Source organism: Fundulus heteroclitus, chromosome 10 (genome assembly GCF_011125445.2).
Source record: "Fundulus heteroclitus isolate FHET01 chromosome 10, MU-UCD_Fhet_4.1, whole genome shotgun sequence".
Lineage (NCBI taxonomy): Eukaryota > Metazoa > Chordata > Actinopteri > Cyprinodontiformes > Fundulidae > Fundulus > Fundulus heteroclitus.
In genome coordinates this window covers 957,573-1,084,851 of record NC_046370.1, presented here as the reverse complement: position 1 = coordinate 1,084,851, position 127,279 = coordinate 957,573, and the positions used below count along the sequence as shown (strand labels likewise).

General features: G+C 39.7%; 4 protein-coding genes and 1 long non-coding RNA gene across 7 annotated transcripts; 1 reads left to right on the top strand and 4 right to left on the bottom strand.

The window, feature by feature from the left end:
* Positions 1–10,467: 10,467 nt before the first annotated feature.
* LOC118564319 lies at positions 10,468–11,458 on the top strand. Its single transcript, XR_004931761.1, has 2 exons — positions 10,468–10,518; positions 11,086–11,458. It is a non-coding gene; the product is annotated as an uncharacterized LOC118564319 (long non-coding RNA).
* A 16,990-nt stretch (positions 11,459–28,448) lies between these two features.
* LOC105926698 (carbonic anhydrase 4) lies at positions 28,449–50,171 on the bottom strand. 2 transcript variants are annotated; one of them, XM_036141746.1, is made up of 9 exons: positions 50,059–50,171; positions 49,840–49,915; positions 49,728–49,754; positions 49,470–49,640; positions 48,152–48,300; positions 47,974–48,069; positions 30,348–30,423; positions 30,102–30,265; positions 28,449–28,701 (listed from the first exon to the last, which is right to left on the bottom strand). In XM_036141746.1, the coding sequence occupies exons 1-9, from the start codon at positions 50,104–50,106 to the stop codon at positions 28,525–28,527; spliced, it is 984 nt and encodes a 327-aa protein (XP_035997639.1). In that variant the 5' UTR covers positions 50,107–50,171; the 3' UTR covers positions 28,449–28,524. The 2 variants fall into 2 exon arrangements, with proteins under 2 accessions (XP_035997639.1, XP_012718568.2); XM_012863114.3 differs by lacking the exons at positions 28,449–28,701; positions 30,102–30,265; positions 30,348–30,423 and adding exons at positions 46,553–47,488; positions 47,579–47,742; positions 47,822–47,897.
* A 6,513-nt stretch (positions 50,172–56,684) lies between these two features.
* LOC105926726 (carbonic anhydrase 4) lies at positions 56,685–71,603 on the bottom strand. Its single transcript, XM_021316773.2, has 17 exons — positions 71,099–71,603; positions 70,936–70,987; positions 70,793–70,819; positions 70,521–70,697; positions 70,276–70,421; positions 70,092–70,181; positions 68,635–68,701; positions 68,092–68,261; positions 66,342–66,447; positions 64,811–64,843; positions 64,550–64,726; positions 62,818–62,972; positions 62,642–62,731; positions 61,647–61,694; positions 61,453–61,540; positions 61,189–61,352; positions 56,685–57,153 (listed from the first exon to the last, which is right to left on the bottom strand). The coding sequence occupies exons 2-17, from the start codon at positions 70,985–70,987 to the stop codon at positions 56,998–57,000; spliced, it is 1,746 nt and encodes a 581-aa protein (XP_021172448.2). The 5' UTR covers positions 71,099–71,603; the 3' UTR covers positions 56,685–56,997.
* An 8,704-nt stretch (positions 71,604–80,307) lies between these two features.
* Positions 80,308–86,011, bottom strand: hrc (histidine rich calcium binding protein). Of its 2 annotated transcripts, XM_021316769.2 has the most exons (6): positions 84,998–86,011; positions 82,900–83,012; positions 80,969–81,040; positions 80,816–80,870; positions 80,703–80,739; positions 80,308–80,603 (listed from the first exon to the last, which is right to left on the bottom strand). In XM_021316769.2, exons 1-6 carry the CDS (start codon positions 85,701–85,703, stop codon positions 80,582–80,584), a joined length of 1,005 nt encoding a protein of 334 aa, XP_021172444.2. In that variant the 5' UTR covers positions 85,704–86,011; the 3' UTR covers positions 80,308–80,581. The 2 variants fall into 2 exon arrangements, with proteins under 2 accessions (XP_021172444.2, XP_021172445.2); XM_021316770.2 differs by lacking the exon at positions 80,308–80,603 and having other exon boundaries at positions 80,699–80,739.
* Positions 86,012–90,394: 4,383 nt separating this feature from the next.
* On the bottom strand, positions 90,395–118,696 carry LOC105926621 (transient receptor potential cation channel subfamily M member 4). The gene is made up of 28 exons (XM_036141735.1): positions 118,446–118,696; positions 112,019–112,080; positions 111,767–111,944; positions 110,426–110,606; positions 109,069–109,238; positions 107,996–108,173; positions 107,753–107,817; positions 105,794–106,027; positions 104,402–104,504; positions 104,200–104,321; positions 103,658–103,957; positions 103,457–103,558; positions 103,186–103,314; positions 100,625–100,754; positions 98,548–98,693; positions 98,049–98,161; positions 97,844–97,957; positions 96,559–96,605; positions 96,233–96,471; positions 95,938–96,053; positions 95,112–95,244; positions 94,843–95,017; positions 94,489–94,654; positions 94,231–94,412; positions 93,585–93,717; positions 93,426–93,498; positions 90,807–90,900; positions 90,395–90,642 (listed from the first exon to the last, which is right to left on the bottom strand). Exons 1-28 carry the CDS (start codon positions 118,512–118,514, stop codon positions 90,611–90,613), a joined length of 3,786 nt encoding a protein of 1,261 aa, XP_035997628.1. The 5' UTR covers positions 118,515–118,696; the 3' UTR covers positions 90,395–90,610.
* Positions 118,697–127,279: the final 8,583 nt, after the last annotated feature.

The following is a 127,279-nucleotide window of genomic DNA, read 5'->3' as shown; positions in this document are numbered from 1 at the left end:
GACAGAAGCTTGTTGATGTCTACCAAAAACTTTGTGGCGTCCCTGACTAGAAACACAGATTTATCCAAACACTGTATTATTGGAGGTTTATGTATAATATGTAACAATATAGTCAAACTTTTACACCCAATTTCATTTTCATTTCTAATTTAAATCGGTATGTTGCAGTATCTATCCACGGCAATATAGTTTTATTTATTTATTTATTTTTTAAATCTTTATATTCCTGCAGATTATGGATGTATGCAAACTTCTGACTGAAGCTGTAGCTTTTGCCCAGTCACAACAAGGCTGTCAGAGCTTTGCTGTGGTCACCTTTGATCATGTTGCGTTGTTACGTCCCAGAAAGGGGCCAACATATTTAAGGACACGTAGACAGAAATGAGGGTTAACAACAATAGTTTATTTTCAAAAACCTCTCTTGGACTTCTTTTTCAGGTTCTTTCCTTCTCTGTGGAGGGAGAGGGGAAAAAAAGAGAGTGAGTTTAAATACCCTCAGTTTCTCTGTGTCCAAAAAAAAAAAAAAGGAGAGTGAAAATGGGAAAAAAAAAAACATATCTCTCCAAAGTATTAGCAGAATGTTGGACCTGGTGAGCCGATCAAAAGAACACAATTCTATAGTAGAGGGCCAACCCTATACAGGGCCGTCGAAGCCTCTACTATAAGCAGACTAAAGCAAAACAAAAAAACTATTGCAAAGTAAAAACCGAAAACAGAACAACCGGTCCCACCAGGCCAAAATCATCAAAACAGCAAACAAACAAAAAGCTAACAAAAATACCACATGGCTGGCTGGAGTCGTCAGCTGTCACCATCAGCAGGGTCACACAGCTCCAGAAGACGTCCGAGCACCGCAATCAGGACACATCCTTGGTGGTGGTGACAAGTGGAAGGGCGGGGCCCCAATATGTTGAGACCCAGCCTATTTATAGGCGGACCAATAGCACCACAACTAATGTAATCCAATTATCAAACAAAATAAAAATTATCTAATGCTCAAATCTCTCAACAAAACCACTCAACTAAAGTTCAATACAAAACAAAAAAAAAAAACAAATAAACAAAATTGTGTGCCCAAAGCACATAACACCCCCACCCAAAAACTCTGAATGGGGATTGATGTAACCCGTAGGGAAAAACAAAAACTCAATCCATTCAGAGAAAAAAAAAAACTAAAGTCGTGAAATTGCGTCAGCAACTACGTTGTCCTTACCACGAACATGATGGATAGCGATATTAAAAGATTGAAGCCGCAGAGACCAGTTCATCAAACGTCGATTTTTATTATGCATGCGGTCCAGAAAAACTAAAGGATTATGGTCTGTAAAAACAACCACAGATCCGCTGGAACCGCCTACATACACTTCAAAATGTTCTAAAGCGAGGACCAACGCTAGTGCCTCCTTTTCTATGGTGGAATACCATCTTTGATACGTGTTAAGTTTCTTTGAAAAATAAGAAACCGGATGTTCCACCCCATCAGTACCATCCTGTAAAAGGACAGCTCCGACCCCAGAATCACACGCATCCACAGCCAACTTAAATGGCACATCAAAACGAGGGGCAGACAACACAGGAGTGTTAATAAGCAAATTTTTTGTTTGCTCCAAAGCGGATTGACAGCGTTCTGACCAAATAAAAGCTACTTTAGGGCTAAGCAGATCTGTTAAAGGGGTAGCTACAGAGGAAAAGTTTTTGCAGAACCCCCTATAGTAACCAACCATTGCTAGATAGCGGCGTAGCTCAGTACGATTGGTGGGTACAGGAACAGACAGAATAGCCTCTACTTTAGCCTCAACAGGGCGCACTTGACCTCCCCCCACCCTTTTTCCAAGATAGGTCACTGTTGCTTGGCTAAATTGGCATTTAGAAAGGTTAACCGTCAAATTAGCCTCACTCAGACATGCAAAAACAGTTCTCAAATGTTCAACATGCTCAGCCCATGTAGCAGAACATATCACCAGATCATCCAAATAAGCCTCACAAAATGATAAACCGGACAAAACCACATTCATTAGCCGTTGAAACGTTGCTGGGGCGTTACGCATCCCAAAAGCCATTACCGTATACTGAAGGAAATCATCGGGTGTGACAAAAGCGGAAATTTCCTGGGCTCGTGCTGTTAAGGGTACCTGCCAGTATCCCTTCAGCAAATCCAGCTTAGTCACAAACTTGGCAGCCCCTACATGGTCCACACAGTCCTCCATACGTGGCAAAGGATAACAATCCGGCTTAGTCACCCCATTTACCTTCCTGAAATCCGTACAGAAACGGTCTTCTCCATTGGCTTTAACTGTAAGGAGGCATGGCGAACTCCACGCACTACTGCTGGTAACAGCAAGTCCATGTTTCACCATGTACTCCACCTGTGTTTTCAAACGGCGTCGTTTGTCCGGGTTCACTCTGTAAGGGTGCTGTTTAATGGGCTTGGAATCACCAACATCAATGTCATGGCTAAGCACACGAGTCTGAGTGGGAATGTCTGCAAACAGCGACACATGAGACTGGATCAAATTAATGACATCAGCCTGCTTGGAAAAATCAAGGTGAGACAACAAGAGAGGTAAGTTTTCCAGCATTTCTGAATTTGGAAACTTTCCTTTAGAGACATCCGGCAAAAAGATGTCACCTTCAGGTTCAGCACCACACAGCTCCTCCCCTGCATCCGCACCGGCCCCGACACGTACGTCAGCTGATTCACTGGAAACACAACTGACAGTCAGAGAGGCTGCACGCTCGATGTAAGGCTTCAGCATATTAACATGACATAGGCGAGATTTCCGCCTTCGATCAGGAGTAGAGACCAAATAATCTCCATCTCCGACTTTCTTCTTGACCACATAAGGGCCACTGTAGCGTGCTTGTAAGCTAGAACCCGGAACTGGAAGTAACACCAATACTTTGTCACCCGGCTCAAAAACTCTCATAACTGCATTTCTGTCAAACCAGGACTTCATTTTAGCCTGTGCAGTTTTTAGACTATCTTTGGCTATCTCGCACGCACGGCTCAGCTTCAGCCGAAAGTTACTCACATAGTCCAATAAGTTTTGGTCAGATTTTTCACACAACCACTTCTCTTTTAATAATTTTAATGGCCCACGAACAGTGTGAGCAAAAACCAAGTCCGACGGACTGAACCACTTCCCGTATGGCAAACAGTTGTAAATGTACCCCTTCATCCCAGTCCTTTTCAAACTCCAAACAGTAGGTGCGAAGCATTGTTTTTAACGTTTGATGGAAACGCTCGAGTGCCCCCTGACTTTCTGGGTGATAAGCGCTGGAGTGACAGTGCTTTATGTCAAGTTGCTTTAAAACTTGTGCAAAAACTTTAGACATAAAGTTAGATCCTTGGTCAGTCTGCACAACCCGAGGTAAACCAAACAATGAAAAAAACTTTGTTAAAGCTTTCACTATTACTGGTGTAGATATCTTACGCACTGGAAAAACCTCTGGAAACCGAGTGGAGGTACACATCACTGTTACTAAGAACTTATTCCCCGCTTTGGTTCGAGGTAACGGACCCACACAGTCAACCAGTACTCGTTCGAATGGTTCAGCAATAGCTGGAATGGGATACAATGGTGCGGGGGGAATTGTCTGATTGGGTTTTCCAGATACTTGACAGAAATGACACGAATTACAGTAGCGTACGACATCCTTCTTCAATCCTGGCCAAAAGAAATGACGCAAAATGCGATCATATGTTTTTCTTATGCCAAGGTGACCAGCTAGTGGATTGTCATGTGCTAACTGCAAAATCTCTGTACGATATGGGGTTGGAACAACAATCTGTTTCACCACACTCCACTCTTCAACAGGGGAAACATTTAATGGCGTCCATTTACGCATTAAAAGACCATCATTTAGGAAAAAGCCAGAAGAAATGGAGTCGGACTTATCAGTTAACGCCTCGCTAAATAAATGTTCTAAGCTTTTGTCAGTTTTTTGGAGATCTATCAACTGATTTCTGGACAAACACAGATCCTGTGCATCCAACATGTCTTCCTCCACAGTTCTCTTTAATGACACAGGTTTGGATTCAATGTTGCACAGAAAACTATCACTCAAGTCCAAGTCATCTTTATCGACCTCTTGTTGACGCTTAAGTGCTGCACGCGTAACTGCACATGATGTGAACACATCAGGGAACGTACGAGCAAGCTCATCTGGACAGGTTTGCAACACCGGGACGGGTGTAACGTCTGGAGTAACTAACACTCGACCCCCAGCCAAATCGTTGCCCATGATCATGGAGACGCCTGCTATAGGAAAACTAGGGCGCACCCCAACCACAGCGTTACCAGACCACAGCTCAGAGTGGATCACAATTTTGTGCAGTGGGACACCAATGTCTTGCATGCCAAAATCACGAACTGGCACATCAGAACCAATTGCAGTGTCACTATTTAATGGCAAAACCCCCTCCAAAATAAAGGATTGAGAAGCAGCAGTATCACGCAATATTTTTACTGGGATTTTCTCACTACTATCAGACACAGAAATAAACCCATCCATAACAAAAGGCTTAAAATCGGCATATTCACAAGACTTTGTTGAAAGTAACTGAGTAACGTGATTTACGGTTTTAACTAGAGCAACCGGCTTAGTGTTCTTTTTCTTTAAAACTGGGCAGTTGGCCACAATGTGTCCTTTCTTTTTACAATAAAAACACGTCACAGTAGCTTTAAAATCCAACACATGTTCGGACTTACTTTCAACACCACTGAGTGCAGCATGGGTCTCTGATTCAGTGAACGAAACAGGTTTCGCCCACTCTTTCCCGTTATTTTCTACTTTGTCAAACTTATGAAAGACATGTGATCGCTCAAAATTAGCTTTGTGTGTTAACATGTACTCGTCAACAAGTACTGCAGCTTCTGACACATTTGACACTTTATTTTCATTTAAATAGGTAGTAACCTTCTCTGGCAAACTGTTTTTAAAATCTTCCATTAACATGAGCTGCTTAAGTTGTGCAAAATCCTTAACATTTTTAGAAGAGCACCAACGATCAAAGAGAATTTCTTTGTCTCTGACAAATTCTACATACGTTTGATTATAATGTTTTTTCAGTTTGCGAATTTTTTGGCGATACGCTTCAGGCACTAATTCATACGCCCGCAAAATAGCACTTTTAACTTTGTCAAAATCAAGGCTATCTGCCACAGACAGCGAAGCATATGCCTCTTGCGCTTTGCCAATTAATGCACATTGCAACAACAAAGTCCACATCTCTTTCGGCCATTTAAGTGCGAGTGCCACCCTTTCAAATAGGGTGAAATATTTATCAACATCTCGCTCATTAAATGGAGGAACCAAGCGAACATTTTTACTAACATCAAAATCATTGGAATGTGATTGCGAAGACTTAGCACTAAGCTCAAGTTCTTTCACACGCAGGTCAGCTTGTATCTCCAGTTTCCTTTGTTCAAGATACAGCTCCTTCTCTCTCAAAGCCAGCCGTCCTAATTAGACTTCAAGTTCTTTTAGACGAACTGGATCATCTGACAAAGCTTCCAAAGGAGACGCAGGAGGACTTTTTGGTAAGCTTGTAGCAGAAAAAAATCCCAATCTGAACCAGTGCTGCTGACAACTCAGCTTCAATTGCTCCTCTTTTAGCACGTCTATTTACTGAAACTTCAAAATGATCGGCTACTAACAGCAACTGATCCTTCGTGCACCTATCCAAGGACTCCAAAGTGGGCTTTTTAACAAACTCATCCAGGTCAAACTCCATGTCTAGACCGTAGAATCAAGCCACACAAATTAACAACAGCCCATGCACAACTAAAGCTACCAGCACACCACGCCCAACTGTCCTAATTAACCACCACAACACCTCCGACTGTTCCAAAAATACACAACAAAACCAGCATAACTGCCAAAAACAACCGCAGGACACAACTAGTTGCTAGGTAAACAATTTTTTTGACGAGCCCCCATAAATATGTTACGTCCCAGAAAGGGGCCAACATATTTAAGGACACGTAGACAGAAATGAGGGTTAACAACAATAGTTTATTTTCAAAAACCTCTCTTGGACTTCTTTTTCAGGTTCTTTCCTTCTCTGTGGAGGGAGAGGGGAAAAAAAGAGAGTGAGTTTAAATACCCTCAGTTTCTCTGTGTCCAAAAAAAAAGGAGAGTGAAAATGGGAAAAAAAAACATATCTCTCCAAAGTATTAACAGAATGTTGGACCTGGTGAGCCGATCAAAAGAACACAATGCTATAGTAGAGGGCCAACCCTATACAGGGCCGTCGAAGCCTCTACTATAAGCAGACTAAAGCAAAACAAAAAAACTATTGCAAAGTAAAAACCGAAAACAGAACAACCGGTCCCACCAGGCCAAAATCATCAAAACAGCAAACAAACAAAAAGCTAACAAAAATACCACATGGCCGGCTGGAGTCGTCAGCTGTCACCATCAGCAGGGTCACACAGCTCCAGAAGACGTCCGAGCACCGCAATCAGGACACATCCTTGGTGGTGGTGACAAGTGGAAGGGCGGGGCCCCAATATGTTGAGACCCAGCCTGTTTATAGGCGGACCAATAGCACCACAACTAATGTAATCCAATTATCAAACAAAATAAAAATTATCTAATGCTCAAATCTCTCAACAAAACCACTCAACTAAAGTTCAATACAAAACAAAAAAAACAAATAAACAAAATTGTGTGCCCAAAGCACATAACAGCGTCATCTAGTGGCGCTTTACTAAAACTGCATTCAAACAAATCTGAGTTTAACTAAACTCTCCCTGTCCCAGTCCTGAGCCTTCATTCGGTGAGAGATGCCAGGGAGGCTTTGATGCAGTAGCAAACATCAGAGGAGAGGTCTTCTTCTTTAGAGGTAAGAAAAACCATGTGAAGAAAGGTTTCCTCTAAATGCGTGTCAAAAACAAACAGCTTCAACTCTCTTTTCTTGAAAAGGTGCACATTTCTGGAGGACCAAGCGAGATGGCTCCTTGGTGTCCTTGAGGCCGGCTCTGATCACAAACTTTTGGATGGGCCTTCCAAAAGGGACAAACAAGGTCGACGCCATTTATGAGAGGAAGAGTGACAGCAGAATCATCTTCTTCATTGGTACGGGTGACAAAAAGCTGCGAATAGAGTCCATGCTGCTTCAACTGATGACGTAGCTCGATCTGTAGCTCCGTTTGGGAGCAGAAGGTGTGACCGTGGCTAATATACGCTGACATGTTTGTTCCATTTCAAAAGAATGCAGGGAGGGAGTTTTCGTTGATATAAATTATTTCAGCAATAAGACAAACTTAGTTCTCTAAGGTTCATTTGTACTCATCCAATATTCTCATTGAATCTTATTGAATATTCTTAGCTCTTATTGAGCTGTGAATCTCAGCAGCTCCTTCAAAGATGCCAAGGACCTCTTGGCTGCTTCTCTGATTATTAATATTCTTGCTGCCAGTTTAGATCAGTGGTGTGAAAACATTTTGTCACGCTTGCCAAAAAGGTCAAATCAAAAGCACTCATGGGCCTAAAAAAAATGAAAAAAAAAATTCAGCATGCTATATTTCTATTTAACAAATTAAATAATGTAAGTTTTTGTAGGAACGGAATGAGTAAATCATTGTAGATCCAACATTTAAAAAGGGATTTGCATCTTTACCTTATTAAAAGAAAGAAGTCCAGTTCTTCTCAAAATAACGATAAAAAATTATTTCAGGTCCATCTTTCTTTGAAAACACTTTGCGGTATTTATCCAAGTTTGATAAATACATTCAAATACATTTTTACCTTAATTGATAGTAAAAAGCCTCCATCTGCATCAGACACCTGTGCTGGAGAGCTAAATTTGCCACAAATGGCCCCTGGGCCACATCTTGGACCTGCCTGCATTAGGTGGACGTCCGTGTCCTGGTAGGTCTGCAGGTGGTCCATCCGCTGTCCAGATGATGGATTGATCAGAGCTGTGGGAGACGTTCAAAGCGTGGGATTTTGTTTTAGAACCTGACCCTGCTGTAAACTGGACCAGAACCTCCCCCCTCTGACCGGTCTGCTGGGTTCATTGGTGTCCATGATGCTTGTTTTCTTTAACGTTCTCTAACGAACCTCAGAGGCCAGAATCAGAACAATGGGATTTACACTGAGATTACATTAAACTCAGGTGGTCTCCATTTACAAACAAGGTGACTCCTAAAGGTGGGTGGCTGCCTTGGATTTTGTTCAGGGTCATCAGCGTAGAGGGTGATTAAGAAATTTGCACTCCGCACTTTTCAGGAGTTTCTTTTGTAAAAAAACACAAAATTAAAACCACGTTTCATATTCCTTCTAACTCCCAATTTTCTAATGCTTTGTTTTGTTCAGTCAGTTAAATCCCAGTGAAAATCATTCATGTTTATGGGGTGCCCCCAGGGACATAAATCAAAATTAACTTCCATATACACCTGTTAAATTAAACTCTTCCATATAATATAGTGAAAACCGTGCACAAACATTAGTGAAAAGCTCTCACATAAACTAGTGAAAACATTTACCTCTTATATAACCTACTCAAACGTTCTCATACAAAGTAGTGAGAACTGTTCATATAAACTGGTGAAAAGCTTTACCTTTCATATACACTACTGAAATGCTTTTATAAACACTACTGAAAAGCTTTTACATACATTATTGAAAAGCTTTTATATACACTACTGAAAAGCTTTCATAAACTCTACTGAAAAGCTTTTATATACACTAATGAAAAGCTTTCATATACACTACTGAAAAGCTTTTATATACACTACTGAAAAGCTTTCATATACACTACTGAAAAGCTTTTATATACACTACTGAAAAGCTTTCATAAACACTACTGAAAAGCTTTCATACACACTACTGAAATAGCGGTTTAGCGTTGTAGCATTTGACAGGATAAGCTAAAATAAAGTTGAGTAATACTCCTGCTTCTGTGAGCTGTTCAGCGGGTAGCTGAGCAGTAGTGTATGGGGTGCCGAATGTAAAATTTCAGATAAAATTCTATAGCTGATATATTTTGATTATTTAGCTCACTTTTCTCACATTTAACTCCCTTTTCTCACATTTAAGACAGAAATTCACAAAGTAAAATAAATAGTTAAATGTTAAATCTAAATGTTAAATCTATATCTAAATGTTAAATGTTAAATCTAAATGTTAAATCTATATTTAAATGTTAAATCTATATCTAAATGTTAAATTTAAATCTAAATGCTAAATCTATATCTAAATGTTAAATATATATCTAAATGTTAAATTTAAATCTAAATGCTAAATCTATATCTAAATGTTAATTTTAAATCTAAATGTTAAATCTATATCTAAATGTTAAATGTTAAATCTAAATGCTAAATCTATATCTAAATGTTAAATCTATATCTAAATGTTAAATTTAAATCTAAATGTTAAATCTATATCTAAATGTTAAATTTAAATCTAAATGCTAAATCTATATCTAAATGTTAAATTTAAATCTAAATGTTAAATCTATATCTAAATGTTAAATGTTAAATGTAAATGTTAAATCTATATCTAAATGTTAAATGTTAAATCTAAATGTTAAATCTATATCTAAATGTTAAATCTATATCTAAATGTTAAATTTAAATCTAAATGTTAAATCTATATCTAAATGTTAAATGTTAAATGTAAATGTTAAATCTATATCTAAATGCTAAATCTATATCTAAATGTTAAATCTATATCTAAATGTTAAATGTTAAATCTAAATGTTAAATCTATATCTAAATGTTAAATTTAAATCTAAATGTTAAATGTTAAATGTAAATGTTAAATCTATATCTAAATGTTAAATTTAAATCTAAATGTTAAATCTATATCTAAATGTTAAATTTAAATCTAAATGTTAAATCTATATCTAAATGTTAAATTTAAATCTAAATGTTAAATATATATCTAAATGTTAAATGTTAAATCTAAATGTTAAATCTATATCTAAATGTTAAATTTAAATCTAAATGTTAAATGTTAAATGTAAATGTTAAATCTATATCTAAATGTTAAATTTAAATCTAAATGTTAAATGTTAAATGTAAATGTTAAATCTATATCTAAATGTTAAATTTAAATCTAAATGTTAAATGTTAAATGTAAATGTTAAATCTATATCTAAATGTTAAATCTATATCTAAATGTTAAATGTTATATCTAAATGTTTCGAAAATATGCAAATTGAACACGCCCCCTATCGGGTTCACGCCCACACCACCGACCTTGGATCAGCCATGAGATCCATCTGTGGAGGACACTGGAAACATGCCGCACAGACGGCTGACAAGGCAACTTCCTATAACTATATAACTTTCTCCCTTTAACGGCAAAGTTTCTTGTTTTAATGAGAGACTTATCTTGCTTAAACGACATCATTTTCGTCTCATAACAACGCAACATAACCCGGCATCAGCTCGCGGGATATTTGAGTGTCATGGAGAAGAGGAGAGACGGAGGGGCGCCTTTTATTACTTTTTAAGAAGTCGTCATTTGTCGGAGGAATGTATTTCTGCACTGAGGAGTGACAAGGTAAGTCATAAATATACAGCAAGTCCTCTACTTGAAATTTGACCAATTCGGCAGTTATTTATAGTTAACAACTCTGCTTTGGATACACTTGCATTACTGTAGTACAGTCTCTGGCTCTGTTTACACGGTGAAAACAGGTTTGCGTTGCCTTTGTACTCTCCATTTACACACTACAAGGTTTAACTGTTGCATGGGGGGGGGGGGGGGGGGGGGTTCAGCTATAGCTGTGGGTTTATTTACAACAGTTTGCAGCCGAAACAGTCCTCCGCCAGCCGCTGTTTTCTTCTTCTGGGCAATTTGACGCGGAGCTTCAAAAATCACAGCGCTACTAGTGGTGCGGCATGGGAATTACACCATTTAAGTACTCTGTAAACAGGGCCTGTGACTGCAAATGTTCTACATGGATGTTAATGAGATACAGATAAGGATAACCAGCTTAATATTTTTAAAAACATGTCATGCATTTAATCATAAATTCTGCTGTAAAGATTAATAATCATGTGCTTAAAAGAGTCTTTTTAGTTTTTTACGGTTTTTATATTAACCATAATTTCATTGTGCTTGTAGACTGACATATCAGCTATAGCAAGCATGGATGAGAGCTTGGCCATCTATATTCCCACCTATGCTGACAGAATTGCCACCCAGAGATTTTGCTTCGAGTTCCAAGGAAAAGGTGAAAGAGATGTCCTTCAACAGACGTGGCTTGAAAAACTCTTTACATGCAAATCTTCATGGAAAAAGTCCAATTTGATCTAAAATGTTTTTGGTTTCAGGTAATATCACTATGTAATATATTTAAAAAGAAAGCTTACCATTTGACTCAAAATGTGTTTTCAAGAACATATGGAAGTGAGCCACAATAGAGTCAGTTAGCTTTTGTTTTTGTTGACAAAGATATAGAGCAAAAATACTGATTAAAAAGATTACTCCAACAACATTGTGAAATACAATTTTTTGAAGTGAAATTATTGCTGTTGCTATTAAGCTTTTTTAAGGTAAAAAAATTTAAAGCATGTGTTTAAACTTTACTTACTTTTCTTTCCATAGGGCATTATTTTTCTTTTATATTCTTTAAAGTTGATTGTAAAATAGATAAATGCTTTGAGCGCAATAGTGCCCAGATTTCTAACAACGACTTTTGTCATATGTAAAAGGATTTTCTCATGTTCAATTTTGAGATCCATGTATTCATCTTTTTAATACTCATAGATCATGTTCTAGTTTGGTCATCTTCTGGAGTTAGAGAAATTCCTTTCAAAAGGATCTTTCAGAGCACTTGTTAAAGGTACTTTTAATGAATGTTCTTCTGTGAGTTGATGTAACATTGCAATATAATGTTATGTTTCTAAGGAAAGAACGAGTTGGTTTGATCACAAACCATTGCACTTTATTTTGTAATGGGTTTTTACCAAAGATTCATTAAAATTTTTCATGTTACACATAAGCATAGGCACTTTATTTTTCATCTCATTTGACCATATCATCATTGTCAAACAGTACATAACTTGGGTCTCAGTGTTCAGTAACAGAGAACTATAAGAGTCTTGCTGTTATAAATATAAAAATTATGTCTTGAATATGAGGAGCAGTGGTGGGGTTTACAGAACATGTCATTTAAACCTTTTTTCCTACATGACAGATTACAAGGCAAATGTGAAGTTAAATTTCTTGTTATTGTCCTAATATATTTAGTAGCATATATTTGCTGTCACACACAACAAGAATCACACAAAATATAAAACCTGTTACCAAAATTCAAAAAATTATGTACATCATGATGAAACATTTAAGTACATGGGAGTCAGTGAAAACAGAGGTCTGTTTTTTATTCCTCCATCTGTATTTCTTTGACTGCCTGTCCTTTATGGGTTGTGGGGTCTGCAGCTGCCTATTTCTGACTGTGTCGGAAAGTGACAGGTTCATTCTGGACAGGCTCACAAGGTCATTTGCTCCACAAACTCTTTTTTTTACAAGAAAATGTCACACGTGTCACAGGTTTGTGTGCATACAAGCTCTTAAAAATAAGCATAACTCAATTGTTTCATCATGTGTGGATGGTGCATGAAGAAAGTTTTCCGTCATCAGAAGGTATGATAGTTCGAACTGTCTCATAACATGTGAATGGTCCTCTGAAGACGTTGGACTGTGCAAGTTTCTGCCGCTTGCTTAGGAACCTGTTTGAGATGATCTTGTTCACCAAAACGCCGTGGAAGGGTTCACAGGTGTCAAAGTCCAGTCCTCAAGAGCCGGTGTCCTGCAACTTTTAGATATGTCCCTGGTCCAACACGCCTGAGTCAAATAATCAGGTAATTACCAGGACCCTGAAGAACCTGGCTGCATACTGAGGAGCTAATTGTGCCATTTGATTCAGGTGTGTGGGACCAAGGAAACCTCTAAAAGTTTCAGGACACGCCCTCGAGGACTGGAGCTTGACACCCCAGGTATACATAATGTAGGGCCGGCCACTTGGAGCAATTGCATCTCTAATCTTACAAATGATGTTCCATAAGTGAACCACTTTTTAGAGTTGTTCCTGAAAGACAAGAAAATAAACAAGTTCTTAAAGTACATACTCCATATTTAAAAGCATGTATCATATAGTATTTATCTTTTACATTCAAACATACCTCAGTGATATTTAAACAGGTGAGCAGAATTGGCTGCTTATCCAAGAAGTCACCAGTAAAGTAATATGTATTCTTCAGTTTTTGAAAAAGGTTCATCCAGTACTGTGCACGACATTTCCTTAAGAAATCCCACCAGCTGTTGATGTGCTGGCTGTGGGTGCTGGATCCCACAATTAAGTAGTTTTCAGGATAGTTGTCATCAAGACGCAAAAATCTTTGAATGTCTTTCATTGTACCATTCTCTGTCTCCATGTCTATATGAATTCTGGCTGTGGTACCCCCTCTGTTACTGCTGGAAGAAAATATCCAGCAGTAACTTTTGGACAGCACCATCCATGTATTCAGCTTTAGAGATGCCAACCTGTAAACATAGCAGAGATTTTGTTATTGTTTTTTCAAGTTTTTTATTTTAAACAAAATGTAAAAATAACATAATTTATTCTTTCTAAAAATTGAGCACGTTACTTATGCTAAATGTGAGAAGCTAAATATTCCAAATTCAAAGTTTTTAAATATTTAAATTTTGAGTGTCAGATCAAATGCACAGGCATTCTAAGATGTAAAAGGGAACATTAATTTTCTGGCTGTATTTTTAATGTAGCTATCTTAATCCTGGTCCTCCTACCTTAATGTTTTTGTTTATGGGAATTTTAAAAAGTACTTTTACAGAATTCCCATCAGAAGGAGAATAGCTGCTGTTTAAAATGGTGATTTAAAGTTAAACTGGATCAATGTTAATATTGCTTAAACCTAGACTGCAATGGAACAATGTTGTTGATAATGATTTGTTTTCTTTTCTGAGTAAGTTTAAAGACATCAGAAAAAACAAATGGACAACAAATAAACTGAGAACAATGGTGCCTTGCTGCCAGGAGCTTTCATTGATAAATTCTGATATTAACTTTTGAATTTGCAGCAATGATAATCGATTATCAGTTTTTGCTAAAAAAAACTACTGACATGTTAAAGCATGTCAGTAGTTGACTGGGTTTATTAATGAAGTTCATATAAATAGTTGTCCTTCACAGGCTTGTGAATTGTCCCATTAGAAAGCTCTGTATTCATATCTTTGTTTTGACACAATAAAATATGGATAAATGTAGCTTTATCTAGCCTCACTTTCATTGTGTAGAATACACATACTTTTAATTAGCCTTACAAGTGTCGGATTAAAATTTCATTTTAATCATATTTGATTAAAATACATAAGGGCATAGATAGGTACATTTGCAGTCACAGGCCCTGTTTACAGAGTACTTAAATGGTGTAATTCCCATGCCGCACCACTAGTAGCGCTGGGATTTCTGAAGCTCCGCGTCAAATTGCCCAGAAGAAGAAAACAGCGGCTGGCGGAGGACTGTTTCGGCTGCAAACTGTTGTAAATAAACCCACAGCTATAGCTGAAACCCCCCCCCCCATGCAACAGTTAAACCTTGTAGTGTGTAAATGGAGAGTACAAAGGCAACGCAAACCTGTTTTCACCGTGTAAACAGAGCCAGAGACTGTACTACAGTAATGCAAGTGTATCTAAAGCAGAGTTGTTAACTATAAATAACTGCCGAATTGGTCAAATTTCAAGTAGAGGACTTGCTGTATATTTATGACTTACCTTGTCACTCCTCAGTGCAGAAATACATTCCTCCGACAAATGACGACTTCTTAAAAAGTAATAAAAGGCGCCCCTCCGTCTCTCCTCTTCTCCATGACACTCAAATATCCCGCGAGCTGATGCCGGGTTATGTTGCGTTGTTATGAGACGAAAATGATGTCGTTTAAGCAAGATAAGTCTCTCATTAAAACAAGAAACTTTGCCGTTAAAGGGAGAAAGTTATATAGTTATAGGAAGTTGCCTTGTCAGCCGTCTGTGCGGCATGTTTCCAGTGTCCTCCACAGATGGATCTCATGGCTGATCCAAGGTCGGTGGTGTGGGCGTGAACCCGATAGGGGGCGTGTTCAATTTGCATATTTACGAAACATTTAGATATAACATTTAACATTTAGATATAGATTTAACATTTAGATATAGATTTAACATTTACATTTAACATTTAGATTTAAATTTAACATTTAGATATAGATTTAACATTTACATTTAACATTTAACATTTAGATTTAAATTTAACATTTAGATATAGATTTAACATTACATTTAACATTTAACATTTAGATTTAAATTTAACATTTAGATATAGATTTAACATTTAGATTTAACATTTAACATTTAGATATATATTTAACATTTAGATTTAAATTTAACATTTAGATATAGATTAACATTTAGATTTAAATTTAAATTTAGATATAGATTTAACATTTAGATTTAAATTTAACATTTAGATATAGATTGAACCTTTACATTTAACATTTAGATTTAAATTTAAACAGGTAGATATAGATTTAACATTTAGATTAACATTTAGATATATATTTTAACATTTAGTATTCTAACATTTAACATTTAGATATAGATTTAACATTTAGATTTAAATTTAAACAATTTAGATATAGGTTTAACATTTAGATGTAACATTTAACATTTAGATATAGATTTAACATTTAGATATAGATTTAGCATTGAAGATAGATTTAACCTTTACATTTATTAACATTTAACATTTAGATATACCGCATTTAACATTTAGATTTAAATTTAACATTTATAGTTATTAGATATAGATTTAAACATTTAGATTTAAATTTAACATTTAGATATAGGTTTAACATTTAGATTTAACATTTAACATTTAGATATAGATTTAACATTTAGATATAGATTTAGCATTAAGATATAGATTTAACATTTACATTTAACATTTAACATTTAGATATAGATTTAACATTTAGATTTAAATTTAACATTTAGATATAGATTTAACATTTAGATTTAACATTTAACATTTAGATATAGATTTAACATTTACATTTAACATTTAACATTTAGATATAGATTTAACATTTAGATTTAAATTTAACATTTAGATATAGATTTAGCATTTAGATTTAAATTTAACATTTAGATATAGATTTAACATTTAGATTTAAATTTAACATTTAGATATAGATTTAACATTTAGATATAGATTTAGCATTTAGATTTAACATTTAACATTTAGATATAGATTTAACATTTAGATTTAAAATTAACATTTAGATATAGATTTAGCATTTAGATTTAAATTTAACATTTAGATATATATTTAACATTTAGATATAGATTTAGCATTTAGATTTAAATTTAACATTTAGATATAGATTTAACATTTAGATATAGATTTAACATTTAGATATAGATTTAGCATTTAGATTTAACATTTAACATTTAGATATAGATTTAACATTTAGATTTAACATTTAACTATTTATTTTACTTTGTGAATTTCTGTCTTAAATGTGAGAAAAGGGAGTTAAATGTGAGAAAAGTGAGCTAAATAATCAAAATATATCAGCTATAGAATTTTATCTGAAATTTTACATTCGGCACCCCATAGTAGTGATGGGTCAATGAGGCGTCATGAAGTGTTTCGACGCGTTGCCAAACTGTACTGATACTGTGCCGATACTATGTCACTGAATACTGACACCTGCTGGACGTTAAAAATCCCTACAGGCAACCTAGTTGACAGCGTTAACTGACACTGATTAGATGACCTAGTATACACAATAATACAATTTAAGTCAATGTATGTTGCATATTATTTCATATTTTGATTTGAATTTAGCCTACATAGTTTTAAAGTGAGGTTGGCACATTAAACATCTACAAGACAATTAGTGACAACTCATTTTTAGGATTGGTGAACAATGGCAAAAAGATGAGCATATCAGTTATTTCAACAACACAGACCATCACATCATTAATTGCATATGTTGAATATAGCCAATTAATGCTTTAGTTGAGTACTGTTAAACAAAAACTTCTAACTTAACCTTGCCTGGTTAAACTGTAGCTGCGTCTCAATTCGGCGGCTGCGTCCTTCAAAATGTATGTTCTTTATTCAGTGAAGTTACTCATGGTGGGTAGAGTAGCCAAAACTTTCACTTAAGTAAGTGTCATGATGCAGCCTGTCTGCTACACCATGCACAGACTCAGGCCGTTTCTCAATATGCGTTCTTGAGCGTTCTCGTGTGCTCGTGACACGTCATCAGCCTCAGCCCGAGCACTGTTCCAATGCTGAGAACGCCAAATCGAGAACGCGCCGAATTCCCCGGATGTTGTTCTCGCCCGCCCTCTTTATCGAGCATGCATCAGAGCAGACTTGTGCGTTCTTCAGACTGACCGCTTGCCCAGAATGCACCGCGGCCGCAGCTTGATTTGAGACAGCGCAAACAGAGCTCACAGCGGTAAATCTCTTTTCTGCTGCTGTTGTTGTTCAAAAGTACGTTTTAAGATCGTTTGAGGCGAGAATATTATACTTTTAAGCTTTCCTATGTGGCCTGTTTACAGAGTTGGTGCGTAATTTAAAAAAAGTAGTGTGCATAATACCGCTGGTTATGATTTATTTGTTTTGTGTTTATCTGACTGACGTGTGTTGCTTTATTAACTCAATACTTGCTGGAATAAATTGTAAATGTCTCCCTAGGATGGAAGCAGCATATAAAATAAATAAATAAATACATTCTATAAATGTTTTTCCTATCTAAGTGAGTTTCTTCTGAGTCAGGACACGAATAATTGAGAGGAGAAAGAGGGAAAGAAAAAATTAGTAATAATAGTATATGAAAAAACATTTATTTTATACAAATGTTTTATCTTTGGAACAGAATGAAAGTGTAATATATTCAACAAATTATTAACAGTTACTAACATGGTTTAAAACAAAGAAATAACTCCTATTAAGATCTTATACAAACAGACAATGCCTATAAACTTACAATTAAAAATAGTTGGAAAGGAAATTAATTTACGCATTATTTTATGTATTTTTCCAGGTGGTGAAAAAATGAAATGAAGCAGCATGTGAACATGACTCCAGCTGATCTACATTAGGTCAGGTGTAGTCATGTTCACTTAAACATGCAGCCAGCTGGAGCAGCTCCCTGTCTTCAGCCGCTGGATGGTCATCCTCCTCTGGATCAACCTCCTCATCCTCCTCTGGGTCATCCTCCTCTGGGTCATCCTCCTCTGGGTCCACCTCCTCGTCCTCCATGTCCAGCTGGTCACCTGCTGCTATACTAATATTGTGGAGGATGCAGCAGGCGGCGATTACTTTTTGGGCAAACGTCAGGCAGACCTCCAGCGCCCTTAGGAAGATGGAACGCCACCGTGTCTTCAGACCACCAAAGACACGCTCAATGATGTTAATCAGCCTTGGCGTGGTGCCTGTTGTTGCGTGCCTCCACTAGACCTGTACCAAATATAACATTAACCTGTAATTTAGGTAAAATGCTGATATGTCTTAATCTTCTATCCAATTAATATAATCTATTAATCAATTGTGTGTCATTGTTGGCTCTATTTAAGGACAAGAAGGTAAGAGATCTTACTGGCAAGCTGTTTCCCTATAGGATGCACCACAGGCCAGCCAGTAGAGGGTCACCAGCACCTCTATCTCCTGTGGCCATCCATGGACCTTCTGATGGGCAGCAGCTGAAGGAGGAGGACGATGGTGGACCTGTTCAGCCTGAAGGCTGGTTTCAGGTCCCCTTCATAAAAAATATTTGGAGGATTGGCACAGAGGTGTTTATCCTCACATATTTTGTTTCTTCCTGTAAATAAAAAATGACAAATGTTACCATAATTGTTTTTTGTCACCTTTTCTATGCATAAAACTATACCTGTTTAACATGCAGATTATTATAGTTCTCAAGAAAGAAAAGGTAAAATGTATAGTAAATGTAACAAATGGCTTCCCTTCTCTGGTATTTTTACCATTTCACTGAAAAAATGGGCTGAACTAACTGCACATAATTTATAGATTAATCACTTTAAAGGTGGACAGACATAAAAATGTTTTTTTTTTTCCCTTTCTTAATGATCAATGCTGTGAAGGTCAGGAGGTGCAATAAAGTAGCTTAACCCTACTGTTATTAATGTTAAAACTGGGTCTTCATTTTTATTAATATAGGAAAAAAAGTCACAATTTCAACCTGATCACGTTTTTAATATCATCATCAATGTTTTTTTTTTTTAAAGATAAAAGTAGGAAATAGGCTGTCAATCTTAAAATGCCTACCAGATGGCAATAGAGGGTTTTCAGCTGACGTCACGCTCACCTGACTACTCAGCGCGTCCGCCATATTGGGTGGCAGTCGTTTCGCACCGTTGACCTGCATTGTATGACGCCTTAGGCAGTATTGGAAGTGAACAATGGGGAAAACGTGTTTAATGGTTGGTTGCACGGCCCGTGGAGGTGGAGATCAACGCTCTTTCTATCGCCTACCAGCCGTAATAGTGAATCAGTGTGAAAAAAAAAACAGCTATCTGAACAACGCCGTCACCTATGGCTGACACGGATATCCAGGTCCGACGGTGTTAAGCTGGAATACGCCAGAGTCTGCGGTGCTCACTTTGTCACAGGTAATTAACTGTTAAGTATTTAAAACATATAAGAAGAATATATTAATAATAGGGCTTGGGCGTTATGACTTATTACTTTCCGCGGCTGTCATGTTGACTGCCTCCGCCGCCTCTACTGCCTATTACTACCGCGTACTGTACTCCCTCTCTCAGCCGTGTTTTAATTTGATTAATTTCACCTTCACTTGATTTCAACCATGGTAAACCGTTGCTGTATTGTGGGCTGTAACAGCGCAACACATGATCGCCATGGGAAAAACATAGAAACAGATTAATTTTCCACCGCTTTCCTGCCTGGAGGCGCAACCACGGAGAACAACTGTTAGTGATAACAAAGAGTCGTCGGCTCGCTTGGATCGCGGTTGTAAGTCGACCGATCATAACTTTCCACAGTATCCCGATGTCAATGAGAGTGTGTTCTAAACGTTTGAAACACATAGCAGCTAGTTAAAAGTACATTACATTCGCGAGTGGTTGTTAGCGCTAACGGTTAGCATGTGCTAACCCGTCTGAGCGCAGCTTACCTTTGAACGAGTTACAGAGATAACAAAGAGATCGTCGGCTCGCTTGGATCGCGGCTGTAAGTCGACCGAACATAACTTTCCACAGTATCCCGATGTCAATGAGAGTGTGTTCTAAACGTTTGAAACACATAGCAGCAAGTTAAAAGTACATTACATGCGCGAGTGGTTGTTAGCACTGACGGTTAGCAGCTACTAAACTAGCATGGGCCAGAGCCCGTCTGAGCACAGCTTACCTTTGAACGAGTTGCTGTGTTCCCACTGTTTGCTGGCTTTATGATCTGCAGCTCCTACCGGCGCCAATACGGTAAATACAACTTAATTTTGCACTGGTCATTGTTCTGCTTAAATAATTAAAGCCGCGAGCGGCGTCGATCGGCCTTGCAGCCAAGCGCCTTCGCGCACCGCCTGCCGCCGGCCGCCAGCCACCGCAGAAGCATGCAACACATTTGCGTCGGATTGTTTACATTTTTACCATCTTATTAAAACTCACCCGTCCACGTATGATGGCGATTTCCTTGATGTACATAACCAGATGTGAACTGGTTGTGAGCCTCTAGACCCTTGTAAGCTCTCATTTCCTCAAGAGTGTGCAGAGGGTTTTCACCGAACACCAGGTAATGCACTATGTCGCCGTGCTCTACATTTGGCCAATCATCTGGATTACGGCTAAACAAGGCACCGTGGAGGGCATACGGGTCCATATGGTCGATCACGGAACATTTCCTCAGATATACGTCCTTATCTGGTCGCTCTAGCGTGCTGGCGTACTTATCCATTCGCGATACGATAATACGTGTAAGACAACTAGAGATAAGGAAGTGTGCCACCCAATATGGCGGACCGGAAGTTGGCCAGTGACGTCAGTGAAAACACCCTATAGATGGGTGAGCAAAGCCTGCCTTCTGAGCCTCCTCTGCTGCATCAATCTTCTCCTTGCTCAGATTTGCCTCCTCCACTGCATCACCTCCTGTTCAGACAGCTGGTAAAGCTGACCAACGACCGAAGCAACAGCTAAATTGCTCGTATCGCTCATTTTGCTTCTACAAAGTGCTGATTTTTAAAGAAGATTCAATCACCTCTATAACTAGAACAATTACAATTCCCCACAAAGAAATTCACGCTATTGCTGGTTTTATACCCACAGTTCTGTAATTATTTTAGATATTTTTTATACTTTTTAGAAACTAATTTAAATAAAAAACGTTTTCAATAAGATATGATGGTGTAGTGTATAAATAGTTTTGAACATTAAAGGAATGCTCAAGCGCTGTGGGTGTGATGACGTCACGAGTATACTTCTGTTCCAATGCACAATACGTGCTGCGTGCTCGCGTTCTCGTCAAGTCCGATCTTCCTGTGTTCTTACCGAGAACAGACTTGACGAGAACGCGAGTACGGACTCGCGTTCTCGTGAATTGAGAAACGGCCTCAGACACTTTCCACCTTCCATACAGCTCCAGTCTCCGGTTCAGTAATCATCCACACCTGTCAGCTACTAATCAGCCAGCATTCAGCACACCTGTCAGCCTCACTACTTAAGCTCACTGCAGTCTGTCATTCCTCGTTGGTTTGTTCTGTTTTCCTGTTTACTTTTGTTTCTGCTGCTCACCTCATCCAGTCTCGTCCAGTCCGAAGTTCCTCCATTCTCCGCCAGCCTGCTGTAGCCTGATTCCAAGTCTCCATTCTGTCGTGCTGCTGGTCAAACCTGGTTCCAAGTCTCCATTCTGCTGTGCTTCTGGTTCTGCTGCCTCCGTGCCCTGGCTCCGTCCCGCTTGCCAGTTCCTGCCTTCATCATCCTCCTGTTTCAGCTCAGCACAGACTCTTGGTTCCTTCCTCCACTATCCACAAACTTCAATAAACTGTTAAAACTTTACTCTGTTGTGGTTGTGTTCGGGTTCAATAACAAAACATGACAGTAAGAGTCCTGATATTTTTGAAATAATATTACTCAAGTAAAAGTAAAGAGCACAGTGTAGTAAAAGTACTCCTAAAACTCGATTTTGTTCAAAAAGTTCCTATCTAGTTACTACCCACATCTGAACATGAGCTACAAGCGAGTTTATTTCTATCATCATTTTCAGTGACAAGACAATTCAAAGTGCTGTAAGTGCAGGCAGATAAACAAAATATTTTTATATGAATGACACCCATCTCTATGTGACATGTTGACGACGAAGAACTAAAAACATGTGGTAAAACCAGTGGGAGATTACAATAAAATGAGATGTTCTAATTAACAATGTTGCCTGTGCAAATTCTCCGTTATTCGGTCATCGCAACAGCAAACTGGCTCAAATCGGAGGACTTTCTGTCGTTTTTTTTTCTGAAAACGTTTCAACACCTGAATTTTCAAAATTCTGCATTGACAAAGACTTCTGGAGAGGTGTCGAAAAGTTTTTGGACAAACTGAGCGGAAGTCCCGTTGACTCCGACTTAAGCTCGTTTGCCAATGTGGCGAATATGGGCGAGTTTAGTTTAAAAGGAACACAAGACCTTCACAAACTTGATTCTGAGCAGATGATGACGAGTTTAAAAATAAAAACCTCGCCACAGTGATCAGGTCTTTTCTCAAGGATTGACCAAATGTGTGGGCAGAGGTTTTAATGGAGCAAGTGATACACAGTGGACACATTTACAAAGCAACGCCGTTTCATTAATGTCAGCACATATTTAATGTCGGCACATATTTAATATCAGCACATATTTAATGTCGCCACATATTTAATGTCTGCAAGCAAATAGCTGCAAACAAGATTTTAAAAAGCACATGGTTCGGATTTAGAAATCATTATTTCTACTTGACTTGTGACATTCTTTTATCTGTGTCAAAAGTTTCCACCAGATTTCAACAGGCAGCATGTGTCTCTAACAGTCCTGCTCTTTAGGAATGCAACACGATTTGATCTTGATGTAATTTATATAAATATGCATGAATATTTGCATGTTTTCCCCTAAATTAGGGCTGCCCAACTCCAGTCCTCAAGAGCTGCTGTTCTGCAAGTTCATGTCAGTGTTTATGTAGAACATATACTAGTCATTAGATCATCAGCACTCAAAAATATATTCAATATATTTGTAAAACACCCAGAATTATTGTCTTCTATTGATTAATTTCTGTCTTTGCACTTATAAAGATGTTGTTTAACAGTTTCTTAGAGCTATTGCCTCAAGAGTCACAACAAGCAACTGTCTTTGGCACAATGTTACATTAACCAGGGGAACCCCAGAAAAAGCTACCCCTAGGGGGCAGTAAAAACTGGCAAGGCCCCCCTCCCAGGTAGATCTGCTCTCGGCCAATCTGAGCCTGAAAACCCTATATTGAATCTAAGTGTTAACATTACCAGCTAATATTAAAAGGATCTTTAGAGCCAATCTGATCCTGGTTCTTCCTATATCAAATCAAAAGGTGCATAACCATAGATCCTTGTGTGTCTGTAGCAAACAGTTTCCATTTTTTACCATAAAATCCATATTGATCAACATGATGTAACATTACTTTTGTTTCTGCTGCTCACCTCATCCAGTCTCGTCCAGTCCGAAGTTCCTCCATTCTCCGCCAGCCTGCTGTAGCCTGATTCCAAGTCTCCATTCTGTCGTGGTGCTGGTCAAACCTGGTTCCAAGTCTCCATTCTGCTGTGCTTCTGGTTCTGCTGCCTCCGTGCCCTGGCTCCGTCCTGCTTGCCAGTTCCTGCCTTCACCATCCTCCTGCTTCAGCTCAGCACAGACTCTTGGTTCCTTCCTCCACTATCCACAAACTTCAATAAACTGTTAAAACTTTACTCTGTTGTGGTTGTGTTCGGGTTCAATAACAAAACATGACAGTAAGAGTCCTGATAAAAATATCTTCAATATATTTGTAAAACACCCAGAATTATTGTCTTCTATTGATTAATTTCTGTCTTTGCACTTATAAAGATGTTGTTTAACAGTTTCTTAGAGCTATTGCCTCAAGAGTCACAACAAGCAACTGTCTTTGGCACAATGTTACATTAACCAGGGGAACCCCAGAAAAAGCTACCCCTAGGGGGCAGTAAAAACTGGCAAGGCCCCCCTCCCAGGTAGATCTGCTCTCGGCCAATCTGAGCCTGAAAACCCTATATTGAATCTAAGTGTTAACATTACCAGCTAATATTAAAAGGATCTTTAGAGCCAATCTGATCCTGGTTCTTTGATTTAACATTAAAGTGTAGATCTCATAACACAAAAAAAATCAAACATGTGAGTCAGTGGAACAGAGCAGTTAAACAAACAGCAACACAATATGAGAAGAGTCCTAAACGTCAAGAACGCAAAGTTAAGAAAGCCTTCAGGCCTTTTTAATGGCACAAGGCAGAAAATAATCTAATCGTGTTTAGGGTCTCTTCAGGCAACTCCTCCCGTTGAAGAATAAGGAATCAGAGTTCTCTGGCTTCTTCATCCCTAGTCCTCTTCTGGTTCCTCCTCGCAGGTTGGACGATTGTGCTGGATGGTAACGAATGTTCAGTTCTAGATGGGCACTGAGCATTTTATTTTGCATTTCTCTCTAATAAAACACTTTGTGAAGATGGTCTGCAGACACAAGTCCTTGTTTCCACTGGAGAACAGAAACAAGGTGTAATTTGTGTTCTTATCAAAACCCCTTTCATGTGTCATTTATTAAACATTCTCCAAGCACTTTCACATTCAAGATATTTCTGTCCACAATTATTTAGCTCTCAGAATTCTGCAATTTAATTATTAGTTAAAAGAGTAATCTTTAAGTTCAAATGTATCTGCAGTAAATTCATAATAATTCTTAACAGAATGCTTTTAATGTGTGTCTTAACTGTTGTTGTCTGACAGTTGAACTTCTCTGCAACATAAGTTCATCAACATATTCGTTTCATGTCATTTCCCGTTTTATTTTGAAAACCCAACTCAGAAAAAGAAAGCCTTTCCATGTGAAAGCCTTTTCCCTCTCTCCCTCTTTTTTTTTTTTTAAAGAAAGCGAGGTGCTGTTCTGCACCGAAAAGACAAAATATTTACACCATGCTGTTACTGTTCAAGTATGCCAAGGTTCTACAAAACAAAGCAGCGAGCAGGAGAGCTTTTTGAAAACGTTCTAACATTGTTGAACAACCAGGGCTACTTAAGCAAATCAGAATTAGTTCCCAAATTAATCCTAAAATAAAGTAAACCTTACATTGTGTACATTGTGTTTATGTAGAACATACACTAGTCATTAAAACATCAGCACTCGAAAATATCTTCAATATATTTGTAAAATACCTAGAATTATTGTCTTCTATTGATTAATTTCTGTCTTTGAACTTATAAAGATGTTGTTTAACAGTTTCTTAGAGCTATTGCCTCAAGAGTCACAACAAGCTACTGTCTTTGGCACAATGTTACATTAACCAATTGACTAGGATTCTACTTATCACCACACCACGTTTTTCTGGGGCAGTAGAGGCCTGTATCCACAGCAGCCATGAAGCAGAAGTCAGGAATCAAACCCCTGATGGACTCTAACTGATTCTGGGAAAACACCAAGGTTTAGGATGCATGGGACAGAAGAGGAATCTACAAATGTAATCACCAAACATTACTATGGAGGCAGATCGGTTTACCGTTTGTTCTTGTTGATGCGTTCGCGTGTCGCTCAGGTGAAGCGTTTCTGGTTGCCCTTTTGGTCACTGAAAGTTGCTGCCGTCCTTGTTCTCCAGGAGACGCCTACTTCTTCAAGGATGACTTCTACTGGGTGCTCAAAAACGGAGGGATAAACCAGGAATACGTCTCCCCCAAGTCCACCGCCATAGACTGGCTGCGTTGTCCAGGTCCTCCTCCTACGTTCACTCCGGAGGTTTCTGATGATCCAAAGGAATGTGCCTGTGCCTTCAGCAGATCGTCTCTGTCACTGAGGAACGACTATCTGATCCTGGCTGCTGTCATGCTGATGTTTAACGCGTTGATTTCCTAAATAATTAGTGGATTATTTAGGGAACCTGTTTTTGCTGCACTGAATTATAGAAGAAACCCTTTTTTTAACCATCATTCAGCCTTAGATGAGTTATTAGAGGGTCTGCTTGCAGAGAAGTTTGTGTTATTACTGCTCAGAATGTGTCGTTGACAGCCCGGAAACAGCAATACGCTCCCATCTTGCTTCAGTTTCACATGTTTGCAGGATAAAAATGGACAAAAATGAAGTCTCTTTGGGAGAGACTGGTATTTAGCACCACCATTCACCAACTGGAGCCATCCTTTTAACTCCATATCTGATCCAGCCATGCAAATTAAGATAGTTATGACAGTTAAGCCGCCTCCATTTCATTTCCAAATCTAAATGTTCATTTTTATTTGTAGATGTGTTTAAAAAATGTATTTAACAGATAATTTATAAGTTGGTATTATTACAATTAGAAATGTGATAACTAGATTTTGTACACTTTGTAATGCTGTTCGTGGAGCTCAAACGTTGGTAATTATCTGAATTTCCTTGTCTTTGTCTGTAAGGCTTAAGGCTTGGTGTGTATCTGTCTAAATGCAAGCTTTGTAGCTGCACCGCTTAATTAAGAAAATTACCAAAAAATACAACAACACATTTTCAGAGATTCTCCCAGATGGACTATAAATGTTTGTTTCAATGGAACTGCAGGTGTGCAAAAAAGCAAAAACAACTGTTAAGCAAATAATTGCCAAATATTCAAAAATGTAATAAGAACCTTTCACTGTTTGGCTTTTTTCTTTTTACAAGAACAGACAACGGGTTTTTGTGCATACAAATTTTGTCAGGTCTAAAAGTTGTGACTAGGCTACCCTGAACCTTGTTTCCTAGAACCTTTTACACTGCAAAAAGGGAACTAAAAGTAAGTAACATTTTCTTAAAAAGTGTGTATTTGTCCTTACATTGAGCAGGTAAACGAGGTAAGCTACCAATGGAATGAATATTTTCACCCCTAACATAAGATAATTAAAAATACTGCACTTGAAATCAGATGATGGAGATGAGTTGTTCTCATTTTAAGTGCAAAAATCTATTTCAATTGGCAGATAATTTCATTTGCCTGCTTTTTTGCATTTGTTTGTTGCAGAGCATCAAACACATCCACATTTTAGCCAAAAACAACACAAGTAAACACCAAAATGCAGTTTTTAAATGAAGGTTGTTATTATTAAGGGAAAAAGAAGATCTAAATCTATGTGGCCCTGTGTAAAAAAGTGATTAACCCTAAACCTAATTGGGCAACCCTTAGGAGCAACAATTATGTGTTTGTGAGAACTTTGAGTCTTTTCCAGCGTCGTGTAGGAATCCCCCCCAGAGGGGATGGTGCCTCATAACGTGACATCGGTAGGAAAAATGCGTCACCACCAAAATACAGATGTTTATCTGTATTTTGCAAATGAATCCTTATGTGTGCCTTAAATCTCTAAATAAATGCATGCATTTAATCCACAGAGTACAAATGCTCAAATAATCAAACCCACTTTATTCCATGATCAGATGAACCAATTCTTACTTTGACAGGAGCATAAACATTAACAACAGCTAAGCTGTCAGCTGATCAACAGAAAAACTGAAAGCTAAAGTGGAATAACAGACGGAAGTCTGCATAACCTTTTGTTGAAGGGTGAAAAAAATGAAGGAAATATTTCAGAATCAAGGCATCAGCTGCAGCTGATTGCTATAGAAGCGCAAACTCCTACATAAAAGTGCTTAAGAAGAGAAAACTGATAAAGTAGCATTTATTGAATTTGAAAGAATTAATACAAACTTTGGCAAAAGAAAGACAAAATATCTTTTGAAAAACCTAAATAGTCAAAAAGGAACTGACCTAAAGTTTAGGTAATGTTCATGAAGCTGAAATAGGCAGATAAAAGTTTCATAAATCACAAAACTGGGTTTGAAAGATTTTCATATTAGAATAGAACGATGTAGACCAGGTTTAAGGAGTTTAGACTTTTAATAAATTGAGCTGGACCAATTCTAATGTGATTGAAATGCAAAACATTTTAAGAAGGAAGTTTCTGAAAATGATAAAAGATATCAAAATAGCTGAAGCGTAGTGCATTCTTTCTCTGATTACCGGTTCATTGTAACTTTCATTGTTCAATGTTTTATCTTTATTGTTCTGCTTGTTCTGAACAGTGTCCTTGAGTGTTCTGAATGGTGCTTTGTAAATAAAACTTATTGTCATTACAAGAAGAACAACAACAAGGAATGAACAAAAACTATTACATATGCATTGATGTTGTACAGAAGTTGAAGACAGGCAAGTCTATAAATACAACAAATGTATAAAAGCTAAGTATTTAGCTTTTTACATTTGATTCCAAAGTAGGATAGTTCAAACACTGGTTGAGCTGTGACCTTAGCTTTTTAGTTTCTCCCCAGTAAAAAGCCCAGCTTGTCCCACTTAGGCAGAAGGTGGTGAGGTTTGGTGCAGGACGGCTGCGTTGAGACTGGCTGTGATGGCTGGATGCCTCGAAACACATTAACCATGAGAGGCGAATAGGGCGTGTCACCTATGTGCAGCCTTGTGCTGAAGAGGTCAATCTGGGGAGAAATTTACAAAAATTAGACTCCTGGGAAGATTGTATATATACACACACACAAACACACACACACACGGACAGAATTGTTGGTTCCCCTCGTCAAATGAAAGAAAGAACCCACAATGGTCCCATAAAGAACTTGAATCTGACAAAAGTAATAATAAATAAAAATTATATACAAATGAACAAATGAAAGTCAGACATTGCTTTTCAACCATGCTTCAACAGAATGATTTATAAAATCTAAACTCATGGAAATGGCCAGGACAACAATGATGGTACCCATAACTTAACATTTTGTTGCACAGCCTTTTGAGGCAATCACTGCAATCAAAAGCTTCCTGTCAATGAGACTTCTGGACCTCTCATCAGGTATTCTGGCCCACTACCCATGAGAAAACTGCTCTAGTTGAAGGGAGCCTTTTCCAGACGGCGTGTTTCAGCTCCTTCCAAACATGCTCAACAGGACTTAGGTCAGGGCTCATAGAAGGCCACTTCAGAATAGTCCAAAGTTTCCATTCTTGGATGTTTTTAGCTGTGTTTTGGGTTCTAATACTGTTGCAAGATCTGCGACTGAGACCAAGCTTTCTGACGCTGGGCAGCATATTTCTCTCTAGGGTTCATTGCACCCTGCAGAGATTCAAGACACCCTGTGCCAGATGAAGCAAAGCAGCCCGAGAACATAACAGAGCCTCCTCCATGATTCACAGCAGGGACAATGTTCTTTTCTTGATATGCTTCATTTTCCCGTCTGTGAACACAGAGCTGATGTGCCTTGGCCAAAAGTTCCTATTTTTATCTCATCTGTCCAAAAGACATTCTCCCAAAAGCATTGTTGCTTGTCAACATGTAGCTTGGCAAATTCCAGTCTGGCCTTTTTATAATTTATTTTCAACAATGGTGTCCTCTTTGGTCGTCTCCCATTAAGTCCACTTTAACTCCAACAATGGACGGTACGATCTGACACTGATGTTCCTGTAGGTTGAAGCTCACCTTTAATATCTTTAAAAGTTTTTCTTGGCTCTTTTGTTACCATTTATAATATCCATCTCTTTGATTTGTCATCAGTTTTCCTCCTGCAGCCACGTCCAGGAGGTTGGTTACAGTCCAATGGATCTTACATTTCTGAATAATATGTGCAACAATCTGCCTAGAGATGGTCTGATAGCCTCCACCTTTAACATGCTTGGCTATAATTTCCTTTCTAATCTAATGAGACAACTCTTTCCTTCGCTCCCTCTGGTCCATGTTGAGTGTTGTACACACCATGTCACCAAACAGCACAGTGAATACCTGTAGTCCTACCTGTAGTTATTTCTGGGACCATTGCGGGTACCAACAATTTTTTGCGTTTGTGTATATATATATATATGAATTGGGACCCTCTATGATGACGCTCACCAAGTTTTTGCTGACTTTAATTGGCTCCTTGAACACGGTCCAAACCACAGCCTCATCACAGGTAGGGGTGGTCAAGGAGCCAAGGTAGCGGTAGTACTTTGAGCGGTCCACCCCAGAGAGAAGATCGTCCAGAGAAATCCTATATTTTATTCTTGACTTCTGGCCTGAGGAGAGAAATGACCACTGAAATGCGCCACTTGCACTTAAACAGACTCACAAATAAGTCTCAGAGGAGGTCAGTCTTACCAGCCAACGAGACATCTGACAAGTAGGAGGTCAAGGTCTTCCAGCTGGCTGGCTGGTTTCTCGTATCTGGCAGCTCCTTTAAAAGCAAAGAGATGCTGATAAAGTAGCTGTACAGAAAAAAAAGCTCTCACTTCAGATCATCTCTGCTTACCTCGATGAAGAAACCAAGAACAGCAACTCCCTCAGAATCAGCAACAGCAAGATCGGTGTTTCTCTTGAAGGAGGATTTGATGTGTACAATGTGTAGCTGAGGGAGGAATAAAACAAAACATTTTTTAAGCAAGATAATATAGTATAGTCTAAAAAGTTTACAAACCCCCCTGGCTCTGCCGGGGTTCTGCTGAAGGGCAGTCTAGGATCTCGGGTGTCTGGACCCATGGCTGGATCTGCTCTGCCATAGCAGGCTTCTGCAGCCCCAGAGGCTGCTGCACTGCGGCTGCTGGGGAATTTCCTGGGTCTCTCTTCTGTGATGGAGAAGGCAGCTGCCCCTGCGTTGGTCCTGTCCTGTCCTGTGGCTGTTCTTTTGAATATCTAGGGCTCTGGTCTCTGCAGTATCTGACTGGGGGAGGGTCTTTGGTTTCTTACAACCAATATTGAGCATTTTCATTATGGACAAACCTTACATATGCAAGCACACCCTCACAAACACCTACAGGTGCTTTGATTGCGGTGCTTACAGATAAACCCTATTATTAGCTTTGGCTGTAACTGGACACATCTTGTATTAAATACAAGATGCCTATTTTTCGGTGATGTCATCATAGCTATTGGTTGTTTGTACCTGTGATACTTCTTCTGTTTGTTTTGTTGTTCTTTATATATATATCTCTGCAGGTGTAGGAGCAGACTCCAGGAATGTTATCTTGCATTCTCTGCTCTATTTTTGTCACCTTCTCTCCCTTTTAACATTTTGCTTCACCTTTCTCCTTTCCTTTCAAGCTTTATTACATTTCCATTTCTGTGTCCATTGAATTTGAAATAATCCCAAAATAATGTCCAAAAAAAGTTTTTTGCATGCGTATCAAGCTGAGCATTATAGCAAAAGCAGTAATGCTCCACCTGTATGTAAATCTGTGAGGTTCTCTTTGGCACTATGAAAGCAATTCAGAGTGCGAAACTGCCAGAGAGGACACATCAATTTTTTTTATTAAGTAATAAAAAGTTTAGAGAAAGACTGGAAATACCTCCATGGGGTAGCGCTTGCCGTCCACAGTATGTTCTGACCCGGGGTAAGCGGCTCCGTTTCCCCAGTGAAGATGGAACTGCAGGCTGTCGTAGCATTCAGACAGGTCTCCCCCTGAGATCTGGATGCCTCTATTTAAGGTCACTTTAACTATAAGAATAAATAAAAAAATATAAACTCATAGTCCAAATGACTGCATGCCAAGAAAACATTGCCTCTGACCGTAGATAAACATTTTTTGGCTGCTGCAAAAACAAGACTTAGGCACAGATTTGGCAGAATGTAGCCGATGCTGCAAGAGTTCTGGTAGGAAAGTGGAATTAATCCCAGGCAACTGATATTTTATGAATGCAAACTAAAATGTCTCTGTTACATTTATATCCGGTTAGATTTTAGAATAAATTGTTCTCCAACTATACTTTCCATCCACCCAGTATAGTAGCTAGCTACAGATGTCATACAGTTGGTGTTTTCTCACTCAAGGTAAAAGAAAAACAGCAAATAAGTGGACTTATAATCAATCAAATTAACTTCCTGGTATTTGCGTGACCTAAAGTCTTAAGGTGGTTATGAATTTTTACTTTCAAGCGTACAATTAAACCCTTTTAAAACAAAGCAGTGTACTTTCTGAACCTAGAACAGTGATTTCAATGTCATGATTCAACACACAGCTCATAATTTAGCTCATTTGCAGAGCTGGACAGCATGAGAGTGAGAGGCTATTGGGCTATATATATATAAATACAATTTAACTGAATTTAATTGAATGCAATGTTTAGATTCAGCCCTTCTCCAACACACCTCAATTAAATCAAATGCTGTGCTTGGAGCAGGGAGAAGTCTAAAAGTGGCAGGAAAGTAGCTCTCAAGGATTGAAGTTCAAGACTCCTGGTTTATGAAAATCAGAGCAATGTGTGGATGAAACGCTGACTTCAGGTCTGAAAGAGGCTGACACACAGGCTCAAAGTTGAAGTCGCACCAGATTCCAGTGACTGAAAGCTCAACAGCAGCCTGTTTATCAGCCACCAATTCAAAGCAAGCGCGCTGATCACCAGGGTTGAAAAACACAGCCGTAAAATGATTTTAAATAGTTACTTTTTCAGTAAATGTTAATTGATAAGAAATAAATTCAAGCAAATCATTCTTAACAACAAAACAGTAATAAGTAGGATCCAATGAAATCTCGCGTTTAGCGTGAACGGATAAAGAGATGCCGAACCGAGCCCCTCCACATACCCGTCTTCCCGGTGTTCTCGATGGTTTTCAAGGCGTAGGTGTTGCCGTAGCCCTTGAAGCTGAACTCCACCAGGTCACTGTTCCCCTTTGCCGCAGCTGACACGATGTTGATGGGGGACTGACGCGTTCCATTGCAGAACTGAGGAGCAATGGCCGGCCAGGTGCGGTAGTCTGCAGGAGAGACGCTGTTTAAGCGGCTGGAGCAAAGAGAGCGAGAGGATGGAGCGCAGAGAGGCGAAAAGCGGATACTTACTGCAGCATGGGTGGTGGTAACACCAGGCTGGAAGAGAAATAAGCCAGTTAGTTCAGTGACGGGCAGTTTGACCCAGAGAATAGGAACAATTATTCTGCATTGATTTTAGCTTTATCTATCACCCAGTTTTTGGGGAAAGGAGTCAGAGACCTATGCTCTCAGAAGCCAAAGTCTAATTCATTTTGGTCACATATCAAAATGTACTCCGAGGGACTCTATCCGTAGAAAGACCATCGTCATCACAATGCATCACATACTTATGTTCTTGGGCCAAAGGCACCTTGTACAATTGGCTGGACTTAAGCACACAATGCAATCTAATTGGCTCTACGCAAAAACTGTGGGCGCACCAGCCTCCGCAAGGTTCATTCAGTGTAATACGCTAGAACAGTGTGTTTTGGTTTCAGGCGTGCGTCTAAATGCAACAGGCCTGCAGATAGGAGACGGAGAAGACCTTGAACATTCCAGTTGTGTCTCAGCTCTGAGAAGACTGTGACACTACAGACAATTCTGAATATAAAAGACGTTTCTGTGAAAAAACATAACAATAAATGAATATTACCACACAGACCAACCAGTATATATCTAATATCAATTCAAGCACAGTTAATAACCAGTAGATGGCATATAACTTCAAACACAAGCCAGGTCTGACAAGGGATTTTTACCGATGTTATCTGACGCGCAGTCAGCACGTGGTGCTAGGACACACACAGCAACAGCAATAACTGCAAGCAAATTCATCTGAGGGAGAGAAAAACATGTGTTAAATATGTTACTCACCGCTATACAAATAAAGACCATAGAATTTATTTTTTATTTGCCGTCAATGTTATTAAAGTAAGAATGTTAAGCCTCTCTAACTGCCCTACCTTTGCAGTAGCGATGTTTCCTCTGAGATATCTGCTGTCCAGCCTCATACTCCCCTTTTATAGTTTTCATCCAGCTTATTTCTGCATTTTAGAGTTCCCCACCCTTTCCTAAATTGTTTGATGATGTTACTATTTGACATGATGACTTATGAAAAGAACATACAGGTTGTCTACAAATCTGAAAGGCCTTACATGTGTTATTTAAGTTCGGGAAAAGTGACCCAGTAAACACTTTGTGTGTTAACTGGACATGAAATGTTAACATAAATTGGATACTGCGTTGGTTCACTTTTTGCGTGTCGGCTCTCTGGTGCATTCAGTCATTTCCTGATTGATGACCATTAATAATAGGCATAAAAGTTTCAAAATAAAAAAAACTAGCAGTCCGAGGGTTTGCTGGAAACCTTCACCACAGAAAAGAAAAATTTAAGAATTATCTCTTTCAGAATAACTTGTCTGCATATTTTTAAAAAAATTGACCTCTTTATTTAAGGAAGAAATATACTCTCATTTGAATCAGATGTTTTATTCTATTGAGACTATATTTCTTCCATATCTCAGAAACTTGTTCAGTGAAGGTGTATGATGTATTTCCATAGGAATGGGAAGAAGATCAGTTCCAATCAACCATAAAAAACTCAAATTAGCATGGCGGTCACCTTTAGAGTGGCTGTATTTAAGCTTTTAACCAGATTTATAATAATTCTGATGGGTCTATTAAAAGAACAGGAAACATGTCTGTTAGATGCCGGACATTTTTTTTCTGCCGAGAAAGCTAACGGTTGTGATCGTAACACCTCTCTCTCAGCGCTCTCGCTCCTTCTAAACACCATTAATTAACAGCAGTGGTCCACCCCAACGATGTTCACGTAATTTATGGGGACTTTAACAGGGCCAACTTAAAGACTACACTCCCAAAGTTTTATCAAAATGTTAAATGTTCTACAAGGGGAGAGAACATTTTTGGATCATGTTTACACCAACATCAGACACACTTAAAGAGCTGCACCCCTCCAAATCCTTAGCCAGTCAGATCATCTTTCGCTCCTACTTTCACCAACCTACACCACCAACTAAGACCCGGGGCCAGTCCCACCAAAAAGACTGTTGCAACCTGTTACGGCCAGTGGCCTTTGTCTGTTTTGTTTTGTGTTTCTTTCTTGGTGCAAGTTTGCAGGTGTAGGTGCATCTTCCTGCCAGCTGGTGCCACTGTGGGAACCTCCAGACCTCCAGCCTTCATGTGTCGCTTCCTGGTCTGCCTACCTCCAGACCTCCAGCCTTCATGTGTCGCTTGGTCTGCCTTCAGCCACTCCCTAATCCAAATGAGGATATTTGCAATAGGGAGTGGCTGAAGGCAGACCAGGAAGCGAAACATGAAGGTTGGAGGTCTGGAGGTTCCCACAGTGGCACCAGCTGGCAGGAAGATGCACCTACACCTGCAAACTTGCACCAAGAAAGAAACACAAAACAAAACAGACAAAGGCCACTGGCCGTAACACAACCTGGCCTGAGAACACACTGGGAAAACTACAGGACAGACAGCAAGGGGCTTATTTGGACTGTATCCAGTTCTCTATCAAGAATGTGACTAAAAAAAAAAACATCTGGACTCCTCCCAGTCAGAGGCCCTGGATGACCAGACAGGTCCGCACACTCCTCAGGGCCCGCGGTGTTGCCTTCATGTTTGGGTGACAGAGCTTTGTACAAAGTTGCCTGAGCTGACCCTAAAAGAGGCATTAAAAGAGCCAACCTGCACACTGAGCACACTGGGCCCCTGCCTGTATTGCCTCTACACCCATGGCTACGGTCCGGCCCACAAAAACAAACGCATGGTCAAGTTTGCCGATGACACCACAGTGGTCGTACTCATTGCACAGGGTGATGATGAAGCCTATGCAGAGGAGGTCCTGAGCCTCACTCTGAACACCAAGAAAAACCCAGGAGGTCATCACTGACTTGAGGAAGCACAGCGCACACCTACTGTTCATCCATCGAGAGCCTGCTGAAATACTGCATCACAGCGTGGTTCGGAAGCTGCACTGTTGCAGACGGGGTTAGGCTCCAGAGGGTTGTAAAGGCAGCTCAGAGAGTCGCTGGCTGCCTACTCCCCTCTGTTGACGGACATTTACTCCTCCTGTTGCCTCAGTAGAGCTATAGCCATCACCAACGACGGTTCCCACCCTGGTTTCAACCTGTTTGACCTGCTGCCCTCAGGGAAGCGCTACAGGTGCATCAGATCTAAAACAAACAGACAGGAACACAACTTCTTCCCAAAGCAATTGACACCATAAACTCCAATATTCACAGATTTTATGGTGGTGAATGTTGTAAATATCATCATATGTCCTTTATTATTATTATGAGGGATTGCTGCAAAGCCATCAACAATGCAGACGACTGTCCACTGTGGCTCTACGCTCTTTCAGGAGGAGTGAATGCTGCTTGGAGAGACTTGATGCAACCTGCTGGGTTTCCTTAGAGAGGAAACTTTCTCACCAACCTGGAGAATCTGATGGAATCTGACTTTGGAAAGAACCTTGAGATGACATGTTTCATGAGTTAATGCTATATAAATATAATTTATTGAATTGTTATTATTATTATTATTATTATTATTATTATTACTACTACTACTGTGTAATCAGCTCCTTTCAGTCATCTCTTATCATTACAGAGCAATGTGACAAAGTTATTTTCTAATCTATAAGCAATGACATCACAGCAACTTTTCTGCTGGTTCAGGTTTGTTTTTGTTGGATTTTCCCTGATAACAGAACATAAACAGTGCAAAGAGACGAGTTCATTCTGATCTCTGTTCTGTTTTGTTCATTGAGGTATGGGTCTGACCACACAAGCAGTAACTTCTTCTTCCAGCAAAAAATTTTGTTTTTGGGTAGAAGTTCACTTATCAAAACAGAATTTGTGTTTAAAATTTGTGTTAAACACAATAAATAGATATTTCTAATGAGGCTACGGATGTAAAATTCACATTAGATGTTGAGTAATGACTCCACATGCAAAGAATTTACAACAAATTACAAAAAAAAATTTAATAGCATGTTTAATTACTAAAAGTCGATAAATACCTACTGTTAAAGACTACTTCAAGTCACGTTCTGTATGAAGGAGCTAGTTACACGCAGGCGCTGCTTAGGTGTGATCTGGACCCCTTCCTCCTCACAAACCGTCTTCACATTTTAAAGGTTCTGAACTCTTTAGTCTGTGGTTCCTTCCATGGATTTTCAAAAGGATTCATGTTGGCTACTTTAATTGACTGGGTCATTCTAGGAACTTTATCTACCCTCTCTAAATCCAATCAAGAGTTGCCTCTGATGTGTTTGGGGTCTCGCTGAATAAATCCATCATTGTTTCACCTTCACAGGTGTTAACAATATCTTAATACTTACTAATTATATGAAATCTGCCGGTACAATATTCCAAAAAACAGCTTCACACCACGATATTCCCACCTCCAAAAATCAGGGAGTATGGTATTATTTTGTGGTTCATGTGCATTTCTACTTTAAACATGGTGATGACATCCAAAGAACTGACCAATAACTGATCAGACTAACTCCATGCAAACACGCTCCAACATGCTTTTTCTTCAGCAGTGGAGTCTTGTGCAGTGTTCATTGAGGCCATTCAGGTGGCACACACAAGTTATGGTTTTTATTCTAAAACTTGGTAAAAAGGCTTTTGCAGTCCTGATTATTTTGACTTCAACATCATCAAGATTCTGGCAGGGAGTAGATGTTTGTGTTTGGCCTATGGTTAAAAAAAGATGTTCTATACCAGAAAATGCTCACTGGAACATTAACAAATTTAGAAATACATCTGTAACCAGTGCCATTGTCATGGTTTGCAACAATATCATACAGGGTTGTAACAGATAAAAGGGACACCAGAAAAATTAATAGCAGAAAGAAAACCTGGTCCAAGTAAAACTAAGTGGCTTAATTGAGAGCCTTATTCTGATAAAATAATGCATGGTAAGGATGGTGGGTGGAAGTGGCACGGCTGTGCTTTTACATGGTGATTTCAGTTTATTTCTAATCTTTCTTTGCCTTGTCATACCTTCTTCTCTTCTTTTGTATGATTCATGTACCCTGTTTCATTACATTTTATGACAGGTTGTTATTAACATTATCTGAACTCTGTGTCAGTAGTCTGATTAGACATGTATTGACTAAGGAAAATTTAAACATGTTCACCATTTTTTTCCCCACCAAGTGCCTTCAGTCAACTTTTTCTTTTATTTCATCAGATGGTGATGTTCCCGACAAACGCAGGATATCACGATGTCTTGCGACCCAGGCAGTCGCTTCATTCCAGGAAGGTCTACACCACGGCTGCAGCCACAGTCCCCGGAACCGTCCTATTTTCTCTGCTGCTGTCATGTATCTGTGCGCTTTTCGCTTAAGATCCGCTCATAAAATCTAGAGTTAAAAATGTATGCATGTGAAACTGAAACGTTTCAACATCATATTATCTGAGTGATACTAAGTGACACAAACATTAATACTGTGCAAGTTAAAAGTACAAAATGCAAATACAAAAAATGTAGACATAAATAAAATTTTAAAAAAGGCATTTCTAAACTGTACCAATACAAAAACATTTGTGGAGGTATGTGTGCAATGGCACTTTGATAAAGACATCTCACTGCACAACTAGAGGAAGGTCTAAACTTTTTTACAAAACAATTTATTTTGGAAAAAGATGAATTGCATAACTGTGATGAAAAGTCTTATCTGTCATTAAATAAGTAACTACTAACTACACTGTTGCTTTTCAACCAAGAAATACAGATTAAACTGTACAACTGCTTAAATGTTGGTTGAAATATAGAGGCCTCAAACTGAGCAGTATTAACAAAAAGGTAAGAGAGGCTGTCCTCTCCTCTTGGCCGACGGATCAAATGTAAGAAACACGCTAAAGTTGCATAAAATTACAGCTAATTCTATTACTACAGCCCTGTTTTAGGTTTTAGGGTTCATTGAAAAACTAGACTTTTACAGATAGTCTGTCTGTCTGTCTGTCTATCTATATTATATTATCTAAAGTATTTGTGAAGGTATTAAAGTCTGGCTGATAACCTTACATATAACATAAACCTCTTTCAGAGAAAATTGAGATTTAAAGAACCTCAGCTACCATTGTTTGCTGGAGTACCCAGAGAGAACCCAGACATTTACAGGGAGAACATGAGACCCCATGCAGAAACAGCTCAGGAGTCAAACTACGGACCTTTTTATTGCAAGGTAACAGAGCCCGATGCCATTACCTCTATGCTTTACAGTTTCTGCAGTGTTGTTATGTTTGACAGCCTCGTGTTGCCTCCAAACGTTCCTCTTGTCAAGCTTTGTCTTGTTTTAAACACGTTTCTCCTGAAGACATTTGGTTTTTAGCGGGCAGCGGTCAGTTTCAGTTGAGCTGTTTGTATAAATGCTGCTTCACTGTGAATAATAACGCTGAGGGTATGGCAGGTTAGAGTCTGATGGTTACTGAACATCCTAACTGCTTGGCTTTCATGTGTGGGGATCAGGCGGATAAATCTGGACACAACTGCACCTCCATCACGACAATGATGCCAAAGATGCATTAAAAATGGTTTAGGAATGGCTAAACTATGCTAACATTAAGCTGGAGTGTCCTTGACTGCACCCTTATTAAAAATGTACGGACTATGCTTTTAAATCTGCAAAATGTCAGACGTTAAAAAATAATTAAAAAAAAAAACATTTTTTTTCTTTATTTAAAACAGGAAAAGATTAAAAGAAATCGGGCCTGACTCAGCAAAACTGCTGCTTTACAGCAGGTTCCTGCTCTGCAGTACATATAAGACACATACAGTACAGTTAACCATCACACCAGTGTATTCAGCAAAAGAACACGGTCATATCATCACACTGTGGGATAGAAAAGTGATTACACAGCAAGCATTTAACGGTGGTTGCAGTGAAAAGTGTCCAGCAGATGGCGCGCATGGGTTTTCTTAAAAACTGCTGACTATAGAGTCAGTCCTGCAGATTATGGATGTATGCAAACTTCTGACTGAAGCTGTAGCTTTTGCCCGGTCACAACAAGGCTGTCAGAGCTTTGCTGTGGTCACCTTTGATCATCTTGCGCCATCTAGTGGTGAATTACTGAAACTGCACGCAAAAAAATCTGAGTTTAACTAAACTCTCCCTGTCCCAGTCCTGAGCCTTCATTCGGTGAGAGATGCCAGGGCTTTGATGCAGTAGCAAACATCAGAGGAGAGGTGTTCTTCTTTAGAGGTAAGAAAAACCATGTGAAGAAAAGTTTCCTCTAAATGTGTGTCAAAAACGAAAAAGGTTCAACTCTCTTTTCTTGAAAAGGTGCACATTTCTGGAGGACCAAGCGAGATGGCTCCTTGGTGTCCTTGAGGCCAGCTCTGATCACAAACTTTTGGATGGGCCTTCCAAAAGGGACAAACAAGGTCGATGCCGTTTATGAGAGGAAGAGTGACAGCAGAATCATCTTCTTCAATGGTGCAGGCAGCATAAAGCTGCCAGCTTCGGTTGATGAACATCATAGCTCGATCTGTAGCTCCGTTTGGGAGCAGAAGGTGTGATCATGGCTAATTCTGCTAGCATGCAGCCATTTGCTGAAATACGCAATGAGGAAACAAAGAGAAACCAAACCTGAGATCTTAGATTCACATAATCTGAGGCCAGAAACAGAACAACAGGGTTTATACTAAGATTAAACACGGGTGGGATCCATTTCCTAACAATATGACTTCTAAAGGCAAGGGTTTGGATTTTGTTGAGGGTTATCAGAGGAAAGACAGATGAATATATTTGCACTCTCCACTTTTCAGGGGTTTTGTTTTGTAAAAAAAAAAAAAAAATGCACATTTTTTTCTGTTAAACCACGTATAATTCTTCGTCTACTTAGTACCTCCCAATTTTCCACTGCTTTGTTTTGGTCTATCAGATAAGATCCCAGTGAAAAGCAATGCAGTTTTAACACCATTATTCACCAGGTGGAGCAACCCTTGTAAATCAGGATATCTGATCCAGTCACCCAATTTGAGAAGGCTCTGACACATTTTAAAGGTTAAATGCCTCGGGTGATTCCCAAATCTAACTCTTCAACTATATTTGCAGATGTGTTTAAACATTTGTTTAACAGATTATTTGTACATTTATGCTGTTTTGATATAACAATAATTGTAATAATAATAACCTTTATTTAACCAGGTTTGTCCCATCGAGAACAAAAGATCTCTTTTACAAGAGAAACATGGCCAGGACCGGCAGCATACAGAGACTGAATTACAACACATTGTCATATTAAACATAAACGTACAATAAAACATATGCAAATGACTCAAGTAAAACAATTGCACTTATGCAACTTCAACATAATGGGGTATATTATGGTCTTACATACATTTGATGATACTGGTGTTCTAAGTTTAAGCTCCAACTGTAAACTGTGACATGAAGGTGGAGCAGAAAAGCTAAAAACTTTCTTCCCCGTTTCTGTTCTTACACGAGGAACACTAACATTTAACAAGCTTTGAAACCAGAACCTGCAGGTCCTGTTATTCAAAACATCACAAAGAATAGCCTTGTCAATTAAAACATACAAATGGCCATGCCGACAAACATGCAGAGATGGCCATTTTACCTAAGTGTACAAGAGACAATGAAGAGTTATGACTCAATCTTTGTAAAAAACCACAAAGTGCCATGAGACACGCTAGCCAGCTTGTGTCATAATTGAACGTAGCTACAAGTTCAATCTGTTGACCATAACTAGTGATGATGGTAGATGGGTTTGACCTTGTTGTCAATGAGTTGGTGAAACACATTAGCTTTGTTTTGTCAGCATTCAACACAAGTTGACACAAGCTGTCAGAGTTGTTCATGTATTCTGCTAAATGCATTCTGCATGTGTGCAACCACTTCTGTGGGTGTAGATGCAAAGCAATATATATCACTGTGTCATATGCATAAAAAGGAATTGCTGCGGTTGACATATATTTTCCAATATCACTACTATACAAGATAAATAACAAAGGACCCAGAACAGAATCTTGTGGCGCCCCCTTGTGAATACATTGCGCTCCCAAACAAAGACCCGCTTATTGGACAGTCTGTGCTCTATCTTTTGGATAGTTTGCAAATAAACCAACTGTATGTAGAGAAAACCCCATTGTTGTTAGACTGTTTGATCCTCAGTATCAAAGGCCTTCAGGTTTGCAGTTTGAAATGTGATAACTGGATTTTGTGCACTTTTTAATGCTGTTTATGGATCTCAAAGGTTCTCTGTTTGATAATTATCTGAATTTTCTTGTTAGTAAGGCTTAAAGGGCTGTTATGTATCTGTATAAGTGCAAGCTTTTTAGTTGCACCACTTAATGGACAAAATCAGTAAAGAACAAAAGAAATTCTCAGAGATTCACCAAGATGGATTAGATATGTTTGTTTCAGTGGAGCATCAAAGATCCATTTGATTGCAAATATTAAAGAAAGAAACTCTCACTATTTGTCTAACATTTTTTTGCAATAAAAGAGCAGACAATGGGTTTTTGTGCATACACATTTTGCCAAGTCTAAAGGATGTGACTGAGCTACCCAGAACCTTTTTCCTCTGAACTCGATTTCCCAGAACCTTTTATATTTGCCGGGCACTATGAGGACATTTTGGTGCTGTGTTGCTGCTTCAGAAACATGATCAACTAGACCGTTTCTACAGCCTCGGTTAGCTGGTGAGGTAAATGACCGCCCACAGCAAAACTGGAGTTCATAGTGGAAAAAGGAAAATAGTGAAATCATAAAACAATTCCAGTATGGATCTCAGATAGTTTTATTGCAGTTATGGTTTAAGAGCTATTAAGTAAAATCGATATGCAACTGTGATTTTTTTGAATGAAATGCACCAATTTTTTACATTCACTGACATCTGAAAGTCCATTTTTCAGATGGTGGTGAATGGGAGAGGGTAAAAAAAAGTTTCCAATGCACGAATTCAGTTACAGTATGTCACAGCGATTTCACTTTAGAAGGTACATAGAGTCTCCCAAAACTTCATATAATAAACTGCATTTAACTGCATTTTGAAGACAAACTTTGTCTGGCAGACATTTAAAAGCACAAATCAGATTAATCATCCCAGCAAACAGTTTCCATCGTAACTAATGTGTTAAGCAACATGCATTGTTTGTGAACGCTCTACAACAGCAGGTTTTAACAGCTGATCAATTTGGCGCATTGACCTACTTAAATGCTGCAAGGGTTGGATCCTCCGCTCCAACCGTCTCAGTTGTGTCCTTGAGCAAGGCACTGCACCTGCACTACCTGCCGGCGGTGATGTATGGCAGCCTCGCCTCTGTCAGTCTGCCCCAGGGCAGCTGTGGCTACCAACATAGCTCAGCATCCTCAGGGTGTGAATGTGTGTGTGCCTGGCTGTAGTGTACAGCGCTTTGGGGTTGTCGGACTTGACACAAAGCTTTACAAATACAAGCCATTTACCACTTAAAGTGCTTTGCTTATATATTTGTTGCTTTTTGTGGACTGAAATTAGCCAAAAATGTTACAAACATGGTGCTCACAGCAGTTTGGTGGGTCTCAAATGTTTCTTTCCTCTGGTGCAGAGTCTGTGCTTGCAGCAGGAAAACAGGAACATCTGGTGCTAAGCAGACTGGTTCTAGTCTAGCACTGGAACATGGTTGGTGGGAAACCTCCCCTGAGACACTGTTCTGCTCAACCTGAGGGGCCAGGTTTGGAATTTGTGTTTGCAAACAAAAAGATCAATTTCTTCTTGTATAACTTAAAATTATTGGCTCTGGAAGAATTCAGATTGCATCATAGAACTGAAACGTAAGGAGGGAAATATTTAACCACTGACAAATGCTTATACCATCACTCTCTTCAAAGCTCATGCTTGATGTTGAGAGAAGTTGTACATCTCTTTATCAGGGCCTTTTCATGCAGTAAATTTCCATCCTTTCAACCATTGTCTGTACCAACCTCTGTTTGCAGAGGTGGTGTACACCCTGGAGAGGCTGGGAAACAATACACACACAGACACACTCCTGAGTCCAATTTAAAGAAAAATGTATCTAACATGCATGTTTTTGGCCTGTCGGAGCCCAGGCTCAGGTTTGGACCCAAGACAATGCTAACAACTGCACAACTAATTGGATTTTTGCCCTGCATGCGACATGTTGGGGGTAAAAGAGAACCCCCTGGATCTTTGAAAAGGTTTCTGCTTTGAAAACACCTTTAGTTACATATTTGATTAAATCACTCTTGGCTTTAAAGGTTTGTACCTGATTTTAGTCTCAAGTGTGGCTTCTTTACATTATATGTAAGAGATGGATTTTACTTACTTGGAGGTAAAGTTCATTTGGGCTCTTTAAATATATTTGTCAGTTCCCTGGGCTTAAATGTGCATCCGATAAACATACACAAAAAACAGGTGAAACAAGGAACTCAATAACCAACATAACACTTTACTTATTAGCATTGCATGAGTACTATATAAAGTCAGTGAGTCCTGAGTAAGAAAAAACCTGTCACAAAGCTAATTTGTTCTTAATTGCTGATGCTCAACAAAAGCAAACCGAAGGCATGAAGGTTCATGCCGTATGACATTACTCAGGGGTTCTTGCACACATGAAAGACCCGTATGGTGATTTACTGACTAAATGCTGAACATTCTCCACTGACACACTAATAAATCACGCTAAAGATCACATACGAGATAGTTCTAAGGAAATTCTCCTGCAGGGCATGACGCACTTATCTCAAAAACACTAAATGCAGGTGTCTGCTGTTGAACCAGAGGAACTTGCAGCCTACTCTTCCTCACCCTTCGTTGAACCCTGTGTTTCATTTGTCTCTGATATCAATGGCAGAACCAAAACTGAAAAAAAAAAATCTGATTAATGGGGCTGGCAATTGTTAATTTCCTGGTGGAAATTTTCCATCCTGCAGTTTGTTTGAAACTTTAAACATTTACGTTGTGTCACATTTTCTTAACAACTCGTTCATCCATGCAACTCAAATATTGACTACTACTGACTCTGGCCAAGTTGTTCCAAACCTCTCTTCATTGACTATTAAAACATGGCACAGTTTGTTTGTTTGGCCGGCCAGCATGACAAAGGCTTTATTTACACAAACTCTTCAAGGATCAGGTGTGCTAAGTGATTGTTAAAGGGATAGCTCCACTTTTGAGGTGAATTCCTCTGAATGTACCAGTAACAGACATCGTATCCCAAAAAAAGCGAATCCAGAAAATGCGTCTCTGTACTTCCATTTAAAAGTGAAGCCTATTTAGATTTATTGCACACATGGTGGTACGTTTAAGGGGTTAATGTCCATCTATTATAGATTACAGTTAACAAATCTATCAGAAAATAACCACATTTAACAAGACAAATAAGAAAAACTAAATTTTAGTGCAGTAATTGTGCGATTTGTGTTATGTACTGTTGCAAACATGTTGCTCCTAATTGCCCTATGTGAGATTAATAAAGTTGATTCAATTGAGAAACTATGGCCCATTAAAGCATAAGCACATGTGCAGCATCTGCATTCAGTACATATTCTGGGCTCTTTCTGCATGAATTACTGCATCAGCGTGCCACAGCATGGAGCCTGTGGTTCTACTGAGGAGTAGAACCACAGGCTCTTCCTAGTGGATGGATGATTTGATTTTGGAGTTGGACCAACACCAGCAGATGACATGAATGCACAAATCATGGCAAATCCCTGGCTTTGGAAACTTCCTTCACACCAGACCTCGGGCTTGCGAGCCTGTCCACTCTTCTGCCAGACTCTGAAATTGTGATTTGCAAACAAAGTATTCGGACCATTGTCCATCAGTTAAGTCTTTTTACTCCTTAGTTCATTACGGAATATTTGCTGTCCAGGAGGGGCTCAACATGTGTGGTGAGACGGCTGCAGCCATCATCCCGTGTGTGTGGTGGCTCCTCTTTGGACATATATGAAGCAATATTTTCCATGTGATTAAATACCTAAACCTACATTTAACACTTAAGGTGATTTGAACCATTTGTGTTTCAATGTTTTTTATTGAACACCAGAAATTAAGAAAACTATTATCAAAGATTCGATGGAATAATAGTTTCTTTGTTCCCTCATCTCTCTTGGACAACGCTGAAGTTGACATCTGGATCATAGTTTAAGCTACAAAAACGAGATAAAGTTTGGTAGGAAAGGTGTGATAAGGATTGTTTCAGTGGTTTACCAGTGACTGATTTTACATGACTTCACCGCGGTCCGGCTTCAGCAGGCGGTCTGTGGCTGTCTCGTGAACAGTTCCAGAGCCGTTGGAAAAAAAACAAAACTTAAGCATTTATACCAGTCAGGTAGGATGGGAGCTTTTTGTTTTCTAAAACATGAACAGAAAAGGTTCCAATACAAGCAGCATCTGCTCCCCAACACCTCACTCTGGGCATGAAATTATGTGCTTGTGGGTGCGCTCACAGGGGGATACAGTGAGTTGTGGGAATAAGTTGGAGGACTAAAACTCTCAGTCGTGCAGTTCCCTTTTGCTCCAGCAGAGCTGAGCTGCTTTTGGTACCAAATGAAACATGAGGGATCTTCATCCAGATGGTCTGGTTAAAAAAAAAAAAAAAGAAACGACTGGAGGCTTCCTGCTATACCCTTTATTACTTCAAAGATAGATGCAAACAGATATTGTCATGTTGTGACAAATAATTTAAAGTTCCCAGAGTTTCCTGTGAACGAGGCAGACATTGTTTAGAAAAAAAAATATTTAAATGGCTTTCAACTAGCAATAGAGACCTGGATGTAAACATGTAAAGTCATTAAGATTGGAATATATAAATAAAAGCACCATTGTGATTAGATGTTGGGCATTCAACATTTCAGCAGTCTTCACTTTTCTACAAAACATCCACAGGCAAGGGAAATATTACTGAAAATAGTTCAGAACTCTTAAGCATCCCATTAAGCACTTATTGAAAGGTGATACCCAGATGTTTGAGTTATCCATAAGCATTTATTAATAAAAAAGTTTAATCTTCAAGTAGTAGCTTTAAACAGTGTGAGGTTGACACCAGAGAAGAAACTGATTTAGGATACATTCAGATAAACCCTTCATAAACCAGAATTGCACTTTAAACCTTCATTACATAAACTAAACTCACTTCAGGCTCAGTTTCAGTGCAATTTAAACATACAGTTATTTTTGAAGAGTGCAAGAAGAATACAAAAATAGTGATGCATTGACTTTGTACAACAGTTCAAAACAGGCAAGTTTCATTCTATAAATACAAAAATGTCAACATGTGCAGGACTGAGGTCACCAGCATTTAGCTTTTTGTGCAGGTTTCATTCAGAAGTGGAATAGTTCAGACACTGGTTGACCTGCAACCTTAGCTTTCATTTTAGTATCTCCCCACTAAAAGGCCCAGGCCCATCAGAGCCAGAGAATAGCCGAATTTGGTGGAGCTGGAGCGCTGCGTTGAGACTGGCTGTGGTGGCTGGATGCCCCGAAACACATTAACCATGAGAGGTGAAGCGTCGGTGTCGTTTATATGCAGCATTGTGCTGAAGAGGTCAATCTGGGGGGGGGGGAGAATTGACAAATTAGCCTCCTGGGAAGAAAAGCTAAAAAAAGTACCCAAATTGGGACCCCCTGTGGTAACACTCACCAAGTTTTTGCTGACTTTAATTGGCTCCTTGAACACGGTCCAAACCACAGCCTCATTACAGGTAGGGGTGGTCAAGGAACCGTGGTATCGGTAGTAACTGGAACGGTTCACCCCCGTGATGAGGTCATCTAGAGAAATCCCAGCTGTTATTGTAGCATTCTGACCTGTGGAGAGAAATTACCACTGAAGTGAGCCACTTGCACACAACAATATAAATAAAGCATCAGTGGAGGTCAGTCTCACCAGAGAATGAGATTTCGGACAAGAAGGAGGTCAAGGTCCTCCAGCTGCCTGGCTCGTTTGTTGTATCTGGCAGTTCCTTTAAAAAGTAAAGAGATGCTGATAAAGCAGCTGTAGGGGGAAAAAAAAGCTCACTTTAGGTAATCTCTGCTTACCTCAATGAGGAAACCAAGAGCAGCAAGTCCCTCAGAATCAGCAACAGCAAGAGTGGTGTTCCGCTTGAAGGAGGATTTGCTGTTTACAATGTGTAGCTGAGGGAGGAATTAAAACAAAACATTTTAAAGCAAGATAAGACACTCTAGTCTAAAAGGTTTACAGAAAGATTAGAAATACCTCCATGGGGTAGCGCTTGCCGTCCACAGTATGCTCTGAGCCAGGGGTACTGGTGCCATTTCCCCAGTGAAGATGGAACTGCAGGCTGTCGTAGCTCTCAGACAGGTCTCCCCCTGAGATCTGGATGCCCTCAGTCAAGACCACTTTGACTGGAAGAATAAAGAAATAAAAGATAAAATGTGAAGTCCAAATGACTTTTCCATTTGATACAAGACATCAAATTTTATTTGATACAATACATAAAATTTCATTTCATACAATACATCAAATTTGTGCTGCTGCAAAAACAAGACTCGGGTGCAGATTTAACACCAGTTTGTCAGAAAGGAGCCAATGCGTCTAGAATTCTGGTAGGAAATTTTAATTCATCCTGAGCAACTGATATTTTATGAACGCATACTGAACCGTCTCTGGACATATCCAGTTACATTTTAGATTAAATACCCCCATTTCCATCCACCCAGTATAGTAGCATATTTACATTTAATGTGTTTCTTGCTCAAGAAAAATAAGAATTAGTCAATTCATGATCAAGCACATGAACTTTCTGGTATGTGTGTGACCTAACGCCTTTAGGTGGTTATGAATCTCTTCAAGCATAAACCTAAACCGTCATCTAAACCAAAAACAGTGGTTTAGAAGTCCTGTTTCAACACCTGACTCAACTTTTAGTTTGTCAGCAGAGCTGGACTGCATGCTAGTGAGACAGGCTGCCCTTTAATTCAGGTGTGTTGGTTCAAGGGACACATCTGAAAGTTGCGGGCAGCACAACGTCGCTTTTATTCGTGTTTTTGGAGCAGGGATGAGTCTAAATACAGCAGGAGAGTAGTTCATGGATTAGAGTTTGAGAACCCTAGTTTATAGGATCAAAGCAATGAATGGATGAAATGCTGACTTCAGGTCTAAATGAGGCTGAAGCCTCAAAGTTGGAGTCATGTCCCTTGATGCTCAGGGCACACTGGCCGGCTTCCCCTGCTTAGCACCAGATTCAGGAGATTGAAACCTCAGCAATAAAAGCCTTTTCATCGGCCATCGTGTGTGCCGAGGACCAGGGTTGGAAAACACAGCTGGGAAATGATATTGTGAAGTTACCTATTCGGTAAATGCGCATTGATGCGCTGAATTAAATTCAAGCAAATCATTCTTAGCCACTGAATTAAAAAAGTCTGCATCGGATCCATTCAAGTCTTGGTCCGGCAGTTTAACGTGAACGCGAATCAGTTATTCTCAGCCACAATAATAACAAATTAGGATCCAATGACATCTTGAGTTTGGCGTGAACGCATAAAGAGATGCTGAGCCCGGCCTCTGCACGTACCTGTCTTCCCGGTGTTCTCGATGTAGTTCAGGCCGTTGGTGTTGTTAAAGCCCTTGAAGGTGAAATCCGTCAGGTTCTCGTTCTCCGTTGCGCTGGCTGACACGATGTCAATGGGCGACTGGCGCGTCCCATTACAGTACGGAGCAGCGATGGAGGACCAGGTGCTGTCGTCTGCAGGAGAGATGTGCGCTTAGTGGCTGCAGGAGCCAAGAGAGAGAGAGACGGTGGAGCGCAGAGAGGCAAAGCGCGGATACTTACTGCAGGATGGCTCATGGTAACACCAGGCTGGAAAAGAAACACGCCCGTTACTTCAATCAGAGGCAATTTGAGGCAAGAGTGTAGGAAAAAAATTAGGAGCTTTGATTTTTACCGATTGTTTCCGACGCACAGTGAGCACTTGGTGCAAAGGCACACAGAGCAACAGCAACTACTGCAAGCAAATTCATCTGAGAGAGAGAGAGAGAAAAATAAGGTGAAAAAATAAACATGCACGCCACTTTCAATACAAATATTATTATTATTATTATTATTATTATTATTGCAGTCAATATTAAAGTAAAAAAAAATTAAGCTTCTCCAGCTGCCCTACCTTTGCTGCACAGGTGTTTCCTCTCAGGTATCTGCTGTCCAGCCTCATCTTCACCTTTTATACCAGAGTTTCTCAGCTCGTTCAGAGGGCTCGACCCTCCCCTTTCCTAGCTCGTTGATGACGTCACTACCTGGCCCTAAGACTTAAAAAAAGGATTACATACAAGTTGCCTGCAAACCTGAAACGCCTTATATGTGTTATGTAAGTTTGGGAAATGTGACCCGTTTAAAGCGGGAATGCATTTTTTTTTTTTTTTTTTTTTTTTTATGGCGTCAAAATATTGTATGCCATTAAAAGCAACAAGGACACTGTCAAGAAACAATTTCCTCAGGAATCCCACGAAACTTGATAAGTTCCTGATCAGAAAACTATACACTGAGAAAAGTGAACTAAGGCATTTGTCCGCTTTAAGTTAACATTTAGTTTCCAGTTAACTGGTATCTGTCGGGTTAAAAAACAAGCAATTGTGTAATATTTACAAAAAAATAAAAAAATAAATAAATAAATCTATTCAACCCAACAAAAACTGGACATTAGATATAACATCATTTTGAACCACTGGTTAATTTTTTGGTTGTAGACTCTCTTATGCTTGCAGCCATTTTCTGATTGACTGTTAATATTAAAATCTGAAGCTTTTTTGAAACCACCACAGAAAAGAAAAATATAAGAATCATCTCTTTAATAATAACATGTTTGCAACAAACATATGATAATAAAAATATGACATTTGTGGAAACATTTACATAATTGAAAACGTTTAAAAGAACTGTAAAAAAAGGGAAGAAAAATGGAGCATATGTGGACAACCTGTACAGGAATTTGTGCTGTAGATGGCAGAATCCAGATAATCACGTCCCTCAGTCAAAAAAGTGACTCATACAGCAAAAAAGTCAAAGTAAAAAAAGTGACACCTATAGCAGTTTCTGGACAGGCATTTGTGTTGTCCCCACATTGTGACATATCGATCTACTGACAGGCACCTGGCTGCACATTGCACAAAACTCTAAAGTTTCAGCAGCAACCAAAGGTCGCATCACGTATTTTGAGGTTCTATTGAGCATTTACGCATGTGTGCATAAATTCACATTAAGATCTGAAACACAAACCGGATTTGCTCTGAATTTAGACCAACAGCAACTCCAGCAGCGACTTGTTTAGCCACAAAGACACATTCGCTCAAGTCCTCGTTGACGCGGAACCATAGTTTGTGATGCTGAGATGTAAAAAACAAAACATTGCATGAATATGAGAAACTCCCTTGACAAAGAAAAACAACCAAATTATTTTAGTATTGTTCCTTAACATCTTCCTTTGAGTCTCACTCTAGTTCCTCTGAAAGCGTGATGACTCAGTTTTTGCTGTCAAGGAAGTAACTGATTAATAATAGTTACTGACAGGTCTTAAATGATTGGTGTCCTGGGCGAGCCCCTTCTTCCGGCCTCCGACCAATCAAAATGCAGAAAATGTATGAACATTTTTGAAAGAGATGGTTTCATTGTTCTCAGGAACAATTAGGTGTAACCGACTCTCGGTTGCTTGAACAGGCATAACAGCAAGAGAAAGCCAAACCTGGCATCTTCAGAATGCCAAAGCATAATTACCGCTGTGGTTTTCTCTGCATTTAATCATCACTCAAAAGGCCATTTTAACATCTGCTGTTTTAAGTCAAGGCTATGTTCAACCAAATATAAATGTTATTACAAATATTTGCACTTTAAATTAGTCCAACTTAGTCCAACCTGTCCAGCAGGCAAAACGTCCCCATTATCCATTGGATGTGTTTTTGGGATCATTGCCCTGTTAAAGCATCAAGCTGGGTCCAAGTTTCAATCACCTCGCTTTTTTTTTTAGGAGAAGAAGATGAATTTGGAGTGAGGTCTTTGTTCTTCAGGGTCCCACCAACTGAAACGCCCAAGCTTGACGGTTGTTACAGTGCTTTTACGTTTATGAGTCTCACCATGGATCCTCCAGATAAACTTCTAGTTATTGTTTTCTTGTAGATCAGTCTTTGTCTTTTCTGACCAGTAAACTTACCTGCAGAAAATGATTGGCCTGAGCAATAGCATTGATTTTGTAGCTGTTGTTCTTGGTTGGCACCCTCTCAGTCCACAGCGATGTAAACTATAATTCACCGTGGACAGTGACGCTGGTGTTTCACCAGTTCATAGCAGGACTAATCCTTGGAGTTTCATGGAAATACTAACACATTTTCTAGCAGAAACCAGCAGTGTCTTTTGGCCAAGTCTACTAACCATAATAAATCAATCTATTTTCTCAGGTGATGTTTCAGATTTTGACATTTTTAGCCACAGTTAAATCCTTCACAATGTGGATGCTTAGCTACTGATAGAGTACCGATCAGTTTCTAAGCTATGCTTTCTATCAAAAATGCTTAAAAAAAACTTTACTGATTGCATTAGAAAGAAAGACATATTTGACTAATTTCAATTAGGTTTTCTTGCAATAGTCAGTATAGAGACTGCATGTCTCAGGATGACCAGTGACGAGCTTATGTCGTAATCATCATGTAGCCTCTTCTAGTTCATTCTAATTCAATCAGTGCTGCAAATAAGTTGTTCACTTTTTTTCATTTTATTGTCTTCAGATTCTGCAAAGCAACATATTTCATTCAATGCATCTGTTCTAATTCTCCTGCTTCTGCACGTCTTCCCTTTTTTATCATATTTCTACGCCAGTCACAATCTCCACATGTTCTGAACTTGATATTCTAATTCCGGGTTCGAGCGTTCTTTGGTTTATTATCCTTCAGTGTTTATTTTTAGCGTGTGTTTCAGTTAGTGGGTTCTGCTGTTCCATTCTCTATTATTATTTGGGTGTCAGATTCTGTTGGACTTCTCTCTGTTTCTTCCCTGTTCTTCCCGTGTCAATCATTCCCCCTCAGTTTTCTGTCTCCATTGCTCTCACCTGTTGGTCATTTCCGCTGATTAATTTCACCTGGCTCCTTACTCAGTTCTCCACTCTGCCCGTTTGCGTATATACTGTTTGGTTGTCATTGTTCTCTGCTGATTTTATTTTTTTCTTCTCTCTCTCTTTCTTATTATTATATATAAAGTATACATCACAGTGGCAATCTGCCATTAAATAATAATAATAAGAAGAAGTTCTCCGCTGCCTAGTGTTCCTGTCAGTTTTAAAAGTTTATCTTTTGAATTAAATATCCAAACCCACCATGAAGCTTCCAAGCTCCCGTTGGTGTTTTGGTTCAGCAACCTCTTCTCTGAACATGACGCCACAATTCATCCACAATCCATTTTTGGTTCTTAGTGGTTACGGGTTTGTGACCGTTTGCAAAGGTGGATCTGAGGTGTGATATTGATGGGATGACTTCAACACCCAATTCCTTGCCTCACCTTACAGTTGATGACCTGAAAGGTCTGTGCTGTGTAAATTATAGAAACACTTACATGTCACAGACAGTTTCTAAACCCAAGGCAGACTCTGGTTCTCATGACTCTCCCACCAAACCATTGCAGTGAATCCCTAACAAATATATTCCAATCTGGAGTTATAAAACCCCCAAAACCCTAGATATCATCTTTGACAACCATCTAAACTTTGATGAGTTTACAGGCGTTTCTTCTCCAAATATCTTTTTTTCTGTTCCTTCAGTTGTTTATTGAGCTCATTAGTGGCTCTTTCTTGGAAAGAAGGACAACATGTGTCTTTATTCATGCTATGCAAGAAAAAGGAGACACACGGCTTGCATTGTCTACTGAAAATACAGCAGTAATGATGTTTGCTAAGAGGGCAATAAATGCATTAGTTGAATAACTTTTCTTGTTTGAAAGAATTTAGTAGACTCATTTCAATAGGCTAGAGATATCATTTACAAAGATAGGTTGGTCTTCTGAGTCACTGTGTTTCTAACCCTCAGGCACTGACAGAAGCAATTATCTACTGTCTCATCAAACTTTTTTTTTTTTTAACAAAAGCTCTTGGACCAGTTTTTCTACATGACAGCCACAATCGTTTCCATATGACGTGCCAAACAGAGCTCTTTGAGATGCAGGTAGCTTTTTGCTCCTGACTAAACCCTGCTTAAACCTCCTCTCCCAGACCTCTTCCCTCTTGGTCTTCATGATCCTGGTTGTTCTCTGCGGTTCTTTCTCAGTCCAGTCTCTGTAATCTCAAAATTCGTAACACTAACAAACCTCTGAGGCCTTCAGAGATCATCTGGATTTCTAATTAGATTGAATAACCCACAGGCAGACTCTGTTTACCAAGTAGGGCCTCTGAAGGCAATTGGTTGCGATTGATTTTATCAAGGTGTAACTGAGGGAATAGAAACAAATGCCAAGCTTTGAAATAAAGAATAAATAAAGAAAGAAAACTTTTGAAAAGGATGAGTGTCTCCCTTCACTTTTTAGTTACGAACAACTTTGTTCTTGTGTGCTACATAAAATATCAACAAAACACATTGCAGTTTGTGGTTGTAATGGGATGGAAATAAAATAAGTTAAATGGGTGTGAATACCTTTGTAGCATTACATAATTCATAGAGAGAGGTTGGGCAAAAGAGAATTACCATAACTGTGTGCTCAGCTTTGCCAAAAACATTAATGCAGTAAATCACAATCAGGTAAACAACAAAAAATATTTCCTGTCCTAAAAATATTTATTTCCTCATAGCGGGGCTGATTGAGCAGTGTTTATCATTAATGAGAGCATTTTAATCTAACTTAGAGAAATAAATGTTTTTTTCCTCTTTAGCTGCTCTGCTTTATTTATTCACAGTTTTGTTATTTTACCTTTTTGACAATTGGTAATTGTGGGTCGGTTAGCCACTTTTTGCCACATTTGGCTGCAGGAACTATGTTTTATTTGCTATGACAGCAAACCATCCCAAAAGGAAATGTTTCTACAAAATATGCCTCACATAACAGTTGGCAGGTGCTTGTACTGTAGGAGAAACTCAAGTTGGACTTATTGGCTGTCGGACCAGGAAGAATTTATTTATTTTTTTTGTTACTTCCACTCGTGGTACTCATGGATCAGAAAAATATAACTTAAAAAAACTAGTGAAAGAATTTTTTTTTTATTGTGATTTATTTAACAGTCAACATAGTTTAACCATGCAATATTTAAAAAAAAAAATAAATAAATAAAGTTGTAAAGTTTTGTGATAAGTCGAGTGTGAGCAAGAGCCAGGAGACACCATCATGGTAATCCAATTTTAATAAAGATAAAATAAAATAAACAAAAGCTTACAAGCACGTTGAATAGGGAACTGAACAGCGGTTGCATAACGGAGGATCCGACAAATGAGAATCAAGACCAAGAGGTATGTGTGCAGAGAAGGAAAGGAGACGAGAACAATGGAGAACAGGTGGAGTCAATCAGAAGATAATTATGGGAGACAGGTGAATGAAGTAAGCCGTCAGAGGCAAAGGGAGAGTGATAGACAGAGGAGAAAGGGAAGAAACACAAAGGAGAAAGGGAAGAAACAGGAAGAAATCAGATAGACACGACTACTGACTGCAGGAACAGAATGCACTGAATCATAAGTTAAAGAATAAATACTAAAGCATGAAACACCAGAGGAAGAAACAATCCAGGAACTTAAAACACCAGTTCAAAACAAACACTCGCAGATCGTGACCAATTTTTATTGGAATGTAACAATTTTGTCTTAATTAAAAAAAATACATCCATCTGCATCAACCTCCTTTTCAAAACAGTCTAAATTTGTGTCATTCTTGAATTGAAGTTGGGAGCCACACAAAATCAGTCCAGGTACAGAAATTAGCCCCCATGCCACACTTTATGACCCCCCCACCCGATCTATTGCTGTTATCTACTTACAGATAAGTTACAGAGGTGACAGAACCCAATTAAACTAACAGTTTGGGCTTTTTGCCCAGTGGGAGGAAGTTGGAGTACCCAGAGAGAACCCACTCATGCACAGGTAGAATATTTAAACTCCATGCAGAAAGAGCCCTGACAAGGATTTGAACCCGGGACTTCCTTTCTGCACTTCCGTAGAAGTATGATAGAGCAAGCTTTCTGTATTCAATATTGTGATGCCATTTGAGAAGCATATAGTGTTTTAATGCCAGAGACATTCTGACAATTGCATTCTCTACTGGCTTTTACCACTTCGTTCCACCTAAACTCGATGTTGGATAAGGTCCCGGCAGATTTACCTCTTTTTTTCCCCTTTTTTATATTTTATCCTAATAATTAACCGCCCCATTTGCAAGCAGAATAAATCCTAAATCAAAGACATTTATGTTAAAAAAGTTATGCAAGTATGCAAATTCTTTGCTGGTGGATCTTATGTTCTTTTCTCATAACAAACCTTACTTACCAGTACATTTATAATAATAACTTGTGCAATAAATTCAAGAACATAAAAGGTTCCACAGCGTAAAATAAGAAGAGAAGTCACAGTTCAAAGCTCACAGAAAAGTATATATATATATATATATATATATATATATATATATATATATATATATATATATATATATATATATATATATATTATAAGTTACAAGAACACATCCCAATAACTTATAGAGTGACAGAGAATGCTTGTATGTATAGATTAAAACAGAAAAAAACACACAGACAAAGGATTGTTGTATTTATTTTATATTTATTTGTACTAATAGTTATTAATTTTATTGTTAATTTATTAATAACAAAAATTGTATAACAGCATTTAAAACAATAATACACAACGCAGAACCTGCTTTACAGATTTAAGAAACTAAAAAATTTCATTTCTATTCACTGTGCAAACAACAAAATCATAAAAATAAATTGTAGACACGCAGACATTTTAATGAAACATGGATTTCAAAATCATGTTCCACCTCTCAGGCACTTAGTGTCACTCAAATAGTATGATGATGAAACGTTACATTCAGTTTTGCAAGCATACATTTTTAACTCTATATTTTATGACTGATATTAAAAGAAAAGCACGCAGAGACATGACAGCAGCAGAGAAAATAGGACGGGTCCAGGGACTGTGGCTGCAGCCGTGGTATAGACCTTCCTGGAATGAAGCGACTGCCTGGGTCGGAAGACATCGTGATATCCTGCGTTTGTCGGGAACATCGCCATCTGATGAAATCAAAGATAAAGTTGACTACATGTTTAATCAGACTATTTTTACGGATTTCACATAATATGTCAGTGAAGTGTGATGAAACAGGGAACATGTATCAAACAAATGAAGAGAAGAAGGTGCGACTAGGCAAAGATTAGAAAAAAAAATGAAATGGTTATGCAAAAGCACAGCCATGACCCATCCGCCCACCCTCCTTACTATACATTATTATATTAAATAAATAAATAAATAAGTATTTCCCTTTATAGTCCCACAGACGGGGGGGGGGGGGGGAGCCATCCATTAGGGAGCAAGGTTAGGAACCATGACAATGGCACTGGTTATAGATGTATTTCTAAATTTCTTAATGTTCCAGTGAGCATTTTCTGGTATAGAACATCTTTTTTTAACCATAGGCCAAACACAAACATCTACTCCCTGCCAGAATCTTGATGATGTTGAAGTCAAAATAATCAGGACTGCAAAAGCCCTTTTGCCAAGTTTTAGAATAAAAACCATAACTTGTGTGTGCCACCTGAATGGCCTCAATGAACACTGCACAAGACTCCACTGCTGAAGAAAAAGCACATTGGAACGTGTTTGCATGGAGTTAGTCTGATCAGTTATTGGTCAGTTCTTTGGATGTCATCATCATGTTTAAAGTAGAAATGCACATGAACCACAAAATACCATACTGACTTATTTTTGGAGGTGGGATCATCGTGATATGAAGCTGTTTTTTTGGAATATTGTACCGGCAGATTTCATATAATTAGTAAGTATTAAGATATTGTTGACACACTTGAAGGTGAAACAATGATGGATTTATTCAGCGAGACCCTGAACACAGCAGAGGCAACTCTTGATTGGATTCAGAGAGGGTAGATAAAGTTCCTAGAATGACCCAGTCAATTAAAGTTCTCAACATGAATCCTTTTGAAAATCCATGGAAAGAACCACAGACTAAAGAGTTCAGAACCTTTAAAATGTGAAGACGGTTTGTGAGGAGGAAGGGGTCCAGATCACACCTAAGCAGCGCCTGCATGTAACTAGCTCCTTCATATAGAACGTGACTTGAAGTAGTCTTTAACAGTAGGTATTTAACGACTTTCAGTAATTAGTAATTAAACATAATTTGTTGTAAATTCTTTGCATGTGGAGTCGTTACTTAACATCTAATGTGAATTTTACATCATTAGAAATATCTATTTCTAATGAATATTATGTTTAATACTCATTTTTACTTCTCCTCTTCTGTTTTGATAAGTAAACTTCTACTGGAAGAAGAAGTTACGGCCTTCGTGGTCAGACCCATACCTCCCTGGAACAAAACAGAGATCAGAATGAACTCGTCTCTTTGCACTGTTTCTGTTGTGTTATCAGGGAAAACCCAACAAAAACAAACCTCCACCAGCAGAAAGGGGGCTGTGATGTCATTGCTTATAGATTAGAAATTGCATTATTATCTGTGACATAGCTTTGACACGTTGCTCTGTAATGATAAGAGCTGACTGGAAGGAGCTGATTACAAAGATTGGAGATGTTGCATTTATTCAGGGCCGGCTCATTAAGTCCTTAATACCTGGCTTTGTTTAAAGCCTTAAATCTGAGTTTTATTGCCTATGTTACATACTGAAAGGTCAACATATTTGTGTCTACTTTTGGAGACTTGAAAAGCTGAATGAAATTTAAGACAGGGTTTGTTTCTTTTGTAATTTGCTACACTGTGATTCTCATCAGCTTTCGACCGATCTCTCTGCCTCGTACGCTCGACAATGCGGCACGTGCGGGAATGCTGCCGCCACCACCATTTACTGACGGCGTCATTTTGCAGGTGATAAACTGTGCCTTTTGTCTAAATAGCTAAACAGTTAGTCATCAAATCAGATTATCTTCGATATCTTCGAGGACATTCCTTTTAAGTCCAACATGAATACGGCTGTCATGCGTCACGTGGAGTTTCCATCCCGTAGTTCCAATTTGGCATTTTTGCAGAGCTTTTCTTGTCTAATTTGGCAGCTTTTTCATGGATATATACAGAAACATTTTGCAACTTGTAACCTGTTTCCTGGGATGTCATTAAAACAAGTGTATTTGTTCCTTTAACACAGCCTGTGGACACCGCTCAAGTTAACGTTGATGTAAACACTGAAACACTCTAAAACGCATTAGGAAATCTCATTATACACCTGTGGTGTGCAGCCATGTGTGGATAATAAGGATGCCAAACAAATGGGAGCATTACTTCAGTCCTCCCCGTGCGTTACTACAGGGATCATCTGCTCTGCTGTAAAAAAACAACAACAGTGACACAACTCACCCAACCACTTTCTGAACTACTTTCAACTACTTTTCAGAGTCACAGCCAAGTAATGCTTACATCTGTTGCATCTGACTCAGCTTTTTAATGCCCAGAACTACCGATCAAAGACATTCAATCAAGCACAAAGGTTTTGGCAGCGCAACAATTTACAAGCTTGTCAGGATTTAAACAGATTTTAGATTAGATTGCACAGTGATCAGCTGCATATTATTTGATTGCACAAGGCTTTATTACAAAGCCTTGGTAAGATACTCAAATCCTCTTGAACTTTTTTTACACTTTGTCATGTTAGAACCAGCAATTTGAATCAGTTTTATGTGTATTTTCTGAAAGAGACCATCACAAAGTCGCACCAAACTGTAAAGTGAAATTTAAAAAAAGACTGGCTTCTAGTAAATTAATGAAATGTTTGGCATATATTTGTGTTCAGCCTCCTGTTAATTATCCCTCTGCCAGCTTTCACATCTAGAGGGAGTTTTTGCCCAACCTAGGACATAAAATAGCTCAGCCTCAGTCAGACTGGACTGAACTAAGAGATGAATAGGTTTTGATCTGAATTATTCTGGCTGGATGTTTCTGTGGGAACCCTGTTCTAGTCTCAAGTCTTTTGCAGCCTCTAACGAAGAAATTTACCAAGTGGACTCTGGTTTACTAACTACAACATTTCTGAAGTGCAACTGGTTGCATAGGACTTTATTTAGGGATTACACAGTAAAGGGGGCTGAATACAAATGCACGTCCCACTTCAGATTATTATTTCAAAAAAGAAAAATTTGTGTTGGTCTGTCATAAAGAACCTTAATGAAATACAACAAAGTGTGTTGTGGTGTGAAAAAAATGTGGGAAAAAAATTAATTATAATTTTATACCTAAAAATATTTTTGCAATATGGCTGCACTAACACAAAAAAAGCAGCTGAGTTAATTTAGTTGAGTTACATCCTAAAGAATAAGCTGTGAAAGAACGCATTCAATTGACTCTTATTACCAGACTGCTATTAATCAGTCTGGTAATAGCAGTCTGCAGTTACGTCTGCAGGGATTCCCCCCAAAGAAAAGAGTGCAGCCAACATCAAGTTGCATTAAACTGGCTTCACAATGATTAACTCCTGCAAAGAGTATCGCAACTGAAACACCAGTTTCCTGGACCGCAAAGAACTTCAAGGTGAACACTTCACTTCAAGTAAAGCAGGCTTCAGGGAACAACATCCAGCAGGTACAACACAGAACTCTGTTGCCACCAGCGCAGAGCTTGCTCAGCAGCCCAAGATGCTGCCACTAGTTAAGATTAGTTAAGATTAAAATATTCTCTGAGGGGAACTACTTCCACCCATCTAAGAATAGTCTGATTGTGTGTATTTTCCAGCGTTCTGGAGCACTGTGTTGTAACATTCATAAATTTAGACCCGTGTATTGCAAAATCCACAGTTTTTAACCCCATTAGGAACCTGTGTTCAACCTAACCACTAGGGGTCGTAACAAGATATTTGATGGATAAACAGAGGCCAACAACTGCAGGACAAGAATGTGTCACCAAAATTCTGGGTTTGACATCACATCAGAAGGGATAAATCGTCAAAAATGTGATCTATTTGTGAATTAATGCCTTTAACGCTTATGCCATGTGTTTGTTTTAACTGCTCAAACCTTGTATCGCAACATTTTTCACCATAATTCTGACTACGTGTTCGAGGCGCCATATGATAAGGATAACGCGTGAAACATACCAGGTCGTGGTCCACCTTAACTGTTTCTTTAAAGACTGTCCAAATCACCGCTTCGTTGCACAAAGGCGTGGTGAGGGAGCCACTGTAGCGAAAATATGATTCACGGTTCACGTTGCCAAGCAAGTCATCGATAGCGATCTCCTCCGTGACCTCAACTTCTGAACCTGTGTTAGAGTGAAAAATGCAACAGATGGGCAGATAAATGTATATCCTCATCCTGTATCTTTTTGTTTCTGTTACATAACGAGGCCAGAGCTGACTCACTGATGTTTTTGATGGCTGATAGGTAATGGGTCAGTTTTTTCCATGCTTCCATGTTAGATCCTGTCGATTCTGTCGACGTCGGCGCCTCCTAAGTGGAAAAATGTGATGAACAATTGTTGGACTCGTAATAGAAACGACTTTGGATTCTCATAAGTGCAGATGTTGGGATTCAGCTTTGAAAAGACGTTACTTACTGTTCCTGCAGTGTCTGAGTGGGAGGAACTTTTGGAAGACCCCGGAGCCTGAAAATGGATATTGAGAAAGTTGATTAAACCGCCTTGCTCATTTGTTTCTCACATGAATCAGAAGACAAAATGTAACTTTACTTGATCAATTATAACTGGCCTATTAATTACACATTTCTTATTGTATTGTACGATAACACTTGAGGTTTGTGATCAGCTTTGACATAACAATCAAAGATCGTATCCCCAATGAGGAAGTCAAAAGAAATCTGACACTGCTTCAGCAAACTATTTCCAGAAATTATTTTTTTTAATTATCTCAATGGATCATTTAAAGAAAATATGCTGTTTCCTCTTTATATAACTACAATCTGCATCTGTAAACCGCCCGCGGCATGAACCATACTGGAAATCAGATAACTAAAAGAATGCTATGTACTGTATACAATGAAGGTTAAATGTGTTGTCATAATGTTTTGTGCAACTCTACATCTAAAATGTCGAATGTTAATGTTTACAGTCAATATTCTTTGGATTTTGTCCTCCTTCAGATGGATTCCTGACAGTACAGCGCCATTCGGGTCATGGTGGTCAGCTGTTTAGGGATTCTGTTGTGTGTTTTTGCTAAACTTTAGTTTGGCCTTTGCATTTTTTGTTTTGTTTTATATGGTTTAACGTCATCTCTGACTACACAGTCAGCATGTGTATCCAGGCCCCATATGGATTTTGGTAACGTTGGAGAGCTATCAAGAAGATCTGGGCCCCCAAAAGTCTTTTCTCATATGATAGAAATTTGGGTAGCCTAAATACAGCTCATGTGAAAAGAACTACTTTGGCCTTTTTGGGTCTATATGGGGGTCACATCTACAGAGCCCAGTCTGTACCCAGAATTATCCTGCATGAAATCCATATAGACAATTAATATGGAACCACAAAACTCATAGAAAGTCCAGTGAGGGGCCTATTTCCTGTCCCAATGGGCCTCATAAGTCTGTAATTATTACCTCAATAAAAAATCCCAAGACTGCCAGGCCATCAGAATGCTGCACTGCCTCTTCCAATGTTAAATCCTTCCTCTTGTTCACTATGTGCATCTGGACAAAAGAAGTCATTTATTTGTATAAAACAATCAAAAGAATAAATACAGCTTTGACTGTGGAAACTTTTGGCCTGTGACTACCTCCATCGGGTATCTGTGTGAATCCACGGTGTGCTCTGAGCCCTCAGAATCGGCTGCGTCGGTTCCCCAGTGGAAGTGGAACTGAAGAGTTGAGTATACGTGTTCCAACCCTCCTCCTGACACCTCCACCAAACCATCCTCTAGTATGCACTTCACTGAAAGATCAAAAACACATCATGCTGCAGTAGCTTTAGGTTTATTTGAGTGGGATAGTTATAGATTTTTAAGTTAATTTCTATTAAATGGTTCTGAGCAGCAGTAGCTAACATTTGGTATAAATCCAGATCAGCTGGACTAGGACGCTGAAGTTTACGACTAGTCTGAGGAGAACTTGGAGGACCGAAGCTGACTTCTACCATCTTCGTAAAGTCATCGCAGTTTATAGTTTATAGGAACCTTTAAACTGCTGCCATCTTTTAACTGAGTGGTTATTTACAAGGAAGCCGATGGTGATTTAGCAGAGAATAAAGGTAGGAGGCAGTAATGAGCTTCCTGTGTGAAAAAGGCACTGCAATCAAATGTTTAACTTTTTTTTTTTTTTTTTACAACACTTTACTTTTAGGACAGAGTAAAACTGAGCAGAAATGGTGCAATGCGTCTTAATAATCTTAGTCGGGGAAAAAAATAGATGAACAGGTCCTATGGACGGGTTCTTCCTAGTTAAAACGCTTGTCCAAGAGACTTGTTCAGTCTGAGGAGTTAGAGGTGAAGGAATAGGGAAAATGCTGGTTTGAGACAGTAGTAAAGGAAGCCATTTTATGGAAAGAAACCAGCTGTGGTCCGACAGGGATGTGAGCAACCAGTTTTAATTGTCATCGTTAAACGTGTTGATCCACGATGCGAAGGTAATGCTTCTAAGGCTGAGTTTACCTGGAACTTCTCAGACTGTAGCAGCCCCTTGGACAAGAGACAAAACATTTCAACAGAGAAGAACCTGTCCAGAGGACATACTCAACTGTTTTTTTTTGTGTTTTTTTTTATCTGACAATTTTCAATTCAATTAAATTTTATTGATATTGCGTCAATTCACAAAATGTCATCTCAAGGCTCTTTCTAAAGTCAGACTCCATCAGATCCTCCAGGTTGGTCAGAAAGTTTCCTCTCTAAGGAAAGCCAGCAGGTTGCATCAAGTCTCTCCAAGCAGCATTCACTCCTCCTGAAAGAGCGTAGAGCCACAGTGGACAGTCGTCTGCATTGTTGATGGCTTTGCTGCAAATCCCTCATACTGAGCATGCATGAAGCGACAGTGGAGAGGAAAACTCCCCTTTAACAGGGAGGAGAACCTCCAGCAGAACCAGAAATGCTCCGCATATTTGTTTCACACAGGAAGATCATTACTGGCAAGCAGCCTCCAAGAGCAAATAGACATCAGCTTCTCTGTAAATAACCATAAACGGAGACGGTTTTCCGGTTTATAAAGTAGCATTTGCATAAATCTCCTTGATGTTTTTGAGATTTGTTTTGAGACGGTAGAAGTCTGTTTTGGTCTTTCTCTTCTCGGGCTTGCCTTTAGTTTACGAATCGTGTCGAGTAAATTTAGTCAACTAATCTGTATTTATATGAAATTACGATTGTTTGAGATTTATTTACTGCATATTAGCTGCTTAAAAACCTCACTTTAGAAACCTTGAACTATTCCTTTTACCTTGAAAGTTGCTTGTAAATTAATTTTATAATAGACATTTGACCGTCTACACAATAAACACATCCTTAAAGCCAAAGAGATCCAAACCTGTGTGGCCTGTGTTGGTGATAGACTTTATGGCGCGGTTGTTGTCGAAATTAATAAAATTGAAGGAAGTAAGGTGTTCATCCGCCGTGGCGCTTTGAGTGTCGATGTCGATGGGAGACTGGCTATCACCGCCACAGTTGGAGTTAGGCAGTTCGGACCAATGATCCGGGGTGTGATCTGCAGAAAGTTTTTAATAGAATCTGCATGTCGGTCCGCTCAGGAGTACTGTAAGAAACTGTATTTGATTTAGTTGCTACATACCACAGTGGTGATCATCATAGCACCATGGATGAACTAAAGAAGAAACAAAAACAGACAATTTATTAATGAACACTTTTATAATCCAATACAGTTCTGGATAGAGGTCTAAATACAGCCCCTGTTGTCATGGGAACGGATCAAGAAAGACTGCACAACCTAAATCTCTTTATCTTTAAATTAGCCAGAAATGACAAAATGTCTTATTTTCCACCTCAGTGTATAATAAAATACGTTAACTTACACTAGAGATACAGGCTGCTTGGAGAGTCACACACTGACAAGATTTTATGAGCACAAACAAGGTCAAGGTCAACATTTTGACCTGTATTTTAGAAAAAACATTGGTACAGCTGAACGAATGAGATGTTTTCTGGTACAAACTGGCTTTTAAAGACGGTCATCATTGTTTTAGCTTTACTTTAAAAGCACAATTGTTACCTTTACCATTTGCATCTACTTCACGAGCAGATTTCAAATGTCTCTGCACCTGCTTTGTTGTTGAAGCATTTGGTTGCCTCACTTAGGAGTTTTCAGGATCACTAGTTTAGCCTCCGATGTGGCTCTTAACAAGACAATTTTTCATTAAAGACTGGAAAACTTAGTCGTAACCAACTTTTTGTTTGATATATGCTGGTATCCAACTCACAACGACCATACAACTAAGCGCTGTAGGAACTTTTACTGTGAGGGTTACATTGAAAAGTACAATAAGTATCTTCATACATGGTTACCAAATGTTTTTACAATATCTCACAAATGTTTAACTGCTGCTTTTCTAACTTCCTGCAGCGGCGCAGCTGGGCTGTACATTAACATGAACAGGAAGTTGTTCATTCAGCTGTTTACCCCTACAAAAATTAAACAGGTAACAAAATAAAAAAAATAAAAAAAGGTCTTTGTTTGGACTATTTGCGATTGAAATCCTCTAAGCCGCTACGTTCTTTAGCCATAAAAAAGAGATGCAGCCCTCATTTCCAGCAAAACGGCCTCTGAAAGCTTTCTTCAAACTGTTTGGATTTTTACATAATATTACATAAGTGTTTAGACATTTTGTCCATATTGAAACTGGCATAGCTGAATTTGGAGCAGTGTTGGTTTGACTGAGGCCTCTTATTTCACCTTCAAACAGATTTTACCCACATCCATCTGTGTGACTTGATTACATTGTAACAGAGGCTCATCGAAGGTTGTCCTTTCATTTTGTGGTGTTTGGTGTCATTCTGCTGTATAATGTTGACACTGGGACTAACAAAGTCAACCATCGATGTGATCCTGAACCAAACCGTAACTGCTCTCAACAGACTAAAACACTATTTGCAGTAATTTTGTGCACTTTATTGTACTTTATATGCTGACGATGTGTTTATTTTACAAGACCCAAATTCAAATAATTGTTTCCCTATTGAATTTAATGCGCAATATTCTAATTCCTAAATGTCTTTGAAAGCCAATCTTTCTATCACACCCACATTAATGATGTTTGACTGCAGCCTTCTCATCTCACTTGTATGTCTTTGACTTTTTCACTCACCTTCAGGAAGAGGAGTTGCAGGGGAGGCAGTGATTTTTCGACCATTAAGAGATTGTGAAGGTCGGTAGTTAAATGAGAGTCCTGTCTTCTCTGGAAATTTCTGAAGCTGAGAACACAAAACGTTTAATTTAATCACTGTTTCATTATACAAGTTGTCTGTCAATGTCCATAAATTTATATGTACAGTTAAGCATCTGAAACCCCTCAGGCGAACTCAGTTTTGTGTCAACCATGAGAAATGCTGGTTATAGTAACCCCCGGGGACAGAAACAGTTCTCAGAGCAGGTTTAGCATTTATTTGATACTACTTTGTTAGAATTTAAAAGTATTGCAATCAGTTGCTGGGTTTTCCATTCAAACCAAAATACAGAGCCTCCAAGAGTCTTCAGTCCTTGATGTAGCTGTCCTGGATTGTGGACCTTTGGCACATGTGTCCCCTTCTTTCTCTCACCCCTATTTCCTGCCATCTTAGCGTCAGATAAAGGCCACTAGTGCCAAAAAAAAGGAACATATTTAGAAAATCTCAATAATGAACTCTTCTTCAATTATTTCCGTCTGAAATAAACTGCTGCATTTCTTCAATTGTGGGCTATGGAATTTCTTTTTTACTTTTTACCTCACTATGCGTGGTGGCAAAATAAACATTTGTCCTCATCTCACTGTGTTTCTCTTCTCACATGGCTGACTGTACATAAGGGCCTTCTGCTTTTATTTTTTGTTTGTTTTTTCTTACTTTTATTTGCAATGTACTGATCTGATGCACATACGCTACTTATATGGCATGTCTCCCATTTGTTTACAGTTTTGAAGGATGGGTGTCTGCATCACGTCATACGTACGCCTCAGGAAATCCGGAAGTTCATTCCTGACCTGTTGTTCAACTTATAATTGTAAAAGATGTTGATTAGTTAAAATAAATAATAAATTCTTAAGGTTGGGTTACTGCATAAATGTACTAAATGTACTAAAAGAAACAAATAGGTCTTTTTTACTCAGTTTTTTTAAACAGATTAATTTATGAGGTCAACCAATAAACGTAGAGGTTGTCATTCAAAAGCTTTAAAGGTGCTACGGGAACCTCTCGGCAAAAAAAAGACTTCCAATATTTGCCAACAGCAAGTAAAAGCTCTTCTTCCTTTGTTTTCTGTGACTGCTTAAACTTTTTATTCTTTCTAAAGAGTTGCCGCTGAGTTGCTGTTCAGCCAAGCACCTGCTGTACAACGAGACTATCAAGGAAATGCCGTAGAAGGAAATATGGGCACCTCATCAATCAAACTTTTATCATTTGACAGGTGGATCAGGTAAAGATGTTTATCATCCTGCAGCACTCGGATACTTCTGTATTTGTTTAGAGTTTTTCTTGTCACAGTCACATGTGGCGTTCCAGAATAAGCTTCCCGTCAACGGAAGGGAAAAAAATTTAATCGAGCCGGACTGTGAAACAGAAATATCAAAGCAGACGGTTGCGGGTACCAGTATGTCTGCTGGAGCCTACATGTTATATGCTTGAATGCGTCAGCGGCTGCTTATATAAAAGATGTTGTCTCCACGGGTCAGTTCATGGTTCAGCTGCCTGGAATGACTAAGCGCTGCATGAAGTGATAGAAATGTATAAATCCTGCAGAGATAACGCCTGTCCTGTCCAGCAGGTTGCCTCCAAGCTTAGAGGGCAGCAGGTTCGCTTAAATGTCTCCCACTGCTTTGGCCCAACACAGCCTTTTCCTTCACTGGCTCTGGGACGTAGACTTACCAGATCTTTGTGGACTTGGATCGGCTCTTGAAAGAGCGTCCACACGACAGCCTCATCGCACATAGGTGTAGTCAGAGATCCCATGTATCGGTAGAACCTAGAGAGGTCCACATGCCCGATCAGATCACTGAGGGAGATGTTGTGGTTTAGTTCCGCTGTATGGTTGTTTCCTGTGAAACAGAATTTAAAAAATAATACAGAAAAGAAGAATAAAACACGCTAAGTTGAGGAAAAGCAGTGCCTAATGGTTATTAAAGCCGTCCGATCCATAAGCGGAACAATTTTCAAGACTTTTTTTTTTCAAGAAAAAGCAGACACTAAAAACTGAAACCAGTTTGTCAACAATGACAAAAGTATTTGTCATTGTTGCGGGTTTTACTTTTGGCACATCTACATAGACCAAAGCCCATTAAGCTTGACATTTACACTCAGCCGTAGTGACAACAGTTTCCACTTTAGACTCTCCCCCAGGTCAGTAACAATATTTAAACAGCAAACAGTGGAATCCAAACACAACAACAACAAAAAAAAACAAAGCCTGACCTGTGATATTTTCCAGGTACGATGTGAGCATTTGCCACGGCTCAGACATTTCATTCTCTTCGGTTGCCTTTAGGAAGAAATCATCTAGTATCAGAAATGTACAATGTTTTTTAAATGCAGCTTTTTTTAGATTCTATAGCAGACAACACTGTTTTCAAACTAATGTTTTGCCTAAATTACACACTTTGACATTGTTAGATCTATTTCAAGGGAGATCAACCCCCTCTTACATTTTATTAAGCCCCTCAGTAATCTGAAATAATTCAATAAAAAAAAAAAAACATGAGACTGAATATTAAGCTCATTTCTGTGTGCAAATTATTCAGTGCAGTTTTTTTTATTATATTATGAAATGAAAGGAGCGCAGCTCATGCTGACTTAGGGGACAAGCTTAGGATATTTTGCGTAAAAAGTGTGTGGATGCGGAGGCATGTAAAGTGCAGATGTTCACTATTTTCTGCAGAGTCAGTGGCTACAGACCCCAAGGTGTCATGTGGCCTTCAGACTAGCTCAAGAACCATGTGTAGAGAGTTTTATATAAAGGGACTCCTTTATGACTATGAGTATGAGTGTGATGCAGACGGCCACTGGACAGAAAACCAGTGGTTGCATGTTCTCTGGAGGGACAAATCAAGTCTCTTTTTGATTGATCAGGTACAATGCTGTTTTTCAGAAGTGTCTTTGCAAAATGAGACACTTTGGAAACGTTCATGTCCTCAAAGTTTTCTCATGAAAATGGGAGACTTGTTTTGGCTAAGACTCCTTCCTGTCACAACAAAACTTTGCATCATTGTACAAAACAATGTTCGTAAGGACGTAGTTGAGTGAGTCCTGACCTCAACCCAGCAGAACACCTTAAAGAGGAATTAGAGGCAAGACTACAAGCCAGGGCTTCTGGTTTAACGTCGGTGTCTGACCTGAAATATACACACTCTGGAAAAATTGCCAACATCATCACACTTCAGACGGAATTTTTACCATTAAAATATGGGTCAATATGCCTGTGCAAACCACAAAACAACAAACAGGCTTAAATCTTTAGCTCAGTTTTTCTGAACAAAGATGGTTTGACACCTATCCAGGACACTTTCTCAGCCATTCATCTTAAAAAAACCAATGGTTTAAGCCTGTTTATTGGCCAATACCTTATCAAGACCTGCAGTTTAGGAATAGGATTCCATTCAAGCTCATAATTGTGTTTGGGGGAAAAGTTTCTACTCCAACATCTTATGCGCCAGAATTAAAAACCCAAATGTTTTGTTGAAATTGACTCAGAGTCAGGACCTGATCCCGTTTGCAATGCACTCTGAGAACAATGTAATTCCCCCCAATTTGTGATTCAAAGCACAAAAGAAACATGCTTGCTAATAGAGACACTTAATCATGTTACTTCTGCTGAGATAAGAAACTCTGAAAAATGTTTCAGTGGGATAAGCATGATAAAGTCTGTTACTTACATTTATGAAAAACCCAAGAACAGCAATTCCATCTTTGTGTGATAAAACATCCCCTCCAGGAACATCTTTTTTTTCAGTGACTATGTGCATCTACAGATAAAAAGAGAACACATGAGATAATAACCAATTAGTGGTGAATCAAGGGAAATATTAGGACCGTAGAAGAGATTTTCTAGAATTTTACCTCCATCGTGTATCTATGGTCATCTACTAAATGCTCTGAACCCGAGCCATCCTTACTCCAGTGGAAGTGAAACTGCTTTACAGAATACTGACCGCTGAGTCCACCTCCACTCACTTCAACTTCATTATCTTCCATGTCGCATTGCACTGAGGCAAATATGGAGAAAAATGGAAATGGTGACCATCCTGTTTTAGTTCGATGAATCCTCCCGACACTTTCCCATTTTGGTTTCCCACATGGAGTACCTGAGTGTCCGTTGAAGGTGATTGTCCTGATGGAGTGCTGAGAGGAGAAATTGACGAAGGTGAAGTTATCCAGCTTTGGGTCAGTGGTAACAATGCTGGTGACAATATCGATTGGAGACTGGTGATGTTCTCCACAGTGAGATCCATTTATTTCTGCCCAATGCGACGGTGTGTGATCTGTGGAAGACCGAGATGCCTTTAGAGCTGCAAAAGCACACTGAAAACCGGCATCCATCGTAAAAAAAAAAAAAAAGGAACCATTGTTTACTTACGGTCACAAGTGTAACACCACTCATTGGCTAAAATGAGAAAGAGCGAACATGAATGTTGAAGATTTTTCTGTTTAAATCGCCCGCAACAAAAGTGGAAACGAATAAATCCAATAAGCATGGAAAATATTCAATAAAATACTCACTTTTTACCAGAGCCACCAGAGTCAGACATAGTACCAGCCTGAGGAGATCCATCTTCAAATGGACAAGAACACGTTTAAATGACAAATAATTATCAATCCAGTTATTTCGTCCAGATTTTATAAAACATATTTCACCATTTTTAGATTAAGGTATTTTACTTACCTCACTGACCCAGTCTCAAATCTTCAAGTCTTCACAATATCATATGCAATTAAAATATCAGCTCAAAAACTTGCATTCATATAAGAAAGGGGCTTATAGCCATGAAAAGAGTGAAAAGATGCTCCAGGATGAGTCATGATAAATATATAGACTCGGAGGCTGCTTCACTGGGAGGGGCTCCTCTGTGTATACAACACCAAACTATGATGGAGGAGAAACGAACAAGTGTTTTCTAAATAGACGCTGTTTAGAACAAGCCGATCATATGTCCAAGTTTGCTTTTCAGATCTAAACAACAGCATGTTCTGAGGGCATCTGAGCCCCGGGTTGAAGTTGTGCTTTCGGTTGCTTCTTTGATGAGCCGCATCTGAAATTCAGATTTAACTATAGTTTTATCATCTCTTTTTACAAAACACACTGATATATCTGGACCAGACGCTTGATTAGGTACATCTATCTACGACCAGGTTGGACCTGGACCCCCACCCCAACTTATTATAACGAGGAATGTGGAGCATGTTATAAAGTAAAGTTATAGATAGGGCTGGACGATAATTCAATGACTATATATATATCGATCGATAGATGTATTAAAAAAAACGGTCAATAAAAAGTACAATAGAATAACAGTTTTCCTTCTTTATGCATGCTAGCCTATCATGTAGGTTACGACTACGGTCCATACATCCTCCCAACCAATCACAACGCAGACCCAGGGACCATGCTCCGTCCCCTTCAAAGACTTTAGAGAGCACGTGTTCTTTTTACTTTTTTAAAAACTTGCAATTTTGGTAAAAAGTTCCTTGAATAAAGGGTTGAGTTTGAATTCATTATTTGTGCGTTCTGTATCTAGAAATAAGTCGTTAAGCAACAGCATAAAATGTCCAGGGCTGCACCCAAAATGTATGTTATGAATTTGTTGATAATTATCGATATCGATCAATATGATTTCTATTTTATCAATATGCTTTTGTTTCTATATTGCCCAGCCCTAGGTATACTTTGATATTGGTTTAACAAATAAGGAAATGCTAAATCTATTCAGCACATCAGAATCAAATCCTCCCACCATCCCCAACGATGAATGAGGTCGTCCCAAGAGGGGTGAACTTTTTGCCGTAGTGCATTGTCCTCCTTTAAGGGGACATCACAAAAAGCTGTACTTTGGTCTTAAAGCGATGGATATGGTCTTCTCCAATATTTGGGTGGGCTGTGGTCTTGGAAAGAACATTCATTTGGTACTAACGAGGTTAAGGTGTACCAAAAGCATTACTATCTGAATGATGCAGCAGAAATGACGACGCTTCAGGCCAGGCAACCTTTTTTGACGTTATTCTGTAATATGGGTGAGTTTCCTGTCTATAAGCAGCAAGAATGACAACTGGTTTTGGTCTTGTCCTGATCTAGTCCATTTGTTTCAAGTAATTCAACAGTTTCTAAAAGACTCAGACTTTACAATCTTAAAACAAACACGACTGGGACCAGCTAAATAATCTGCATTAACAAGCAGCTGGACCAGTGGCTGGTGAGAGGATAAGAACTGTACACACAGAGGTATCTTTGTGATTCCTAGGTTTCTCTAGATGTCGATTTTGTCCTGATATTAGGCATGAATGAGATGAATTTGCCTTGCAGCAAAAAGATTCAGGGTTCAAATCCAAACCTGCAGAAACAAGTGGTTATAGGCCGTGGATGTTATCGCACACAGCGCTGAAGTTGTAGCTCATCTCTTTAGATTTGGCTTCCATGGGGCCAAACTTTCTTGAAATCTTTAAATTAGACTAGATTGGTCTCAATCAATAGTTATGCGAGTTTTCTTGAGGTTGTGTTTAGTGTTGCTTTGGATTTTGCTGATTTTCCCATTGCCCCTCACTGGCCATGTTGCTGATTGGCCTCTCAGCTCTGATCCCTGATGGACTTTGGTATAAAAAAAAACTACTGGGAGGATCCAGTGTTGTCTCTGAACTGGAGTGCTGACTAAATCATTTTCATATTTGTTCTAATATAGTTGAATCTATGACAAGAAAGCATACAGAAAACACACATTTTATGGTAGAGCAGATACTTTTCTATTACCTGACACCATGTTAGATGTTTTGAAGAGGACTTATATGTCTTTGAAGTGTTGGCTTTGGTTTTTGATTTACTTTCTTTAACACGTTTTCTGCAGATCCTGTTTATCTGCTGAAATTTGTTTGTCTTCATTTTTAAGCATGCATAAATTGGATGGAAATGTAGGTAAAAGAAAAAAAGCAGACAATGTTCAAAGACAAAATGCGACACTTTGAAGACCCAGATTACATCCAACGTCTGGCTCCTTGGTAGAAACGCGGCAAAAAAGTTAAAGATGTTTTAAAACTTTTTGGGCTGCAATGCCTTTTTTTAATTAAAATGAAATTGTCATTTTATTATCCTGCCTACATCACTAAAATCCTGCTACTGCATTCCTCAATTCCTGGGATTTAACCCTTTTCCTGGTCTAGGTGAAGTCTACAGGCTCGTTTTCTTTTCTCTGGTGAAAATACTTACATAAACTCAGGATAATGTAACTAATTTCACATCAATCTCTGGCTTTCAGGAATTTATTTAAGCTGACATTTTAACAGGATGGAATGAAAACAAGACAAATTCAAATACCTTTTAAAGAAAACTTTGGGTTCACACGTTTTAATTTATTTAGGGTTTTCTCTGATCCACACAGGGTCAGATATTTGGTCAAACAACCTTTAGCCACAAATTCTTTGTAGGCGTTAATTGACTTCTGGCAGAAGTCGGGCAGGGTTAGGGTTGGGGTTAGTCAGTTGTTTTCACTGGCACAGACCCAGCTTTTCAGCGCAGATCCTATGGACGACCTCAGAGATGAGATCGAGCTGCTGGGAAGGTACGGAAGAAACAAAATGTTTCTTTGCTTCATCCGTTTTGGGAGCATCTACCTGCTGATATGATATGAGCTGAAATGTAAGAATCTGGAGACGGCCTTCCTTCTTCCTTGTTCATTCTGCCGTGTGCAAAGCTCAGTACCAGCGGCAGCCACCTGGCCCCACAGCATAATACTGCCACCATTATGCTTCACAGTTGGATTATTTGAAGACTTTAAAGGTAACGCTACTGCTTCATAGTCACGTCTGTCTTTTGCAGTGCCCTACCAATGGCAGGTTAACACCCTGAAGGCATGAGGCCTCCACCATCATGGCTGACAGTCGGTAAAGTGTGGAATGAGGTCGTCTTTATTCTCATTAACACTCGGTCATATGACACCAAACCAGCTGCATGCCAAACGACCAGGTGTTTGATACTTCCTTTCTTGTCACACTGGGGAAAACGTGTTATTATATATGATCATTGGGACAAAAGACAGAAATACCTTGGCATCTGGTTCCAAGGGAGTATATGCCAACAATACAATACAACAATATACAATACAACAATATACAATACAACAATATTATTCATGGAGCATAGTCTAATAAGAATAAGCTTTTAATGTGCAGGTAGGTCTGCAAACTGATACCGCAGGACATTACACAAGCCATTTAAAGAGTGCTGGCTGCAGGTTACATAAAAGGAAGACAAAATGCTGTGCCTGACTTGTATTTACACTAATCACAGTTTAGGTATACTGATAGAAATGTCTTTAAAAGGAACTAGGGGCGTTAGCTTACGCAACAGGTCCATTTTAATTACAAGGAAACACTCCATTGCAATTTAGAGAACAAAAAAAAGCTAATTGCATGTTTATAAGTTTGTCGTTTAAAAAGAAGAATATTGTGTTCAACTCACTGCTTCCTTTGTCAAGGGCTCACATGTTTGACTCTCTGAAAATGTGCAGGCTTCATTTTCCACACTGTGATTTTGTCACACGTTGTATTTATTAAACACGTGGTATTAGACGTTAATAATTGAGCTTAACTGTTGCTTGCTGGCAGTTTCCCCCGTACTTATTTTTCTAGTATTAAGCTGAGGTGCCGCCGTCTACCTTAATACATAATAGGAAGTCCCTTAATGTGCCTTTGTTTTACCTCTATTGTCTAGACTTGATTTTTTCCTCTTGCTGTTTACCTGTTAGAGACAGGACTTCTGAAAGATGAGGCAGCAACACTCAATGTTTCCACTTCTATTTATGTCATTTTTCCTATGTTTGTATAGACATCATTGTGCTTAATAAACCGGTTCTCTTGACCTTCACCCGGTGTCTTCACTCACGCTTCACCACACCCCATTAGCCCTTCAAAGGGAGAAAAAAAACGACAAGCTTTGTGTTGATCAAAGAGGGTAATGTTACACAATTATATAATTATTTGGAGGCAGTGAAAGGACACTGCTTTTCTCTGGGTTATTTTTAGTTTTCCTCAGTTCTTAATTGTGTCGTTTTGGCTCTGGGATGCACCTCAGCGAGCGATCCAGTTACTTTTATAAATATCAGTAAAATGCATTTTTATTCCTGTACAATCCTGTCAAGAACAAACTCAGAAGCTTTTTCAAATTTTCACTTTTAGCAGAGTCACTGACGGGCAGAGAGGAACGTTTGTTTCTGCTTTACACAAAGCCACCCCGATTTCCGAGAGTTGTTTCTATAGAGGCTACGTGCCCTGCCGCCCTGATAATCAAGAAGGCATCGAGAGTTAGAAAACGTTGCATAATCATCTTTCTTCTACTTGATTTAAAGTTGAAAGATACTTCGATTTAGGATAACTCGCACAGACGGTGGAAAATGCGAGAGACGAACAAGAAGGGGGGAAAAAAATCTTCTGTTGTGATCAACAACAGAAGATTAACAGAAGGTTAACTTTGTTTCTGATTTTGTTTCAACAGTTTTGCCACCAAGGTTGTGTTTACAGGTTACAGAGTTCAGCATAAAACAAAGCAGTTCCTCTCTTACAAGGTCGGTGAAAAATTAAGAATTACAGTTAGGTCCAGAAATATTTGGACAGTGACACAAATTTTTGTTATTTTAGTGGTTAATGAAAACATATTCAAGATACAATTATATAATCAATATGGGCTGAAAGTGCAGACTCTCAGCTGTAGTTTGAGAATATTCACATCCAAATTGGAGCAGGGATTTAGAAATTACAGCTTTTTGATACGTTGCCGTCTCTTTTTCAAGAGACCGAAAGTAATTGGACAACTAACTCAGAAGACTGCTAAATAAATAACAAGGCTGCATGGGCTCTTCCCTCGTTAACCTGTCATCAATTAAGCAGTTAAAAGGTCTGGAGTTTGCATTTGGAAGCTGTTGCCGTGAACAAACAACATGCGGTCAAAGGAGCTCTCCATGGAGGTGAAACAGATCATCCTGAGGCTGAAAAAAAGAAGAAACCCATCAGAGAGATAGCAGAAATGTTAGGACAGTGGCCAAATCAACAGTTTGGTACATTCTGAAAATAGAAGAGAGAACTGGTGAGCTTGGGAAATCAACGAGGCCTGGACGTCCATGGAAGACAACAGAGATGGATGATGGCAGAATCCTTTCTATGGTGAAGATAAACACCTTCACAACATACATTCAAGTGAAGAACTCTCTCCAGGATGTAGGTCAATCAGTATCTAAGTATAGCATAAAAAGGAGACTTGATGAGACAAAGGATTCACCACAAGATGCAAACCATTAATCAGCCTCAAAAATAAAAAGGCCAGAATTGACTTTAAAGAGAAAAAAAACAGCTGAAGAGGCCGGCCCAGTTCTGGAAGAGCATTCTTTGGACAAATGAGACTAAGATGAACCTGTACCAGAATGATGGGAAGAAGAAAGATTGGAGAAGAACTGGAACAGCTCATGATCCAAAACACATGTTCTGTAAAACATGGTGGAGGCAGTGTGACGGCGTGGGCCTGCACAGCTTCATGTGGCACTGGTGTTTATTCATGGTGTGACAAAAAACAGAAGCAGCCGAATTAATTCTGAAGTATATAGGGATTCACTTTCTGCAGCCAAATGCAGCAAACTCGATTAGACGGCGCTTCACAGTACAGATGGACAACGATCCAAAAACATACTGAAGCATCACTAAGGAGGAAACCTAGAGTTTGGTGATGTCCATGGTTTCCAGACTTCAAAAAAGGATTCTCAACTAAATGTTGAAAAGTAGCATTTTACTTAGGGTTATGTTTATTTGTCTATTTACTTTTGAGCCCCGGAAATGAGGAGCGCTTGTATAAGAAAAAAGTTCCTACATGTTTAATCATATATTTTTGTTTAACCCCTTGTACTAAACCTTAAAGTCTGCGCTTCAGTTACATTGTAGTCGTTTAATTTTAAATCCATCGTGGTGGCATACAGAGCGAAAATCAAGATTGTGTCACTGTCCAAATATTTCTGGGCCAAACAGAATGGAAAAAATAAAATTAAAAAAATAAAGCAGCTGTGAAATATCACAAAGTGCTCAAGTAGTTCATTTTGATTTGGACCCGCAAATCCTCTGAAAGAAAGCAGAGTTTTGATGTCGTGACCCTTTTTGCATAACAACCGGAAGCAGTTCTTGCATAACTGGCAACCTGGCCAAATCCCTCCTCCTCCCCCATCACCTGGCAACAACAAATACCAAAACACAATGACTTTGTCTAATTTGATATGTGTTTTTATTTTGGACTGCCCAGGGCTCTGGTCTGACAACATTGTTGAATTCTTTTGAAGAAACAGTTTGGTTTTACAGGAAGAGTCAGATGCTTTGTGGATGTTGTAGTTTGAAAATTGGGTTACGTGTTCACAGGTTAGAGCAATGGTTTCAAAAACTATGTCTTGGTATTGGAGAAAAACGGCGACTTCAGCATTATGCACATGACAGGAATCTAATGTAGGTGAAAGGGGCATTGAGGGACATTGCTGTGACCCTAATAATGTAGTAGAAAAATCTGCCTATGGCAACTAATTGTTAAGCCCATCTGTAACAAGGTGCACTCTACTCATTGAGGTGAACCCAAACTGGTTTGTAAGTAAACTGCAACTAAATGCTAAATGGCTTATATAGCGCTTTAACTAGTCCAACGACCCCAAAGTGCTTTACACGACAGTCATTCATTCATTCACCCCCTGATGGTGGTGAGCTATGTTAGTAGACAGAGGCGAGGCTTTGGGGGAATGTTAGAGCGGGGGATTGAACTGGCTACCTGCCATTTGCAGGATAAACTCCTGTGGTGCTGTCACCTCATGCAGCTACATGCCACTTGTCCAATAAATCTCAGAAGGTGTACGGGTTACCTGACATAAATCCAGTAGACATTTACGTAAACCAGCGCAGCCTTCGCTGCAGGCTAAGGTGGAGGTGACAGTCACCCAGGCACTTTGCATGTATGAAAGTTTAAGTGGCCTATGTTTGCTGTTCTGGCCTTACCGTTCTTTGCATCCTTTGCCGCTGGCGTCTGTGCTTACTTTGCTATGTATGTCTGAGAAAATCTTGCCACCCGTTAAATCAGCCAAATACTGGGTGCCCTGTAAGCGACCCTGGACACTCAAGAGGAAGAAAGAAAAGGAGGTACCCACTGAAAAGTATATGACCCGACCCCGGGGTTATTTCACCGCTTTGTAACTTTCGTTTCTGGCTAAATTACAGCTTTGTTTGCTATCTAGTTTTATGATTCAATCTCCGTTTTTTTTTCCCGTAGACAGAATATTTTTGAGAACTATTTTGTGGTAGATGTATCACTTGTTTACAGAATACGTCAAGGAGGTTCGCAAGATTAGTTTCTCTTAACATTGTAGTCAAAATTTAAAAAAAATCCATGTATTTAATCCTCTGTGGGGCTGCACACTGGCATTGGTGCATAGCAGCAAGAAGGTCCTGGGTTTGAATCCCAGCCTGGGATCTTTCTCGGTTTCTTGGTTTTCCCTGTTCAGGCGTGGACACTCTGGGCACTTCAGCTTCCCCCCTTAGTCTAAAACCAAGGCTGTTCGGCTGATTGGTCTCTCTAAATGGGAGCGTGAGTGTGCGTGCATGGTCGTTTGTCCTGAGATGGACTGGCGACCTGTCCAGAGTGGGTAGATAAGCAGATATAGATGATGGATGGATGGATTAAGCTTCTTATCTTCAGCACACATAGGGACACAGGAGACATCACAGGAATCCTCACAGGTTAAAAATAAATAAATAAAAAATAAAAAAAAGCAGCCCCCATTAAGTTAATGTGGGAGAAAAATATTTTTTGCAGCCAAATCTTAAGTCCAGTATGTTGATAAAAAATAGAGATGAGACACAAAGTTTATGAATGGGATCTAATTATCAAAATCACTTTCTCAAATAGGTTCATACACCTTCGAGCAACATAAATAAAGAAAAATAAAACTTTTATTTTCCAATTCTACCTCATCTAAGATGTTGCTTGACCTATTGTACTCGTGTTTGTCAGCATAAGCTACATGAACCAAGGCGATTATTAAAGTTTCTATTCAAATCACACTAAATAAACCGCTTTAATCTTGCATGTTTTAGTTTCATAAGATAGAAACTGGCTTCACACAACATGACAGTAAAGTTTTATTGTATAAATGTCTTTTACACAGGTTTCCAATTATAATACAGAGGTCCATAATATTAGATCTCAGTAGCTCTTGTGCAAAACGGTTTTACTTTTTCTGTTCTGTCTAAATTTACTGCATTTGCAGCATAGTTTTTATCTGAGCTAACAACATGCAGATCTGAAACAGATTTCTTCTGTTTCTGGCTTTATCGTCACAATAAGTGTTTTGTTTATCAGACGAATTTCTATATTTCAGAAAGATTTCAAATCATCTCCTTTGTGTAGGGGAAAAGCCATCCAAGCCAACCTGGCTACCTGTGGAAAAAAATAACTTTCCCCCCAAAGCTAGTACGTTCCAGTATCAGAGGGAAGTTTGGTCTTCACTTTGTTGCAGAATGGTTTTAATATCTTGATAAAGGCTGTAACTCTGCTTCACCAGAGTCACCAGGGCAGAAATGACTTTCCAGACTGACACCTCAGTGACTAAGTTTATCATCTGTTTGGGAATTTCTTCAGGTTTTTGAGATATTTTGGCCTACGTCATGCTGCCAGGAGGTTGCTTTATCTGTAATTTCTTCTTTCAACAGTTCTGATAATAATCAGATCTGGCTGTGATTGGTGAAAAACTGTTGAACAAGAGGGGGGTAGGTTACTTTTTCAGTTGTTACAGATACACAGGTGATACACAGGTGGCTGCCTAACATTTCTACATGTACAGGATAGATATATGAATGACAGTAAACAATTATTCCAAATTTTTTTTTATCATATATAGTTTTATTTATATATTTGCTCCAAAATGAAAATGAGTTATTGCATTTTTTCCAAGTAAAATTCATACAAAAATGTCCTAAACCTCCCAACCTAACCACACAGCTCTAGTCCAGTTTAAAATAACATTAAAGTGTTTCTTAGAACATAAACAAAGACTGAAGACTAGTTCCTGTTGTACTTCAACTCATCGTTCTGCTGCTGAACTAACAGTTGGATCCCAATCATCTTCTTAAAAGAAGTCCTTGTGTGTTTTGCTCAGAGTAGAGAAGAAACAGACCTGTAAAATAAAAATCGAGGCGTCAAAAACAGAAGTGTGAGCTTTTCTGCCGAGCCTTCTGTTGAGCATCTGTGCCATGCAAGCAGGGATTAAACTTACTGAAAGATGGATCCGGTTAGTTCGTCGACAAAACCGCCTGAGCAAAATCAAACAAAGTAAAACGTTTGACCAAATCTGCAGCAGAAGTGGGAGTGCGTGTTGCGATCACTTACCTGGCGTGCAAATTGTCTCACACAGAATGGGGCAAATGTAGCAGGAGGAGCAGTCCTGTGCAGAAAACAAAGGGGTCGCATGAAACTGTGTGCAAAGTCTTTAATAGGATCTGTTATTCTCTGCTGGTCGTTTTTAATAATGAAGCAGCTTACTTCACAGTGTTCGCAGTGATCGGACTCGTCTCCCTCTGCACATGGACACTTGTCACAGTGTTCAGTGCAATGCTGAAACAAACAGAGGGTTGGACATGCAGAGTGAGCAGAGATTCGCCGGTCAGAGGAAGAGCGACAGCAAAAGTCACCAAGTGAGAAGGTTTTAAATCACTGCTAATTTCTTTTTACTTTCTTTCCATTAAACTAAATCCACCACCGTGGTACCAGAACCACTAGGCACTATTGAGTGGTGCTCAGAAGAGGTTTTACTGTTTGTTATTTCCAAGGAAAATAAAAACAAGTGCACAAAGGGACGATCAAAGCAGACTTTAAACAACAGAGCTTTCTCCAAAACAGATGTGCAGTAGAGAACAGTGTTAGCAGTGCCTTGGCTTTATTTAAACAAGTCAATGCAAAACAGTCTAAACCAGGGTCTTGTGCACGCAGCAATATTCAGCATCGGCTCTGGTTCAGTTCTCTAGTTCTGCTCATTTTCTTTGTCGGTCAGCTTGAATCAGCAGATCCTGATGCCCCAGCTTCTTGACTCTGTAAAGTGCCTTGAGATGACATGCGTTCATAAAACTGGACTGAAATTGAACTGACTGCTGGTTGACTTGTCGGATTCAGTTTGGGCATACATGAAGCCATTACTCCTATATTCCTACTGAATATAGGAGTAATGGCAGGTCTGCACCTTTCATGTTGCTTATATTTCAGCAGATGATGTTGGCTTGTGTCGCCCTGCATGTGTCGAGATTTGCCTATGCAAATTTCAAGAATCAAGAAGAATAAAGAATTTCTCTTTGGCCACTTCGTTTCACATTACACATAACGAGGCAAAAACTGACAAACAAACAGGCAATAAACAAGAGATACTTTTTTTCTTTTTGCCGATCAGGAGTGTCACAGATACCAGATAATGAGGTAGTAGGGTGTAACGCATGACGGGTTAGTAACAGTGGGGTGATTTTAAAGCGTTGGACTGCTGTCTCCCATCAGGGGGGCGATTGCCCTCACAGCTCTTGGGAAGAAGCTGTTTCTGAGTTTATTAGTTTTGGCTTTTAGGCTTCAGAAGCGTTTACCTGATGGGAGAGGGGCAAACAGCACATGGGTGGGGGGGATCAGTGGAGATGCGTCTGGACCTTCTTTGGACTCGTTCTGCATAAATTGAGTCTAGATCCTGCAGACGGCATCCCACAATCCCCTGCGCTGTCCTCACCACCCATGCTAGGTCCTTCCTCTCCTGGACTGTGCAGCTCCCATACCACACAGCTATGCTGAGACATAAAACGCTCTCTATCGTAGCTCTGTAGATGTTCTTTAGCAATTTGGGGGCTTCTTAATCATGATCATCAGAGTGTTGGTCCTTAAGACGCTTCGCCGAGTTTTTAGTGCTTCTCGTTTTAGACTCACATCTGAATTTCAGCTATCAAGTCTACCTAAAGCAAATCTGACTGCCATTATTTTCATTTTTAGGCTGGTTTATTTTAATAGCTGCTTCTCCTCCAACATCCTGCAGCCAGAGTCAGGAAAACTGATCATTTCCCAGCTGTTTGCAAAGAAAAGCTTTTAAAACGAGGCGTTTAGTTTCTGAAGCACTGAATGTTTAAGGCCTGAAATGTACATTTCAGAGGTGTTGTCAAGTATGGACTATGGAGCTTTAGTCTTTTAAGTCACCGTTAGATTGAGACAAGGTGTGTTTTTGTAACGTTGTGGTACTTTGCTTGTTTGTGTAGATGCAGAACTGTTTCAGCCAGTGACTTGTTGAAGCCTTACTATAAATGACACATGGGTCAAATTTTTTGTAAAGAAACAGTAAGTGCAATGGAAAAAAAGAGACAACTATGTGAAGGTTAGATGTCTGCTACTTGGGAAGAAAACCACGAAGAAATAACGGACGGATTAAGACGCTTTCTGCATTTATACTGTACCTCACAGATGGAGCAAACACTGCACAGCGAGCCAGATTGGAAGTGCTGTGTGTCAGAAGTTTCCTCTTCTTCGTTTGTTTCACCAATGTCGTCTGTTGTGTGGTCCGCTTCATCTACAACCAACAGGATAGAAAGTATTGAAGGAAACACAAGAAATCGTTGCATTTTTCTCTGGTGATGGGTTAGGGAAGACTTTTGGCACCATAGTGTACAAACCTGCTTCATGTACACTACATTGCCGGTGTTCTCTAATCCAGTGGTCACCAAGCTATTTGAGACTGAGAGCTACTTCATTGCTGCATCTTACGAAGGGCTACCAGTAATAACTTAACTTTATGTGAAATAAACACATTTTTAATGCTTTGTTATAGATTTTGTCATTTTTAAATCTACATAAGTGTAAATGTGAATAAACAGGAAGAGTAACAGAATAAAATAAAGTTTTAGATGCAGCTCACTGCTGGATTGTGCTTTTTCTTTTTCAGAACAGGTTCGTGGGCCCCACATGTGATCCTCGGGGGCTACATGGTACCCGCGGGCCCCGTGTTGGTGACCCCTGCTCTAATCCATCCAAATAATCAAAATCAGGTGTTCCTATCACTTCATGGCCCCAGGTGTATAAAATGAAGCATCCAGGCATGCAGACTGTTTCTACAAACATTTGTGAAAGAACGGGTGGATCTCAGGAGCTCAGAGACCAGTGGAAGGATCTCTGAAAGCTTCTGCATAACAGGAGATTTTGGACAACTCCTTACTCCCAACTTTGTGGGAACTGTTTGGAGACAGCCCCTTCCTCTTCTAACATGACTGAGAACCAGAGCACAAAGCCAGTTCCATAAAGACCTGGAGGAGAGAGTTTGGTGTGGTTGACCTTGACTGGCCTGCAGAGTCCTGACCTAAACCTGACAGAACACCTTTGGGGATGAACTACACTGCAAAAAACGGATCTAAAAATAAGTAAAATGTTCTTAAAATTTGTGTTTTTGTCCTAGATTTGAGCAGGTAAATAAGATTATCTGCCATCTATTTCGGCCCCTAAAATAAGATAATTAGACATCCTGCACCTCAAAATAAGATGATGGAGATGAATTGTTCCTATTTTATATGAAAAAAACTTATTCTATTGGCACATCATCTTATTTACCTGCTCAAATCAAGGAAAAATACACAAATTTTAAGAATATTTTACTTATTTTTAGTCCCGTTTTTGCAGTGTAGAGTGGAAACTGAGAGCCAGGCCTTCTCGTCCCACATCAGTGTCTGACCTCACTAATGCACTTTTGGTAGAATGGTCAAAAACTCCCATAAACACTCCAGAACCCGTTGGACCGCTTTCCTTGAAAGCCACGGATTTAGAACGTGTTTTCTCTGAAGTTCCTGTGAGACTGAAGGCATGAGATGACCGAGTACCTTTGGCAGCAGAGTGTGTGTAGCGGCTTAAAACAACACAATCTTTCTGCCAATGTCTTTCTAACTGGCGACACGTCAGAGCCTGCTTCGGAGCGTCAGACATAAACTGAACAATGACCGCTTTAGTTCAGGGCCGGTTCCAGCTAACACAGATAAGCAGCTCTATTTTTGGATTGAAATGTATGACGGTGGTGGTAAGGTAGCTGTAGTGACTCCAGCAGTGTCACGGGGCAATCTGTCTACTCGTGATTCAAGATAAAAGGTGTCTGACCATCATTTTTTAACATTTACGGTAGAAGTTAGCATCATGCGTATCTCTGGATTCTTCTAGCTGTGTGTCTCTCATAGAGAAATTGCTGATTCAGATTATAAATTCAGTAAACAGTCGGCGCAGTAGTCCAGCCCAGCCTTTTATTCTGAGGCTTATTAGTTAAGTAATGGATTATCCTGCTCGTTAAGGTTATTCATGCTTTTATTACTACCGGAACTTTAAATGATTTTAAGTCTCTCTAAAAAACTCTTTAAATGCCAGAGAGCTCGTTCATTAGGCTAGTCCTTGTTTCTTTGGTGCTTTTCATTGTTGATTTTAGAGTTTATTTTGTCAAACTTTTATTTGACTTTTAGTTTGTAAAATGGTTTATAAAAAAAAAAAAGAACTTTAAAAGTGTGACGCAAAGAGCTGCCATACCTTCTTCATCATCAGCAGGACGATCCTCTGCTTCCTCTTCCTCAGAGTCATTTTCCACATCCGCTGCCTCTTCGTCTGCAGCTTCGCCCTCCTCCTCTTCCTCGTCACTAGCTACTTCCTCTGCAGCCTCATTGTCCTCTTCGTCATCTTCCTCTGCAGCCTCATCGTCCTCTTCATCCTCTTCCTCATCAGTTCCATCATCTTCCTCTGCAGCCTCATCGTCCTCTTCATCAGAGCCATCCTCTTCCTCATCACTTCCATCATCTTCCTCTGCTGCCTCACCTTCCTCCTCTTCAGTAGCCCCCTCATCCTTGCCTTTAACTTCTGCAGCCTCGTCCTCCTCTTCCTCATCTCCATCACTTTCGTCATCTACCTCTGCAGCCTCTTCCTCTGCTTCCTCATTGGCCTCCTCTTCTTCTTCATCATCAGCAGCCACCTCTTCATCTCCTTCCTCATCCCTGTCCTCCTGGTCTTCCTCACCCTTCCCCTCATCAGTATCTTCTCCCTCCTCTTGATCTGACTCTCCTTCCTCCCCGTCGTCATCAGTTTCGTCGTCATCAGCCACAACTTCCTCTGCATGTCTGGTGTGGAGGTCTTCCTCTTCCTCACTCACATCCTGGGCGCTCGCTAAACCAGAGTGTGGGAGCTGCAGAGGGCTCAGGAGCACCAGCAGGAGGGCGACTGCCCAGCTCCTCGTGAAGGCCATGTTGGGAAACAAAGCTCCTGTCTTTGCTCAGCTCGTCCACCTGAAACCGGGTCAAAGCCGCTTTGAGTGGAGATTTAAAACGCGAGACGAGAACCAAGAAAAAGTGGCATCAAGCTTCAGTCTTTTACAGGTCGAGGCTGCAGAGAGCGGAGGGCCGCGGTCAGGAGAGTGTGTGCCAGCCGGGTCCTGGGAACACAGTGGAGCAGCAATGTGGGCTCTGTCGTTGTGCAGCTGAACGCTGGTGAGTGACAGAAGCACATGTCTGGGAAGAATGCTCCTGATGTCCTCAACGGTGTATTAGAGGAACGAGCGTGTGCCGGATCGGGGTCCGGTCTGGATGAGGGTGGAATGAAGGAGGTCACAGAAAAGCACAAGCATAAAGGGGGGGGGGGGTCACATGTATTTGATAATATAAGATAACTTTTCAAAGATAACTCACGTGTTCATTCTGTTTAACAAAAACGGCTTTTGTTTAAAAATGCTAAAAACACCGTGACGGGTGCTTTGTTGCCAAGTCTCATCTGCCGAACACTTCAATAATGTGGCGGAAAATTTCTCTCACACTTCGTGTATTTTCATTACACATCGAGTGATAGATTTAATGGAAAAAGTGGTCATTATGGGATAAAGCTAATGAAAACAAAACAGACAAAAAAAAAACGGTTTCTCAAAAATTCCACTATTACATAAGACCAAAGAAAAAAAGAACAAAAAGGGATGGGCTGTATGAATAACTAAATAATCACAGTGAGGCATTGGGTGACCCGCCTGTGACTCTGGCTGCTGAGCCCAGATTGCTTTAATTGCAGCCAATCCTCTTAAGGTTGCAGTTATTGTAGTTTCTCATGCAATTTCTGTTACCAAACCTTTTCCCTCCACTTAACTTTTCCCTAATGTGCTTCCACACTGCATTCACTGAATAACCAGCTGCTTATGCAATGACCTTTTGTGGCTTACCCTCCTTATGTGGAGAGTGTCAATACCTTTCTGTTGGACAACTGTCACATCAGCAGTCTTACTCATGATCGTAAAGGCCACAATATAACATGTCTGTGTTAAAAAAAATATTTTAAGCCATCACATGGAATAGTTGAAAGCTTAATTTTGTGTTTTTGCAAGCTAATAGGCAATGCTTTCTAAATATCTCTGTGGATGCTTCACTTGAGAATGAAATAAATTACTTTTTTGGTGTAAAAGTCCCAAAAAAGTCCCTTTTACATGCCTTTCAGTGAAATCAAATGGCAGATTTTGCATTAATAATAGAAAGATTGACAGGAATTCAGCTGATAATCGTCTATTATAATATGATTGTAGGAGCCGTGTCCAGCTGTATCTGCAATCAGACTGCAGCTTTCTGCTGTATTTGAATACGCTCCAGTTTGAGGAAATGCGGTTTAATCTGAATTACTACAATGCATAATATCCTGAGCAGACGGCGATACAAAGCAAAGAGGAACGTCTTTAAATGGTGGCTCGTAAAACGATCCGAGGCTCAGTCAGGAGTCCACAACAGGAGGATGGCGTGTCAGCATGAAGTATGGAGGGGATGTAAATAGAAATGAAGATTGTGCTGTGCACATTCCAGACACATTTTTAACTTTCTTTTCACTCTCAGGTTTTGTCTGTGAAAGCACAAAGCAACTCACCGCATTAGTGCATTTAAATTATGTATCGACATCAAATAAATTTGACGAATTTTGGATTCTTAAATGTTCCTTATGATACTTGACTGCAAACCTGCGTAGTCGTGGGGGGGGGGGGCTAAGGCAAAACGTGATGACACCATTTCTCAGTGTGAGCTGCAGCTACATGCGATTGACAGGTGGCCCAGCTAACTATTTAGAGTAAAGGATCCTTCAATAGATTGCTCCACTATGTGACCTTCAGTAGAGCCGTGTCATGTTGAAACTGGGCACCGCACACCTTTTGCACTGTCCCGGACACTCCTGTCCTCATTATAACCTGCTCCCATGAGTTTTAAATGACCTGAATGTAACTGAATGGCAGAAACCCAACCCTCGTTTGAGGTTACACAACCGGCACCAATTTGAAACGTTTTTTTTTTTTTTCCCCTTTCAGAGACTGAAATGTGACAGCGCCCAATTTGAAATGTATCACTCAGCTACACCTCAGCTGAACAACAGTCGTTCGCCTCCAGGTAAAGATGTTTAAAAAGCCTTCAAATCAGTTGCTCTTACATAATGGTAAAACGTCAAACTTAAGAATTTAGATCATTTTCGTCCTTTAATTTGAAGTTATTTTAATATGGGAAAATCCTGCATTGTTAGAGAAGTTGTCTTCTCTAATATTTCGGGGAAACCATCATCCTCACTGTGTGTGAAGGCATGCAGAACTTTGGTACCCATCCAACTTTGTTGTCCTAGTTTAAGCCATTAAATACCTTCTTAATTATCGCTCTGATGGCAGATATGGGCAGGTATGAACACGTTGGCATTCTTGTAGCCATTTATCCTGCACTGCGCAAAGCGGCCAAGGAAGCTGAGCAGCTGGAAGTATTTTTCTTTTTGGTCAGCTGTTATGCCTGAATAATGGCAACAGCAATGTTTTCTTACAAACCGGCTGAGCTGTTTAACAGCTCAAAAGCTCCAACACACCTAAACTGAGACCGCAAAGCACAGATGAGTTAACGAGGAGAGGTCATGGGAGCAGAGCTGGGGACACGCATACGGGCAGACAGCAACTCTGAAGCAATAGCAAAGGGGATGGATTGGGAGATGCATTGTGAAAAGAAAAAAAACGCTCATTGCGTAAACCTACTAATGCTAAATTGAAACAACGTCTCTGGAGTCTAGATTATTGGGCTGCTCGCAGGACATTTTCATCCACATTTTTCCCCATCAAGAGAGGTCACTAGCATTATTGTAGTAGCGGTATACATTCCACCATCAGCTGTTCCCAACACTGCATGTCATGTCCTCTGTACAGTTGTTACTAAGCTAAAGACAAAAAAATATATAGAAATAAAAACTACAATGAATTTGTGGCAATATCTGGTTATTCTTACCATGCCTCATTCACTTAGTACTTTAAAAAAATGTAAGCTATTCTAACACAAATCATCTTTTGAATATCTATTTGACAAATTGGATCATAAATCTTTGTTTGGAGGTAACCTGCAATCAGAAGAACTGTAGTATGATGATCACAGGAAACTCAGCTGGGTTGTTTGGAGGATACAGACTGGGATGGACTCTGTCAGCTACATGGAGAGGACATAATAAGATAAGATAGGCTTTATTGAACCTCACATTGGAGAAATTCACTTGACACATCAGCTCAGTAATGCCATGACTCAAGAGTGTGATCGACAGTAAAGGTCTATATGGAAAATACGATCCCCATCAGAGCATCAAGTTTTTTTGTTTGTTTTTTTCCCCAATAGCAAACCCTCGATCTCTGTGTAACTTAAGCGACTATTCAAAGAGAAAAAAGGAGAATTGAAAGATGGAAGCAAGGAACTATTACGCAAAAGCATCGAGTCAAGAGTAGAAACAACGAGGAGGCCTTAAGGAAGAACATTGAGAGCATACTACAGCAGAAAAAGAGATGTGTAGTCATTAATGATGATTGCAGACTTAAAGCAAAAAGAGACAAACTCCAGAAAGGGCTCGTTAGCACATTCTTTGATACTTTCAGTTCAGGAACAAGCTCATCAGCCTCCTCTCCTGCCACCAGCCAAACAGAGATCTCCTTCTCCATTGACCTGCAGTTCTTCTTCCACGCATCAAATGTTTTATCTTCCATCTCGGCCACAGATACTGCTGCTGCTGCTTCATGTTCAACCATACGATGCTGGTGCTCCATTTGTAAGATATTTTCATAATAAGAGAACATGCAGAGGTGGGGGAGAAGCATAGAAATGTAGGAAAACAGAGGGACATGGAGTCTGTTGTGCAGAGCAAAATCTCTTCTGCCATCATCTATTGGGGTAGTAGCCTGCAAGCTAGTGGCATAAACAGCTCAACAAGCTGCTAAAGAAAGCCTATTCTGTTCTGAAACTCTCTGGGAAGGATCGCAGGAAGGATGCGTCTCAAAATGAACCCATCCTCTTCATGAGACTGTAATACCATAACAGATAGTCCTCAGTCAGAAGCTTCTTTTCTTGTCTTTATTTGTAAAACGTCAGAAGAAGAAACAATGTGAGAACTACACAGGAGTGAAATCTTTAATTTGTCTAAAACTGAAAGTAGAACACAAACAAGATGCCTGACACTTTCCAAAAATAGTAAACTCTGCATAAAAGCACTGAGGACTGTCATTAATTACCCTTTACATTTCAAAACAATAACAGAGTAAACTGGCTTCTAGCTGCTGAAAAAAAAAATCTAATAAATATGAACAGTACAAAAAGTATCCAGAGTCTATGTGAACAAGTGTGATAAACAAAAGTTATAACTCTCCTAGAACAAGTGTTAACTCAACCCCATTTAATAACTTTTATTAGACAGTACAAATAAAATCATCAGGGCATATAATACAGACAATAGTAACTGTAACTAACTTTAAAAAACCACCGAGTGTAAATTAACACAATATAATGCAATACTTTAGGTGTACCCAAGTAAAAATATATTACATTTTATCTCACCCCTTAAAACTATTGCACAGAATACAATAAACTGGCTAAAAATGTACGTTTAAGAAAAAAAAAAGATATACATTTAAAAAAATAAAAATCGGAATTATTATCAGCATCAGTTTATGAATACTGTTCCAAGTTTAGGTGCGTCCCAACGTTTTTTTAGTACCCTGTTCAGAATCGTTGATTTTAAGTCCAGTGATAATGGCGGGTGGGAACCAGTGATGACATGTAAGGACCTTAACAAGCTGCCAGTGCGTCAATTTTCTTTTTTTTTAACTGATTCACACATGTCGTTAAGGCGGATCTATGATGAACTGGAAGAACTGGGAACGCCATCTGTGTGGGAGACCAGAGAAAAGAGGCTGTAGAATCCTCAACATAATTACATTATAGTTTTGAGTTACTAGTTAAACACATGAGTCATGAAGGTGTCACATCTAATTGCTCAAATATTTCAACAGACACCAATGTGGCTTTTCCTCTTCGTTTGGGGGAATTACCTCTGAATGTAGGAGGCGGTCGGGGTGGTTTAAATGCGCCACCTTGTGCTAAAGTATCCACAATCCATCTCAGAGCATTTGAGCAGTTCTCCATCTGAGTAAAAGAAGGAAAAAAATATAAAATAAAGTTAATCGGGGTTTTTTTCTCCTTGAAAGAAAATGTTTTCTTAAACAAAAAAAACAAAAAAAACTTCCTGTACTTTTAGGTTTGATATTTTTAACGTTTTTAAACAGCAATCATCAAAGTCTTAACCCAGTTAACGCTAAACTGACAGCCGTGTTAAAGAGATACGAGCCTGCAGGTTTAAAGGCATACTATGCAACATTTTTTAGTTAATTAATGTGTTCCATACCGTTTTGGATGATTAAATGAGTCATTTCAGGTCGAACAAAGGTTTTCTCGGCCGCCCTGGTGGTCTGTGGGGGAAATACCGTACTTGCAATTGCAGGAGCCCTCGGCCCGCACTCACAGAAGTCTCGCTTTACGGCGAGAACTCCATGTGTTTTTGCCCTGCCATTCTAGCACGCGCGAAAGCTACAACAAAGAACCGCGTGTTAACGTCAGATAAACATGCAAGCATATCGAGTTTTATTATTATTATTATTATTATTTTTATTTTTTTATTTATTTTTTTTTATGTTGGCGAGACGGTACCGCGGCGGCCGCGGCGAGGCGGCGGCCGTGGCTTGGCGAGGTGGTGGCGGTAGCGTCTCGCCAACATAAAAAATAAAAATAAAAATAATAATAATAACAATAAAACTGGCGAGGCGGCCGCCTTGCCAAGATAGCGCTGCGGGAAGCCTGATGTTCATACCTTCACTGTGTTAGTCATTGTTTGTACTGCCGTTTTTTCCACTTTTCGTTGCGTTCGCCTGTCTGCTAAGCTCTAAACAACCGCGCCTGGCTTGACGGAGAAACCAGAACAGCTGAGCATCTTTATGACAGTGCACTTTTACTTTCGCCCTCTGGGGGGAGCCTCGCTGGAAAATCAACCCCGGTTGCATAGTATACCTTTAACTCCTGTTACTGATAACCGTGTCGTTCAAAGCATGGAGCTTAGTTTAAGAAGCAGGAGAAAAACTCTCTCTGCTATTTTAGCAACATGCAATTAAACAGACCAGAAATATAAATACGCTACAAGCTAAATAATCAACAGATCCAGATTAAAGCAGAAGAAGCCAGCAGATATTAGTGTCTCAACAACAGGGATGGTTGTTTACTGAAGGTTTTTTCTAGCCCTGCGTCGAGTCAAAAAGCTCTTTAGAAATAAATGATAAAGTTTAGATTCTTTATTAATCCGAGATGGCAATTCAAGTGAAGGTGGACTCTTTTGTTAAATAGATTAAAAATGCACTCGGAGGGAAATCCAACAACAACGTGCAACCTGAGCGAAGCAGGTGGCGGATCCGTTTGATCCATTGTCAAGCTTAGGTAACGAAAAACACTAAACAGCAAATGCACGACATTTTATGCACATTAAGGAGAAGTGCTGTTGGAAAATTAAAGCAGCTTTCTCAAACTCTTTTTTTTCAGCCATGATGAAGCACCAAAGGCTCCCCAGAAACTATGAGGGGTTTAAAGATTAGTGGATGCAAACAGAGAAAGCATTTACTTTGTAGAACATTTTCTACTGTTGAAATGAAAATATTTTCAGTATGAAAGGGTACATTTTAGTTCGTATTTGAAGAGTTTATCTAGCAAAATGTATTTTTTCTTTACTCATAGGGAAAAAAAGGGCAATCTTGTCTTATTTAAAAAAAATATATATACTTGGCGATACATTGGTTAGATTTCTACTTAGTGTTGTGATAAATATGTCATAGAAATGTTACTATATGTTTAGAAACATTTTTTGGTTAAAGGTATATTCACTTTCGTCCTCAATTTTGATCAATAAAAACTAGTCGAGCGTGGGAAAATAAAATTAGAAATAAAATAAAAACAGTGTGTTTAGGCTGGAGGCAGAATGGCAAAGTTTTAGGTTGCAATGCAGGTGTAACAGGTTAGGTTGCCTTTTAGTAATAGTTATAATTGAAGTTCAGGTCTGACTGTAGATAACCTGAAAACCAACCATCTGTTCAGAAAGCGCAAATTCAAGTTCAGGCCTCTCCTCTTTACTTTTTCTTTTTAATGAAATTGTTTGTGCAACCTCTCCTATTTCACAATATTCTCCTGTGGGAGACGGCTTGGATTTGGCAGAACATAATGCATTCTTCTTTTCAATTCAAAACTATTGTTACAGAACAAACGGTCAAATACTCTCCAAAAGGCGACAAAATGTCATGGGGAAAAAAAACAATGCAGAGAAGCTCTGGTGTATACCTTATACAACCATATCTGATTTTTGTCAGTTTTATTCTAGTTGTTTTGGAAAGTTCTTTAGGGCCACAGGCATTTAGCCATAATGTCTGCAGTAAGATTGAAATCATGTCTCTGTTAGCCGACAGAATTTCTTAAATGACAGGTTTGTTGATTTTGGCCATTATGATGCAGTGATGCATTCTCATCATGTTAGATTGTTTTGTTTTTCTGTCTCCCGTTTTATTTTTAATTTTTATCTCAAGACGACCAAGAGTAGTTAAGGTCCAGGCTTTATTAGGTCCATGGTTTATTTTCACCTCATTCTCAAGAGCCTGAAGTCTCTGCTCAACGTCTCTGTTTTCAGTCAAATGTTTAACAACACCATCCATCCTGGGGGAAAATTCAGATAATACATATAAGAACACAGCATCTGGAACATAGTCACCAGTTTAATTGTAAAGATGATGAGGACTCACTTGACAGACATCCGTTTCAGTCTCTCCGAGTCGGTGCTTTTCTGGATTTTGTTTTGGGCAGACAGAAAGTCTTCCTTCTGGATAGTTTCCCACGTCATTAATCTGTTGGTTTCCTTCCTACTCAACTCCAAAACTAAAGAAATGCATAAAAGGGCAGACGATAATGTAAACGCAAAGGTGAACCTTTCTGAAAGGTGGCTGGAACAGAAGCAAGCAAAAAGCCAACTTTTTAAATCAAATCAGTAAGAACTGCATTAAAGCATCACTACACAGTCTGGTGCCAGAGCTACTGAGATGCTTGATTTTACACGCTACACTTCAATGACATTCTAGCTCAGAAAAGAGTAGGGAAGGGTACTGAACTCTGTACTTTTATAGGCACTGACAGAATCCCGTCAGTACGACCAGGTACCGAGTCACGTAAAATCAAAAAGGTACCATGCTTCGGTACCTAAACACATCACTGTAACACTGAGGGAGTGGAAAAGTGGCCGATTTTCCATGCCGAACATGAACACAGCACTGCACGCACAACAACGTGATGACGTCAGTAGCCACTGGTCCAGTAAAGAAAGCTAGCACGTTGAATATTTAGCATTGAAGACTGGACTTTTTCCACATATGGAATCTTATCCAAAATACTGACCAAAGTGCTGAACCTTGATTGAAGCAACTTTGCGGATCTTCCTCTTGATGAAGAGATTGATGTGGGAGAGGATGATAAACGGCGGCGCCAGTGACGGCTTGGAGTGATACTGGACAATCAGGCTGTAGCGCTGAAACTTCCAGTAGGACTCGCTGTTAGCTTGCACCTCATTGAACGTGTTGCTGTGTGGACATAAGATTAGCATAAACACAGAATACAAAATGGCAGAATCTGGTTTTCTGTTACCGACCTACCAACCTAAACATGGCGATGAGAAGGTTGATGAGCAGGATGTTGGTAACCAGGAGATAAATGATCAGCAGAGTGACCACTAGCCAGTTGCTGAATGAAGATCGGCACGGCTCCGCACCTTCTTCAATCAAGGTCCGGTTGTTGGTGCATTGAACATCCCAGTTCTTCTTAACTGAAACAGGAAAACACCATCAGGGGATTAAAGACACTTATTTTTCATTCAAGTCAAGAACTTACTGCAGTTATTTAGGTAAAGACTGACTAAATAATAATAGACGGATGGAAAATTGATCTATTGTGACTTGGAAGATCTCTAAGTCAAACTTCAAAACATAAAAACCAGAGAAGAAACGATCTTACCATCAACCTCCTCCACAGGAATCTGTCCATAGATGTGCAGGTAAGGCCTGTAGAAAACTCTGCGAAAGACACGATCTAAAGCTGGATCATAGGAGTAAAGCAACGCCTGATTTGCTACTCCATACGCCATGATCCACACTCCCAGGAAGAACAGGAAAAAGAAGACATCCTTCACCTGAAAATAAAATAAAAGGTATTTTGTAGTTGTTGCACTAAGTTAAAAAAAATTTGTACAGAGCCAATATGTTGCATTTGGAAACGTTTCTCACCATTTTGCCAACAATGATAATTTTTGGACCCAGCTCTTTGTGGATAGCAAAAATGTGGATGAGACGAAGCGTGAAGACCATGAAGCTCACACACAGGATGTCCCTTCCAAGCTCGTGTGTCCACGAAAACAGCCTAATGCAATAAGATGTTAATGCAAAAATCCCTGCAGTAATAGCACCACCTAGTGGTCAACCTCCAAAATAACACTTACATTTTATGTGACTGCATTGCTGCCACACTGAACTCAAACTCAAAAAAAAAAAAAAACTCAAACTGAACATTAAAAATCAGTGGGACAACTTCAGTTAATGCATTAAAATAAAATATTATGGAAAGTATTGCACTTTCAGCTGTAGTTGGAGAAGTTTACTGAAATTAAAAATAAAAGATGATTAACACTGCTCGTGATTAAAAAAGACCATTCACAAAAAGTCAGTTTTTCCACTCCTTAACCATAATTCACCTTCAATTTTGTGGTTTTCAAAAAACAAAAACCTCAAAACAACTATCCCACAAGCAGAATGAACTAATTTAATCTATCGTTCTGTAATATCACAGCTCACCAGGCAGGTTTTCATAAAAACAATAATTGACAGAGACAAGATGGACCACATATTTCCGCCCAAAGTGGTTTTCCATCACTGCTGGACCAGGAGACCAGCAGTGATGGAAAGTGTCCCTAAGGGAGAGCTTCCTCTCCTAGTTTAGGTTCTCTGCTCATGTCACGTTTCCTGCACATTACATGCTAAACAGCGAGTTGTTTTTTTTTTTGTTTTTTTAATAACATAACTTCTAGTCTAGCGGTGAGAAATTTGATGTTCATACCTGCCGATCGTGCCCAAGATGAATAGCGTTATAGCGAGGAGGTCAAATCTATTCCACACATCCTGAATGTAGACTCTGAACGTTTGACGCCAAGTAACCACCCCTATAAAGAAGGTCTGAAGGAGTAAAACGACATATCATCACATCACTGGAAAAAGGTTCAAAGGACACGCAACTAGATGTCTTTCGGAGAGCGAGGTCACACACTGGCTGCGTTTTTCTGATCGATGACAGTAAATAAATCGGTTTAGATCCTTTTTTAAAGAGAAAGTGCACCAATTCACATGTTGCTCACCTCTCTTATCTCCTCACACACCATGGTGAAAACCCAGAAGTAGAGCACGTACTCGGATATGGCCGGACCAGCGGGCGGCCGAGTGAAGTCCAGCAGCAGCACATACGCATAAAGGACGAGGAAGAGGAAGTACATCAAGACGTTCCCCAAAAACGACGTGATGGGAGCACACCAGAACTGACGCCAGCGAGACAAAATGAACGGACGCGGTGGCGGCGGTATGTACTGTTCAGGGACGTCTGGGGTGAAAAACAAACAGATGCTGAACATGAACATTGACGATTTTTGGATTTTAATTAGTGTTGACTTCTTTAAAAAGGTCTCACCTCTGATGCTGGGACTCCTGGGAGAGGAGGGCTGTCCATCAGCTTCCCTAAAACAACAAGGGATTTCAATAAATGAGATTATTTAAAGATGCGGTACAAAAGATTTCAATAAATGAGATTTAAAGATGTGGTAAAAAGAAAGAAAAGATATCAGTGCAACCGATTGTTTACAATGAGCTCCAAAGACACTCTTACCCACAACCACAAACTTCTATAGATTTCTGCACACAGCAGGATGCAATGGTGAAGCAGAAGAAGAATCATGCAAGGTTTTCAAGCGTTTTGCAGATCAAAGCAATGAAAAAGCGCTTTCATTCCGCCCCTGGACTCTGATCTCTGCAGCAGCATCACGGCTGCATGTCCTTCAGTGACCGTCTCTACCAGCTTTCCAAGTCTTGAGGCTGAGATTTCAGCACTTTCCTTAAAAACAACTTTATTTCGCTGAGATTGGATTGCAAAGCTTGTGCCGCATCAGTTTTTAAGTTTTGCTTAAAAATTCTCAAATCTGTTCAGGTCTGGACTTTGATTAGGCCGTTTCATTGTAGCTCTGCCTGTTCCAGGGCCGCTCTAATCTGCTTCCCTATCCATGCTGAAGAAATACATCCCTGCATCCAGATGGTGCCACCTTTACGTCACCTGGTGGTCAGGATGTGTTCAGGGTGTTCATTATCCACCGCATGGTGTTTAGCATAATGCCACAAAAGTTCCCTTTTGATCTCATCTGGCCAGATAACCTTAATATTTTGTTATTTTTAAACAATTCAAAGTGCATGAAGTTCAGCTTTGTGCTCTGGATCTCTGCAGCTCCTCCAGAGTTACCAAGGCCCTGCAGCTGTGCTATATACATTTTCCACTGGTTAAACTAAACTCCAAGAGATGTTTCCAATTTTGGGCAGTTTAAGAACCTAACTGTGCTTTAAATTTCTCCACAACCTCCCTCCCTGACCCATCTGCTGTGATTCTTGGTATTTATGTTTGTTCTCTGGTGTTCTGGATTTATACAGAGTCAGGTTTGTGTATAAAGTAGGTGATACCTAAAGGCGGTTGGGTTTTATACAAGGGTATCAGCATGAAGGGAGGTGAAAACGTATCCATCCCAAACGTCTATTTGGGGAAAAAAAAAAAAAACTTTCACTTTCAATCTTTGCACTACTCTGTGTTGGCCTTTGTGGTTATAAAGTGCCTAAATGTGAAAATGATCCCATTTCTGTAGGGCTACGTATAAATGCCCCAAACACAGAGGAAAGCTGAGGATAAAAGTATTAAAAGTATCTTTAAGGATTACATCTGCTTGAGTTCAGAGTAGGAGAAGACGGTTGTCCCGTAATGATGATTCGCTTCCCGGCCACTAAGCTCTTCTTCTCCGTCCCTTTCCTCCTCCTCTTGTTGATCCGATTCCCTGGGTTGTAAATGTTACACGTAAATCACGGTTACAATGAGTCTAACAGATTTAGAAAGCTAATGTCAGCTCCGATCCTGCAGATTTTTACCTGAAAGAAATTAGGTTTGAGTAGCAGAGGAAAGGGCAGAAAAACGTCAGCAGGAGCTTCCACAACGCCGTGTCTCTCTTCATGTCACCCCACCAGATCTTAGACAAGAGAGACTGGGAGACAGAAAACAGGCTGTGCTAAGCGTCTTTCATTTTACAAGATGTTAATCAGTACAGTGGATTATTTCAGGGTTGTGAAACAACTGACAAATTCCAATCCAATATATATTATTAAATATTTTATCTCTCAACGGCCTCTGCTGTGATAAAAACAGTGGTTGTCCCACCAGTAGATGGCGAAGGAGTCACAAACTTTACACGGAAACACCAAAAACAGACACATAATGCTTTTAAATCCTTACTTTTCGTATTTAATCATTCAGCTGTGGTTTATATAAAGTGGAACTGCAACGCTTTGGTGTTTTGTTCTGAGTTGCATCTGACAGCAACTTGTTTTTGGTTCTGTCTCTTTAAATCTAAAGGAGACGCTTTAGGCTAACCTGCACTCCGTCGTGGCTGAAGAAAAGGCGTGCATCAGCGCCCATGCCCATTTGTAAGCAGGTGGTGCCTCCCCAAACATTAGACTTCCTAATCAGCAGAGTGAAGGAGCGACTTTCATCGTTGCGATAACAAGTGCTGTAGACGCCTTAAAAGAGAAAGGAGAAGAGTTTGTTTAGGTGGTTACCTTTAAAACAGATAAAAGATAGTCCTTACAAACCACAACTGCTTCATACTCAGGTCTGTTCACTGCATTTTTAAATAACCAAAGCCTGTAAAACTGTATTATAGAGCATGCACATTGTGTTGATGAAACAAATCTGGGTTTTTATTACCAATATAAGTGTTTTTCACTCTCTGCTGTAATGTTAATGAAAGCGGGCTGCTGCACCACCCAGAGAAGAAACTCTAACCATTTCATTTCACTCGCTCCAACTGTTGAACATTTCACTGCTCAACGTTTATAAGACAGGAAAACAACTTTCTGTAAGTTTTGCCCATAACTGATTTACTGACACCACTTTGAATCATGTTAGAAGCTGACATTATCAACAGGTCGGTAAACAAAGTGAATGTGCTAGTGTAGCCTAGCTTTTAAACTGCTCCACATCAAAACATCGTCAGCAGGAAGTAGATGAGATATAATTGAACATTATAGCCATGTGTGCAAGTTAGACATATTAGATACTCATATGCAACTCACTGTCACATTATTTAGGCTTTCTTGACCCATTTAAATTTATTGTGGTGCAAAATATTTAGCCTGTCCTGCAGAAGGTCCAATTGCGACACAATTTGTGTTACCAAGAAAAAGCAGAGGCAGTAAAATCCAGATTTAAGTAAGCCACAAACAATATATTAATATCCTTTAGGATTTTTTGAGCTGTGGTGGGTGAGGAGGGGGAGTAGTCACTGTCATTAAAACCTCTTTGAAATGCAACATATGTTAACATTACTTTATGAAATAATATATAAATTTATATACGTTGCTTGAATCCAGACTATGTACATCTATTATTACCAAAAACAGAGGCCGACACATTGAACGAGGTGAATAAGTGATTCAAGGTGTGTGGTGATAAGGTAATTACTCCAGCAGGTTCATAGGGGGGAAAAAGAAACTACATTAAAACTAAATGTATTATATTCTAATCCAGTTTTGTAATCCAGTATAGAATCATGAGCAGCTTTAGGTTATGCATTAGGCGATGTGAAAACAGAGCAGGTCTCCTCTCTGCTCTGACAGCATGCAGAGCTGCCAGGAGGAGGCAGCAGCCTGAGCCTGTGAGACCGGACTGAGGGAATATCTCTAATTACTGTCATGAAAAAGTAATGGTAGCCAGACTGCTGCTTTCATGAGACGTTGCTAAATCACCAACAACACAGATTAGTCACTAGACTTGTTTCTAGTCGCTTTTTGGAAAAAAAGTTGCTAGACGTGTCTGAAAATATAACGACAAATTCACTAAATTGGCAACACTGGACTGTAGTCTCTAGTTTTCCTTCACTACGAGTAGCAGCACAGCAGCTTCACAGCCAGACAGACAGGAGCTCAAGAAGTTTGTTTTTCAAAAATAATGTCAATTTTAACATTTCATGATATTGAACTTCATTTTAAACTCCGATTATGATCAGAATAAATGTGCAAATATACAGTAGCTAAGATATATCATATGTTTTACATCGTTTTGACATATCTTTGAATTCATTCTGAAGGTTTGGTGGCTTTTATTTTGGTGTGGTGGTGCGCCACAATCAAATGCATATAGAAACCCTGGACCATGTAATACTAATGAAATGTAATTTTATTTTACTGCTTCATATGCATGCATATATGCCTGAAAGGGATTATATACACAAATATATAAGATTAACTGACTTATCGCTTTCAAAAACAAAAATCTTTATCAGGACATCACTGCTATTATCATTTTGAGCCAAAAATAAAACAAAACAAAAAAAAAAAAAAAAAAAAGAATTTATGTCACAGTTTGTTCATGAATCTGGCAAAACAAAATTTTATCTCAAGACATGTTTTAATGGTGTTTAAACACTAAAAGGTTTAAGTAACAATCTCACCATTTGCCTGGGACTCAAACGTCTGGGCCAGCTCTTTCATGGAGAGTTGGATTTCAGTTTCCACCTCCAGCTTGGACATTTCTCTCAGGATCTTACAGCCACTTAAAGCGGTCAGCACCGACTCTTCTGTCTGACAAACACGGAGAGGTAAAGGCTTAAAAATGATTATGCAAAACCATTTTTCCAGGTGTTCATAAGCGCGGGACTCAGATGTAACTTTAAAATGGAAAACCTAAGAAACTTCACTGAACTCGGCTACTTTCTCAGCATCACCAGTAACGTTTATCATAAATATTTTCCTTAAACTTTATCACATCGGTTCTCCGTTAAAAAGCTTATTTGTCACTATCCTAATTTGACTTACAGATTTATTGCAACAATATAAAATGCGCAAAGCTAAAAGATTGAAGAAAAATATTTAAAAGGGAAAGGAGGTTGTGTAAAATTTAGAATGTATTGGGGGCAAAATGATACACCTAAATTGCATTTAAGATGTTTGGGTCAGAGTTTTGAATAGGTACGGCACAAAACCCAGATAAAAATAAATGGCACCAAATTCTAGGTTTCATTTTATTCTTTTAAACAGAAAAGTACCCTCACAGATGAAGAAACAGAATTGACTGTCATTATACATTATTTCAGTTTCCTTAATCGCCTCCAAAAGTCAAATTTAACAGCCTACAGCACCCTCTGCTGGTTGTTTAGGTTTAATACATTCTGTAGCTGCATCTTCATTTACACAGCGGTTGTAATCTGTCTTGAATGGGCCCAGATAACAGCCGATAGATCTGGTGCTGGGCCCTGCTAAGGCCCCCATACTGAAGACATAATACTAAATCAGTTTCCTATGACTGTATTTCTGCACCATACTCGCATAACTGCACATTTACACATATGCTTCAGACTGTTGAACTGCTGAAGCCCAAAATGGACTCTGTACCACATTCGTATATTACACGGTTTTAATACTACTCTCCTGGATACGTGAATAGCACACTGTCTATTTCCCCTGCATTGTTTACATTGTTTTACATTTCAATTGTTTACATGAATCGCTGCTGCATCTTTATCCTGAGAATTAGTGCAATTTACCGTGATTTTTCTAAGCTGTATGCAAATGAAATTTTGTTCTGTACGCACTTTGTGCATACAAAATGATAAATGAAGCTGTCTAAAGTCTCTAAGTCTAAAGTCTAAAGTCTATATGCGCTGCCACAGAAACTGTAACTGATTGGTACCTCGGGCCAACTTCATTTTTCCCCTTCACGGTTTTACTTTAACAAAGATGTCTAAATTGAGGCGTTGCTGTTTTGGCTTCAATCATAATGAGTTATGATCATAGTTTTCCATCTGCTTGATCAGGGGTCTGAAACCTGAAACATGGCTTCCCCACCTCTGGTTCTGTGCCCCCCATGAGAAAACACTGCCCCCCCCCCCCTGCAAAATTTGGTGTAGAGCCGCCACAGGCGTCTATGAGGGTCCATCCTTGACAGATCACCAGTCCAACACAGACACACAGAAACAACCAACCATGCTCAAACCTAAGGGCGATTTAGAGAGACCAAATAACCAAACAGTCATGTTTCTGGACTGTGGGAGGAAGCCGCATGCAAACTTCCAGACAGAAAGACCCTAGGCTGGGGTTTGAACCGAGGACCTTCTTGCTTCAAGGCAACAGTGCAAGCTGTTAGCTGGGTTAAACTCTTAAAAATATGAAAGTGTCAAAAACAACCATACCTGTGTTCACGTGTCAAATTGCTTTTATTCAGAATAAAGCCTAGTTAATGGAAACACACGTCGTGATCAGCTTAACTGCTTTCGTGCTCATAGAAACGATGGAGTCGGATTATTTTTTTCTGTTTCCAAACACATTTCGAAGCGATGAAATATAGCCATGATCATAACATGGACTGAATAAGACAAAAGCTTCCAATAATTATGAGCTACAATTATTCGGTCATGGGTCGCTATATGCAGAACTCTTAACAATGGCGAGAAAAGGAGAACATACTCAAACCTGCACTGTGCAGATCCTGATTTTGCATTGTTTCGAGGCCACTTTTGCATTAGTTGTATCATTTACCGGTCTAGATAGCTGCACTAGCTACTCACCTTTTATACTACCATACTATAAGACAGAAAAGCCTACATATTATATGAAGGTATAGAATTATTTTTTAATTTAAGAGAAATCTAAAACGTTTCTCTATTTTAAAACTGTGTCTGTATGTCTGTGGAGAAAACAGAAAGTTATTTTGGTCTTTAATATGATTTTTTTGTAAATGTAATCTGTCTTTTTATGTAATCTGACCCCAGAAAGAATAACGGATGCAGTATACTGCTGATGCTGATCGGATCTAAAAGCAACAAGCTATAATAAATACCTAACAAGGAGCAATAAATCATAGGATGGTGTAATCCGTCACTTCTGTCGGGTTCATTTCTGTCCGACTGCTTGTGCCGACCTTGATGCATGCACCACTACAGCGTACAAGCTACTATTTTTCCTCATGTGTTACAAGAAAAGGCTTTGTTCTTGCTCTGTGTTGTGAAGATTTTACCATCTCCCAGAAGAAAGTGGCCATCTCGCTGCGGTTCTGCAGAACGGCCCAGATGAAGAGCGGAGCCCAGGGTTCTGGGCACCGTTTCGTCACATACGAGCGATCATCGCGCAGCCGTTTGCCCGCGCGCTGCGATACAGGAAACAGAAATATTTGAAAAGGCCACAACAGGTGAGATTTACTTACCCGTTTACTTTTATTCATTCACATTTTTTTGATCCTGTAGTCTAAATGAGTCATCTGATTACTGACAAATAAAAACCAAGAGTACCTTCAGAACCCTCCTTCTAGAGCTGATACCATCCAAGCCCAAAACGTCGTGGTAGAACGGCTGGCAGATATCGCCCAATAATAAGTCCAGCACCCCTGAAATCTAAAAATATTGAACAAATGACAAAAGATTAATCAGTTGGTGTTTTTTTCCCCAGGATTTAAGATAAATAAATAAAAAGGTGGATAGGTTAAAACTCACCTCAAAAATAGTGAAGTCTGCCATCAGTCCACTCTCAAGGTTCTCCTCTGTCAGTTTAGACGGCGATTTTGGCTCACTAGCTGCTGCAGGCACCACTGTTGTAGTTCCCAGTCTTACCGCTAGGCGGCGCTGAAGCAGCTGGTATAACAGTGTCGACTCTTCAACGGAGCGGTAGAGCTGTTCCAGTCGGCCATAGGTCATGTACTTCATGATGTCCAGGCCGTTCTCAGTGAAAAGCTGCACAAACTGGGGTTTATCGTTGATCAGGACGTCCGTCATGGACTCCTCCAGGTCTTCGTACTGTTTGATGACGACAAGAACGGCGTAAAAGCTTTGCTACAAGGCATCAAGGGCTAAAACAAAGATAAACGAGGATTTCTACGACTCATTTGTCCTGCAAACGGATCCTTTTTGCTCTATAAAAAAATAGCAACACTCTTGTCAGGAAAGGAATTACAAGTTTAATGTCAAAAAAGCTTTTCATAACGAAGGGAAAAAAATACCTAGAAAATTGTATAAAGTCTGTATTTCTTTCCATTTACCCTCCATTCAATGTCTCCATTGAAAAGTTCACTCTTGGCAATGTCAACCCTGTTCCATGCAACAGCCAGCTTGAGCTCTTCGTTGTACGGACTGGCCTCGACCGACGACCTCTGTTTACTCGCTGTAAGAAAAGAGAAAAAATACAAACATCCACGTCTAACCTCATAAAAACATCCATTTAAGCTTGAAGGTTTGACTCACCTCCAACCAACGTTCTGAGGAGGACCGTGTCGAAGTCCGTTGGGCTCTCCTGCTCTCCGTGGTGGATTGAAATCAGGTCTCTGCTCTGGTAGATGCTCAGAGCCTGGAGACAGACGTCAGAAGAAGAAATTTAAGAAAAACGTGTGATGATAAACCTGGTTCTTAATAAAAAAAACTTGGATTAAAGCAAATTATTATTTCATACACACACACAGTTGGACTATTTCAACCATCATTCAAAAACCCGAAATTCACAATCAGAACTGAAGAAGTTCTTGGATACGAGGTGGGACGGACACCTTGAAGAAATAGGAACGGAAGTCCAACCACCTTTGGTCCCATTCCTCTGGTAGGTCCTGGAAAAAACCTAGTCCAGAACTCCCCCTTAAGGACTCAAGTTCAAACCATATTTAGCTGGACCTGCCAATCCGAGAGCACCGTTGTTCAGCTGGGTGGCCCAAAAAAAACAGATCTGAAGGCTTGAGGAACACCATCTGGAGAAGTTACACCACCTCGGCTCCAGAGACTTGCAAGTAACCTCAGGGCTTCCTGACCTCAAGGACCGAGAAGATCAACAAACTATTTTTTTTCTACTGCTGGGTTTGCAGGAATCTCTTAAGGTCACAAAGTACCAAGCAAAAGGATTTAAAGTCTAAATCACAACAACACAAAAGGCTTGCCCTGGACTCTGAAGTCTGTATATCCAGAAATTAATCAATCAATCAATCAACTTTATTGTCAATTTCTTCATATGCTCCAGACATACAAAGAGATCGAAATTACGTTTCTCACTATCCCACGGTGAAGACAAGACATATTTACCAGACTAAGTATACAGACAACATAACATTCAGATAAAAGTAAATAAGAGGGCACATGCAGTGAAGAAATAAATAAAAGCAGCAAAATTTGGTTTTTAAATTGTACATGGACAGTCAATAAAATATTAGTGCAAAAAAAAAAAATTTTGTGCAAAAGTTCTGTTTTTAGTATTAATAGGAGTCATTATGTAAGAGCAGCAGAAGTGCTGTGTTTTCTGGACAAAAACAACAAGTTTCAAAGTGCACAAGTGTGCAGGTGGAGTAACGCAAGGCAAAGCGGCCATCTGTGGGTCCAATGTCCAGGATGTTATGTAGCTGCGGGTGGAGGGGGGAGAGAGTTCAGCATCCTAACAGCTTGGTGTATTAATCAAACAGAGATAAAACTGTATTTAAGGAAAAGTATGAATCAACCATTTAGTAAACAGTTATCAAAATGAAAAACGTGAAGAAACTGGTTGTGAAAACGCTCCAACTTTAAATGTTTCCTCGTAATATTGCGGTCATTTGTAGCAGCGACCTGAAAGGATCTTCTCCTCTGTCATCAGCACAGAAGAAGGTAAACCAAACGTACCCGCTCAACAAGTTTGTCGGGCTCAGGTTCTGCAGGGAAGTGCTTCTTGACTCGCTCTGCGACTTTTTCCCTCAGGTCCACGCTGGGACCGGGCTCGCCATCGCTTTCAGAGGCAGACGTGAAGACTGGGGCGGAGGACACGTTCTCCAGGAGGTCCGTCAGGAAGTCCGCCAGGCCCCCGGAGCCGGCCAGCACCAGCCAGGGCATGGAGTTCTTCAGAGAAAGGTCCACTCTCTGGAGAAAAAATAAATAAATCATAAAATCCATAATACCTCGTGTAAACCAAAGGGGAAAAAAGAGAGATCCATTAACAAAATGCAACGAATGAACAGAAGAGAGGTCTAAATGAAATCAATATTTGGTGTGACCACCCTTCAATCCTTCCAGGTAGACTTGAACACGTTTTTTGAAGGAACTCGGCTATTAGGTTCCTCCAAACATTACATCTTCTGTGAATGCTCCTCATGTAATCCCGCTGAAGATACTCCTGAAACACCTTGAGGTCATCTGTTTGGGGGTGGTTGTCCTGCTGCTAAATTAATGTGGGTCCAATCATACGCCTCCCTGATGGGTTTGAATGATGCGTAAATATCTACCTGTATTTCTCACTCTGAGAGGACATTAATCCATTCAACCAACTCCGCTTGCAGATCTGCAGCATCCAAACTGGCAAGGAACCTCCACCATGCTTCACCATCGCCTGCAGATAACCGCACCGCTCTCCAGGCCTTTGGCTAACAAACTGCCTTCTGATTTCAAAATTTGTCTCATCAGTCCAGAAAACCTAACCTGACTCCGCCAGATGGATTTGCTCCGCATATCCATCTGGAAACCTTCCGTTGAAGTAATTTTGGGAAGGGGCGAAAATACTGGTTAGCTGATTGGCCTATGTTGGTGATAGACGGGCCAAATAAACCAATCAGATTCGTCGTCGCTCTGTTACGAGCGACGACGAAAACACAACCACAAGCCAAGCTACTCTTGCTGCTGCAGGTAAAGGCTCGTTAGCTCAGCAAAGAAATACTCTGTAATTCCGATAAAACTTGCTCGATAGCCACGCTAACGCTAGTTTCATCGGCTGAAGCCGCCATGTTCTTTAGACTGAACTGTCGCGCTTCCCATTGCGTCACACCTCAACCCGCCTCAAAGCCAACGCTGATTGGACGTTCGTTTGGTGAACGGCTCCAAATTTTCTTCAACGGAAAGTAGCCAGACTGATCTGCGAGTGAAACCTTGAAAGCTCGCGAGTTCAGGATGGTCTCACGAGGCAACAGAAAACCTGCGCCATTTCTTTTTGCAACCCTGCTTGTATGCATAGTTGAGTAATTTGGCCTGGTTTCCATATCAGAGGTGTAGCTTTTTGGCTGCAACTCTTCCACAAAGACCACTTACCATACCATCTTTATTTATGAAGCGCTTAAAAAGAGACAACAGCTGAAACAAAGTGCTGTACACTGCTACAAACTAAAACACATCCTTTAAACAAAAAATAAAATAAAAAGATACGGCCTGAAAACGCTTAAAAGAAACAATAAAACCAATTTATAATGAAAACTAGGTTTCACTGGTGATAAAAGCCAAAGAATAATAGTGGGTTTTAAGGCACTTCTTAACATCTTCCAATTTCTTAATTTCGGTTTCAGGTAATTAATTTGTTTCAGCCTACATGTGCGATTGAAGAGCAGCTGATCAGACACACGACTGTAATCCTACAGAATCCCTCATCCTCCAAGAGTCCTGATAAGCATCCACGCTGGTTTGAAGGCGAAGTGCAGCAACACCAAATATTGACTGGACTTAGATTTTCCTTTGTTTGCTCACTTTGTAAATTGATTTAAAAAAAAAAAGCAATCATATTTTGAAATCCGCCTTAGCTTACAGCATTTTTTTCATACCAGCCTCAAAATTTTGCCTGTTACCATTTAAACATATTTAAATCACCAAACGCTTTAACTGTACCTCTAGATTGTTTGGGTCTCCTGATATCAACATGCAGAGAACAGGTATGTTAATGGTGCCGCTCCCTGTTAGGAAAAACAAAGGTTTATTTTTCACAAAAAAGATTTTATATTTCTATCCCAGCATGCACCGCTTTGCTTTGCTGACAGATCACCAAAAAAAAAGGTGAGCCCTGAGATTATCGGGACACATTTGTAGTTTTCATTCAGTTCATGCAAATGAAATAAAATCTACATTTCTGACCCCATATTCCTGTGCGCTGATGGGAGATGTAGTCCTCCAGTTTGGTTCTGAAGACCGTGTCTCCTCCTGGGCGGCCCTCGCTGCCATCGTCCACCAGCAGGAAGGCCTGGTAGTTTTTGTCCAAGCAGCAGGAATCCCGGACCGGGTTCTGAACAAAGTACCTAGCAGGAAAGCTGCCCTGCTCAAGGAAGAACGCAGGATAAGTCATTTCAGACGAGGAACCTGCAACTAGACCTTTAAATAAAACGCAACCCACTCAATCTACAGTGAAAATAAATAGTTGTTATAATGATATATAGTGAGACGCAGATAATCTTTGTTTTTTTTTTTTTTACAGTTAACGTGAACCATAACCTGGACAACTCTAATAAAAGAAAGGATAAAAGCTAAACTACAATAATGTTGCATCCATGTGCACAGCTTGATGCAGCAATGTGTGTTCACTGAGCTATATAATACACTGGAGTGCTGATTTTGCCGAAAAACTGAAGTCACTGGCCGCCATCTTGCTACTCCCTACTCTCACAGAATCCCATAGGATTTGCTTGCAACAACAAGCAGTTTTCTGGCTGTGTGAAAACGTTTCACAGGTAATTCTACAGTCAGTGGATGTACTAACACTATATACACTATATATATAAGTATGTGTATATGTATATATATGTATACACATATGTAAATATATGTTTTTGTACATTGTTATTTATATATTTATAAATGTTAAACATATATATTTAAATGAATAAAATGCAAAATATTTCAGCACATGACTTTCTCAGTACTTGATATTTTTAGAACATAACATAAAACTATATGGCATTTGACATTTTAAAAGTCTTAAGCCCCCCCTGAACATGAGAAAATCATCGTTATTCGATGCTGTAGCGCACATATTCCCTAGTTACTGGGGGGAAATAGGGAGTACCAATATGGCGGCTGGTGGCTTCAAAGCGAGTCGTTCAAACAGACGGTGATTAGCACTCCAGTGGATAATATAGCTCAGTGTGTGTGTTAATTGTTACCAAAAAAAAAAAATGGACTTAGATCTGAGGTAAATATCAAAAGACAACAACCTGAGTTTTTATGAGCTGGTCTTTCTGGTGCACTAAGCCCCAGGGGGCGATGCCCACGGCCACCACCTTGTTGAGGGAGTCTGAGGAGGCGGCGGTGGCGTGATCTCTCACCGCTACGCCAACACACCGACCGATGCCTTCGCGCAGTCCCGTCGTCAGGATCCACGCTCCTGGGCAGGGAGAATTCAAAGGGACTTTTTCAGAAATCACTTTTGTGTTTAATAGAGCGCAAACATTCCAAAAAAGTAAAAAGACTTTTTTGAACTGAGAAAGCTTTCTTGATAGGAAGCAGAACATCTTCAAACTTCGGAAAAAGTCAATTTTTTTTTTTTTACTTTTTTGGAATGACCATGAATCTTAACCAGCAGCAGAACGCAAACAGATTTATGAGGCGCGGCCGTTTAGGGGCCCACGTCCACTAGGGGACCCCGAGACTAATGGACCATGAACTGATTCAATGTTGCTTCACTGCCTGCCATAAAAATCATTGATTAGCTGCTGATTGACCCAAATTACACACAATTAACATTGCTCTAACATTACAACTTCCATTATTTGCTTAAAAACCAATTAGATCCATAATTAGATTAGAATTTCTATTAAATGGAAGGGACATTTTAAAAATCAAGTGATTTTGCTGCAGTGAAGTTATTATTATTTTAAACTTTTATTTTGTTTAGATTTTTCTAAATTTCTCTCTCTTTCAAGGATTTTATTTATTGCATTTCTTATAAATACTTGTTCATTTCAATAAGATTAGAACAAGTATTTTAAATTTATTTACTTTCTAAACTTTATTTTAATTTGTTTACAAAAAATTTATTTGTGCCGTTTTTACCTTGAATGTGCGTCATATTTGTTACTGGTTAGAGTTTAAAATTTTGTTTTTAAGGATCGTTTTTATCATTTAAGGTTTTTGTTGAACATGGCTTGTTACCTGATAATAGATATAAAACACATACATCTTTTATTGCTTTCCTTTTTATTCTGTGAGACGGCTACTATAACCTTAGGTTTAGAGCCCTCTAGTGGTCATATTTAGTTAATATTGCATTTTTTTCCCCTTTTTGTTTTCTTTTTTCTTTTGTGATTTATCTTTTTAATCACAAAGAAATACAAGTTAATTTACTGTTAATCCACACTACATATATGATGTGAAAGTCTGGGGTCGTAATGTGAGAACGTGTGAATGTTTTAGCTGGCCGCTGCTCAAAGCTAGACGATGGAAAACTAAAGCAATACTTAGCTTTTCTGTCAGTTTTGATCATATATGTGAGCAGAGGGAGTAAATTAATTTAAATATGCAAAGTGAGCAACCAAATTATGTGTATACATTGTAGCTTCAGGATGCACTCACCTGCTCTCTGCGAAGCTTTCACCAGTCCCTGCCGCAGCACCTCCCGTACCCAGGTCTTCACCTTCGCTCGGCCCTCTCCGCCCACAATGGAAACCACCAGGTTTGGCGCGGGAAGATGCCAGTGGATCGTCATCAAATTGTAGACCAGAGACGGCTGGGTGTCACATGACAGGCGCAGGAACTGGGCTCGCCACGAGACACAGAGAGAGATTTTAGTTCAAGTCAAACAAAACAAACACAAATCCGATGGATGTCTCAGAAGAAATGGACCACAAATATGAGAGTTGACGAAATTAGCTGAAAAACACATGACCAGAAGATCCATACCAGGGTTGGACGACATAGATAAAAAAAAAGCAATACCAATAAATTAGAAGTAATATTCATCAATATCGATAATTAGAAACAATTTCAAAAAGCATATTTTAAGTGCAGCCCTGGCCATTTTATGCTGTTGCTTAGCGACTTATTTTTAGATGCAGACACAAACACTGAAGTCAAACTCAACCCTTTATTCAACCGACTTTTTACCAAAACTGCAAGTTTTAAAAAAAGAAAACAATATGTGCTCTTTAAACTCTTTGAGGGGGCGGAGGTTGGTTCCTGGGTCTGATTGTGATTGGCTGGGAAGCTGTAATGATGTAATATTAACCTACGTGGCTAGAATGCAAAAGGAAGGAAAACAGTTATTCTATTAAACTTTTTATTGGCCGTTTTTTCCCCTATCGGACGATATATTTCGTTATTGAATTATCGTCCAGCTCTAATACATACAGGCCTGTGAGTGTAAACTATTTTTAACAAGTGGTGAGAAAACTGATATAATACAAACCCAGTTTTCATGCGATTTCATTTAATAAGGCGGAAAAAAAAGTGGAGTTGTTAAGAAAATCGCTGCTTATCAATTAATTGTTAGTCAACCTATACGATCAACTTTAGATTAATTAATCGACAACTTGCAGCCGTACTTTACAGCAACGTAAAGAGTTGGTGCTGCCAAGGCGGCACAACAACCTATTAGGTTCAGGAGGCAGTGGTGGAACCAGCTTTTCTCAACTTTTCTCCCTTAATGAATAAAACAATAATTTAAAAAAGCAGAACTTTGGATTTAATCAAGCCGTCTTTGTCTGATGATGAAAATGCTTTGATTATGTGAAACATTTACGAGTAGAAACAGAATAAATCCATAAGTAGGATCTCGTACTCTCTGCTTCCTTCAGTGCAACCCAAGGTTAGGGGTCAGGACAACTACTTTAAGCTCTCTTGATATTAACTGTTAGATTGTAGGACTAAGACGTTTATTACCTTTTCAGATAAGATTTATTAGACCAAGTCACTTACATAGCTGTGTCTCTTGCTGGCTCCTGCAAACTGCACCTCCCCAAAAGCGTCGGTTGGGTATTCAGACGAGTGCTGGGCGCTGTCCCAGCGGTTCACGATGGCCGTGCCGAAATAGTCTCCAAGAGCCACAGTGGAGTGGGCCTCTCTCTCTCTTCCACACTGGCACAGTGCTCCATTACTGACAACAGGAGGGGGGGGGCTGAATGTCTGATAACCACACAACAACAATCAGTCGTCCTGCAGGAGAGTTACCTGAACGAATCCTCCACGAAGGTGGTGCAAATCCTTTTCTTGAAGATCTTGGCGATCCAAGCCTGCAAAGATTTCCAACAGTTTAGGTCAGCTGAAGAAATGCATTCACCACGTCCAGCTCAGAGCCATTCTTACCCTTTTGTGCATTTTATTTTATTTTATTTTTTGATCGCACGTTTTTTGCAAACGCTGCCGAGAACAGAAGCCGTCTCAGGTTCTGAGAAATCTGTGGCGATAAGCTGGAGACTTTGGCTCGACCCAGACACCTGAATGTGACTTTTGACAGTGTGCTGCGGATTCAGCTGCTGTTTCTAAGGCTCTGCAGACTTAAATCTACAGCAGCAGCCATCCCCAACCTCTTACATGTTTGAAATTAAACTCCATGATAAGGGAAACACTTATTTAGACCCTCTTTAAAAAGCAAAGAAATGTGGATTTGAGCTGGTGACTGCAGCCATTTGTTTTTGGAAGTAAAATCTTTTTATCCGTTTTCAAAAACCGTATCATATTTAACTGCATTCGAACACAGATTTTATTTTATTTTTTGACTTGAATAAGTCATCCAGTTTCTAAAATGGAAAATTGTAAATGTGTCACTTACGCTCCACCTCCAGGAGCTAGAACAAGTGACTTAGAAACCCACGAGACAACCTGTGCAGCCGGTAGGAGGGTTTGAACGCCAGCCTGTGGCTCTGCTGAGGAGGTAAGAAAGCCCAGAGTGCTGGCCAGTCAAGTACAGTGACACCATGGTAATTAGAGCAGGTATTGGTAGTTTTGGGTCGGTATTAAATCTCACTGGAAAATAAAACCAACGTCTCCATTAAGCTCGTCAGCAAATGTAAGTATGAATTGCTCAAATATTTTCTAACAGACGGCTGACAAAACTAATCTGACTCTTGGCAGATGGATGTAGTTCCGCCGAGCTCCATACATACATGGACTCGCTGCCACTGGGAGGGATTTCAACGCCACATAAAATGGACGAGCCAATCAGGACTGGCGGGCGGGGTTTTTAGTAGCTGTGACGTATCAGAGAAGTGACTGGATTCAATAGCAGCTCCCAGGTAGGAAGCAAGCGGTAACAGTAGCCCCTTCTCCATTGCCACTCAAAAGCCTGGGGCTTTGCAGATCACGCACTGCAAAAAGGGAAGTAAAAGTAGGTCAAATCCTCCTGAAATTAGTGTATTTTTCATTAATTTATGCTGGTAAATCAGACATTTTAAGTAGAAAAATCTTATTCCATTGGTAAATAAGAACAATTCATCTCCATCTTACTTCAAGTGCAGGAGGTCTAATTATCTTATTTTAGGGGGTAGATATTTTCATTTCATTGGCAAAAAAAAATCTTATTTAGCTGCTCAGATCAAGGAAACATATACAAATTTTAAGATAATTTAGCTTACTTTTAGTTCCCTTTTTGCAGTGGGTAGCGTTTCCAGACACATTTACCCGACTAATTTAATTTACCCGCACTTTACTTTCCTGGGGCTTTGGTCACCCAACCGACTCAGTTTCTCTGCTTTCTCTGAGCTTGTTGAGGGGGCGGGGTTGCGTGCAGTAAGATGATGATTTTAGGCGAGAAAGCCCATCTCCAGACGTGCTCTGTGCAGTCGGGTCATCAGGATTAGGAGCCAGTTTGAATTCTGCTTGGAGCCTGACCGGGAAGTCTGTGGCGTTACGTCCGCTGCAGCTGCGTTATTACTCAGCCAGACAGTCTGATTTCCCGCTGACTGGATCATGTCAGCGGATGAGAAGTCAACCTGAAGGGTTTACTAAGTTAGCGGGGGATATTTGCACGTAACAGGTGTGAAAAGTTAAAATCTTAGCTGGATGGTTTCTGTGTTTTGAGTTCGATTTAAACTGTTTCGCCTCTGTTTGTGTGCGTGGAGCAGGCTCGCTTTCTGTGGCAGAAAGGAGAGAACTTAGTGCTTATCGCCTGGATTTAACCTACATAAAATTATTTTGCTGTGATCAAAAGTCCGCGATACTGTTCTTAAACGTCGTCCTCCCGACAGAGACGGATAGCTCTCCTGCTCAGGTAGTATGTTTGTCCGCGGAGAGGCAGAGTGATATGGTAACAATGTTTAATGCACCTTATGGTCTGAAAAATACGGGTAATTCTTTAAAAAAAGAACACCGCCATTGCGCTATATGAAGTAGCACGTCAGTACAGATGACGCATAAGTGGATTATCCAATCATATGCAAGTATATTTGACAAGGCCCCTCCTTCTGAATTACATCTCCAATGGAGCGATCCCGGATGGATGTTATGACAAAACAGGTTATGACAAAACAAAGAGGACCAAGACCAGCAGATGACTTTGCTTTGCTTCTAATACCCATGTCTCCGTTTGCATCCTCTTTCCACCACACTTTTTCCTTCCACTAAACTTTGAGTGAATATGCTTCAATTGGTTAAGCGGCATCCATATTAGCTGCTCTCTGGTAGTTTCCTCGCTGCCCTGCTTGTTCTACCTGCTTCAGCACCTGATTCAAACGCATGCATTTGGTCCATACCATCAACTAATGTGCCAACATCTTGATTCACATCCGGTGTAAGGTAAATGGGAAACATTCGAAACTTGCAGAAGGTCACAAACTCCAGATGCTTTGACAGATTGTATCTGCTGTTAAAAATGATTCCTTTCCTCCTCCTTTGCTACTTTGGCATCACTCACCCCCCCCCCCCCCCCCACCGGCAGTAAAGGAATGCCTCCTTTGACATGCAGCTGCCACAATAACGCATCAGTATTTTCAATGTTTTGACATCATAACAAACCAGTCTCGGTGACCAAACTTGCACTTTTACACAAATATTCCCACCATCTACAGAGATGAGCACTTTGGTGCAACGTCTGCATCCGTAATTCTGACAAGCCTCCGGTTTTAAAAACACAGTCTGCAGGTATTTGTGCAACAATTCCTAACATGTTTGTGACAGGAGCTGACATGCAGAACATGCTGGGTTCGCTCCATTTAGTTATGCACGCCACATGGTTACAGACACGGTAGAGCAGCCAGACCGCCCATTTTACCACGATAAGCTCATGGTGCGTTCATGTACACCTCGTACATTACACCATCTAGATCAGCAGTGTGCGAACTTTTCAGCTATTGGACCCAAATTGTTAAAACGAAAGTGCTCAAGGGCCAAAATATGAACACAAATAAATAACATAACCAAAAATACTAACCCAGCCCAACAAAATATGATCATTCTAAGAAAAGATATTAAACTGTGTTTCGCCTACTTTATTATTAAATTAATTCTAATCAGATTTTAATGCACCAAAGTCTGCATTTGAGTAAAAGTCATCCTATTTACTATGAAATTAAAGCAAATGTTTTATGTTGTACTGACCATTCAATTAGACATACAATTGTAAGAGTTTAGCTTGTCTTTAATAAATTTACCCTAATAGAAAATAAAAAAAAGTTTCCATCTGCAAAAAGCCACCAGCGCTGATCGGCCAAATCTCTCTTGAAATTCAGTTGGAGGGCCGGACTTTGGACACCACTAATGTAGATAAAAAAAATAATAATAATAATAAATAAATAAATAAATAAATAAAGAACCAACATAATAAAAATCTATTCTTTTTTCATTTTGATAATTGTCTTTTTTCATAATTTTTTAAACCACTTATTTAAATAAAATGTAAACGAAGACTCCAAAGAGCAGAAATTTTTAGCCCGTTCTTGATTACAAGCTAAAGAAAGTGCAGCCGTTTTAAATTTAAAAGCACTCTATTGAATCTTATTTTTACATTTATGGAGTCAGACGAACTGTACAATAAAATGAAGGGAAGCAGCCCAGGGGTCAGGCTCTCCGCAGACCTGGAGACTGCAAATGTGCACAACTGTTGCCTGCTGTTTGTCCTCGGAAACTGGAGAAATTTAACCGAAGTCGGAGTGGAAGGTTACCAGGCGACCCCCAGCATAAAAGATCAATATGGCTGTTGCACATATACGATGCTGTGAAGGCTGCAGGAGTAAAGCACTTATTTGATTTTGTTACGCGTCAAATCAGAGATGCAGAAAAACATCTAAATCACCATTTTTGAGCATATTCATTCGCCGTGTGTATGCATAGAGTAGAGAGGAACTTGTGGCTATTGACTCGTACCAATAAACATTTGGCCTCGTCAATGAGCACAAAAATAAGTAAAATCACGAGTTTTCCAACTTGCAGCTATAACTATGCAGATGTGGTGTCATTCTCAGATCTCATTTCTAAGTCAGATGAAACAAAGTATAGCGTTTGCTTCATACGTGTAGGATTATTAGTAACATTATGACTTCACGCTAAAAATGGCCAATCTCCAAGAGGGCTTCATGCAGAGTTCTGCTAGATGAAGAATAAAAGCTTCTCAGCAGATACTGTGTCCACTTGGGTAGATTTTAGACTTTGCCACCATTTTAAAAAGTATTCTTTAACATGAGAATGAATTAGCAGACCACATTACATCTATGGTCTTATCTAATGACTTTTCTTTTAGTTCCTATGTCTGATCAGAGATGAGTGAGAACAGACACAGCCCTGCAAAAAACTTGGCAAAGAATACCTGCTAAGGGCAAAACAATAATAGATAAAATATGTTAATGGCAGGAATAGTTGCTTAGACTGTGCAAAGAGTCGTTCCTAGTTTTAGATTCGTCTCCCCAGGAAGTTTAGATTAAAGCTACTACCCAGACTTTTAGGGAAATCAGTCCAAATCCCTTTAGATAGAGCATTAAGTACAGAAAGACATGTTACAGTCAGGTCTAAATTTGTTTTTCTATACTGTTGATCAAGAAAAAAAAAAAAGGCAAACCTCGGAGGAAAAAAAAAACAAAAAAAAAACACCAAGCCATAACTTGCACATGCCTCTGGTGAGACAACACATGGGACAATTTGATAACAATGCAGTTCCACTTTTGTTTATATGAATGCGTTGGCACGCATTTACCTGTAAATCTGTACGACTGCGTGCAAAACATTTGAGCTCCCAGGTTTTTGGGAAAGTTTGGAAACAATAAAAACACAGAGAAGACCAGGACAGACAGGAATGGCCAGTTTTCATTATCAAAATCTGTAGCGATCGTTTCAATTGAATTATCCTGTTACAAAAACTATAGTATGGCTGTTGACTTCAAGAGGATTTTCAAGTTTGAACAATGTTTCCTACAAAACAGCCACATCCAAGTAAAATAAACACCACGCCATGGCAGGCATCCAATAAACGGATCTGTTGGTTTGTAACAAAAATGTGTGTGCCGGGGTGGGGGGGGGGGGGGGGGGGGTCTCTGCAGTCAGAGATGCAGTCTGAGTTCAGATGCAGTGCAGGCTGCTGGTAAATGGGCACAGAAATCAACAAAACAAATGGGAATTTAAAGAGATTAGTCATTGCCCACATTTCTGTCAGATTCTCCATCCAAAACAGAATCCACTGAGACGGGAGAGCATCGCAGCCAAACTCTGACTAAAATAGAATACATGTTTAATCCCTTGCAACTTGGCTGCTTCAGAATTAAAAAAAAAGCTGTGAAAAGTTGCTTGTTCTTCAAAATATTTAGCCGTTTTGTCAGCTCAATTCCATTCTTGTGTCTACATGTGATGGAAACAACCCAAACAGATGAATAATTAGCTGTTTATATTATTCAGCATGCTTTTAATGTACTTTATAAAACTGGCACAGGAGATCTATAAATAATTTCTTAGCCGTTTTGTTGTGGGTGTGTTTTTGTTAGGGGGGGGGGACACATTGGCAATTTTAAGACTGTGTACAAATGTTCCTATAACAGCAGTTTTTTTTTTTTTTTTAAGTTGACACATTTCAAAAGGTTGCCTGATGAGAATTAGGGGTTTTGGTCAGATATTATCATTTGATAAAACCATTAAAATGCTCAAGAATGTTATTCAGGGACAGTTGGATGAATTTGAAGTGAGCAGTGATGACCAAAAATATTAATTTAATAGTTTTGAGGTTGTATTAATATACATTTTCTAGTGTCCGACTTGACTTGAACGCACCACGGATCTCAAACGCGGCCGTAAAACGCGGCGTAGAAGCGCAGCCAGAGCGCTGTAAAAACTGCTAAAACGTGATAAATGGCGTTGACAAGTGTTTAACCTTCTGCTGGTCGGGGACATTATTCATCTAATTAGCCTCTGCGTTAAGTTAGCCAACTTCCTGTAGTTTGTTGGCCGCGTTTAGCGAGCTGACCGGGCTTGTTGCAGGAGTTCACGTACCGTAATGCCGCTGCACAGACCCTGGTTTCCATTAAACTGCACATTACCTGCGAGTTTAGGTTCTAAGGAGACTAAAGCTTCGGTTCTTTCCAGGCGCAACAACGCATGACGCTGCTCTGAGGACTTCTTCCGCCAGTTCCGTTTCTTTCAGCCCCATCACAGCCATCATCGCTTCTGCTTCTTTTTCACCCACCTGGTCTTTCTCAGACTTTCTGAGTCTGTCTGTGCTCCCTCTCACTTCTGCTGCTGTTGTTTCTTTCATTTTTCTCCCCCCACTTCTACGTCTCTTCTCCCCTTCCTTTGTCAGCGGGCGGGGGGGGGGGGGCTTGTGGAGGAAAGCACCCGAGGTTAGGATTTCTTTCAGGCCACTTCACAGCACTAGAAACACCAGTTCCTGCTTGTGTCTTCCGCAGTGGGCGAAACGAGGTGCGCTCCACCCCCGGGGGACACACCCGACAGGTGAGGGTGTGGTTGCCTCACAAGGCGCAGCACGCTTTTTTTAACCACGTGGGCGTGGCTTGTCAAAATACAGGTGATTCACATTAGTGATGGGTCTGTGGAGCCAGATGGGTCTCGATATTCACAAATGCACAAATAAATCCACACACACACAGGACAAGATCCACACAAGCACAGGCTTGATTCATGCAAGCACAAAAAAATCCACACATGCACAAAAAAATCCACACGTGCACAAAAAAATCCACACGTGCACAAAAATATCCACACGTGCACAACAAAATCCACACGTGCACAAAAATATCCACACACACACAGAACAAGACCCACACATCCACAGCTCTAGGCTTTAAACCTCACAGCATTTGTGTGTGGATTTTTGAGACTGTCCTGCCGTCTTGGGATTCACACAAGCATTTTTTTAAACAGAGAGTGGTTTGCAACCAATCAGAAGCCTCCCTTGTATAAGCCAATCACTGGAAAGTACTCCACGTGGGCTGACTTACTCATAAGCCAATCACATACAACCTGTTCAGGAAGCGCGTAGTATGAACACAATGTGCTCTCAGGCTTCAGCGCGCAGCAGCCGTTTGTCTCCCTCTCTCTCCGCAGGTGTTTGCACATGAGCGGAGGCGCCCAGCTGCAGGTGTCCGCTCACCCCCCCCCCCCCCCCCGCCTTAGAGCCGACGTCAAAAAACGCTTCTCTGCTCCCTTCAAGTCGCTTCGGATCCGCCCGCAGCGCTCCTTGGTCTCTGAGCTCCCAACTTCTAACTCCGCGGGCCTCTTCCGTCTGATTTCCAGCCGGCCAGCAGTGATTCCCTCCGAGCTCTCATCGGCCTCGCCGTTACCTGCTTCTCCTGTGCTCTGACGATTCGCCTCTGGCGCCCATGTCCCGCCAGCCCTCTTAGGCCGTGGGCCAGAATCTGTAGGACGCTTCCTTAAGAAGTTTCGTATGAACTGTCAGGGGGCAACTTTCTTCCACCAGGATAAGTTGCTACACATAGCAGTGATCTCAAAACACCAATGTTCCCACGTTTTCGCTTGCACATTAATAAGTTATAGCCGATAAAAAATCTAAACTGTGGCGCTCCGGTCCAAGAGGTCACGTGATTCGATTTTTGCTGCTCAGCCAATCAGATCGCTGTATTGTCAGCTGTGCGCGTTCATCAGTTCATCATGGCTGCGCTCGTAAGATGTTTGTATGCATTTGTTTCCAGATGAAGAAAGCCCAATAATAGCATTTTCTGGCGCCAGCTGGCAGAGATCTTGATGGCAAGAAAAAAATAAATAGCCCAGACCATCTGTCCATCCATCCATCCATCCATCCATTTTCTAACAGGCTTATCCCCGCTGGGTTTGCGAGGTGCTGGTGCCGAGCTCCAGCTGTCAATGGGTGAGACGCGTTGTATAAACTCGTTGTGCCAAACGAGTTATCCCCTTCGGAATTTGTAGAATTTTGTATTGTATTTTTGAAATCAATAAAAGTTTTAACCTCCAGCTTTGTGAAGTCTAAATATTTTAAACATCACATTCTAGTAAAATGAAATTTATTTTTTTTAAACTCCTAATACGTTGTTCTATTTTTAAAAGAGACATATCTCGTTTTCTTAATACGGTTAATATCTCGATAAGGTTCTTGGTTGAATTAAAATCTTATTAAATCTGATAATTTTGGCTGTGCCTTTATTCAGTGTTCATTTGATCACACGTGAAATCCGCTTTATATAATCTATTCATGCGGGTTTAGCTACCAAAAAAGAAAAAAAGAGAACCAGCAGACAGCTGTGATGGACTTAGGAAGGTGGATTTTGGTTTCAGCAGACAGACATTCGACAATCTAATAACATAAAGCTACTATTTTCGTGACACATCTGGAAATGACCGTTTTCTTTCTCATAACGTATTATACTGGATGGATGGATGAACGATAATGTAACGACACCATTGCTATATTTCGTTAAGAAAAGTAAAACATCCTCATTTCCACGCCTAATAGGTTGGAAATGAGGCGGAGTTGACTAGATTCATTCTTCCAGCTGAATGCGCTCTTGGCGCAGGGAATACAAATTCTGGCGGGGATAAGTCGTTTGGCACAACGACACCTGTGCTATCCTAGCGCAGCAGGTCTTGGTGATATCACAGTAAATTGGGCAAAAGTCTGGACTATTTCTGCCCTGCGATGGACTGGTGACCTGTCCAGTTTATACAACGCCTCTCGCCCATTGACAGCTGGAGATAGGGACCGGCACCTCGCGAACGCAGGGATAAGCGTGTTAGAAAATGGATGGATGGATGGATGAATGGATGGATGGATGGATGAATGGATGGATGGTCTGGGCTATTTATTTTTTTCTTGCCATCAAGATCTCTGCCAGGTGGCGCCACAAAATGCTATTATTGGGCTTTCTTCGTCTGGAAACAGACACAACAGAAACAACCATCTTACGGGCGCAGCCATGATGACGTGGTAAACTCGCTCAGCTGACAATACAGCGATCGGATTGGCTGAGCAGCAAAAATCGAATCACGTGACTTATTGGACTGGAGCGCCACAGTTTAGATTTTTTATCGGCTATAACTTCTTAATGTGCAAGTGAAAACGTGGGAACATTGGTGTTTTGAGATCACTGCTATGTGTAGCAACTTATCCCGGTGCAAGAAAGTTGCCCCCTGACAGTTCATACGAAAAGTCACCGTACAGATTCTGGCCCACGGCCTATCTGGCGGATAGGGCGGTAAAGTTGGATATTAAAGCTCCGCGGAATCAGCGGCATCTCGCTCACGGTTGATCCGTCTGATGGACCCCGATTTCAGCCAGCATCTCTCAGCTGCTCCCTCCTCTCACACGCTGTGGGAACTAAGCACTCTTGAGAAATAAAAATCAATAAATTTCTCTTTTCCAAAGAGGGATCAGCTAAGATAAAACGAATATAAAATCATGCCAATAAATAACATCTGTAAGGCATACTATTTTTATTCCATTTTAATCTGTTAATTTTTTAAAGATATTTGTAAGACAAAAGTTGGGATTTTTCTTCAATAGCTCCCTGGTCATGTGACTCACTGACTCAAAACCTGTGTTAAATTGTTCTATATTAGCCTGATGGGCCACACATTTTTATTCCATTTTAAGCCTTTTTATATTTTAAGATTTATTTATAATTAAATATTTCTTCAATAGCTTCCAGGTCACTGACTCCAAATCTGTGTGAAATTGTTCTACATTAGCTAGATGAGGCACAACCTTGATGTTGAAACAAAGGACAGTTTCATTGACATAACAATTTCACACAGATTTGGAGTCAGTGAAATATTTAATGAGTCACATGACCAGGGAGCTATTGAAGAAAAATCGCAACTTTTGTCTTTACAAAATTTTGTAAAGACAAAAGTTTTTGTCTGTACGGCGAGGCCGATGAGAGCTCGGAGGGAATCACTGCTGGCCGGCTGGAAATCAGACGGAAGAGGCCCGCGGAGTTAGAAGTTGGGAGCTCAGAGACCAAGGAGCGCTGCGGGCGGATCCGAAGCGACTTGAAGGGAGCAGAGAAGCGTTTTTTGACGTCGGCTCTAAGGCGGGGGGGGGGGGGGGGGTGAGCGGACACCTGCAGCTGGGCGCCTCCGCTCATGTGCAAACACCTGCGGAGAGAGAGGGAGACAAACGGCTGCTGCGCGCTGAAGCCTGAGAGCACATTGTGTTCATACTACGCGCTTCCTGAACAGGTTGAATGTGATTGGCTTATGAGTAAGTCAGCCCACGTGGAGTACTTTCCAGTGATTGGCTTATACAAGGGAGGCTTCTGATTGGTTGCAAACCACTCTCTGTTTAAAAAAAATGCTTGTGTGAATCCCAAGACGGCAGGACAGTCTCAAAAATCCACACACAAATGCTGTGAGGTTTAAAGCCTAGAGCTGTGGATGTGTGGGTCTTGTTCTGTGTGTGTGTGGATTGTTTTGTGCATGTGTGGATTTTTTGTGCACGTGTGGATTTTTGTGTGCACGTGTGGATATTTTTGTGCACGTGTGGATTTTTTTGTGCATGTGTGGATTTTTTTGTGCTTGCATGAATCGGGCCTGTGCTTGCGTGGATCTTGTCCTGTGTGTGTGTGGATTTATTTGTGCATTTGTGAATATCGAGACCCATCTGGCTCCATACATCTGGCTCCATATGGGTCCGGCAACACCGATGCGTCGGCGCATGTGTCGGTCTCATAGAGCGAAACCCGTGTCGATGTGTGTATTGCTACGGAAAAGTCACGTGACCGATACAGGAACTGTTTCGGTCACGTGACCAATACAGCGCCTGTTTCGAACTGACTGACGCGCCAAACTGTTTCTTTTCCCTCTAAGCTGAACGCGTGTGCATTCGCGCACAGCAGCGCGCACAGCAGAGCTATGCTGCGCAGTAAATAAAATCCAAGCTGAACTGTAAACAAAATAACGGTTAATAATGGTTAATTTTTAACCATTTTGCAACTCTGGTGTGATGGTGGTGTACCACAGTCTCACTCTGTGAGCGCCAGGTGCTGATCGGAGCGCACCACTGATGGATGGGTTCTGCAACGCTTTTTTGGTTGGGCGGGTTGTTCTGTGCGTCTTTGTTCTGAGCGTCGTTTCAGAAAAAAACGGCTGATCTACACTGAGTAGAAAGTTGCTACTCTGAGTAGTTTTTCCTCCCTTTGTCATACTCAGCATGTCCGATTTCAGAACAGATGATATCAGTCAGGTAACTAAACACAGCGCCCGATCAACCATTTGTAAAAAAAAAAAAAAAAAAAAAGCCAGTCCACAAGCATCCTCCTTCACATTATTTATTGACTGTATCTAAAAAAAATCAAATATATGTTTAATTCAAATGAAAATATAAAATAATACAATGCAACATACAATGATTTAAATTGTATTGTGTATACTTGGTCATCAAATCAGTGTCAGTTAACTGTGTCAACCAGGTTGCCTGTAGTGATTTTTAAGGTCCAGCAGGTGTCAGTATTCAGTGACACAGTATCGGCACAGTATCGGCACAGAGTTGCAATGTGTCGAAACGTTTCATGACGCCTCATCGACCCATCACTAATTCACATCATGTCAGCTGGGTCGGTGCTGAAGCCCAAAAGATCCTACAGACACTGTGGATGGATGGTAAAAATCTCATCCATCCATCCATCCATCATCACAAACAGAAAAAGTGGGGCCTCAGCCATCAGAACACATAAAAAACAAACTGCAGAAGTTTTAGTAAATGTCTTCCTTAGTATTTTATGTTTAGAAAAGACAAGAGAATCCCTGATGCATACCAAGTTTTTAAAAAAACTCCAGTATATATGTCCTACAGTTTGAAACCCTTTTAATGAGACAGCAGAGGAATTACAGGAGTGACCGGGTTTTCTCAAGCTGTACGATGATGCCGCACCAACCCCCAGCTCCTGCTGTGCACTGCTGGCCAGCTGGCTACTGAAAGCTTCCTGAATTTGGCCCTCACTTACAAACGCGATACATTTTGGTTGTTTTTGGCAAACATTTGCAGTCATGAAAGACGCAGACATTCACCTTTAGGTTAACACCTTTACGGTCTCCACGTGTCACTGTTGTTTAAAGTTATTGCTGATAGCTGCATGTCAGTGAAGCCGCTGTTAATCCAAAAAGCAGAATAGCACATAGGTATGCTAATAATGCACGCTGAGTGCTTGAAAACACTGCTTGTTTTGGAGATAGACCATTATTGCACAATGTGAACTCTGCCTTAGCGGCCTCCGAGAATAAACTTTCCCTTAGAGACGGAGCTGGAGGACACTGACACTCCGTCTCATTGGAAACTTGGACCGCTGCCCTGATCTGCTGGTCTACAGGGGTTGTCCCATCGTCAGCGTGACAGTAATGAGCCGTGCCAGCTGGGACACCCCCCACACAAGCTCCAGAGCCTTTCCAGGAATAATCTTGTCCGCCACGGAGATGCTATATGTGTTTTTCTATTGCCAGGCACTGATAACTATTTGGTGTGTATGGAGTAAAAAGAACGTCTAGACAACAACAGGATGGTTTATTGTAAACAGCCAGTTGGGAGTAGATATGTATAAAAATGTATAAAAACTTAGAGTACCCCATGATTAAAAAAAAAACATCACCTCAGAATCTATTCATCTGAAAAATCTAGAAAAAACAACATTACATATCAAGCATAAATACCTACTGCTCAAGAAACAGTTGTTGTACTTCCATGTCTCACGGCTAAAGAAGCTGGTGCAGCAGAGCTGTTCCGGTCGGCCATTGTTCTGGTCCAGGATGTCGCAGCAAAAACTGGGGTTCATCATTGACCATTTGACTAAATCCTGATATTATTTGATTGGATGACGAGGGTCATTTCAACTGGCAATGTTTAGACAACTACTATAAGCTGGAAAATGACTTTAGACATTTACAAAGACTTAAAAATTAATCAAATAAGCATTGTTTCTACCTCTGTCTTTGATTTTTAAGAAGACACGTCACCTAATTTACATGGGTGACAAACAAAATAAATAACCTTACAACAAATTATAATTCTGCAAAATAAGAGAATGAATAATAATCAATCAATATCAAGCATAACATTTAAATAATCACACAGTTTGCACAGAATAACTAAACATGAGCTACATTACTATGCAATAACTATACAAGGATTTCATAAACCAACTATATATTTTATACTATATTTTTGCACCATTATTATCTTGCACTGCCAACATTGAACTTTTCGAATTAATGCCTTTTTTGCACCACTATTTTTGCATATAAACATGGTGGAACATTCTTCTGCACACTTTTTTAAAAACTGTTTTTCTCCTGCACTGTACATTCTTATCACTGCTGCACTTTATATTGTAATGTTATTTTATTTCAATTGCAATCTCATTACATTGTCGTAAGCTGTATGCAACATAATTTTGTTTTGTATGCACTCTGTACATACTAAATGACAATAAAGTTTGTCTAAGTCTAAGTCATAAACTCAGTGTGGCAGCACCCATGGTGTGGGTTAAACACAGAGACAAATTTCCACTCTGTAGGGCAATAAGGCAAGGCAGGTTTATTTATAAAGCTCTTTGCAGTAACAAGACGATTCAAAGTGCTGTAAAGGGGAAATATAAATGATTTATTTATCCAATACTATGTACAAAAAAGTCATTTTATAGTGGTGATTTGTATTACTGCATCCACACGAGTAATAAACTTTGCTACTATCATCTCAACCTCACCTCTTCTGCTACAGTTTTACTTTCTTAGATTTTCTCCCAGCAAAAATCATTTATGAGTTTCATATTATCATGTGTAGTACTATTAATTGGGCAATGATTTACATCACAATCCATGTCAGCCTTTCCATTTTAAGAGCTAGTCGTGCTGAAGGTGTTTTCCAGTGTTTTGGCGCCCCCTGGTGGCTATATGCTAATGCTTCAGCCAGCTCTGCCCTGTTCCATGCAACTGCTAGTTTGATTCTGGGCCTCAACTGATGCAAGCTGTTTACTTAGTCAAAGAAAAAAAAAAACATTATAATGGATAAAATAATATAAAAACAAAAATATAACCTATTTTTGTTATTCCACGTTCATATTTGCAACCAATTAAAAATTGTTATCAGGTTTCTGTGCCCGCAGATGCTTAGAGCCTGAAGGTAAAACGCCCCATGAAATTCTGGGATTTACAAGTTCAGAGCTTGAAAATTTAAATCCGTAGGTTACTGGCCAAGTCAAATAATTAAGAAATAGATTTTAACAAAATCCTGTCAAAAATAAAGAGTTTAAAACAGAAATTTTCTTTTGCTCTTCACCATAATGATACAAAAATTACAAATTGTTTCTACCATACTTTATTTTCTCTAAATTGATTCTTTTAGCGGTGTAGACACACAGACACGCCTTGTTATGTATTCATCACGAAGAAATTGGTGTCATAGATTTTCTTTAATGTGATTTCTGCCATTTCTGTTTGGATTTTTGACTAAATTATTAAAAAGGCCATTTCCAGCTGACAAAGGCACCGGCATGTAAGAGTTTAAGAAAAAAATTAAACTGCTGTAGACAATATTTCGTCATCAAAGGTAAGCCTCATGATTAAAACAAGGGAGCGTGAAACTGAACTTTGGACAAAAACTGAAGATTTTAGTGAAGACATTTTCTCCTAATGGCAGAATAAGATGGAAACTGAGTGTGTTGATTATTAAAAAAATAAATAAACATAGTCTTTTTTTCAGTTCCAAATCTTTTGACTCTTTCTGCCACATATTCTTTCAGATCCACTCTGCCTCGTAGGCTGCTTCCCTGGATGAATGACTGGAGCAAAGACACATTCTTCCAGAGATCGCTCAGGAAGTCTGCAAGGCCTCCTATGCCAGCCAGCACCAGATCCACTCTCTGGTAGGAATCAAATCAGGAAATGTTTAATAAGAATTGAACAATACTTTTTCTCCAGTAAAAAATAATAATATTGTAAAGTAGCATGTAGATATCGCCTGATATCTACATTCAACATGGGGCCACTGCCAAACACATGATCCTGTGCAGACATGAAACAGGATGCTGAGAAATCAGC

What these genes read in the sequence shown, in the direction of transcription:
- LOC105926698 (XM_036141746.1), bottom strand. Translation starts at nt 50,106, where the DNA reads ATGAGGCTGGACAGCAGATACCTGAGAGGAAACACCTGTGCAGCAAAG. An exon ending in GAAACACCTGTGCAGCAAAG is followed by an intron (nt 49,916 to 50,058) that starts GTAGGGCAGCTG and finishes TCTCTCTCTCAG; the next exon opens with ATGAATTTGCTTGCAGTAGT. An exon ending in CGAGAACACCGGGAAGACAG is followed by an intron (nt 48,301 to 49,469) that starts GTACGTGCAGAG and finishes TTATTCTTCCAG; the next exon opens with TCAAAGTGGTCTTGACTGAG.
- LOC105926726 (XM_021316773.2), bottom strand. Translation starts at nt 70,987, where the DNA reads ATGGATCTCCTCAGGCTGGTACTATGTCTGACTCTGGTGGCTCTGGTA. An exon ending in GTACCTGGAAAATATCACAG is followed by an intron (nt 68,262 to 68,634) that starts GTCAGGCTTTGT and finishes TCTGTTTCACAG; the next exon opens with GAAACAACCATACAGCGGAA. An exon ending in CACCAACACAGGCCACACAG is followed by an intron (nt 62,973 to 64,549) that starts GTTTGGATCTCT and finishes TTGATCTTTCAG; the next exon opens with TGAAGTGCATACTAGAGGAT.
- hrc (XM_021316769.2), bottom strand. Translation starts at nt 85,703, where the DNA reads ATGGCCTTCACGAGGAGCTGGGCAGTCGCCCTCCTGCTGGTGCTCCTG. An exon ending in TCCTGCTGATGATGAAGAAG is followed by an intron (nt 83,013 to 84,997) that starts GTATGGCAGCTC and finishes TGTTGGTTGTAG; the next exon opens with ATGAAGCGGACCACACAACA. An exon ending in TGAGACAATTTGCACGCCAG is followed by an intron (nt 80,740 to 80,815) that starts GTAAGTGATCGC and finishes GATTTTGCTCAG; the next exon opens with GCGGTTTTGTCGACGAACTA.
- LOC105926621 (XM_036141735.1), bottom strand. Translation starts at nt 118,514, where the DNA reads ATGAAAGAAACAACAGCAGCAGAAGTGAGAGGGAGCACAGACAGACTC. An exon ending in CCAGCAAGAGACACAGCTAT is followed by an intron (nt 110,607 to 111,766) that starts GTAAGTGACTTG and finishes TGGCGAGCCCAG; the next exon opens with TTCCTGCGCCTGTCATGTGA. An exon ending in ATGGAGACATTGAATGGAGG is followed by an intron (nt 103,958 to 104,199) that starts GTAAATGGAAAG and finishes GTCATCAAACAG; the next exon opens with TACGAAGACCTGGAGGAGTC.